This window comes from Lontra canadensis, unplaced genomic scaffold (genome assembly GCF_010015895.1).
Source record: "Lontra canadensis isolate GAN:19392208 unplaced genomic scaffold, GSC_riverotter_1.0 scaffold4, whole genome shotgun sequence".
Lineage (NCBI taxonomy): Eukaryota > Metazoa > Chordata > Mammalia > Carnivora > Mustelidae > Lontra > Lontra canadensis.
Window position 1 is genome coordinate 16,604,222 of NW_022630998.1, and position 144,179 is coordinate 16,748,400.

The following is a 144,179-nucleotide window of genomic DNA, read 5'->3' on the forward strand; positions in this document are numbered from 1 at the left end:
CTATCAGCTCCTATGGGGCCAGAGATTGAGAGGCCACCATCTTCATTTCCATCCTCCAAAGCTGTATGGAAAGCTCTCAGGGAACAGAGGCTACTGAGATCAAACCAAAGCAGATTACTTAGCCTGGTCCCTGGCAAAGGCAGTGCAATTCTGCCTCAGGCAAAGACATTTGAGAATCGCTGCAACAGGCCCCTCCCCCAGAAGATGAGCAAGAACATCCAGCCAAGACAAAGTTCACCAATCAATGAGAACTGCAAAACTTCCGAAATACAGGAATACAGCATATGGAATTCATGGCATTTTTCTCCATGATTCTTTAGTCTTTCAAAGTTAAATTTTTAAAATTTTATTTTTTCTTATTCCATTTTCTTTAATATTACGATAATGTTTTTTTAACTATTTTATCTTATCAATACCTTTTTAAAAATCTTTTCTAATTTTCATGGTTATAGTCATATTCTATCCCTTCATTGTATTTAGCCTTATTTTTTGTAAACATATAGGGTTTTTTTCTTTAAAATTTTGGGACACAGATTTTTCTAACAGATCAAAATATACCCTAAATCCACCCCATGGCTTTGTTCTAGTCTCCTACCTGATCACATTATTTCCTTTTTTTTTCCTTTCTTCAACCAACTTCTTATAAATTCCTTTTTAAGAATCTTTTTACGTTTCATCTTTACAGTCATATTCTATCCCTTCATTGTGTTTACCCTTATTTTTGTATATACATAAGTTTTTCTTCCTTTAAAGTTTTGGGAGGCAGTTTCTTCTAACAGACCAAAACACACCCAAAATCAAGTGTGTGGCTCTGTTCTTTACACCAGTAATGTATATATATATATACATATATATATATATATACACACATACACTTATCTCCCCCCCACTCCTTTCTTCTCCCAGTTTCAGGTCTCTTCTGATTTGGTTAGTGTATATTTTTCTGGGGTTGTTGCTACCCTTTTAGTATTTTGTTCTCTCATTCATCTACTCTTATCTGGCTAAAATGACAAGGTGGAAAAACTCACCTCAAAAAAAAAAAAAAAAAAAGAACAAGAGCAGTGCTGATGCCTAGAATCCTAATCAATATGGACATTAATAGGATGTCAGATGTGGAGTTCAGAATGATGATTATCAAGGTGCTAGCTGGGCTTGAAAAAAGCATGGAAGATAATAGAGAATCCCTTTCTGGAGAAATAAAATCCCTTTCTGGAGAAATAAAAGAACTGGGGGGTGCCGGGCTGGCTCAGTGGGTTAAGCCTCTGCCATCAGCTCAGGTCCTGATCTCAGGGTCCTGGGACTGAGCTACACATCGGGCTCACTGCTCAGCAGGGGGCCTGCTTCCCCCTCTTTCTCTGCCTACTTATGATCTCTCTCTCTGTCAAATAAACAATAAATCAAATCTTAAAAAAAAAAATAAAAGAACTAAAAGCTAACCAAGTCAAAATCAAAAAAGCTATTAATGAGGTGCAATCAAAATGGAGGCTCTTACTGCTAGGACAAAGGGGCCAGAAGAGAGAATAGTGATATAGAAGACTAAATGGTAGAGAATAAAGAATCTGAGAAACAACTACTGGACCATGAGGGGAGAATTCCAGAGATAAGTGATACCATAGGAAAAAACAATATTAGAATAACTGGGATCCCAGAAGAAGAAGAAATAGAGAGAGGGGCAGAAGGTACATTGGAACAAATTATAGCAAAGAATTACCCTCACTTGGCTAAGGGAACAAGCACCAAAATCCAGGAGGCACAGAGAACCCTCCTGAAAGTCAATAAAAATAGGTCCACACCCCATCATCTAATAGTAAAAATTACAAGTCTCGGTGACAAAGAGAAAACCCTGAAAGTAGCTCGGGACTAGAGGTCTGTACATACAATGGTAGAAATATTAGATTGGCAGCAGATCTATCCACAGAGATCTGGCAGGCCAGAAAGGACTGGCATGATATATTCAGAGCACTAAACAAGAAAAATATGCAACCAAGAATATTATATCCAGCTACACTGCCATTGAAAACAGAAGGAGAGATTAAAAAGCCTCAAGGACAAACAAAAACTAAAAGAATTTGCAAACACCAAACCAGCCCCACAGGAAATATTGAAAGGGGTCTTTTAAGCAATGAAAGAACCTAAAAGTAACACACCAGAAAGGCACAGAGACAATGTACAGTAACAGTCACCTTACAGGCAATACAATGGCACTAAATTCATATCTTTCAATAGTTATTTGAATGTAAATGAGATAAATGCCCCAATCAAAAGACACAGGGTATCAGAATGGATAAAAAAACAAGACTCATTGATATGCTGTCTGCAAGAGACTCATTTTAGACCCAAAGACACATCCAGATTTACAGTGAGGGGGCGGAAAACAATTTTCCATGCTAATGGACATCAAAAGAAAGCTAGGGTGGCAATCCTTATATCATATAAATTAGATTTGAAGCCAAAGACTTTAGTAAGAGCTGAGGAAAGACACTATATCATATTTAAAGGGTCTGTCCAACAAACAGATCTAACAATTTTAAATATCTATGCCCCTAACCTGGGAGCAGCCAATTACATAAACCAATTAATAACAAAATCAAAGAAACACATCAACAATAATACAACAATAGTAGGGGACTTTAACACCCCCCTCACTGAAATGGACAGATCATCTAAGCAAAAGATCAACAAGGAAATAAAGGCTTTAATGACACACTGGACCAGATGGACATCACAGATCTATTCAGAACATTCCATCCCAAAGCAACAGGATACACATTCTTCTCCAGTGCACATGGAACATTCTCCAGAATAGATCACATCCTGGGTCCAAATCAGGTCTCAACTGGTACCAAAAGATTAGGATCTTTCCCTGCATATTTTAAGACCACAATGCTCTGAAAATAGAACTCAACCACAAGAGGAGAGTTGGAAATAACTCAAATACAGGGAGGCTAACAAGCATCTTACCACAGAATGAATGAGTCAACCAGGAAATTAAAGAAGAATTGAAAAAATTCATGAAACAAATGAAAATGAAAACACAATTGTTCAAAATCTTTGGGACACAGCAAAGGTGGTCCTTAGAGGAAAGTATATAGCAATACAAGCCTTTCTCAAGTAACAAGAAAGGTCCCAAGTACACAACCTAATTCTACACCTAAAGGAGTTAGAGAAAGAATAGCAAAGAAAACCTAAGCCCAGTAGGAGAAGAGAAATCATACAGAGCAGAGCAGAAATCAATGAAATAGAAACCAAAAGAACAGTAGAACAAATCAAAGAAACTAGGAGCTGGTTCTTTGAAAGAATTAATAATATTGATAAACCCCTTGCCAGACTTATCAAAAAGAAAAGAGAAAGGGCCCAAATTAATGAAATCATGAACAAAAGAGGAGAGATCACAACTATCACCAAAGAAACACATACAATTATAAGAACATACTATGAGCAACTATACATCAGCAACTTTGGCAATCTGGAAGAAATGGATGCATTCCTAGAGAAATATAAACTACCAAAACTGAACTAAGAAGAAATCGAAAACTTGAACAGACCCATAACCAGTAAGGAGCTTGAAGCAGTCATCAAAAACCTCCCAACAAACAAGAGCCCAGGGTCAGATGGCTTTCCAGCAGAATTCTACCAAACATTTAAAGAAGAATTAATACCTATTGTCCTGAAACTGTTCCAAAAAATAGAAATGGAAGGAAAACTTACAAACTCATTTTATGAGGCCAGCATTACCTTGATCCAAAAACCAGACAAAGACCCCATCAAATAGGAGAATTACAGACAATATACTTGATGCACAATGATACAAATATTCTCATCAAAATACTAGTCAATAGGATCTAACAGTACATTAAAAGGATTATTCACCATGACCAAGTGGGATTTATTCCTGGACTGCAAGTTTGGTTCAACATCGGCAAATCAATCAATGTGATACAACACATTAATAAAAGAACAAGAACCATATGATACTCTCAACAGATGCTGAAAAAACATTTGACAAAGTACAGCATCCTTTCTTGATCAAAACTCTTCACAGTGTAGGGATAGAGGGTGCATTCCTCAATATCATCAAAGCCATCTATGAGAAACCCACAGCAAATATCATTCTCAATGGGGAAGAACTGAGAGCTTTCCCGCTAAGGTCAGGAACACAGCAGCGCTGTGCACTATCACCACTGCTCTTCAACATAGTACTAGAAGTCCTAGCGTCAGCAATCAGATAACAAAAAGAAATAAAAGGCATCCAAATTGGCAAAGAAGTCAAACTCTCATTCTTTGCAGATGATATGATGCTTTATGTAGGAAACCCAAAAGATTCCACTCCAAAACTGCTAAAACTTGTACAGGAATTCAGTAAAGTGTCAGGATATAAAATAAATGCACAGAAATCAGTTGCATTTCTAAACACCAACAGCAAGACAGAAGAAAGGGAAATTAAGGGGTTGATCCCATTTACAATTGCACCCAAAACCATAACCTAGGAATAAACATAACCAAAGAAACAAAGAATCTGTACTCAGAAAACTATACTCAGGAAGGAAATTGAGGAAGACACAAAGAAATGGAAAAACGTTTCATGCTCATGGATTGGAAGAACAAGTATTGTGAAAATGTCTATGCTACCTAAAGCAATCTACACATTTAATGCAATCCTTATCAAAATACCATCAATTTTTTTCAAAGAAATGGAACAAATAATCCTAAAATTTAAATGGAACCTAAAAAGTCCCCAAAGAGCCAGAGGAATGTTGAAAAGGAAAACTAAAGTTGGTGGCATCACAATTCCAGACTTCAAGCTCCTATTACAAAGCTGTAATCATCAAGACAGGATGGTACTGGCACAAAAACAGACTCATAAATCAATGGAACAGCACAGAGATCCCAGAAATGGACCCTCAACTCTATGGTCAACTAATCTTCAACAAAGCAGGAAAGAATGTCCAATGGAAATAAGACAGTCTCTTCAACAAATGGTGTTAGGAAAACTCGACGGCCCCATGCAGAAGATTGAAACTGGACCATTTCCTTATACCACACACAAAAATAGACTCAAAATGGATGAAATAAATCAATGTGAGAAAGGAATCCATCAAAATCCTTGAAAAGAACACAGACAGCAACCTCTTCAACCTCAGCTGCAGCAATTTCTTCCTAGAAACATCGCCAAAGGCAAGGGAAACAAGGGCAAAAATGAATTATTGGGACCTCAAGATCAAAAGCTTTTGCACAGCAAACAGTCAGCAAAACCAAAAGACAACTGACAGAATGGGAAAAGATATTTGCAAATGACATATCAGATAAAGGGCTAGTATCCAAAATCTAGAAATAACTTATCAAACTCAACACCCAAAGAATAAATAATCCAATCAAGAAATGGGCAGGAGACACGAACAGATATTTTGGCAAAGAAGACATCCAAATGGCCAACAGCCACATGGAAAAAGTGCTTAACATCACTCGGCATCAGGGAAATATAAATCAAAACCACAATGAGCTACCACCTCACACCAGTCAGAATGGCTAAAATTAACGAGTCAGGAAATGACAGATGGTGAGGATGCGGAGAAAGGGGAACCCTCCTATACCGTTCATGGGAATGTGAGGTGGTGCAGCCACTCTGGAAAACAGTACAGAGGTTCCTCAAAAAGTTGAAAATAGAGCTACCCTATGACATCAATTGCACTACTGGGTATGTACCCTAAAGATACGAATAGTAGTGATCCGAAGGGGCACGTGCACCCAAATGTTTATAGCAGCAATGTCCACAATAGCCAAACTATGGAAAGAACCTAGATGTCCATTAACAGATGAATGGATAAGGAAGATGTGGTATGTATGTATGTATGTGTGTGTGTATATATATGTATATATACATTGCAAAGGCCAAGATTTCATTTTTGATGGCTGCATAGTATTCCACTGCATATATGCAGTATGCAGTGGAATATATGCAATATATATATTGATATATATATAGAATATATATTTTGAATATATAGAGAGAATATATGCAATATATATGCATGTATGCTGTGGAATACTATGCAGCCATCAAAAATGAAATCTTGGTCTTTGCAATGACATGGATGGAACTAGAGAGTATTATGCTAAGCAATATCGGTCAATCAGAGAAAGATAACCATCATATGATCTCTCTAATATTAGGAATTTGAGAAGCAGGGCAGGAGGCTCGTGGGAGGTAAGGAGGGCAAAAATGAAACAAGATGGGAATGGGAGGGAGAGAAACCATAAGAGAGTCTTAATCCCAGGAAACAAACTAAGATTTGCTGGGGGATGGGAGGGAGGGATAGGGTGGCTGGGTTATGGACACTGGGGAGGGTATATACTATGGTGAGTGCTGTGACTTGTGTAAGATTGATGATTCATAGACCTGTACTCCTGAAGCAAATAGTACATTATATATTGAAAGAAAGAAAGAAAGAAAGAAAGAAAGAAAGAAAGAAAGGCTGAGTTCTAGCCAGTGAAATATGTGCACAAATGACATAAGCCACAATAAGCCTAAAACACACACAAAAAACTTCTCATGTAAAGTCTTTTATCTGCTACCTGACTGAAGAGGTCTTGGAGACCCAGAAATAGGGCAGATTCTGTACTCCCCCCAAAATATTCAGAAGGCCTCCAAACCAGAGTTACAAAACAGGACTATTGAAAGAATGAGAATTAAACATACTATGTTAGGCCACTGAAATTTGGTGTTTAACTATTAGAGCAGCTAACATTACAATTTAATTAATACAAAGAATCAGTATCAATTAATTAATTAATTTTCACTACAAGAAAAGACTCCTATCTTCTGTTGCTTAAAATTGCAGAACTCTGGAGTTAAGAGTGAAATAAGAAATCATTTAGTCCAATATGTTCTGCATTTAACAAATCCCACGTTTGTCAATAATTCTTCAACTCTCTTCCAAGTGGAATTGTTCACCTCTGGCTTCATTTCCCACACTCTTCCACTGTTTCTAGACGGGGTTTCCTTATGCCTTCCCTAAGTATGATATATGATATCTTAACTATTCAGGAATGGTGCTTGGTTTTAGGTTACTCCCAATGGGCAATGTAAATTCATAACCAAATTACACAAGATTACAAATAACAAATGTTCAAGGTGCTAATATTGTTCGGGATGAAGTTATACTCCAAATATTTGTGTAAGCATAAAAATAATATCCTATATTCTCCTTCCAGATAAGCAATATCCCAGAATTTAATACTTAGAATATTGGTTCCTATTAAATAGTTATTGTGATTTTACATGATTTTACTTAAGGAATTTTTTTTTATTTCTCCTGAATCTATCTTCTCTATTATGATTGTTCTCTCACTTTAAAACAAACTCCCACGTATCTGTCACTGATGAAAACTCTAGAATTAGTTTTGGTTTTTAGCAAGCCCTGATTCTTCTAGAAGCAATTTTTCAAAACTGGTTTTTGATATATCCACAATTGTAAATACGTAATCTAATCTTTATATCACAAACTTTTAGTCTCTCTTTAGGAATCTTAGTTCAGAGATTAATAACAGCAGCATCACTATACGATCTGCTCTATGAAACACTGTTTTGTGATAAATCTTCCCAGACCACCTTAGGGCTTTTTGTTAATATGTCTTTTTCCTTTTTTTTTTTTTTTTCCTCCAAGCAGTTCACATTTAACCTTAAAGGAATCAGTTTAGTTCTGCTGGGCAGAAATGTCTTTATAACTTACATTCCATTGCTATAGTAGAAGTTTATTTTATAGTCGTTTATGTGCAACAAGGTATATCTTAAGCAAATCGCATATTAGAGATTTTATTTAAATGTCAAAGTAAAACTTTGTCATTTAAACAAGCTCATAATAATAGCAACAAATTTCAAGTTCTGTGTATTTTCAGGATTTATGTCCCTTTACAGAGTCAGTACTCCCTTGAAGCCATGGAACATCAAAATGGTTCTCTAATAGTTGCAACATGGGCAGTCTTCCTGCTTTGTAGTAACAATTTCCATTCCATGTTTTCTAGCATCTTATTTTCTTCCTTTCAAGAGAGATATCCTTTTTCTGACAATAACAGAATTCTCATCATCTCTTAATAATTACAATCAGGATGTTTCATAAAATTGATGTTTAATGTGACTAGAAATCCATTTGATGAATTTTAGTATTATTATAGTGTGGGGGGTTGGTTCATTTTTGAATATTTGTGATTCATCCAATCCAATGGAAGCATATACAGTTATATTGATAAAATATTGATGGGATTTGTTTTCAGAATCAACAAATACTATTCCTAACCATGAAGCTTCAGAATAGTTTCCCATTGTATTATTTTTATGAACAATATGTATTAGAAAAAATGTTTCTAAATGGTTCTTTGATTTTTTTATACTTTTTTTTTTATGATTTTATCCATCCATTTGACACAGAGAGAGAGAGAACACAAGCAGGCAGAGTGGGAGTGAGAGAAGCAGGCCTTCCGCCAAGCAGGAGCCTGATGTGGGGCTCAATCCCAGGACCCTAGAATCATGACCTGAGCCAAAGGCAGGCACTTAATGACTGAGCCACCCAGGCACCCCCACTTCTTTTATCTTAATGTCTCATGTATTATTTCTCTTTTCTGATTTCCTTTCACACATCCTAGTGGGCTAGTTATTGATAACTTTGGATCAGCATGACTACTGTAGATTCCTAATTATTCTCTTTTTCTCTCTAAAACTTCAGTTTTCTGTACATAATGGCCTTCTTATTTTTTCTTACATTAGATCATTTTTTTCAATCAATAACCTTCTATTGCTAACCAAAGTAGTAATTTCTTGGTGAATTACATCTTACTCACTTTTGTAACTCTCACTCCTTGTACCAAGTTCAGCTATATTAAATACATTTTTTTTTAGCTAATGGCTTCAAAATTATTCCAAGCAGTTCCTAGAGGAGTAGATAGCAAAAAGCAAGTAATACTGCAAGGAAAGGGAAAGTAAAGAAAAATTATATATAATGAGCTCCTACCGTATCATCTTATATATTCCCCCAAACAGCCTGTGAGCTAAATATCATTACTCTCATTTCATAGATGTGAAACTAAAGCCAAAAAGTTACATGATAGCCAAGTGCATACAACCTGAAAGTGGCAAGCCAAAAGTCAAATGTAGGTTTGACTCTAATACATTTTTGCCTCTTTCTCTGGTCTCAGGTAGTACCATCTTTGTTTTGAATCACAAGTATTGGTTTCTCAGCTGGGAGAGAAGGGGGAATTTTATGATAGGCAGAGGAAACAGTACAAACAAATAAGTAGTTATATACATGAGACATCTGGGAAAATTTGAGTTGCCAGCTATTATTGGAGCATAGTTCTACCACCACTTCCACTGGTGAATCAGGTGGACAGATTGGGGAACCTGTCAGTGTTCTAGACCAGCACTTGGGATAGTGGGTAAAATTACCCACTAAGCAGTTAGCCATGTTAATATATATATTACGAGAGGTGTTCTGGAGCAAGATGGAGCTATCAGCTCTCTGATATTCAAAGGTAACCACTACTTTAATTTCTGAAATTTAGTTTCTGAACTTTATATTAATGGAACCATGCAATTATATTATTTAATGTCTAGTTTCTTTCAGCCAACATTATATCTTTGAGATCCCTCCACATTGTGTAAATGGAAATAAAGTATGTCACTTTCCCTTCCATCTTATGAATGTACCACCATTATTTATCCATTGATTATTATTACTTTATTGTGGTAAGAATGCTTAACATAAGATCTATCTTTTTAACAAACTTTAAGTGTATATTATTTCTGACTGTAAGTACAATGGTGTGGAGCAGATCTCTAGAGTTTATGCCTGTTGATTAATAACTTACTGTTTCTTTTTCCACCCAGCCTCTGGTAAACACCATTCCAATCTTTATGAATTTGATGATTTTAGATACTTCATATAAGTGTAATCACAAAGTACTTGTCTTTCTGTATCTAGTTTACTTCACATAGCATAATGTTCTTAAGGTCCATTCATGTTATCATAAAATGCAGAATTTTCTTTTTTTTAAGGTTGAATAGTATTCCTCTATACACACACACACACACACACACACACACACACACCACACACACCATGTTTTCTTTTTATTTATCCATTCTAATTCCATCTGGATTGCTTCCTGTTTGTAGTCATAGGAAGTAATATTGTTATGAATTTCCAGTGTAGTTTTGATGTTTATGTGTGTTTATTTCTGTTGAGTATATGTCTAAGACTGAAATTGCTGTTCACTGAGGATACATATGTTTAATTTTACTAGGTAATATCATTTTTCCAAAGTTATACCAATTATACTTCTATTAAAGGGCATGAGAGTTCTAGAACAATACCAACACATGGGATCCAAATCCTCATCAACTTTTAGTACTGATATTTTTAATTTAACCATTCTGGGCACTGGCTAATGTTAACTCATTAGAGTTTTAATTTTCATTTCCCTATTAACTAATGATGTTGAGTGTCTTTTCATATATTTATTGAAAATTTGGATATTATATCTTATGACAGTCTATCCAAGTTTCTTATTCTTTTTACTATCGTTACCTAACTTTCTTATTAATTTGTAGGGTTACTATGTTACAAGCATTGCAAATTTTTTTCCTATTTATACCTTGCCTTTTCACTCTTCTATGGTAGCTTTTGATGAATAAAAGTTCCTAATTTTAATATCATCTACTTTGTCAATATTTGCCAATCTTTCCTTTATAGTTAATACACTTTGTAATACTGATTAAGAAATCATTGAATTTCTTTGGGAGGATAAATAAGAGGTGTTTTGAAGAATCAGGGGTCAGTTAAGGACAGGATCAAAGTGACACAGAAAAAGAACAAGTGAGCAAGGGCAAGTCAGGCATCTTTAGGTTCATGGTATGTGGATGTATTGGGATTATTTAAGGCTACAGAGTTGAAATGGATACTACATATGACTCAGATCCCTTCTGCCAAACAGGGCTCAGTCTAAGTTTCTTTGGAATGACCTTAGGAAAACAGGAATACATATTCAGAGGCAATCTCCATATGAGGACAATTGCAGCATACCAGCTCAGCAGGGCACTACTTTCACTATATACTAGGATTCCCCAGCTGAAGCTATAGGTCCTAGATGTAGAGCAGTGTGTATGTTAGCCAGGTTTGGCATGAAATAAAAGGTAACATGAAGAAGCAGGTGTCCACATTGGGAGGGGTGGATACTAAAGGGTTGGTTCCCTCGGTGAATTATCTTAAAGACCCTTACAACTTATCCTCAAACAAGTACAAATGTAAATGCCTATATGTTAGCGAAAGCCATCCAGTGTTTCCCACGTGGTCTGTCTGCTTGAATGTGTGATACAGGTTTGCATAAACTTTATATTGCTCCTTCCCCACTGGAGAGTAGATTACTCAGGTTTTCCAGTTTTAAGATTTAAACCAGCTTCTGAAGAAGGGATAGGAAGGGGGAGAGAAATCTCTTTGCTTGTTTAATTGCAAAAAAAAAAAAAAAAAATCAAGAAGTTTATGATTTCAGGCATGACCAGATTTGGGAACTTAAAGACAAATGACTGGGTCTCTCTCTTTGTTTCTGAAGTATATGTATTTATTAGTGACAGCTAATTACCACTGTAACATACTGGTAATGAACACAAGTTCTAGACCCAGATTGTTGAGGTTCAAGTCTCGGCTTTACCACTAGCTGTGAAACTTTGGGCAAAACATTTAGCTTCCTTTACTTCATTTCTGGATTGGGGATAATAAATATTTACCCTGTTTCTAAGGGCTATTGTAGACTAAACAATTAGTTGTATGGTTAATTAACACAAAATAATTGTTCAATTAATATCATCTAGCCATATATTAATTCTACTTTATTATGCATAAATTTCAATCTTAGATAGGCTCTCCTTAGGCAGGCTCTCCACACACAGCAGCAAAATTGTCAACAACAGCTCAAGATTTTTAATATTGGTTTAAATCTGTTGTAAAGGGAGCTTTTCTGCCCCCCAACAATTTCAAATATAGCTCAGAAATTACCCTCTTGTCTTCTATTGTGTAGTTATCCATGGCCCAAGCACTATGGCTAGACTAATGTGATTCTCCAACCGGATCACATAATCACTCCTGGACCAAAGCTGGGGGAGGATCAGTCCCAACCTAATAAAGTGAACTGACAATGGAAGAGAAGCAATGCCTTAAAACAAACAAACAAACAAACAAACAAAAAACTCATGTCTTTACCATGAGAAAGGAGAACATCCTGGCCAAGCTAAAACATTAAATGTCCAACAGAAGCAGGGATCCTGTAGGTTTCCTTGAGCAGCTCATCCAGCTAAGCATCAGGGCTTGTTCTTGGGAAGGCAGGATATGGGGAAAAAGGGATGGGAGCTTTGATGGCATGAATGTGGTGATTAGCTGAATGGGTAGAACAATACACTTTTTGAAAATTACACTGTAGCAGATTATGCCTTGGGTCTGCATAGTATATGCATTGGAAATAATCTAAAACATAGCTGGAGCAGTAATTGGTCCAAGATGGTAGATGACAGACAAATGGATACAGAGATATAGAACTTTGAGCAGTGACTACTGGAAGCATGAGGAGAAATGGGCTCAATGACAGGATATCAGTGTTTGGTACTTTTTCTTAATAAATCCTATGACAATGACTAGGGGAACTGGAGGTTCAGTACAGAGAAAATGTTCTTGCTGGTCTGCCATTTTGGCGAATGCATCTACCAAGATTGTGATGTGGTCTCCGAAAAGATTCAAGCATTTCACCAATCTAGGGTGATGATTTTGCAGATGGCCTAAGGGGTTGGAGTGAATAAAGAAAGTCTTCCAGAATTTCCTAATTCCAAAGAAAGAGATAACTGAGTAGTGCCATAGTATAGGACATTGTATTTTTCTTCTTTTTTTTAAATTCAAAATTCAATTAGCCAACATATATTACATCGTTAGTTTCAGATGTAGAGTTCAATAATTCATCAGTTGCATACAACACCCAGTGCTCATCACATCAGGTGCTCTCTTTAAAGCCCCTCCCTCAATTACCCCATCCCCCACCCAGCTAGGGCATTGTATTTAGAGAAAGCCCCTTTTTTTTTAAGATTTTATTTATTTATTTGAGAGAGAGGGAGGGTCAGAGGGAAAAGCAGACTCTCTGCTGAGCAGGGAGCCTGATGCCAGACAATCCTGGGACTCCAGAATCGTGACCTGAGCCATAGGCACTTGCTTAACCAACTGAGGCACCCAGGTGCGCCTGAAAGAGCACTGAAATTTCTAAAAGCAACACCAGCATGAGAGTACAATTAAGACTTATGTTTGTACTTTCTCATTTGAATGATGGAGCATGGTGTTTTTGTCTAGTTTAGGACCTGATTGGGCTTATGTCTGGCTCATTACCAGACACTAAAAGGCATAATCTCCACTTGTTTCTGCCTAATTGTTTCAGTAATTGTCAGCTGTGGCCAACTAGTGGACTCACAGTCTGGGCCAGCTTCCCAGTCAGCTCTCTCTTGAGGTCCTCCTGATCTAAGCCATAAGTGTGGGCCAGTTGCTCTTAAAAGAACCTAAATTCTACATTTACACTTTCCAAAACAGATGTGCTAAATGTTCTGTTAAGGTAAGCTGGACATTTCAAACACCGTCTAGAAGATGGCCAGAAACCCCCACACAACTCACCAATAGGAAATTGCCAGGTTACCTAAATAAAAATGTGCTTTTATCTATGCCTAGTTAGCAAAAGACTAAAACTACTCTTTTGAAGTTCCATATTCATTCATTAGAAAAATATTTATTTATTTTTAAATTTTATTTATTTGAAAGAGAAAGAGCACCACTGTGGGGAGAAGTAGAGGGAGAGGCAGAAGTAGACTCCCTACTGAGCAGGGAGCAGAAAAATATTTATTGAGCACTTATAATATGCCAGAAGACTTTTCTTAGCGCTGGGAATGTTTCTGTGATCACAGCAGATAAAAATTACTGCCCTCATCTAGCTCACATTCTAGTAAGGTAGGACAGACATTAAACATAGTAAGTAAAGTGTACATTATGAAAGGAAATGCTATAATGTCTGAGATTTGCTTTAACATACACCAGAAATAAAACTGTGGGGGTATAGGTTAAATAATACTGGTAAAATATGGATAATTATTGAAGCTTGGTGATGGAAACATGGCAATTCATTATACTATTCATACACACCCACAGCACAACACACAACTGTGACAAACACTACATAGAAAAGTAAAGCAGAATAGGAGAATAAGAAGTAGTTGGGGTACAATTATAAACAGACCATGGAAAGGTGACATCTGAGCACAGATCAAAGGGATAGGGTCACACAGTTATTCACTCTACTCAGATATACAATAACGATGAGGTCTTTCATTTTCTATAACCCATCTGATCTTTCTTGGGAGTTCCCACTTGCTTTTGGGAATCAGGAAAGAAAAAAAAATCTAAATTTAATCCAGTCCAAGAAAACTTCAGCCTCATTTACTTATTGTGTGAAAGAGGATGAGACACTCTGAGGCAATCTGGAGACACAAATTTCTATTATCCATAGTGAACACAACCTTCTAAGTTAAATGTAACAGGTCTAAAGCATCTACGTGTTTTCTGTGCATACAAGTCTATACATTTTTTTGCCTAACCCAAGTTTTTCATTTCTATGTTCTCATCTTTCTTCCACAATTTCTCTCCGCCTTACCTTCCAGTTGCTCCCTCCTTTTCCCCCAAGGTGACAATAACTAGACTACAGATTGTTCTACCACTGTTTAACAATTACTTCATTTTCTTATTGTATTTTCCTATTTAAATATCGTGATCATGAAGAGGGACTCCATTATTCAGGACACCAGGAGTGGGGCCTTATACAGCATCAGTCAGTTAGAGCCCGTCCTTTGATCAGACTCCAGTTGTGGTTTTTAGCTCATCCTCTGCTTATCATCATAATAATGAAAACATTCTGTACTTGCCTCATCCTTATCTATTTTTCAGAATGTCTTGGTGACCTTATACTTTCCCCTGAATTCAGTAATGAACTCAGTGACTTTATATATTTTGTTTTTCATAACCTACATTAATGTAATTCCATTACAGATTTTTTTCTTCTGATCAATTCTACTCAACACCAAGAATTTGAATACTCTGATTCTTCTGATTCTCTCCCTCAAGCATTGTCGGACCCCTGTCATCCCCTCCAGAAGCTGACTTAACTTCTCTTTTTCCCAATTGAATCCTCCCGTTTTGAAAAAATCACTAGGCTAGTTTTTTGTTTGTTTTTAACTCTGATCCCAGTTCAGTGTGTTGTGAATAGTGTATTAAAAAGAAATGAAATTGTAGTGGATAAAGTATATCAAAATACATAGCAAACAATAATTTTTTATGTAACAGTTTTGTTTCAGCTATCATATTTATACTATATTTATAATGAATGTAAGTCCATTTTAACTGGGTTATAACACAATGTTTCCTATTGTGATTAGGGGTGCCCTGAAAGCCCAGTAGCTATCAGGCCTAGCTTTTGATATGTAAAATGCAAGTAAAAGGAGTTTAGGAAAACCTTTTCACTCTCCAGGTTTGCAAGACAATTATCTTCCTAGAGAGGGGTCAAGAAAGTCAGCTTTTGAATCTAAAGCTCATCAATGTCCTTTTTGGGGTAGCTTCTTCGGGTATAATAGCCTCTAGCTCCTTCTGTATAACAAGCCTCAAAGTCAGGGGGAGAAAGGCTGCAAAAAACATTAAGTTGTATCATATTATATTACAAACTATCATCCTATTAAATGTGCCAATTATGAGTCTTAGGCTTCCATGTGGACTTGCAGTTGCTTAAGCAAGAACAGCATTTTTTTTTTTCTCACTGACCCCAAGACATGTCTGAGGAATGAAGCAATGTTGGCTTGCAGATCCCTAGAACAGCTGTGGGAGAAACTGCTGCTACCTGCAGGACAAGCAGTTTCTCTTTTTAACAAACTAATTCAGCCAGGTGGATAGGTGTAAATATTATGGTCAGCATTCCCCTCCCTCACCCTGCCTTATCTCTGGGCTTCAACAGATGCACTTATCCCACTAGAACACTAGAATATAGGGGTTTTGTTGACTGCTATATCATTAGTAGCCAGAACAGAATCTAGCATCATAACATGTGCTTTAAAAAAAAAAAAAAAAGTTGTTGGAAAAAAAAACCCAAAAAACTGCCGACTTAAAGTGTATTTTTACACATATCTTTAGGAAAAGTATACTCCTAGAATGAACGGTTAGCAGCAGAATGTCCATTGTCCCCACGCAGGGATTAAGCGTTAAATTACCCTGGGCTGCAGACCTTAGAGCATGAGAATGACTATGGTAACTCCATTACCCGCAAAGGTCCAAAATAAACAAAGGCAAGTCAGAATTCCAAGATTCAAGAATTGAGAGCCAGAATTTACACACAAATGCCAGGTTCAGGAAGTGGAAATGATGGAATGAAGACTCAGGGAATGTATAAGAAATGGACCACAAACAGGGAAGTGGGTCCAGAATGATTTTTGCAAACACTGGGTAGTCTCTTATACAGGCCTATAGCTAAGTGACATGTGGTAAATTAGATGGATTAAGAGGTAAAGGGTTGAACGAGAAAATAAGCAGATGGCTAAAGAAGTAAAATTGGATATATAGATGGGTTTTGGGGCAAAAATAAAAGAAGAAGAAGAAGAAAAGCGAAGGCCTGAATAAAGCAGAGGAAAAACTAGATTTTTAGACAAATTTTGTATTAGAATTTTTAAGACTTGGTGATGAATTGTTAGTGACCTCTTAAGGAAGCATAACAATGATTAAGGTAATCTACTTTGAGGAACTGGGAAGACAGTGATTGTATTAAAAAGGAATGAAGACGAGGTGGGAGCAGTTTTGTTCACTTTATGAGCTGAGTTTTAAACATAATGAATTTGAATTATCTGTAGAAAATTCAAGTTGAGGGGCACCTGGGTGGCTCATTGGGTTAAAGCCTCTGCCTTCAGCTCAGGTCGTGATCCCAGGGTCCTGGGATCAAGCCCCGCATCGGGCTCTCCGCTCAGTGGGGAGCCTGCTTCCTCCTCTCTCTCTCCGCTTGCCTCTCTGCTTACTTGTGATCTTTGTCAAATAAATAAATAAAATCTTAAAAAAAAAAAAAAAGGAAAATTTAAGTTGAGAGGTCAAAAAGGCCTTTGGAAATTCTCCTGTGGATCTCAGAGAAGATTAGATTTGGAACTAAAGATTTAAGGAACCATTTTTAAGTACTAATGAATTTCACAGGAACAAGTTGAATGTAAAGATTGCTCATAAATCATAGAAAAGAGAGTGAAGCACATAAGGATGAGGTAGTTTAACATGTAGGGATAAATGGAAGATCATCCAGTAAAAGGAATGTAGATAAAATAGGAGCAGTGGTATTTAAGAAAATGAATTTGATATCCAAGTCTTGTGTTCGTCCTTCCCCCATGATTATGCCACATGTGATAGCTAAAATTAATCACCTCATTCAAATTTCTCTCTTCCTTTCTCTCCTCTATTTCCATATATCCATATATATATACACTATTGCAGGGCCGGATCCTAGGAAACACACCCTGAGATTCTGAGATCTGCATGTAGGAGGCCTGTTGGGGGTGGGGGTTTCTCTCGGAAACAAGATCGGTGAGCCGTAAGAGAAATAGTATTGGGTAGAGGGAGAATTTGAACTGTGATGCCATAGTAACACAGGCCTCAGTTGACCCGTGTGAGCTCTGAAGCCTCCTCAGAGAAGTTCCCCACGTCGACAGAGGGAGTGTAAATGTGATGCAGGATCTTCTTCAGATCAAGAGGAATTTCAAGATAAGAAGGTAGCTATGAGAGGTCCCCAGCCAACACTCCAGGTGGATGTAGGCATGGGTGTCTCAGTCCTAAGGGGCTGAAATCTGGGTGTCACAGCACAGCACAGTATCCAAGATTCTCATTTATATTTCTACAGGTACATGCACATGTGTATTTACTGATTTTCTGGTTCATCAGTGAGTATATAATAAAAAATGATTACTCAGGACAGAGGCATTTTGTTTGATATAGCATAAATACTCTGGTAAGCTGACTGACTGCACCTGCTGTTGTTGAGAAGCTACTAGTAAGAACAATTTTCCAACTCATATCCCAGAAGCAGAAAGAGCATAAACTCGGGTGGGAAAACCAAGGTTGGGGGAGCTTATCTCTTCCCTAAGAGAAACAGTCAATAAAAATGTCTATTTTATGCCCTGATCTTTACAGTTTGCTCATATTGTAGCATCAAAACGGGAACTGTGTTGTATTACTTAGAGCTACCAATACGATAAGAAATACAATTTTGCCAGAAATTTTCAAAGCCTATCAAAGTTCTTACTAAGAATAATTTTTAACCAACATACAGATGTAATAGCTATGATGGTGTTGTTGTTGTTGTTGTTGTTGTTGTTGTTGTTGTTGTTTTGGAGGGGGCTTATACTGTTTCTGCTTTGGCTCACTTGGAACTCTCAGCAGCACTCCAAGACAGTGAGGGCCAGACTCTGGCCAGCACTCTGGTGTCTGGAGATGATGTGCAAACAACCTATCCAGCGCTTTACCTTTTTGAAGGGAAGGAGGCCAGAACGATAGTTCAGAGGCGGGAAGGCCCCCAATGCACCATGAGCAGGGCAATGCAGAGTTCTCACGGGCTGAATTAAAAAAAAAAAAAAAAAAAAATCTAGTCAAGCAAAGTAATACAGACCTGAGATTTAATATATAATGATTTTTATACATCATCCAAACTTAATACTAATAGTGCAAAGAAAGCCCAAGACTTTTATGCTTTGTAAAAATATGTTTCGGGGTTGTCTCAAATCCTCTTTGTAAAGAATTCAGATGTATACAAATATTAACATACTAATAGAAATATAGTCAATGAAAATGAGGAATAGGATCAGGAAGAGGAAGAGGCATCAGATTTATTTGTGAATTCAGATAATATAAATTAATAATTTTTGACACATTTTTTTTAACTATTAAGTAATTCTGAGGGGGTAAACCTGATCTTAGTCAAGCCTAAAGTTCTTCAGATCTCTTCTGAATCCATTGCAAAGTTAATAACTAGTTTCCATTTCTTGAATGCAAACTAAACGGATGGTTTGTTGTGGTAATAAGGGCAAAATTAAATAAATTCTGCCATCAAGTGGTTAGGCAGTCTTAGAGGTATCACACACGATCTTTTAGGCTTTCATCTTCTTACTTATAAAGTGAGGGGGTCAGACAATTACTAAGGATACTTTATGCTGTAAGGGATACATGAGAGGTTTAAACGATTCATTAGTAATGAATATAAAGAGCATGTCGCACATTACTGAAGGAGAATTTTAAAAGCAGAATTATAGGATTTTGACTCTGAAATACATGTTAAGCTATAGAATTCTTGAAAGCAGTCTATTACTGCCCTCTCCTGTTAATTATATGGTGAAAATAAGAAATAAACCAGAAGACATGTGAAGGTACTAACAGGTACATGACAACACACGCAATGTCACTAGTCATTTGGGAAATGGAAATTATGATCACCATGAGATATCACTTGATGCCTGTTAGAATGGCTGTCATCGAAAAGCAAGAGACAAGAAATGCTGGCATGGATGCCGAGAAAATGGAGCACTTGTTCACTGCTGGTGGGATTGTAAATTGGTACAGGCATTATGGAAAAGAATATGAAGGATCCTCAACAAATTGAAAATAGAACTACTTCATGATGCAACAATTCCACTTTTGGGTCTATATCCAAAGGTAAAGAAAACAAACTAGAGAAGATATGTACACCTCCATGTTCACCTCATTATTTACAGTAATATTATTTACAATAGCCAAGATATGGAACGAATCTAAGTGTCCATCAACAGATGAGTGGATAAAGTAGTTACCCCCAACCTAAACACATTCAGCTGAATATTACTCATCCATTAAAAACAAAACAAAACAAAAAACAAGGAAATCTTACCATTTGTTTTGTGACAACACAGATGAACTTTGAAGGCATTATGCTAAGTAAAATAAGTCAAATACAGAAAAACAAATGCTGTACAATCTCACTGTACAAAACCAAAAACCAAAAACCAAAAACCAAAAAACCCGAACTCATAGAAAAAGAGATCAGACTTGTGGTTAACAGAGGCAGAGAGATTGGGGGAGGGGAAATTGGAGGAAGGTGTTCAAAAGATACAAACTTCTGGTTATAAGATAAATATATATTAGGGATGTAATGTACATGATGACTATAGCTAATACTGCTGTATGATATATAGAAAAATTGTTATAGTAAATCCTAAGAATTCATCACTAGGAGAAATTTTTTCCTTTTTTTCTTTTTATTGTATCTATATAGAGAAATTGATGTTAGCTAACTTACGATTGTAATCATTTCATAATATATGTAAATCAATCATTCATTATGTCTTAAACTTATACAGTGATGTATATCAATTATTTTTCAATATAACTGGAAAAAAAGAAGTAAAACAAATATGAAGCATTTTTATTTTAAACTAACTTAAAAGATTCCTAACACCCCTCTCAGCAAATATTCATTTACTCACAAAAAGGAGGAAATATTAAAATACTGCATTCTTGAGTTTGATCAAACATTGTAAATTTTTATAGTTAATAAAAAAGCCCATGACTATCATTGTATTAAGAAATTGATCCAAGGAAATAATATGATACATGTGAGGCATCATGAATTCATGTCATTAAATGTCACTGTAGTACTTATAAAGCATAAGAGCATTTTTAAATGTCATAAAGGAACACAGCTGATCTGGTCATTATTTTGCCTCTGAAAAAGCAGCAAGGAAATTTCTATTTTATACATGCTTGCCAAAATCTCAAAGTTCAAGGGTGTATCCCAAATATCTTTAATGTCTCCTGACAACTAATGTTCCTATTAGGTATTTGATTTAAATTTCCTGTTTTTATTTTGGGGTTTTTTTGGTTGGTATTTTTTTTTTTTGTCTTGTTGTTATTTTATTCTGAACATCAGAAATCAACATTTTAAAATCGCAACATGAATACCCTTTCATCTACATTCATAATGCAACATTTCATTCACTCAACAACTATTTAAATTGACACGTAACTCACATTCCATAAAATTCACTACTTTAAAGTAGGTAATTCAGTGTTTTTTAGCTAAGTCACAAGGGACAACAACTATTTATTGAATGCCTACTATGTGCCAGGTTTCTGGTTAATTTGATATTCATGAACTAACAGAGTTTTCAAGTTACAATATGAATACTCCTTATCTATGCCAGATAAATCAGGCAAGTTTGGAATAATTCTTAGTTCCTGACCAGAGATGAATTCAGCCAATGTGAAAAATGAAATTTGCTTCCAGAGTTAAAGAGAATGCAGAGTGCAGTTAAGAATTGTTTACCCTTTGGCATAGTCTGGCTTGCTCATGACCTTAGATTAAATCCCTGGTATCACCTGGATAGATGTGAAATGGTTTATAACCAGGTAGAACTGGAGATCATAGAATTTTAGAGCTGAAAGGTGCCTTAGAGATCATCTATATCTTTTATCTCCACTATGCAAACCAGAGAATCAAAGACCAGAGGAGGTTAACAATCAGCTCAAAGTCACAAATTCAGAGCAAAACTTTCAAATCCTTACATAATGCTTATTTCTCTATAACACATTCCACACTGTAATTCTCAGGTGCCCAGGATTCTTGGGAGGAAACAATGGGACTTCTGGGATAACAGATAAGTGACTGAGTCTGAGACTCTACAGATCTCCCTAACTTCAATTCTAGCATCTCTACTTTTACTACTTTTCCATACAATTCTAAACAAGCTTTTGATATTTTAATATTGTGCATTTTTGAAAGTCAAAAAAGGAAAGCAATTTTCATTTACTGACCTCTTATTTAGATATTGAAATCACAGAAAAGAAATATACATGGGTAAGTGATTGTATTTATTAACCGAATGCAAATTTACATCAAAAAACAGATTTCTGACTATTGCTTCTGTAGTATTAATCTGAACTGAAAATAGATTAGCATCTTCCCAAGAACACTTGATTTTTAAAAGTACTTATAACGATTTAAAGTCTACTTATGCCCAAAGGAGTCATAAAGATGCCTTGCCTAATAGTCTACTCAAATACATAGTCTAATATTAGTATAGTACTACGAGTAATATAGTATTTATTTCCTAATGGAACTGGTCTTCCAGGGGTACAAAAGGCTGATCTGGCAACTGAATTTGGGGGTGAAAAGAGTGAGGTACAGCCACTCAAGAGACAAATGTTATTTGAAAATCATTTCAGTAAATGTTTCTCTGTAAACTCTGACACTTTCTTGAGTCACTTACTATATTAGTTTTCCCAAATGAAGCACCACAGATTGGGTGGCTTAGAAAATAGCCCAAGGTCAAGGTGTCAGCAGGGTTGATTTCTTCTGGAGCTTCCTCCTTGGCTTGTTCATAGCCATTTTTTCCCCCTGAGTCCTCCCATGGTCTTCCCTTTTGTATCTGATCCCAAATTACCTTTTTATGAAGACACCAGTCACAGTGGATTAGCTTCATTACCTCTTTCAAAACCTTATCTCCAAATGCAGTCACATTCTGAGGGATGGGGAGTTAGGACTTCAATACATCTATTTTGGGAAGACACAATTCAGTCCGCAGCACTTACCATGAAGCAATAAATGCTGCTAGTCAGTGTTTAGCAAGCAGCTCTCCAAAAAGGAAAAGACTTGAATTGCAGCATTTGCTTATTTCTATGGCGAAAATTCTCCCACCACAGCCAATTGCAAGCTACCAGTGTGATTTCTCTGACTGCAGATTTTGGAAGAGATGCATCATGGCACACCATTTTTTATTATTTCTACCACAGAAATATATAGATGTAAATAAACTTAAGAGATCAGAAGTCAGCTAACTTTTCCCTAGAGTGCCAGGTAGTAAATATTTTCAATTCGTTCAACTCTTGAATTGTAGCAAGAAAGCAGCCCATGGGCAGCATGTAAACAGATGGGCATAACTGTGCTCCCGTAAAACTCCACTTTGCAGTTGGCCTTTGCCTAATGATACAGACTTGGGGAGATGTAGTGTTCAAAATGCTTCTTCAGCACTTTCAATCAGCACTCCATGTTTCAGCCTCCCTTCCCAACCCCCTGATCAAGTTCTTCAGCTACTAGTTGCTGGCACCCCTAAGCCTTTCCAAGCTAGATCAGGATAGCCATGGAAGTGTACTGCTTCTACCTCCCTTCAAGACAGAACTTGCAATTCAGCTGCAATTAATGCCATTAAGGTAACTGCCTCTACCTGCAGCATTTTCAGGTTTTGATCCAGCATTCCAACTGAGGCGAACTCTCCTGCTCAGCCAATGACTGAGGATGGCGGTAGTACTAGGGCCCAGCCATCTTTGCCCAATATAGGATTTCCCCAACAGGAATATTTGCTCCAGAGCTCTGCATTGTGCTGGCTGAGCTTTTGTCATATTTGTACCATCATCTGAAACCTTTCTTTCCCAATCCTGCTTTCTCTCCCTTCATCTTTTTTCCAATAGGCTTCCTGTACAATTAACTTCGTGCCATCTTCTGTTTCTTGGAATACCCTGAGTGAGACACTTGATAAAAGGAGTACTCTGAGAAATCAGTAAGAGGGGGTTTGGGAAACTGGATCTGAACTGTCCCACTGTCCATGAACCTCACCACATGTGGTATCTGGGGCATGGATAGTCTCTGGTACAATGTGGTGGCCCAGTTAAGAAAACATTCACTGGTTGTCACTAGGGAGATTCTCCTGAAGCAGAGGAATGCCATGACAGGGGCAAAAATGCAGGCAATTCAAAAGTGTGTGTAGGTGTATGAACAATAGATACAAGCTATTATTAGCTGGCTATTATTAAGTTGCACTGAGGCCTACAGAAGGTTAATGAAAACCAGAGAGCAGTTAACCAAGTGAAAACTACTTCCCTAATGGCTTCCACCTTTGCCTCCTGGCCTGAGAAAAACAGCAAAAGCTTTAACACCAAACTCAAAACTTAATCAATCAAGAAGCTTTAAAAACAACTGAAGCCAAGGGTAGGTAACTTGTTGGAAAAATCAGGACCCTCACACACGGGGCATATGGAGAGCTGTGTGGATGCCCCCAAAGATTCTGGTTCCTGAGAGACTCCCATGAACATTCAGAACCTACAGAAGTTACCCTCCTTTCTGGTTAAAAGCTAGCACTCCTGGGGCGCCTGGGCGGCTCAGTGGGTTAAGCCGCTGCCTTCGGCTCGGGTCATGATCTCAGGGTCCTGGAATCAAGTCCCGCATTGGGCTCTCTGCTCAGCAGGGAGCCTGCTTCCTCCTCTCTCTCTCTGCCTGCCTCTCTGCCTGCTTGTGATCTCTCTCTGTCAAATAAATAAATAAAATCTTAAAAAAAAAAAAAAAAGCTAGCACTCCTGGACTCCTCCACGGCTCAGTTGGTTAAGCAGTTAAACTAAGTGTCTGCTTTCGCTCAAGTCATGATCTCATGGTCTTGGGATCAAATCCCTCATAGGGCTCATTGCTCAGGGGGAGCCTGCTGCTCCCCCCTGCTTGTGCTCCCTCCTTTCTCGGTCAAATAAATAAATAAAATGTTTTTAAAAAGTGGGAAAAAAAAAAAAAGCTAGCACTCCCCCAGGCAGAAAGTCACTATAGTACGGGCTTCTGAACAAAAGAGGGCTCTCTAAGAAACTTAGCCCACCTTCTTTCATGGCTGCTACACCACATGGGAATATGCTAGGCAGCAAGAACTTGTCAGCATATACTGACCCGAAACAGGGGAATATTTGGGCAGGTTTTCAGAGCACTTGATCAAAAGAGCTAGAACATAACAGTAGATAAGGGTAAGCTATTGACTTGTTGGCATTCTTGGGTTATGGGAATTCACAATCTGACAAGGTCCCAGGGGATGGTGAAAATATCCTGTTAGGATGGTTCCTGAAAGTCTAGAGAAAGTAATGGCCTATGCTGAGAGTTGCTGAAATGCCTAAATTTTCACGCCCAACAGTGGAGGGTAGATTTAAAAGATCAGAGAAGTAGATACATTATGTGAGGCCAGAAGCCCAGAATGGAAGATTATGTTCCATGAGAGGGGCCAGAGGGTACACCATTCTCCAAAACCAATGGACATGCCCTGGTAAGAGAGGTATCACCCTCATGAAGAAGTTCAGTGACAGCTTACCTCTAAAGACCAGGGCTTATTGTAGGTGATACTATCATAAAACTTGGCTTATTAGTAGCAATGGGAATGATGGGGCCCAGGCGCATAGTAGATCCAGAAGACAGAACTTAATACCAGAAGTCAACATGTCACAATTATCCTAATGACTGAGGAAATCAGCATGATAGCCAAGGGAGTTCAACCTGGAAGGAGTTGTGGAGATATCTTCTAGAAGTGCCCCTAAGAGAAAAAAATAATAATAATAATGGGCCGGCAACAAGAATACTGCCTAATGTATGTAATCAAAGAAAGGAAGAATGAATGAGGAGACTGAGCATGGTCACTATAGTAAAAAGTGTCATGAGCCCTTGCCCAGTTCCCAGACTGGAGCTAATTTTTTTTAGACCCAGAAGCTATTGACTCTAGAGGTAGTCAGGTTCTAGCAGAAAGGACTCCACAACACTACGGCAAATATATATTGTAATGATTCTTCTAGTCCCTCCCACAAAAGGACCTAGGCCATTTTCTCATGTGACTGAACACTGAGGAAAAGGAAGTGTCCAGACATTTCAAGGAAAATTAGACACGGGACGTGTGTTGACATCGATACCAGAGACTGAGAATATTATCTTGACCTCCCTATTAAGAGTAGGAATATATAAGAGCCAAGTAATAAATGTAGTCCTGGACAAATTCGGATTCACAGTAAGTACACTGGGTCTATGGAAACAACTAGTGCTCATTTCTTCAATCCCTAAAGGTAATAATTGTGATTGACACACTAGGCATTGGAGTAATCCCCATACTGGGTTTTAGCTTTTAAGTAAAAGCTGTTACAGTGGGGAAGACTTAGAAGTCTTGGAAACTAATACCCAGTCTACTTCTGACCCAACAACAAAAAAATAATGTATCATATTTTGGGTATGCATGGTGGAGATGGGTGCTAGTTTTAAAGGTCACAGGATGCCTGGGTGGTGCTCCGTGAGAGTTAATTTTATGTGTCAACTTCACTGGGCAACAAGGTGCCCAGATAGTTGGTTAAGCATTCTGGGTGTGTCCATAAGAGTGTTTCTAGATTCAAATTTACATTTGAATAGGTGGACTGAACAGATTGCCCTCCCCACTGAGGGTGGGTCTCATACAATCTACTGAAGGCCTGAATAAAACAAATAAGGCTAAGTAACCGGAGAATTTTCTCTCCCTGCCTGATTTCTTAGTCTTCTCCTGCCTTTGGATTCAGAATCAGACTGGAACTTACACCATCATGTCTCCTAGTTCTCAGGGCTTTGGACTAGGAGTAGAACTGTATCATTAGCTCTCCTGGGTCTCCAGCTTATTTGTACAGCTCTTGGGACTTCTTAGCCTCTAAAGCATGAACCAATTCCTTACAATAAATCTCTTTTTATATATATCCTATTAGTCTGTTTCTCTGGAGAACCCTAACACATGGTCCCCATCATAGGTCCCTATCATTTGTCTGCCCCCTGCAAAAACTGCATGAATCCTGGAGAATGACCATATGCCACTATAAGCCCAACCAAGTAGTAGCTTTGACTGCAGGCCAGACTTGGCCTGTCCCTTTACTAGAGCATATTAATATGGCTTCAGTTATACAGTATATGATAATACTGTAATGCAAACTGTTTGCTGAACAATACTGTTAAGCAAACTGAATGCAGAATCTTCTGGATGTTTATGCTATTTCACTTTTTTTTAACAGCTGTTTCATATATACCTCATTTATCTGAATATTCTTAGCCAGTTGACTTTCAGTTTTTCAAAATCATTCCACAAGTTTCAAAGAATCTAGATTGCCTTCTTAGTTCATCAGTTTACGTATTTTTTTTTCAATTATATAACTGCAACAATGAGTACAACTAGCATTAACAAGTTTAAAAGAACAAATACATAATTTAAAATATGCAATTCAACTTACAGAAGCAGAAATGTATGTTGCACTAGAGTAGCTTACCACATATAAGCTCTTAAAAGCTCAGCATGCCGATGATAGCAATGTGTTTTACAGAGGGAATGGAGAGGGTGGGTTATTCCAAGGAGTTATAGTGGATTGAAGATTAAGTGGAGCTCAGTTATGAGTGTGTTTATACTCAGAAAGGACATGATTTTCCTTTCCTTCTTCCTAGTCCTATGTATGTGTATATGGTGGGAGGTGGTGGGGAGGAAAGGCAGTGATAGGGGAAATGTACTTTAGATCTTACCAATACTAAACAGATCTGATCTTACCATCTCCCTGCTCCCAAAATATCATTAGTTCTCACTGCTCTGAAGACAAATGAAAACTCCTTAAGGGCGCCTGGGTGGCTCTGTTGGTTAAATGGCTGCCTTTGGCTCAGGTCATGAGTCCCACATTGGACTCCTTGCTCAGCGGGGAGCCTGCGTCTCCCTCTCCTCCTACCAGCTGCTTTCCCTGTGGGTGCTTGCTCTCTTTTCCTCTCATAAATACATACATACATACATACATACATACATAAAATCTTTAACGAAAGTAAAAAAAAAAAAACAAAAAAAAAACACAACTCCTTAAAAGTGGTGTGTCCCTTCACCAGCTCAGAGTCACTATGTTTTCTGTCATATTTCTACCTTGTGTCCCTTCCCCCACCAATCCTCCTGTCATGCCACTCAGTCTAGAATTAACTTTCCCTTCTTTTTTTAGGGTGACTACATAATTTCTATCCATAGTGGTACACATTTAAGAGCAAAAGGAGACACTAACCAAATAAGAAAACGGGAAAAATTAAACAAACTGGGGTACTCAACAGACCTGTAATCCCCCTATTCATCACAGGCCCAATGATTTCCTCTTTTCTCTGACTCAGGGCTTAACACTCAGAGAATAATCCAAAAACCTTGGTTGAAATTGATTATATATTCAATAACCCTCTCCTGTTGCTGTTTTTATTTCCCTTTCCAACCTTGGTCACCAATAACATGTATAGTAACTTTGTGTGAATTATAAAATGTGCCCTTTCTTGCTGGCAGCAAATTTCAGAGTACATAGCAAGTTGATACAGGCTGGATTTCAGCCTCTACTTTCCCTGCACGTGGGCATTTTTCTGTAGTGAAAAAATTACTTGATGTGTCTTCAACTATTTATCCTGCATAAAAATTAACTGGTTGTGGAAGATACTGAAACACTCCACTGAAATATATGTCAGATGATATTTGAAATCTGGATGAGAAAAGATGCAAAGTGAATTTGTAGTAAGGGGAGGAAAGTATCAAAGATTTATCCAGAATTTTATGTGGAGTGACCATGAGAACACTGTGAAAATCTATTGGGGAGCAATAAATTTGCTTCATGTTGAAACAGGAAAAGATTTGACAAGTGGAACATGGGGCCATAATATTATTTAGAGAAAGCATACTATCAATATCAATCTCAGAAAAAGAAAAGCCGATATTCTTACTGCTCAGAAACGGCTATGACAACCGTATGTATAAAATGTCCATTTTGTTTTAAGAAATCTATCTTAACAAACAAGCACTCAGTATTTTTTTTTGTTTGTTTGTTTGCTCAATACCTCTGTAACATAGTACATACATTTTAGATATTACCCCCTGGGAACTTAAAAAAAAACAAAAACAAAGATGAGGGGCACCTGGGTGGTTCAGTTGGTTAAGTGTCTGCTCATGTTGTGATCTCGGGGGTCCTGAGACCAAGCCTTGAGTTCTGCTCCCTGCTCAGCAGCGAGTCTGCTTCTCCCTCTCCCTTTTGCTCCTCCCCCTATTCATGCCAACAAATTAAAAAAAAAAAAAGATGAAACTTCAAATTTCTTATCCTTTAAGACTCTGACTTCCTATGTTCACTCTATGTACCCCACTTCCCGATTACCATTCTCTACATTCAGAACAACAAATACTTTGATTTTTAAATTGCCCATATTAAATAGTAATTAAAGAAATCATTTTTTTAAATGGACTCAATTTAAAATTCTAACTTGGGGGCTCCTGGGTGACTCAGTCAGTTAAGCGTCTGCCTTAGGTCATGCTCAAGTCATGATCCCAGGTGCCAGGATAGAGCCCCACATTAGGCTCCCTGCTCCACGGAGAGCCTACTTCTCCTTTTCCCTCTGCCAACTGCTCCCGCTGCTTGTGTCCTCTCTCTCCTTGTCAAATAAATAAATAAAATCTTTTAAAAAAACAGTATTTGTTGAAAGCTATTTCTTCATTTACATATTTTAGATAATGTCTCTTTACTTGTTAAGAGAAAGTAGGGATTTTTTCCGGTAAGATGCCTCAACTTCTAGTAATACCAATCCCACCTTATTTAAGAAGTAAGAATTGTGCTGATTTCCACAATTCAAAGTCCGGAGTTTATTGTGAACCTGAGTCAACTTCATTCAGTGACACTAGCTCCATTTCTCTGTGGTTCCCTCAGTTCTATTATCCTTGGAATGATGTCCCATCCATAGACGGCCTCTCCCGTGGGGCAAATGAACCTGTAGTACTTCCTGGTCTCATGCTAACACAGCTGATATCCAAAGGAAGAGAGAGATCCATTCTCTGATTTTTCAGATTAGAATAAAGAAGATTTCTTTTTCTGACTATCTAGACGAATTCCTTATAGATCTTTACTACGAATTGGGCCATATGTTCGTTCCTGAGCCATTCCCTATAACCTAGGGAATGCCATGGATTTACTGGCTCAGAACGGCCCATCCTCAGATTAGTAGATTGGCAAGGGCAATTGGATTACACTAATCAATTTAATCAGGCTGACCCCTTAAGTGGTCTTCATGGCCACTATGCAATAGGCAAGAGGTGGAATGGATGATGGACAAACAATGTCAACTTCCACTATAAGCATGCAGCGCTCACATACTACGTCCACCCCTACCACTCCAAGGGTATTACATCACCATATTTAGTTAAATCATATTTAACTTTATGATAACCATGAAAAAGATGGCAATAGGGTACTATAATTTTATTATCTTTCTGTAGAATGTTTATACTTTACCTGTAATTTTTTAAAGATTTTATTTATTTATTTGACAGAGATCACAAGTAGGCAGAGGCAGGCGGGGGTGGGGTGGGGGGGGGTGGGGTGGGTGGTGAAGCAGGCTCCCTGCTGAGCAGAGAAAGCGATGCAGGGCTTGTTCCCAGGACCCTGAGATCATGACCTGAGCCGAAGGCAGGGGCTTAACCCACTGAACCACCCAGGTGCCCCTTACCTGCAACTTTTAATTGCTCTTAAAAATCCTACAAAATTTACTTTTAACATATTCCTAAACTTTTTCAAATGTTTCACCCTATCAGTTGACCAGGGTGCTTACCTTCTAATAGGGAAAAACAATAGGCTGGTAAGACAAGGAAAATGAGGTAAATGTAAATCCTAATTGCTATTTTTATGAGGAAAATAAAGAAGGGAACTAGAAAAAGTAACTGAAGAAAGCCTCGTTAGAGAATGCCGTTCAGAGGCCTCTCTGAGGAAGTGACATCTGACCTGAGACTTAAAGGATGACGAATAGCGCATGAGAAGAGCTGAGAGCAGCATTCCAGGCCCAGAAACAACCAGAGCAAAAGCCTGTGAGGGGAAAAGCATTTGGCAGGCTTGTGGACAGAAAGGAGGCCAAGTGACCAGGACAGAATGAGTAGGGGGGAGACTGATGGGGTAAGACTGCAGAGCAAGACTGAAGTCAGGTCATCCAGGCTCTTGGAAGACCATGGAAAGAAGGCTGGATTTCTCTGAAAGGGTGTGAAACAGTGGAGCAATAGGATTTGCTTTATGTTTGTAAAGACACCCCCTGGATTCTTTGTTAAGAGTGGATTTAGGAGGAGGGTGGGGGATGGAGCCAAAATGGAAGTTACTGAAATCAGCAGGCTACTGGCTGCCACACTCTTCCTCATAGCAGTTCCACTAGACTGCATTCTTCATCCTATGTTTGTTTTTTTTTTTTTTAAAGAAGCTTGAATTGTTTTGAAAATGTGCAATCAGCTTTATTTATTAATGACTAGATGTTCATTTAACCACTAAGACCAACAGAACATCAAACTTAGACAAAGTACTTGTACTTATTTCTCTTACTTATTTCAGATGAATCATGTAGGCTCACCTACTATCTCCTCTGGAAGTTTTGTTGGTGACATATATAAAATGATCATTTCATGTAATTTTTGCTTACATTCCTCTAATTAAAGTGATCTTCATTCATCACAGGATAAAAAATAGGTGAACCACAATAATAACTAATATTAAGAAACCATAAAATCAAATGAATTTTTAATTTTTTAAAAAATAAAGCATTTATGCCTTATTATGTGATGCCAAATGTCTAAGTACTTCACATTTCCAGGTTGAAAAATTAAGACCTATGGAGAATTTAAAATATGAATAGAGATAGAGAAGCTAGCTAAATGAGCACTTTTACTTCCTCAGTGTTAATACAAAAATTAGTATAAACAAACAAATAATTACTATGTGAGTGCTCCCCGCACTGAACTCAAATCAGATTCCTTGCTGTGTCATAAACATAATAAGTACCCTCTGGCCTTAGGGCTTTTGTCCTGCTCTTCCTTCTACACAGAATGCCCCTGTCCCTGCCAAATATCTCCAAGTGTCTCACTTTATTCAGTTTTTGGCTCACATGTCTATGACCTTATCAGAAAAGCTCTCTGTAACCCTGTTTAAAACACCATCCCCATCACCCTCTAGCCCTCTCAAAATATGTATTTTTTCTTCATAGCGCTTAACACTACCAGATAGAACATATGTTTACTTTCTGGCTCCCCACACAGGAACATAAATTCCCCCCCCCCCCCCCCCCCCCAAAAAAGCACAGACTTGGCTTTCTTATTGATTGTTGTATCTCAAACATCTAAAACAAATAGCACAACACCTAGATGTTTCACACATGCTTGTTGAATAGGATGTGTCCTAATCAAATTAGGACCTACGTTCTTAGCATTAAATGAGTGCAGGCTGTCTTAAATTAATAATGACTCAACTACATTCTTTTCAACTGTAGACTTTCTTTACCCCTAAATAGTGGATCGCAGGGTCAGGATCTGGGGCATGTCCTTCTTGTCTCCGAGAATATAAGCTCCTTTGAAGCTGATGTGATGACCTTGATCACTGGTCAAGTCCTGTACAGCTGTCCACTTCTAGTCATTCTTCTATTTATTGACAACTTTTTTATCTGGTTTATGCTCATATTTCCCCTTTCCAACACTATATATGATCATTCTCAGTGACTTTCAAAGTATATGTAGCTGACCCACCCAATAGCAGTGTTTTTGTTTTTGTTTTTAAATCTGTAGCATTTCTGTTTCTTTCTTAGGATTTCCATCTCTCAGCTTACATTGCCTACCTATTCTTGCATGATGCCTACTTTATCTATTGTTTGGAATATATCAATCATTGTTGTTTTAAACTCTTTGATTAATAATTCCCAACAACTCTGCCATGTCCAGTCTGATGCTTACTTTGTCCTCTGTCTCTTCAAATTATGGTGTTTTTTGTTTTGGTTTGGTTTTGTTTTTTGTTGTTGTTTGTTTTTGGTTTTTGGTTTTGTTTTGTTTTGTTTGTTTTTTGCTTCTTGATATACCTGGAATTTTTTTTCTTGATAGTTGGACATAATGTACTGGATAAAAGGAATTGCTGTAAATAGGCCTTTAGTGATGTGGTGTTGAGGTGTTGGTGGAGGACAAGCATTCCAAGATTTCAGTTATTTAGTGTGCCTATGTCTCTAAACTGTGAACCTTATAAGTATTTCTGTTTTTTCTATTCCCTTGCGGTGGGACAGGATAACTAGAGTGAATAGGAGTTGGGTATTTCCCTTCCCTTAGGTCAGTTAGGCTTTGAAAATAGCCCAACAGGTTAGGCACTGGCTAACTAGTTTCTCCTGAGGGCAGGCTTTGTTTAGAAGAACAGAATGGTCTGGAATATTTCTGAATGGCTCTTTTCCTCTCTCCCTGCAGAAAGCATACGGGAATTCATGTTAGATATTTATTGTGGGAACCTAGTCAAGCTCTTGGAGGTAAATCTCATATAATATTTGGGCGACCCCTCTATGACTGGGTCCCCCGAAGTTTTTAATTCAGAGTTGTTTACACAAAGCCTCTAGATATTCATCAATTATGGTTCAGATTTTCCTAGTCTGGTCTTGTTCCCAGTATTTTCTGCTTGTTTCTGCTCAGGTAAACCATGACTCTGTGTATTTGCTTGTCTCACAATCTTGGGGGCAGAGGTCTGTCCTGTGTTGTCCCTTCTCTTACTGATCCAAGAAGAGTTTCTGATTTTATAGTCTGCTAGCATAGAGTAGACACTTCTAAGATCTTTACTGGGAACTGGAAAAGATTCTTTAGCCTTCATCATCTCCAAAAACCATCACCAACCTCAATTCATATCTTAGACCAACCCTGGACCACGTAAGCACTGATGACTGTACTACCTGTGAAATATCAATTTTGGTCCACCCACCACCTCCTAATCCAGCTCACTTTAGCTTGGCAGTAAATCTTTAGCTTCTTACAGACCTCTACTTCATTGATACCCTCCTCCACTCCCACTACTTTTTAATTACCTGTATTCACTCCCACATTTACCCAGCATGGAATTCATGTTTCATCATATAATCATTCCTTCTGAAGAATAATCAAGGGCCTTTGGCTCCCATCTCTCTCTGTTGAACTCATTTCACAAAATCTCCAACCTGCTTGAATTCAATCTGGTTCTTTGTGCAGAGACCCAAGCTACTTAATAAAGAAATAATACAATTAGCGGACTCATTTCTCTCTAAATTCATGACCACAGACCACAAACGAACACCCAAGCCAAACTGGCAGTCTTACTATGCTTCCCTAGGAAGTTCATCTTCACATTTTCTGAGGTAGAAATCTCATATTTTTTTCCTGTTACCTCAGACTCCTTCACCCTCCTCATTTTCAGCTGATGATCCTACTCCATACATAATTGATTGTGAATACAGAAACCATCAGAGAGGATTTACTTCATTTTCATTCCAACAGATATCCAAACCTCTCTGCATCTGTACTCACCTTCTCAGCCTTCTTTCCTGTTCAAATTGAAACAGTATCATTTTCCCTATCATGAGCAATTGTAACTCTTGACGCCTATGTTTTCTCTTCTCGGTTTAGCTCCTTCAGTTATTCCATTTGTCTACTACACATCACCAAATTTTCATTCTCTGCTTATTATTCATGTCAGTCTACCAACATACATCAGTATTTTCAACTAAAAAGAAACACTTTGTTGACTTACTTCATCTATTACCATACTGTTCTCTAACCTTTTCACAGCTAAGATTTTTTGTACACACACACACACACACTAATTTTTATTTAAAAATTATATTGGAGTTTATGAAAAATAAAAAAAAACAGCATTTCCCTCTCAGCTCTCTCTACTCTCAAATACCTTCAACATGCCTAGCTCTTTGATATTTATCTCCACATTCCCAAACAATATTCTTGTTAGCTATTTATCGATATATTTAGATACTAATGTATCATAAATGAGGACCTCAACTCAAATGTTGTCATTCTTAAAACCCAAATTAATCTTAATTCCATCTTCTCTACATTTCAAAGCTACTCCTCTAAACCTAACAGCTATTATACATTAGACTAGCTTTTTAAGTGGAGAGTTAGAGCTGCTTTCACTTTTGCTACTATTATCTATTTTCTACATAGAAGCTACAACAGTCTTTTAGAAAGTAAATCAGATTATGCTACTCTTTAGTGTAAAACCTTTCAATAGTATCTGCTTGTGTTTGGAATTAAACTGCAATGCTTTCCATAGGCCACAAAGCCCTGGATAAAAGGAGGTTCCTTGAATGTGTTTTTGAGTCCAGTATCAACTTCTCATACACTATGCTTCAGCTATACTTGCCTCCTTTGGTTCTTCACATGTAACAAACCCCTTCTTACTCTAGGGTCTTTGCACTTGTTCTTCTTCTTGCTCTTCCCATGGTTCTTCCTACAATAAGTGCAACCTCATTCTACCACCTATGGCTTGAAGAAGACTTTTCTGACCACCCCACTGCTCTTTCCATTTGTCTCCTTTTTAAATTTCTCTGACATTACCTCACCTTTCCCCTGCAGAACCCATCCCAATTTGTAACTTTATTTCCTTAATGATATTTTTTTCCCTCCCCCCAAATAGAATGGTAACTCCAAGTGCAAAAACCCATTGTCCATCTTAGCACGTATTTCCATGCCCCTACCCCAAGGGTAGGTATATAAAAAGCACTCAAGAAATACTTGGATTAATGCTATATTTTGTGGACTAAATATAAATTCAACAAGTTCAACTAAATTATATATTATACTCAGCAGGAGTGGGATGGTAAATAATAGGCCTTGAGATCTTATAAGGCATGAGCTAATGGACCCACTTCCTAGTCAATTATTAGGATATCTGGCTGCACCTAATTCGGATTCTCTTTTACAATCTTCCAGAGCCACTCCTGACAAAGGACACTCAGGGTCTTCACTTGGGGCAAGGGTACCCACTTCTGGCTGGTACAGATTGTTTTGTACTGGAGAATGAGAGGTGCTTGGCGGTTTGAGATAGTCCGTGGTCTGAGTCCACTTTGGGGTTTATGACATGCAACTGCTTTACTGTGGAGAACTGCCTGCCAATTTTCTTTTAGGGAGATTTGTTTTGTATTTAGCTAAAGCTGAAGAACTTAGTGTGTCAGGTTTCACCATAAGTTGTCAGTTCTTCTGGATTTCTGTTTCTTAGCAACAGCTGGGACTCTGTCCATCTTCATTGTTGGCTGCTTTAGCCTCAAAGCAAACAAGAGAAAAAGTGCATACAGCAGCTTGCAGTTTGCCATTTAGTAATATTCCCAGACATATAGTGCATTCCGATCTTAGTAGCTATTGATAGACCTTGTAAAGGATCATCACACTTTTGTGAAGGGGATGGCAGTGAAAAATGCTTTGGTGGGAACTGAGAAATTGGAATACCTTAATATCATTTGCTCCTTCTTGAGAGTCTCATTGCTATTACCAAAATCTCACTTCCTGGAAATGTAAAACTTCAGTGTAAATGTAAATGTAAACTTCAGTGTTAGAAATAAGGTGGCAAAAAAAAAAAAAATGTTGCAATTCAATAAACCACCTAATTAATTTCTTTTTTGTGGGGGGAAGGTGGGAGGGTGGGAGAGTGGGGCCGAGGGAGAGAGAGAACCTTAAGCAGATTCCATGCCCAGCAGGGCTTGATCTTATAACCCTGAGATCATGACTTGTGCCGAAATCAAGTGCGGGATGCTGAGGTGCCTGGGTGGCTCAATTGTTAAGCATCTGGCTTTGGCTTACGTCATGATCTCAGAGTTCTGGGATCGAGCCCCACATCGGGCTCCATGCTCAGCGGAAAGTCTGCTTGTCCCTCTCCCACTCCCCCTGCTCGTGTTTCCTCTTTCCCTGTGTCTCTGTCAAATAAATAAAATCTTTTAAAAAGAGAAAAAAGAGAATGGGAGGTTTAACTGAGTCACCCAGATGCCCCTCCATTGACTAATTTCTTGGTCTGTTTCTATATTCTCAGACCAAAGGCAAATTGGCTTCCAGTAATTGTCAAATCTGCTAAATTTGGCTATAAATGGCCAAATTTGGTACAACCAACTTTCATCTGGGAACTTTGTTTAGAATGTCTTTTTTCTTTTTCTTTTTTAAAAGATTTTATTTATTTATTTTTAAATTGTTTTATTTTTTATGTTTTTATTAAGAGGTTTTATTTATTCATGAGAGACAGGGAGATGTGGAACTTGATCCCAGAACTCTGGGATAATGACCTGAGCTGAAGGCAGGGGCTTAACCTACTGAGCCACCCAGGCGCCCCAAGAACATCTCTCTTTTCTAATGTAGTTTTTAAAAAACTCTACATATAGTAACCAAGGCATTTGACTTTTTTTTTTTAATGTAGCTAGAAAATTCTCTAATGCCTTATCTCAGTGTATACATACTCTGAGTTCTAAGATACTATTGGAGAAAGCCTGGGTAAAGGATTCACAATTGTATTAACACAAGCTAACAAGTTCCCATTTCAGGGCAAGAAAGTCTGCATTGCCTGCTATTTCCACCTTGACTCAGCCAGCTTCCGTTTATCTGAGGTTTATTTTCTGTTCCATTCACAGTCGAACTGGAGAAATATTTTTCCAGTTGCAACTGGCAGAAACCCACTTAAGCTAGCTTAAGCAAAGACATGACATTTTATTATAAGGATAAATTATGATAAATAATTCCAAGATAGGAAGCAAACCCAACCCTTTCAAGAGACTGAGATCAAGAAATGGAAACCTGTCAGGAACCAAGGCAGCTCTTATAGCTGTGTCTAACAGGTCAGCACTACTTCATGAAAGCACAGACTCGAGTCAGACAGCCCGAGTTTTATTTTAGCTTCAATACATGTTTACTTTAGTCAAGCTTCTGAGCTTCCTTACCTGTAAAGGGATAATAGGACCAACCTCACAAAATTAAAACACTTAGAACACTGAGCGACATAGTAATGTGAAATCATTCTTACTCTGCAACACAACTGGGATTCTCCACGTGCTGCTCCCAAATAAGGCAGCCTTGACCCAACTTCCTTTCTCAGAACAGATTAACTATCTGATAAACATTCTCGATCCCAGTTTTAATTACTCAAGATAATTTGATTGGTCCCGATAGGGTGTAATTGTTCACCCTAGCTAAAGACAGAAGCATTAATACACATATGTACCTAATACCCATATGTACCTAATTAATATTCGGTACATAATACACATATGTACCGAATATTAATTAATTAATATTAATTAGGTACATATGTGTATTATGTAACAGATTAATACACATATGTATTATGTATTATGTAACATATTAATACACATATGTACCTAATACACATACAGCTGCTGAGGCCCACCCGGAACATCTGTGAATTTTTCTCAGTGGTGGGGAGAATCATGAAATAAGGCTAAAATCAAAATAAAACAGACAGTGGATTTTTCTTTTTTTTTTCTTTCAAAGATTTTTATTTATTCATTTGAGAAAGAGAGCTACAGAAAAAGGGAGAGAGAAAGAGAGAGCGAGTGTGAGCAGGAGCAGCGGGAAGAGGCAGAAGGAGAAGCAGACTTCCAGCTGAGCCAGGAGTCTGACATGGCCCTCAACATGGGGCTGGATCCCAGGAGCAGAAGGCAGATGCTTAACCATATGAGCACTCAGGCACCCCTACCTACGGTGGATTTTTTTCTATACTTCTCTTAACTCACTGATCTTCTGTTCTTACATAGTCACAAAAAATACCAATATAAGTGACGTTACCAATGTCATAATAATGGACGAAGCAATGGTTCAAAACCAGATCTGACTCCAAAATCAAAATTTATTTTCACTAAACAATGCACTGGAGTTGTTCACAATGTGAATCTATTAGGTAGTTAACCCTGCGTTTAACCAAGCACTTGAGACACAAGACTTCAAGTAGTTCAAAATTAGGTTTCCCAGTTTCTTTCCCTAATTTTAAGAAATGGGGATGTGGCATATACACAGTAAAGTCAACAAAATTGAAATGTTCAGTTCAAACTTTTTCATATGTATACACTCATATAACCAGCCAGATGAAGATCTGGAAGGACATTTCCATCATTTCATCATTTATGCCCCATCTAATACCTGTGCCCTGAGAGGTTACTATCCTTTTATCACCACAAATTAGCTTTGTTTATTTTTAAATTTTATATAAATGGAATTACATAATATGAATTCTTCTGTGTCTATTTCACTCGACACAATACCTGTGAGATCTATCCATGCTATCGTGTGTAGCGATCTATTCTTTTCAATTGATGGGTAGTATTTCACTGTATGGATATACTCCACTTTATTCAGTTTGAGGCCGTAATGGATCAAACTGTGATGAACTTTCATATATGAGACTTTATCCGGACAGAAACTGCTGACATAGGGTACACATAAGTTCAGCTATAATGGATACTGCCACTGATTTTTCAATCCAATTTACACTTCACCAGCAAGAAGAGTTTCAGTTACACTATATTTTCTTTTAAACAAGGAAAATAACATAATCAGTCTATTGTGCTATTTACATTTCTTTGTTCTGCACATGTGTTTTGTTTGAGGTTCTTTTGCTGCTAATATGAGCAAGGCTGAGTTCAGGCTAAGTTGATGGGTAGGGTAGATCGTCCTTCGCTTACACCCTTCACCAAACCACAACCCTACCCATTAAGATTTCACTAAAAAGTAACTACTTAGCTTGACATCTTTTATAGCAGGGTTTCTCAACAATGGCACCACTGTCATCTGGGGCTAGATAATTCTGTTGTTGGGTCTGTCTGGATCATTAATGGATCTTTAGCAGTACCCCTGGCCTCTACCCACTACTTGTGACAACCAAAAATGTTTCCAGATGTTGCCAAATGTCACCTGTGGAGCAAAATCTCTCCTTGGCCTATTACTAACCACTATTATAAAAAATAAATGTCCTGGGTGCCTGGGTGGCTCAGTGGGTTAAGCCTCTGCCTTCGGCTCAGGTCATGACCTCAGGGTCCTGGGATTGAGTCCTGCATTGGGCTCTCTGCTTGGCAGGGAGCCTGCTTCCTCCTCTCTGCCTACTTGTGATCTCCCTCTGTCAAATAAATAAATAAAATCTTTAAAAAAAATAAATGTCCTGGACTCTCTATACTTCATTTAAACTATTTTTAGTCAGTGCAGCATTAATAAAACGATGTCCATAGTTTTCCAGTGCCACAGCACAGAATCATCTTTAAAAAAAGGTGAGCTTTTAAAGAATGCATAGGCCAAGGCCCTACCTTAAAACAATGGAATGCAATCTCTTGAGGTAGGGCTTGAACATTTTTATTGTAAAGCTACTCAATATTTAACTTTAAATTTTGGCACAGTTGAAAACTTAACATATTTGTCTTCCCAGAAGTATATACTTTAAAATAGATTTCTACGAACAATTTTTCAATTAGTAGAATATGAGGCATACATAAATGTGGAGACTAGAAGGATCGCAGAAACTCTCAAATCACACCAGATGACCACCTGGAGCCCATAACAATAAACAGTGGATGGGGCACCTGGGTGGCTCAGTTGGTTGGACAACTGCCTTCGGCTCGGGTCATGATCCTGGAGTCCCGGGATCGAGTCCCACATAGGGCTCCCTGTTCGGCAGGGTGTCTGCTTCTCCCACTGACCTCTCTCCTCTCATGCTCTCTCTCAAATAAATAAAATAAAATCTTTAAAACAATAAACAGTGGTATCCAATGTTTAGTTCCTGATTGAAAAAATTGTTCTTTTCCCAAATCAGACTTTTAATGTATTTCCTTTTCTGAATAATTGTTAATCCTTCCAGCTAATTATCACTAACTTTTCTCTAATCAACCTCTCAAAAGGACATTTCCCATTGCTTTTGAAACATCTGAAGCCTTTCACCTAAACAAATAAAAATCCACAACCCTCCCCCACAATATTCCCTCCCAAGTCAAAGTCAATGATTTTAAACTAAATGATCCACTTCAATTATCACATTCCACTCCAATCTGACTTCCGGCCCTATTATTCCAACAAAACAGTTCTAAGGTAACAGATGCTCATCATGTTACTAAATCCAATGGATATGCTGACCTTATTTCAGTGATTCTCAACAGCATTATATTCTATTCACCACTCCTTCCTTTAAGTACTTATGTCTTTGTTATCCATTGCACAACACCCTTGACATTTGCAACTCCTTATCCAGCTCATCTTCCTTCACCTAGACAAAAATTAATTGAAGTTCTTGAATGCATACTCCTAGGCTGTCTTCCAAGTTTATCTCACATATACTCAAGAGTTTAATTTCTCCCCACACACCTAACAGTTTTTATTCAGTCCAAATCTCCCTTCTTAGCTCCAGATTTCTATACCAAAGACTCGGACAAGGTATGAGAAACTCAGTAAGTCCCAAATTTATGATCTTCACACCTACCTGACTCCAAATACATTACCATTGAAGGGAATGCTATTATCATTCAGTTCCATGCCATTCCATTATATGCGCAGCTTTCCTCCTCCTCCTAATCCTGAATCTAACTGCATCGACAAATCCTGTGGACGTTTCCTTCCAAAACTACTCTCTCTTCTGTGACACTACCCTGTTCCATCAAATTATTTATCTTTAGCCTAATTCACTTAAGAATATTGCTTTTTCTTTGACATGCCACCAATTTTTTAAGGCTGTAGTAAATTTTCCCATTTGCAAATCCTCCATTACCACAGTTTAAAATCCTTCAAAGGCTCCCTTTGTTCCAAGAAAAGAACACACTTAATTTTTATTACTTACTTTTTTAGAGAGGGAGAGTGGGGAGGGACAGAGGGAGAGAGAGAATCCCAAGCAGGCTTGATGGCCAGCATCCATCTTACAACCCTGAAATCATGAACTGAGCTGAACTCAAGACTTGGACGCTTAACTGAGCCACTAAGATCAAACCCACTTCTTTACCTGGCTTTGGGCCCTGAAGAGCCTGGCTCCTGTGCAGCTTCATCTTCCTCAGTTCTGTCTGCTCTAGTAGTACTGTGCTCCTTGCAGTCCAAACCAGAGTACTTCTGAAAATAAAAAATGCCTATCCTTGGCAAACTGGATTGTAAATTGACCTAATCTCTCTGGCCCAGAATTTTTGCCCATATTATTTCTTTTACCTGATAAGCTCCTTTTTTCTCTTTTGCTTATCTTCTCCATAGTAATTCTTCAGTTCTCCAAGGATGTCGCTTTCTTTGGAGACTTTTTAAAGATTTATTTTAGAGAGACAGAAAATGAGAGAGCACATTAGTGCGAGGGGGAGGGAGAGAGAGAATCTCAAGCAGACTCTGCACTGAGCATGGAGGCAGGCAGAGGACTCTATCCCAGGACCCATGAGATCATGACCTGAGCCAAAACCAAGAGTTAAACTCAACGAACTTAGCCACCCAGGCCCCTGGAGACTATTCTGACTAGGACTCTCCATTATGAATTCTCACATGATTGATTCTTCATACCATTTTTCTCAGTTATGATTTTGCAGTATGATGGTTTCCTCTACTAGACTCTAACTCTTCAAAGTATCTGTTTTTTTCTCTATTATAATCCCCAGGCAATCACCCCTAAAGCAAGGGAGGGATTTCATTAATTTCAAGTCTGAAGGAATCTACAGGGTGAGCTAGTGGGAAAAACAGAGAAAGTGGGGCTTATAAAAATAAAGTAGTGGAGACAAAGAAAGGGTGAAGATGACATCCAAGAGGTAAAATAAACAGTAACTAAAGGATCTGCAGGAGAGGAATAACACAGCATCAACGCACCAATTTGATACTAGTTAATAAACTTACTTTTCTTACTCTCTGGGCACACTTAACTTTGAAATTAGAGGAAGGAGAATCTTTATATATAGTTTTCTATCACACTTATAGTTGCCTCTTAGTATCACCTCTAAGAACTTTCCACTTGAAGTTTAACTTGATTCAAGAATTTATCAGCAAAAAGCCCATATAAAATGGCTATAAGCAAGGTGAATAACCATTGGTGGATTTCTGAAAAATCCAGAAAAAAAATTTCTTAACACTATCTAGAACCTAGAAATTCTGCATATCAGAAGAGGAAAGGAATGAGTGTCCAGCATGTATAGTTAGGAAAAAATTTCCTCAGTTACTGACTCCTGCCCCCTGTCCAACACTGGGAACCACAGATCCTGTCATATAATTTTAATGATTAAAAAAATAGAAAATGTGTATTTTCATATAGGGTGATTTAGAATTTCATGGGTCCTATTTATAAAGGACTTGGTAAATTTAAGTATATTTGGAAACCCATTCCTCTGTTCAGAAAGGATCTGGGGTATGAGGACATACGTTTAGTTTCTAGGCTATTTTTTTTTTTAAGATTTTATTTGTTTATTTGACAGAGATCATAAGTAAGCAGAGAGGCAGGCAGAGAGAAAGGGGGAAGCAGGCTCCCTGCAGAGCAGAGAGCCTGATGCAGGGCTCTATCCCAGGACCCTGGGATCATGACCTGAGCCGAAGGCAGAGGCTTAACTCACTGAGCCACCCAGGTGCCCCTCTAGGCTATTTTAATACTGTTCTGATTGTTTTAGCAGCTTCTCATACACAAACCCTCCAGGCAATAAGAACATAATTATGGAATTAAAATCCTATCTGGGCATCCAAAACATTCATGAGAAAAGCAAGAGTTACCATTGTGTTTATGTTGAACACCTCACAATTCCAGATAAGTGGTTTTCAATCTATCTTCACCTATGGGTACCCATCAGTAACTAGTCCTAACAGAGCAAATCAGAATCAAGAACCCACAACGTACTGCCCTAAATTTTGTAAAAATAACATGCTTTCCAAAGAATATGAAATTTCTCAAATGGGAAATAATGAAGACTTCCTGGTTGACATTAATTTTCAAGGATTTTTGCTAGTCATGTGCTGAGATTATCAACTACTGTTTTTAGTACCAACAGATAGAAATACAGAGTTTGTCCAAAGGTAAACTAAAAATTTAACTGTGCAGGCAACAAATGGTCAAACTATTTGCCTTATTATATATCTTATATATTATATATCTTGTCTTATTCATCAAATAACTTTTAAAAAATTTAACTGGCAAGATTGTTCCCATTTTCCACTTACCCTGTATTTCCCCACATTCTCAACAGTAATTCTAAAATTCTGTGGAGTCATAAAGTATATTATGATATTACCAGAAATATAAACCCCCAAGGTTCAGTATTTTGTTACAAATTTATTAAAACTTATTTTGCAAAAAAAAAAGGGTCTATAGACTTTATGTGTAGTATATCACATCCAAAGGGCAGTTTAAAAAGGTTTATGATGTGCCTTCAGAAAATATATATGTGTATATATATATATATATATATATATATAAATCATACAATTCTTTTTTGTAAGATAATGATACAATGTAGTACAGATATAATTCAAGTCTTTTATTATCAGAATCATTCTTCTGATTACAAAATTCTTTATCTACAATGGTTACTGTTTTTCTGGGGCTTTTTCCTTTTACTTACCACTCTAGTAATCCAATAAAGAAATTAGTCTGAGGCACAGGAAGATCCAATTGTTAAAGCACCTTTACCCTATTTTCAAAGCATAACATTAAAAACTAGCAGTTAGTTCCTACTTTCAGGGACTTCAGAAATGGCTATTTGTTATAATCTTATTCTTCACAACCCAGCACTACAGCTCTTTAATAACTAGGAAAAAAGAAAAGGGGGGAGGCTGAGCACACATCATTTTACAAATTATGGTAGTGTTACATTTTACCACTTCATAATAAACATTTTTTTCCGAGTAGACCATGTATACTTGTTTGCCTTTCCCTACTTCCCACGGGTGAATACACCTCCATACAATGAATAAATATTTGGAATCATGTTTTGAGATCTTTTCGAAGGCTTTAAATCAAACTGTTTCAACGGCTGACAGACTAACATGACAATTTTCTACAGACGAAAAGAATTATTTTGGGAATGCAGCTACCGCATTCAAACTCGTTTGGCTTGGAAGCTGGGCCTTTGCACTAAATCCAATCACTGGCGAATAGGATTGGAGAGTTTTATCATTAACCTCCAGTGAGTCAAGACTGATCAATGGACTGGGGGAAAAAAAAGTATAAAAGAAATTTTGATTTTAAAAATGCTTTCAAGAAGAGTGAAGACAGACACCATCATGCTTGAAAGGTGTTTCCTTCCACACTTATAAAGGGTTGTAACTGAGGCCCGCAGTTACAGTTATGAAAGAAACCGTCAACTAAATTGCAGCAGGTTAAACTGACACAGTTACTAACATCCCGGAGTTGCTTTTCTGTTGAGAGTCCGCACCGCACCCTCCACCCCGCCCTCCAGGAAGAGACCTGGAAAAGGTCGTAAAAGCTTTTTACTGAACCAGGCAAAGGCTATCCACAAATGAAGTGTCACAGGAGGTCAACAACTCGGTCTCTATTTTTCCCCATCTCCTCAAAAGCCCCGCCCGTTCGGGGTATCAGACCCCGGAGGGAGCCCGTGTCAAAGGCCGCCTAAGCGTAGGAGGCGGCTGGAGGTGACCACAGTTGCCCAACAGTTGGGTTCCCAGGCTGCCTGGTGTGACGCACAGCCCCCTCCCCACCCCTCTGGACAGGCGCTCAGACTGGTCGGAGGGAGTTATGGTTTGGGGCCTGGGAAACCAGGTTCCACGCAAGACCCTGCTCCCTCGGCTTATCCAACTTGGCCCTCCCGCGGCACCGAGCCCAACGTAGTTTTTAGCGTTTCCCCACCCCCCCGGCTTCCCTCGTAGCTTCTCAGTCTCTCAGCCGGGATGTCCTTGCGTAATCGTTCCGAGTGACAGTAGCGTCCATACCCGTACGGAGCGAGCCTGCAGCTCCCACTTCCCGGAATTCAGTTCTCGGCCTCTAAGAGAGGGCGCCCGAGCAAGGATCAGCAACCCACGGTCGTGGCCAGAGTTCGGCGGCCTCCGCGCGGCCAGCGTGCGCGCTCCCATTCATGCGCGTGCGCGCACTCACCCTTGGCCCGCCTCAGCACCAATAGCTTTCCTTCTATACCACACGACTCCACAACGTAGCCCCTCCCACCTTCCGCGCGCCAGCCGGAGGTGTTTGGCGTGCGCGCGCCCGTTCGCCCGCAGGCCCGCCTCGCGCCCAGTGGGGAAGGGGAGTGAGCAGAGGAGCTTACGTCGCGCGGGAGGCGGAGGCGACGGCGACCTCGGTGGTGGCTGGCGGCGGCGGAGGCGGCTACGACGGAGACGGTTGCGCTCGCTCTCTCGGCGTCATGGCGGCTGCCGGGAGCCGATAAGCGGCGGGAGCGGGAGCGCGCGCGTGGCCGCGGCGACGACGACGGCTCGTTACTTCTCGCTTTTGCTGCCTTCGCCGTTGGTGCTTCAATAATGAATTGATTGTTGGATCCGCTCCGCAGGGGATCGCGCGTTGGTGCCGCGGCCCGGGGCTTCCCCTTCCCCTCCGCGTCCTTCCCCTTCCCCCTCCTTCTCACGGACTCCTGCTTACCCCGAGACGCCCGCAGCCCAAGGACTCACAAGCGGCAGAGACCGCGGGCCCGGGCGCGGGGGAGGCCGCCGATCGAGTCGGCTCCCTCCGCCCCGCGAAGCCTGCACGCCCGCCGGTAAGAAAGGGGGCGGCGGGCGGGTCAGGATGTGGCGGGGAGGACGGGAGCGGGCCTGGCGGAGGGCGGGGGCGGCGCGGTTCCCGGGCGGCGGCCCAGAGGCCGAGCGCCGGGCGAAGGCCGGGGCGGCTCCGTGAGGGCCGGCAGTGGCTGACGGGTTCGGAGCACAGGGGGCGTGTGAGTGGCGAGCGCAGGCCGGCGCCAAAGAGTGCATCCTCGCGCCGGACGGTCGGGCAGCCGGGCAGCTGGGCAGCGGGGCAGCCGAGCCTGGGCCTCCTCGGCTTGGGGCTGGCCGGGCCGCGAGGGGAGAGCGGCGAGGGGAGAACGGCGAGCACTTGCCGGGTGCTTTAGTCCCGCCGCGACCCGGACTCCCAGCACGTGGGGAGCGGCGGGGAGGGGGAGGGGGCGGCGGCCCGGGCGAGCCCGGGAGGGCGCGGGGCGGGTCTGCGGGAAGTTTGAGGCGGGAAGAGAGACCCCGGGACCGGGATGAAGGCCCGGAGGGGGACAGGGTTGGAGGGGGGTGGTGTGCATCTGGTTGGGAGGCTGATTGGAGCGAAGCTGCAAAGTACGGATGAGGGAGGAGGAAGGTTTCCAGCCTTCTTTCGAGTACCGCTTTGAAAACTTAGCAGGAGCGAAGCAACTGTTAAAAGACGGGCGCCGAGAAGGAAGATTCAAAGAGGTTTAGCGTCTTAGGGAAGAGTCATTGTTAGGACTCGTGAAAGGCAGGACAGAGCTGCTTGCGCCTGGAGCTTCAGAACTTAAGGGTGTGAGAAGAGTCTCAGAAAAAGGACTTAGTCGGAGAAGGAAGATGAGGGGGAAAAGGAAGTTTCACTGTACGGAGAAAGCCATTTTGAGGGGCGAAAGGAGTGAAAAGGAAAGAACGAAAAGAGTTGTGAACTTTCTCGTTGAAGAGAGACTTTGGGTAAGCGGCAGTTTGTTAGGGTACCTAGATTTTTAGGACATGATTGTTTAATAGTAAAGCTCTTTGACTAGTTGGAATTAATATTTAACGTTAAGAATAAATGTTGCGTGGAATAGTTACTTTTTGGATGACCGTTTCTTTCAGTCTACTGGACTGTAGTCTGGAGAAATAAAATTCCGATCAAGATGCAGAGTTTACTATAATTGGGTTGGCAACAGCGTATTTCCCCCCTCTTTTTTGTGGAGTGGAAATAATCGTAGGAGTAAATTCTCTTTGCTGAGGTCGGCGGACAGCTCTGCTCTCAGGCGCCTGTCTCGGTACTTTCTGGCTGGGGAAGGATCTGACGTCTCCTTCCCCCGCTTCTTCCTCTCCCTCCCCTGCCAGAGATCTCCTTTGTTTATTCGTGGATGGCTTGTAGGTGACTCTCCAGTGTTGGACTGAAATCTTGAAAGGTGGAAATGCTGTATCTTGGCTCATGATTTCCACCCCAAGCCCATTTCTTAATTAATCCTAGTGTATATTCTATTACCTTTTTTTTTTTTTTTTAATGGAACCGCTGCAAGTCCACACTGGATAACTACTGTTTAAATTTTATCTCTCCATTCTTGGTTTACCTGTGAAAGGAACACATTTGTTATGACCTATACATTTTCCCCTGAAATTATATGATACACTTCTATTCTGTTCTCATGTGAGCATTTTCAAAACTTTCCCCCACTCAGGTATATGAAGTTCTGGGTAATAGGAATTAGTGCTTGATTAAAGGTAATTTTCCCCCCTTCATTTGTTTGACCAAGTATCTAATAAGACTTCATTTTCTGTTCTTGGGATTTGTATATGTTACATACTAGCACTTTGTTTTAGTTATCTGTTTATAATGTTTATATATGTGTATTGATACATAGTTGCAGTCAGTCTAAAAGTTTTATCACTCCACATGTATTTTAATTTCTTCTGTCAAAAATAAACAGTGATACTAAATCCTAGTAAGTAGTCAGGAATGTATTTAATAGAAGCCTAAGTATTTTGAGTGGAAGACCCCTACTCCTCCCCTACGATTTCTAATTGTCCTAGGTAGATTTGTATAAGTTCTAGATAGACTTACTCATCTTTTCCTCTATAGGTAATTTTCTTACTTTCTCAATATATTTTCTTTAGGTGAATCAAAAAGGGCCCAGGAAGCCTATGAATGTTGGAGAAAATTCATCTGTGAATTTTTGATGTTTAAGGAGTTTTTTGTATTTGTATTCATCTTTTAAACTGCGAAGATTCATATTTTATTTTAAAACTTCTTGGTATTTACAATGAATGGACACAGTGATGAAGAAAGTGTTAGAAACAGTAGTGGAGAATCAAGGTAAGCACTTTATTACAAGTATTTATTATGAAGAGAATGTAAAACTTGCATGACTCTTTAGTTTTCCTAGTAGGTGGCAGAGTTTCCAGATCAGATTCTTCCTCTGAGTTATCCAAACAGTAAAAAAAATTTTCTGATACATGAAGTTTTGTTGATAATACAGGTTTTATTTTTTCTGTTGGGATATACAAAGATGAATTTAAATATGGAAAGTTTAGGTGACTTAAATCTCTTTGGAAGTTTATATTATTTGGGTCAATTATTGAAACTAGACCAAATAAAAAGAGACCCTTAAATAGCTTTGACTGTTGGTGCACTCTCCAAATAAAGGCAATAAGAAGTTCTTTACTCACCTTTTTTCTGGCATTTTGTCATCTATACATTTCCTGAACAGTATAGTAGCTACTAGCCACATGTGGCTATTTAAATTTGAACTATTTAAAATTACAGAATATTCAAGGTGCAATTATTCAGTCATACTGGACGCATTTCAAATGCTGAAAGCCACATGTGATTAATGGCTACCATGATCTGTAGCACAGATAGAAAACATTTCTATCACTGCAGAAGTTCTTTCAGCCAATGCCGATTGGGACGTTTGTTAGAATATTGCTGCAACCCTTTTTTCCCTCTGCTTTTCTTTTTAAATTTCAGTTTTAATTATGTATGAATGAGTTACTTGAGCCATGTCTTTGCAAAGAAGATACAGTTAATGGGAATAAGCCATATTAAGCTATTTTAATGTGTAAGAAACCTCTTCAAATACAAAGACTCTTTAAATTCTTCTGTAGCCCTCAAATTTTGAGTTACCTGCATATTGATGGAGTCCATGTAGTTATATACACTTATCAGTAGAGATCAGGTGTGAACATCAGTCAGAACCCTTGATTACTTTTTCCCAGTTCTACTTTTTATTAGTTGTATAAATTGCGGCAGATTACTTTACCTCTGAGGTTTTGTCTTTTTCACTTATAGAATATGAATTACAGTATTATTTATCTTAAAGTTGAGAATAGTGAAGTGTTATGTGGAAGGGGCTTAAAATAGTTCTGATATAATGAGCACTCAGTATTTGCTTACTATGATTAGCATCATGTTTTAGGTATCATAGAATACTACATAACTGGAACTTTAATTATGGTGGTAGAGAAATGTGATGGACAAGAAACAGGAAAGTTTTGGTAGTTGGGAGGGTTGCAGCAATAATACTGGATAGAAAAGAAAGCAGTGTTAATAGTATTTGACTTGAAACTTGGTATTTTCTGGTCATGCTAGGTGTACTTTATCAGCTTTCACAGGCGGACTGTTTGTATAACAAAAACATCATAGAGAGAAAGGAGCAATTATGGAAAGCAGCATTTTTTAGTTGAACAGATATTGGTCTAAACATTACAAAACCTGAGCTGACACTGCATTAACTAGTTCTCTGAATGATCTCAACTTTAAAAAAGAATTGAACTAAATGATTTTGAAGTTTCATTTCACTACTTAATTTACAAAGTATAATAAGGTTTTAGACAATAAGAGTTGAAGAATCAACAGAGTTGAGAGGCTAAATTGGAAGAGTTTTGAATCTCATGTTTGATTCAAATCTCTACAGGTAAATTGACTATAGTAATTGATTGTACACATTCTTTTATTTGTTAGTGAACAATGAAATGGTTAATAGGTAGAAATTTCTAGAGGAAACACAGGAACTAAACTACTCACAAACTATGAAATAAGACTCTTGAAAATAAATCCTCTAGTTGAGTATTCAGAGAGGTCATGTGCTGTTACATTCTGAGCCCTTATTTGTTCTAATAATGTTTTATGTATTTTGCTGCCATATCTAAAGGGGAGTAGTAAGATAGATTTGGTGGTATAAGTGAAAAAAGTTAAACCCTGTGAAAACAGATGTACTTAAAGGAATCTTTTGCAGCGCATACTTATTTAAAATAACTGCAAATCATATTCCCTAATTATTCTGAGTTACTATTTCTAGTATACAGGTTTTACATGCTTCTGAGAAGTGTGGTTGTCAAGTTATCTTGTTCTTGCAACTGCCTTGGTGTTTATCAGGAGGGAGACCTGCTTCTCATCTGCTTTCATTTTCTTCCTTACTGCTGTTAATGCTGTCCTTTTCCTTTGCTCCACTGTCATTGTTAACAACCCTCAGCCACTATTCTCCCCAGCCTCCTCCTGCCTGCAAAAAACAAAACACTTCTAGTAACTATGAATATTGTTAGAGTGAAGAGAGGAGAAATATGCTCTGCTTTTAAAATTGATACATATTGTAAATAGTTTTTAAAGTAAAACTTGATTTTTATTGGGTAGAATTTTTAAATGGATTTTTGCTTTAGATTTTCTTTTTTCCTTTGTGGAAATTCCATTATGAAATGAAATAAAATTAAGCAAGAAGTCATTTGACATTTTTAGATGTTATAATTAGCTTTCTACTAAAAAATGGTTTTTGATTGTTTCCATGTGGAAAGCTGTCTATGACCACTGACTGAAAGGAGGAAGAATACAAAGGAAAATGTCTCTTTAGCTATGCTATAACTGACAATTTTGAAACTTATTTACAAAGAAATGTGGGTCAGGATGCACCTGCACATCAGTTTAAACTCCGCGCAAAGTTTATTATATAACTGAAGTTAAGCTTTCTAAAGATGTTTTTGGAAGATTTCAAAGTACTGATTCTTGGCTATGTAGATTTGAGGAAAAAAACAACAAAAAAATCAAGTTTTCCAAATCCTGGTTATACTTTTTATTTTAAAGTTCTCTTCAATGATTTAATCCTGGAATAATTTGTGGATGAGGACCAGAAATACATAGTCACATTTTGCTACTCAGAACAATTTCTGTCCTTGACTGCAGATTAATTTTTAATAATCTAAAATTGTACATGTAAATATACAGTCACATTTTGCTGCTCAGAACAATTTCTCTCCTTGCATGCAGATTAATTTTTAATAATCTAAAATTGTACATGTAAATTTGATAATTTATTTGAATCACTTTAATTAGCATCTACGTATGATGCTCTTGAAAAATTTTTATAGAGCGAGGGAGACTGTTAGTGATGTGCTACAATGGTCTTAACCATTATTATGGTGAATCTGTGGCTGGCAGTTGAGCTTTAGTAACCTGATTCTTAGAATTCTTTTGTTTCATTATAGCTTTTCATAGCATTAACAATGCTTGATTTACTATTTATGTATGTTTTAAATATATATGTGTAAATTTTATATTTATTTTGAAGAACTTTGTCACACAAATTTCCTTGGCTTATAGAAAATATTTTTGTTAATGTTTTATAGTTCAAAAATCTTTGGATCTGAACTTTTCAAGTGTTTCTTGTAAATAGTGAGTAGGAAATATGATCAGTGGAAATGTTCTAAATGAAAATCTCCTTTTATAGAAATTCAGCTTCTTTAAAAGGCTTTGAGAAGCCCCCTAGTTTAAAGGACCTGTTAAGGGGCACCTGGCTCAGTGGGTTAAGCTTCTGCCCTCGGCTCAGGTCATGATCTCCGCGTCCTGGGGTAGAGCCCGGCATCTGCATCGGGCTCTCTGCTCAGCAGGGAGCCTGCTTCCCCCCTTTTCTCTCTGCCAGCCTCTCTGCCTACTTGTGATCTCTCTGTCATAAATAAATAAAATCTTAAAAAAAAAAAAGAATTAAAAAAAAAATAAAGAATAAAGGACCTGCTAAATTTAATAACACCAAGTCAAAGTTAATTTGAACACAGGCCATGTTTCTTTACCATGTATTTATTTGTTAGTGTCTTGTTGAAAACTACTATGGTACACCATTTTTGATGTGTTGCATTTATGTACATTCATACCAGAAAGATTTGTTGTCATCAAAATCAGTTTTTTTTTCACTAAGTAAACTTGAAGGATTTTTATAGGCTATACCAGTTAAATGGTATTTTCTGAGCTTACTTTGCAGTTATCTCAGAGTTTTAAAAAAAGTCAGTTCATTCTTAAATTTCAAATATTTGTGCTAAGAAATATTTTAAGAAAGGCAGGAAAACATGAAATCACAAAACCAGAATGGCTAGAAATCATTCAGTTAAGGAAACTATTTTTTTAAATTTTCCCATGATGTCATTATTTGCAGGGAAGTATGGCTCTTTTACACCATTTTCTGTTAATCCCTGTTTTTCAGCTCTATGTAATTTCTTCATTTTTTCCTATTAGTTTTTTTCTTTCCTCAAATATCCTATACAATGGTCCTAGATGATCTGACATTAAGTACCATTTCTTAACATTTTGAAAATTGAATAAACTGTTAAGCAGGAACTTTAGTAATAGGTTACTCTCTCTCCAAATATAGTTTACTGAATTAGAATTTTCATAGTATTTTCTAGGATTGTAATAAATCTAATCTAGGTTACTGTAAAGTTTTGAGACTTTCAACTGGTAAGGATAAGAGAATTGTGTATGATTTGAGGTTCAAATATATTCCTTTTATCTGCATAGGCATGAGGTAATGTGGAGGCAAATGTTAATGTGTAATTGTCCCTTTTTTATACTACTAAGGTAGTTGCTTATTTAAGATCATGGTGATGGGTTACATTTGGTATGGTTCTGTTTTTAAAAATAAGAGTATTGGAGCGCCTGGGTGGCTCAGTGGGTTGAGCCTCTGCCTTCAGCTCAGGTCATGATCTCAGAGTCCTGGGATCAAGCCCCGCATCAGGCTCTCTGCTCAGCGGGGAGCCTGCTTCCCCCTCTCTCTCTGCCTGCTGCTCTGCCTGTTATCTCTCACTCTCTGTCAAATGAATAAATAAAATATTTTAAAAAACAAAATAAAAATAAGAGTATTTCTTTGCAGGGAAGAGGTCATGAATAAATAGAAAAACTATCTTTTTTACAGAAAATTTAAAAAAATGCATAAATAGAAAAGTTAAAGTTCCAGTTGTGGTCTTTGGACCAATAACATTTGCATCAATTGTGAATTTGTTGGAAATGTACAACCTTGGGCCCCAACCCTGTCCCCCTGAATCCGAATCTTCATTTTAACAAGATTTCCAAGTGATTTTTGTTCATGTTAAATTCCTGTTTTGTGTGTGTGTGTGTGTGTGTGTGTGTGTGTATAGCTACACACACACACACACACACAGGGAACTGTTTGGAGTCATTCATCTCTTAGCCACTTACTTTTGTTACTGATGATGTTATTTTTTTCCCTGGGAACCCCCAAAGGATGGTGTCATGGCCCATGCCAGCAAGGGGTTGAGTACATTTCGTTTCTTTTGAATCGATGATAATGTGGCATGCAATGATTATTGAACTCTTACTCTGACTGAACCAGGCATGGTACACGTAGTGTACAGATTATTACATGAATTTATCATAGTTCATCCTCATAAAACTCCTGTGATGTATGCAGTATTATGATTCCTGCTCTCCAGAAGGGGAAACCAGATTTATAGCCATTTTTAAAAATCTTTTTTAAAAAACTACTAACTAAATTCCACACTTTACTTGGATTTCATTGGTTTTTCCATTAATGCCACTTCTGTTCCAGGATTCAATCCAGGGTACCATGTTGCATTTAGTTGTCAACTCTCTGCAGTATCCTCTGGTCTGTGAGAGTTTCTGTCTTTTCTTGATTTCCTTAAGTCTTAAAGTGCTGGCCAGGTATCCTATGGAATATCCCCTAGTTAGGATTTATCTGATGTTTTTATTAGGATAAACTGGGGTTATCAGTTTTTGGAAAGAATATCACGGAGATGAAGTGCTCTTCTAGTCACATACATGGGAAGGGTAGTATCCACATGATATTAACCATCATCACATAGCAAACATAATATTTGCCGGGGTTCTCTATTTTAAGTTGCTGCTTTTTTTCTTCTCACAGTGTATGCTTTGGAAGCAAGTGACTATGTCTAGCCCTCTCTCAAATGGTTGGGGGGAAGTTTGGAATTAAGTTCCATCTCCTGCTGGCAGAGAGTATCTATATACATTAAGTGGAATTCTTCTATAAAGGAGTTTTTTCTCCTCTATTTATTCATTCATTTATAGAAGCCTGGACTTACATATGTGAATTTTATGCTTTGGGTTATAATCCAATAAGTGGTTTATTTTGTTGCTCAAATTGTTCTAGCCTTGCCCATTGGGTGCTATCTTTCAAGTTTGCCTCTGTATCGTTTTTACATACTCCTCTATCTTTTTGCCCTAGAATCAGCCATTTCTCCAGAGAGCCCTGGATCCTTTTATTGGAGAAAAGGGTATTAGAAACCAAGGCTTGGGTGCTGGGTATGCTTGGTTGCTACCGAGGTATCACTGCTTCTGGGTCCTCTCAGTGGAAAAAGCAGACAAGCTAAATAGTATATGGATATATACTAAACCACGTATATCTACGTATCTCTAGTTTTGATATCTATCAGTATGCATATTAAGGTGGACATGAGTTTGTATTGATGTCTAATTCTGTACTACAGGATTCATCCTAACCTTCCTTTCTTGCTCCTTTATTTATTTATTTATTTTTTAAAGATTTTATTTATTTATATGACAGAGATCACAAGTAGGCAGAGAGGCAAGCAGAGAGAGAGAGAGAGAGGGAGGGAAGCAGGCTCCCTGCTGAGTAGAGAGCCCGATGTGGGGCTCGATCCCAGGACCCTGAGATCATGACCAGAGCCGAAGGCAGAGGCTTTAACCCCCTGAGCTACCCAGGCGCCCCCCTTTCTTGCTTCTTTATAACTGCAATCTCCTTCAGGGAGAAACTTGGCTCTTATCATCCACCATCCCATCATGTACTTCAAGGTCAGATGCAGGTAAAGCAATTTTAGAATTTTTAGGCCACAGTCCCAGAAGAAATAAACTTATCAACTATAATACAGTATTTATGTACAGTATACAGTTTCATATTATATTTAGCCTTACAGTTTCTAGTCAAAACACTGTTTTCTAAAGTTACTAATGTTAGTTTCTTCCTCCCACCCTCTTCAGTGTGGTTGTCATAAATTTGTAATGAAGTTAGATTCATTTGGCACAGTTTGCATTCCATTCTGTGTTCTTCGGTCACATGGGTTGATCTTTTAAAGTTGCATATATTACATTTACTCTCTGATGTGCAGTTTCATGTGTTTTTGACAAATGCGCAGAATCATTTATCCTCTACTCCATTATGGGCAGAATGGTTCCTTCACCCTAAAAGTTCCCCTCTTTGACCCAGATCTGCTGAATCAGAATTTTCATTTTAACAAGATTCCCAGGAGATGTATATGCGTATTCAATTCATGTGCATATAGGAGAAGCTATTCACCTAGGATCCTTCAGTATCATGCTATGTTAGTGAAGAAAGATTATTATGATTTAGAGGTGATTATGCGGTAGCTAGGTTTTAACACACAATCAGGTAAGTATGTTCAGATTCTTAGAACCATATAGGTAAACAAATGAGGTGAAAGAAAATGGAATTGAGCAAAGTACTAGAGTAATGTAATGGGCTATATGGGAAGTTTTCATGGAACTCTTTAATTTTTGTAACCTTAATGGTAAGAAATGATGTAGTATGGAAAGAAGCAAGAACAAATAGTATATATTCAGAAGTGGGATGGAGAGGAAAGTTTTTATAGAGTCATAGTCCCCCAATAAATAAGTGTAAGTTCCCTAATAATGTGTTGGATATGCTGGCTTTGCAGTTCTCCAGTCTGATGTTTATTCAGTGTTACGCTGAAGTTATTGAATGGTTTAGTCCCAAGAGAAGGAAAGAGAAAAAGAGAAGGATAGCTGAACAAATGTAACATGTGTTGAGAGAATAATACCCATCTAAATGGGTTGTCAGAACCACTGGTTTTAAAGAGGTACTCCAGAAATTTATTGTACCAGAATCAAGTTCTTACATATGAAGACTGAAAAAATTGCTGTTTATCATTAAAGGTATCTTATCTGTCGCTGTGATATGAGGTGACTGCTTAGTCAAAAGTCAACTTTAATTGTTAAACTGCACTTCAGAGTTCTTTGGTGTGGATAGATTGAGATCTAAGTTATCATTGAGAATAAAGTACAAAGATGGTAAGTTCTGGCTAAACAGTACTGGCTTCTGGCATCTAGTGTCTACAGTACCTATCTCTCAGAGATGAGACATAAGGCACAAAAATAGTGAGAAGCTCTTTTCTAATGAAAACCATTCATGTTAGCTATTTCACATCTCTCATTGCTGCTTTCAGAAGTACAGTTCTCTCTCTTCATATGCTTAATTTAGATGATTAAGCATCAACTTTGTGGTAGATTACATGAGATGTTAAAATTGGAGATTCTCCTGTGAAGTTTATAGTGAAGAAAGAAACCAGATTTAAATATTTGCAGTATCAAGTGGTTGTAGTTATTCAAAGAGGTAATAGTGTGCAGCAGTTCAAAGGTGGGAGTCAGAGAAGTTTGATCATAAGGCACATGGTTAGTTTATTATTTTTTAAGGATTTTATTTATTTGAGAGACCATGAGAGAGAGAGAGCATGAGAGGGTAGAGGTCAGTGGGAGAAGCAGACTCCCCAGTGAGCAGGGAGCCCGATGTGGGACTTGATCCTGACTTGAGCCAAAGGCAGTTGCTTAACCAACTGAACCACAACGTGCCCACAAGTTGTTAGTTTCCTTATCAAGCCCAGTGTTAGAATGAAGTTTGTTTGTTTTGTTTTTTTTTTTTAATATTTTATTTATTCATTTGACAGAGAGAGAGAGAGAGATCACAAGTAGGCAGAGAGGCAGGCAGAGAGAGGAGGAAGCAGGCTCACTGCTGAGCAGAGAGCCCGATGCGGGGCTCGATCCCAGGACCCTGAGATCATGACCTGAGCCGAAGGCAGAGGCTTAACCCACTGAGCCACCCAGGCGCCCCGAAGTTTGGTTTTTTTAAAGAGATGTGTAAAACTGTGGTGATCTTAGATTTTCTGCATGTTTAAAGTTCTGATAATGTGGCTTTTATGATGGTGAGGCATTTTGACACGCTTAGGGAAAAAGCAGAATAACTTTTATACTCAGGAAAATGATGTTAGATGGCAGTAAATACTGTGCTGAAGAGCTATTATGTGACGGAATGGGGCCATAGGACAAGAGTGGAGTTAGTCTGAATATCCCGAAAGGAGACTATTCTTTTTGTGCTTGAAGTAGATTATAGTATGATTATTGCCATTTGATGCAACTACTACAGTATTCCCATTTCTAATTGAGTAAATCTTGCATTAATAAAAGGAGGAAGTTTGATCTGAAAGGAAATTTTATAAGAAAAGAATTACAGTTGTATAGGAGTACAAAAAATGTAAATAATTTCTTTATTCCAGTTTTACCCTATATTTTATACCAAAGGATTGAACTAGTGTTCAGTAGCTTTTCTCAGTCATATTATACTACATTGATGACTTCACTCTTTTTCTTAATTGAACAGCTTACAGTAAATGGAGGTAGTTATGTGCAGCACACTCCTGTGTATCTGCAGACTGATGAAATACCAAATTACAAATAACTTTGTTGGAAAGTAAAGCATATAGTCCTGAGAATTTAGTTGTTTCGCTGTAGTATTCATTGACATAATAAAAAGCATATACATAATTCCAAAAATCTTTTTTAAAAACAAATTACTCAAATGGATAATCTCTTTAAAAATGAACTTTTAAATATAGACATTAATTTTGTTATTAGTGTTGACTTAAAGGTTGTGGATGGTAATTTTAAGCATATGCGTAAATAGTGACAGTAGTAAAATGAACCCTCATGTGTACATCATATAGCTTCACATTTTATCTCATGGCCAATCTAGTTTAATCTCAAAATCCTCCCACCTGCTCAATTATTTTGGATTATTTTGAAATACAATTTTTTTTTAAGGTTTTTATTTATTTATCAGAGAGCAAGTGAGCACAAGCTGGGGAGCGGCAGGTGCAGCAGACAGAGGGAGAAACAGGCTCCCTGCTGAGCAAGGAGCCTGATGTGGGACTCCATCCCAGGATCCTGTGATCATGACCTGGGCTGAAGGCAGACGCTTAACTGACTGAGCTACTCAGGTGTCCTTGAAATACAATTTCTACGATTTCTACGTATGTTCTGCATGATAGGTAATAGTAATGGGGAAAACAAATGTTACAGTTAAGGTTCATCTCCTTGTTATAATTACAAATATTAGAATTGAGGAGCACCTGGGTAGCTCAGACTTTTTAAACGTCTGACTCTTGATTTTGTCTCAGGTCATGATCTCAGGGTTTGTGACATCAAGCCCAGTGTCGGGCTCCTCTCTGGGCCCGGAGCCTGCTTAGGATTCTCTCTCTCCCTCTACCCCTCCCCCCATTTCTCTCTCTCTCTCCTTCTCTCTCCTTCCCATTTAAAAAAAAAAAATTACAGAATTAGAGATTTGTATTGTTATTAATATTATAACAAATTTTGTATGTATTTTATGAAACTAACATTTAGCGACTTGCAAATGTATATATAGTAGCCTTTATTTCTCATCTGATTCTCTGAATGTTTAGAAGAGAAATTTTGAGTTTACTGTCTAACTCATATTCAACATGACTAAACCCAGTCATTTTTTAAATTAGTCATGCTAATTGTGACCCTTTCTAGCATCTAATTCTAGCAGTTTTATTCTCATTTATTCAGTTGGAGGCTTTAAGGTGGTAGAAGCATACTGTAGAGTTTATAATAGCATTTTGACTTGGATTGGTAATGTAGAATGCTAAAAGGAACCGTTGGGTTCCTTAGCCATAGCAGCGGCATTAGTTGGTTTTCAGAACCATACAGATGGGTAGATATATTCCAGGTTTTCTCAAACCTTTGGTATTTATTTGATGGCTTATAAATGAGGTGGATACACATTTTAAAATAAAGGTGGTATGGTCTCTGTTACCATCCAGCTGAACTCTCCTCATTTTTTAAATGACTACTCTAGGGTAATACATTTTAAATAGTAGGTCGTAGTACGTTAAAGGATTAGGATCCATTCTTACTGAAAGAGAATAGTGTAAATTAGAATAGAAAATACAGTGTACCTTTTTTAGAGTACTAGTTCATCAAACTTTTATGCCTGTGTGTGTGTGCATGCACGTGCATGTGTATACTGCATCATGATATGAAATGTATATATAAGAAATAGTCCAAGAAGTTTGAAAGCCATTGCCTTTGGCCACTAATACTTTTTTTTTTTTTTTTTTTTTTTTTTTTTAGTTTTAAGTATTTCCTCAGTACATAAAAATTTCTGTATTTTTTTCCTCTAGTCCTGTTGAAGTGAATAATGGTCTATAAAAACAACTAAAATGAAGTCCCTGACTTAATGAATTCCAGGATATAGTTAGAAGAAAGATACATGAGGCACCTGGATGGCTCACTTGGTTAAGCGTCTGCCTGCAGCTTAGGTCATGATCCCTGCGTCTCGGGATTAGGCCCTGCTCAGCTGGCTCCCTGCTCCTTGTGCTCTTTTTTTCCTCTGTCAAATAAATAATTAAAATCTTTTTTTAAAAAAAGAGATACATGTATACAAATAATTATAATATTGTGAAGGCGTTACTAAAAACATATGAGCAAAATATTGTGAATATGTGGGTTGGAACAGTGATGTACCTGGAGAAACTGGAGAAGGTTACATAAAGAATATGATAATTTTGAGTAATGTTAGAGCTGAAAGTTTTATCTCTTGCTTCAGAGAGGAATCATTCTCTGGAGTGAAAAGTAGGGGGAATACTACCTATACTGAGCTCTAAATCACTCCCTCCATAAAGCCTTGCCCCTGATTCCATTTCCCTCATCTCTAGTTCTTTAATGAGCAATCAGTCCATATTTATATCTTTAATTCTCAAAAGTTTCACTTTTTTCCCATGGTATTTTGTCTCTACTAGAAATTCTTGCTCAGTATTTGTTTGTCGAAGAGATGAGCCAATGAATTTACATTATCTATGTACAGAACTTATTCTTTCAAAAAATGTTTATGACATTAACATTATTATAATATATCAGAGAACCAGTTAAGGTGTTCTCTATGCCAGAAATTTACACTATTCTCTTTCAGTAAGAACTGATCCTCAAAACACAGAGGCTCAAAATAGTTACTTTTCATTCTCAGTGAGCTTTACCCCTTGAGGTTTTTAAGGTACTGTGGCTCGTGGGTCAGCTTTGCTATTCCTAATCTTAATACATGGCTTCTCTTCCTCTGTGACTGTCATTTTCAGCCAGCAGGAAGAAAATGGGGAGGGAGTGGTAGGATTTAAGACAAGTCACTTTGTTAAGGCTGTGATGTAAAAATCCTATATCACTTCTAGCCGTATCCCTTTGGTTGGATGGAACCTGTTTACATGGCCACATCTAGCTGAAAGCTGGGCATATAGCAGTGAAAATTTCAGGACAGTTACGTACTACTAAAGGTTAGACAAAATGGATACTGGGTGAGTGAGGTGGAGCAAGTAGACAATATAAACATATGGCACAAATAGAAAGAAATGTTATTTCAAAATAAATCACTCCTGTCATACTAAGAAATCAGTGGCTTTCATTTTTCTTAATTTTCTTTCTTTATATGTATTCATCATTTGTACACTTTTGTTATCATAGTATTGGTATTTGGCTTTGTCATTTACTCTTCTCTGAGCCTCAGTTGTTTATTATACGAAAGTGAAAGGATTAAATTAGAACCCAGGATCTGGCACAGAGCACCAAGTAGTAATTATGATCTGTTTCCTTTTTTTATTAAGCAATTTGTATTGAAAATTTTAGTATATCTGTAGGTTTAACTCACAGGCATTTTATATATCTACATTGACAGTTATGGCATTCCGAAGAACAGCTAAAGTAGTCCTTGGAGTAATAATTGATCTTGAACTCGGGAAAAAGAACTTTTTTTTTTCCTAATAGTTGTCAGTGTTGAGTTCCTATAATATGTCAGACTGTATGCTTTACATCTCTTTTAATCTTTACAGTAATCCTTAAGTATGTTTATTATTCCCATGTGACAGAAACTTGAGGCTTGTCTAATGGGTGTACATATATAAATATAATAACAATAAGAAGAAGGAGCTAGAAAGCTAGGAAAAAAAAAGTTGAACTTCAGAGCACTCATCAGGTTAGGTCTGAATTTTCCCCGTAAGTGTCTTTCAAAAATTCTACCAAAATTCCCCCAAAGAAGTCCTTTTGAATGGTTTTGACTCTTAAACAGTAATCAGGGGAGGGAATAAGGCATGAAGTAAGAATTTAGTGCAATATGTTTATTCCTTAAAATAGTTAATACATTTCTTTGTTTATGTATTACTGTGTTTGTCAGGCATACAACTTTCTATTAATATTTCTGTGGGAAATCAGTTTACCTTTTTTCAGTGTATTCTACAGCTTTCCTGCCCTACCTCCTCAGAGTCTACTCCATCTAAATACTATGACCATTTTAAAAAATTTTGAAAATGATAAAGTGGGGAAATGGCATATCCGAGGAGGAAAATCTTGATGTCCTAGGGACAAAAGAAGAAAATAAAAGAATACATTATTTAATGGAATTAAAATGAGAAATCATTGATGTAAGCCTTTGATACAGGCAGTTTGACATATATGTTTGAATACACAGCCTTTTTTTTTTTTTCCCTTCCCTGCTATTGTTTTGAGAGGTTCTTTTTATTGCTCCTTGGTATTTCTACACCCATCCAATAACTCTTTCTTTATTTCTTCTCCCCCTCCACCCCCAGTCCTATACCACTTTCTTGGCTTTTTCAGTCTATTCCTGTTAGTTTATCAGGGCCAGTTTCTTCTTTTATCTGATGGTAAGGAAAGCAGCTGCTCATTGTTACCATTTTCTTAGAAGATCATTCACATTTTATTCTTTATTCCTTTATGTGCCATTGCAGACATAGTTTCCAATTTCTGTGATAAAAACAGCAAAAAAATACTTGAACATTTTTTTTTCTTATAATATAGAAGAATCTTTGTTTATTCACTTGAGAATATGTTCTTCTCATCTACCCATTATAGGCCTTGGTATTTTCTTTAAAGGATTGATTTGAGTGGAGAGTAAAGTGCGGAACAAGGAGGTGGTGTTGCTATTCTGTCGTATGCGAGGCTGAGCTAACATAGACTCTCCTAAAGTAAAGTATATCCTACCCACAAGCACATGAAAATCCTAAATAAAATTGGGAAAATGGGTGAAAAGTAAGTGCACTGCTGAACTTCAGAGAAAACCTTCATGTGCCAGGAACAAAAGGGACCTTGAACTCAGCAGTAAGGAGCAGTAAGCTCTGAGCAAACATGGCAGTACAGGGAAGATGTAAAAAAGATGGAAATATACATGGTCTCTGAATAGGAGGCTGAGGTTAGAGTTGAAATTAAGTATTTGATTAGGGAATTAAGTCTCTTTAAAGTTGGGACCCTGGAAGGCTTGCCTCCTCTGGAAAGAATCTAGAAAAACTTCTATGTTACCTTTAAGGACACTTTTTCTTGTTGTTGTAAAGATAAATTAGAATATAGTTATGAAGATATTTTGAAATCTATGAAGTGCTATTAAATTTTGTCTAGAGTAAAATGAGAGAAAGGGCCATAAGGGCCAGGCAGATAATGTAAATGAATGAAGGTGTCTGGGTATAAGATACTTATTTGGGGGAGGTGACTAGTGAAGATCATATAGAGATTTGGTGATTATAGGCATCATTGTAAGGAACCAATGCTACTTGGTTATAGACAATTGTGAGCATGTGGACAATGGACCTAGTTTGGTGTTCTAGATATTCCGATTCTTCAAAATTATTTTCCCCATAACAATTTTAAATTAGATAACTTAAGAAAGAAAAAAACCCAAAAAGAATTAGAGAAACCAGGAGGAAAGAACAAGAAAATTATAAGAGATTTAGGCTTATGATGTTTTTGAAAAAAAAGCAGAGAGGTAGTAATATTAACTGTTTATCGAGTCAAATAGAGTTCTAGAGAGTAGAGATAGATTTAAGTAGTAACACTCCTATGATAGAACTGGCTTATATTAAGCATTGTACTAAGTGCCAGACATCCTGCCTAGGTATCTTATGTAATCAGTGGAGATCTAGAAAAACTTGATTGGAGAAGTGAAGGATGAATAGAGAAGGAGTACTAGTGAAGACTGCAGAAGAGTTGCAAAAATAGTACCAAGAAATTCTTTGTATATCTTTTGCCCAGATTCATTACTTTTTAATTTTTTGCCTTTATACATACATATCTGAATACTTGATACATATATAATACATATTTATTTTTCCTGAATTTTTTAAGAGCAGTGTTGCAAAAATCATGCCCCTTTAGGCATTGATACTTCAGTATATATTTTCTAAGAACAAAGGTACCCCTTTACAGAAATTATGTATAGTTATTAAATTAAGAAAAGTTTACATTGATATAATACTTTAATCTTTAGTCATTATTCCATTATGGTCAATCATCCTTATCATTTTTCAGTACAGGTCCAGTCTAAGATCACATATTGCATTTGGCTGTCACGTCTCTTTAATCTGTAACACTTTTCTTTGTTTTTCATGACATTAGCATTTTGAAGATGATAGGCTAGTTATTTTACAGAATGTATTTCTCAATTTGTGCTTGTCTTATGTTCACTTATGATTAGATCTAAGTTATGCATCTCCTACCATATGCATCCCTGGCTGGAGTACTGTGTAAGTGATGATACATCTCTCTCAAAAGTATATCTAGAGGCTCATGTTTTCTGCCTGTCCCTATTGATGATGTTAGTTTTGATCATCAGGACAAGGTGGTACCTGGTTTTTCAACTAGTTTCAAATTTATCTGTTATACTAAAAAGCAGTTTCTGAGAAATTAACTTGAGACTACAAATATCTACTCATCAGACTCTTTCCTTAGATTTAGCTTGTATTGACGATTCTTGCCTAAACCTATTTTCTGTAATAATTGCAAAATGGTAATTTTCTAACACTGCTCTCCTGGTCACATTAATCAGTTGGCATTCAGAGCCCTATCAGAACCCTCCCCTGTCTTTCTTCCTGTCTAACTACCTACCTACCTACTTATCATCAGAATGGACTCAAGGATTCCTGTTTTACCGAGGAATAACTTTTTAATGATCTCTTTTGATACTCAGGTCAATTTGGCCAATGAAAGCTTCTTCAGGGTGGTTCCTGTGTCCTGTCTTGTTTTTTTCCTATTCTTTTAACATGTCCCCATTTTTTTCTTTTCCTTCCTTTCCAAGTATTTTGCTTTTTGGCGTAGGAAGATAGTTTAGATTCATCTTCTATTTTCCTGTCCCAAGAATCTGCTATTTTTTTTTTTTTTTTAAGATTTTATTTCAGAGGGAGTAAGAGAGCATGAACATTGGGGAGGAGCAGAGGGAGAGGGAGAAGCATGCTCCCTACTAAGCATGGAACCTGGTGTGGAGCGCCATCCTAGGACTCTGGGATCATTCCCTGAGCCAAAGGCAGACACCTAACTGACTGAGCCACCTGGGCACCCCTAGAATCTGCCATTTCTGAAAGGTCTCTCAGTTCATATAAGTGTATAATAGTACTTAGCTATCAGGATCTGGGTGCTATGTGATTACAAATTTAACACTTCAAAGTGGATGTTTTTATATTGGTTAATAAATAGCAAATCAGAAGATATACTGTCATAAATGCAAAAAGATATATGCAAAGAGCCATCTTTTTGTATCAATGTGATATCACAGGAATGGAAACAAAGCATGTTCATCATTGAGGGTCAAGTTGGATTGGTGATGATTCTACAAAAGGGAGTATGTGCAGTTGTATGAAGGAAGGGGGAACATATCTACTGCTGTGGAATGATCTCTAGAATACAATATATATGTATATGATATATCATTTATTTAATAGTGTTAATATGTTAATGATTACTTATGAAGGAGGAGATAGAAACATACATTTCTTAAGCATAATTTGCTTACATTGAAAAAAGGGAAAATAAATTTAAAATTTTAAAAAAGAACCATAGGGGAGAGAAGAGGACATAGTATAGAGGAGACAAGGATGGATGGTAGATTTTAACTACTGTAAACCCAAGTTGGACCCAAGTAAATAATAAAGCAAGATTAAATCGAGATGAATAAAAAAGTAGTCTCTAAAATGAAAAAAAAAAAAAAAAGCAAATGATTGTAGGTAAGCCAAATTGGTGGCTATATAGAAATAAACTATTTCAGGTGACTTTAAAACAATAATTTGATTCTAGGAGTGTGTATTCCTGAAGGACAAAAAGAATTGTAAAGAAATCTTGGTATTTAGTAATCATGTTGTTAATAATATCAGTATTATTGGGGTGCCTGGGTGGCTCAGTAGGTTAAAGCCTCTGCCTTCGGCTCAGGTCACGATCCCCGGGTCCTGGGATCGAGCCCCATGTCGGGCTCTCTGCTCAGCAGGGAGCCTGCTTCCTCCTCTCTCTCTTTCTCTGCCTGCCTCTTTGCCTACTTGTGAGCTCTGTCTGTCAAATAAATAAATAAAATCCTTAAAAAAAATATCGGTATTATTTTGGAACTATTATATATAATCTAAGATAGACAGTAATTTTGTTAATGTTATTTGGAACCAAAAAACTCAACCCAAGTGATATTATAAATATAAAACTAAAGAAATAAAAACCCTGCAAATTAAAATTGGAAATGCTAGTATAAATTCTTAATGCATTGTCTCTTAAAGTATTTATTCTAGGTCATTCCATTAAAAACAAAACTTTTTAAAGATTTTGTTTGTTAGAGAAAGAGTGCACAGTAGGGGGAGCAGCAGGCAGAGGGAGATGCAGGCTCCCTGCTGAGGTAGGAGCCCTTTGGGAGTCTGCATCCCAGGACCCTGGGATCAAGATCTGAGCTGAGGGCAGATGCTTTGCTGACTGAGCCACCCAGGAGCCCCTGAAAACAAAATTAAAAGCAGTGACCAATCCCTAGTTATAGGCTCACTTAGTACTCAGATTGAAATGTAAGTTCTAAGCTAAACAGAAACAGGGCTTTTGATGAAATACCTGAATTAGATTCTGAAATATGCAAGATGAGCCTGGTTCTTCTTGTCACACCAGAAAGTGAGGAAGCTATCAAAGAGTACTTGAGTTCTTGTCAAAAGGACTTCAGAACTAATAAAGGGTTTCCTGTTGGCTAAAGATGGGGCAATTTGGACATCAACAATGATACAGTGGATTAAAATTCATCAGATAGTTCAAATCCATGAGTTAATGAGACAGATAAATTATTGACTTGGAAAGGATGCTAGCAATTTAACTTTCAAAACTGACAAGGAAGAGAAATGAAAGTGGCTTTCATGTATGAACTGTACCTTAAGATTAACAATTACGGAAGTTTCTCATTATAGAAGTATTCCACCTATTAATGAAATTATATAATGGGTAAATAAAGATAGATCACCATTTTACTGCCTCTAAATAAATTGGTTTGATAAAGCAATCATGACCAATGGCTGCTAAAAACGTTAGATACAGAGCTTATAGGAAACTGTGTAATGAATAGATAAGGCTGAAAATGCCACAGCTGAAACTTAACCTCACTCAAAAAGGACAACCAAACTTAAGTATCTTTTGATAGAAGTCCATAACAACTCAAAAATTATTCTTGCTAAGGAAAGCTGAATTTGAATCTGAGTCTCTTGATCTAAGAGTTTACAAGAACTATAAGGGCCAGAAAAATATGTTAATACCACAGGGTTGAAGTTAGCAAAATCTGAAAAAGCAAGAAAAACTACCTAATTTCTTCCACAAAATAAATTGCAAGAGAAAACAAAGAGGAAGAGGGAACTGTCAGATTAATGAAGGAAACTTAAAGAGTCAGAGAAAAAGAAATACCATATGATTTCACTGATATGTGGAATTTAAGAAAATGAATGAGCAAAGGAAAAAAGGCAAACCAAGAAACAGATTTTTAACCAGAGAACAAACTGATGGTTTCCAGAAGTGGGGTGGTTGGGGGGGGGTGGGATTAGTTAACTAGGTGATGGGGTTTAGGAGTGCACTTGTGGTGAGTACCTGGTGACGTTTGGAAGTATTGAATCACTGTACTGTATACCTGAAACTAATATTACACTGTAAAATAAGTAACTGGAATTTAAATAAAAACTTAAATGAAAGAGACTTAAAAAAATATGATTCAAGTATAATTTGTGAATCTCACTTGGATTCCTATTCAGTCAGTTGAAGAAACAAAATTGTGACTAAAGAGGTAAACTGAACTAGATATTTAATATTATTTAATGTTTAATTTCATATTGAAATTCAGAAGTAAATGGTATTTTAAAGATATGGTACTGGTATTGTGGATATTTAAAAATAGTGTTAAACTTTTTATTTGTATTACCTAAATATTTATGGATAAAATTTTTAAATGCCTGAGATTGTATGTGCTTGGGAAGCTGGATTATTTGAAACAAGATTGGTATATTGATAATTGTGAAGCTTGTTTTTAGATATATGGTAGTTCATTACATTGCTCTCTTGTTTGTATTTGAATAGAAAAACAAGCCTGCAAAGAGACTTTAATTTGAATTGCTGTTTTATTATTTAAATGTTGTATTCCTATTTAATTTACCCTCAGAAAACAATTTTATCAGAGTGCCCATAAATTTATGGTGGGTTTTGTTTTGTAAATGGAGAAAGGTGAGGAATACAGTGTTTCTTTTAATCCACCACTTAATTGTAATGTGGTAGCTGGATTTAATATAATAAGGATAACGCTTAAGTAAACTCTTATGTGACTTATGTTGTATAGATTATTGATATTGGTTGTTACCTAAATAAATAAAACATTAGTTGGAGCTCAGCAATATTTCTTTTCTTTTTTTTTTTTTTAAAGATTTTATTAATTTATTTGACAGAGGGAGAGAGATCACAAGTAGGCAGAGAGGCAGGCAGAGAGAGAGGAGGAAGCAGGCTCCCTGTTGAGCAGAGAGCCCGATGTGGGGCTCATCCCAGGACCCTGGTATCATTACCTGAGCTGAAGGCAGAGGCTTAACCCACTGAGCCACCCAGGCGCTCCTCAGAAATATTTCTTGTAGACCAATTATATTTGTGAATTATACAAGCATTTGAACCCATATATTATCTTTGATCTGTTTGTTTATATGTACATCCAACCACCCATCAAAGATACTGGGCTCTTCATTTGGTGTTCAGTATACAAAGGACAAGTAAAAATCCCAACACTTTTGAAACATATAGTAGAATATGAAAGATAGGATACCAAAAATACCAAAGAAAACAGTACTACAGCATTCATTACAAAATGGACGCACAGCCAAGATTGTGGTATCTACATAACGTTTTGGAAGTGTTGAGGAAGGATACCTAATTTAAGGTTGAATTGAGAATAATGGAGTCAGGAAAAATGTTGGAGAAATCCTCTGAGATGAGGCTCAAGTAGGAATTCTATAATGAGGGAAAAAAAAAGAAGTACTTGAGCAAAAGCAGGAAGTGGAAAGAGAAACTGGCTCTCAGAATTACAAGTAGTTTGCCATTGCTAGAACTAAGGATTTAAGTGGGAAACTGGCTGGAAATAGGTTGGTAAAGACAAATTCCTGAAAGCCCTCATAGGTGTTTGCATTTTGTTATAGAAACACTGGCCACGCCCAGATTTTTATTCTGGAAAGAGCATTTACAGGAGTGGGCTGAAACAATTACTTTAATAGGGAGGAGTTTTTCAACAATTTTAGCTCAAAATTTTTTGTCCGAATATAGATTTTTTTTTCCTGAACCTGTGTCTGTTTTTCCTAAAATTTTTAGGATTTTCTTTTTTAAAAAGTTATGTAAAACATTTACATGTTTTCAAACTGAGGACTCCCATTTCAAACCTTGTCCTGCTATTCTTCCTCTGTCCCTCCCTCTGTAGATAACCTTTTTTTTTTTTTTGTAAGATTTTATTTTTTGGTTGAGGGAGAGCACAAACGGGGAGCAGCAGAAGGAGAGAGAGAAGCAGGCTTCCCACCAAGCAGGGAGCCTGATGCCGGGCTCAAACCCAGGACCCCAGGATCATGATCTGAGCCGAAGGCAGTTGCTCAGCCGACTGAGCCACCCAGGCACCCCTGTAGATAACCATTTTTAACTTTAATTGTTGGCATATACTGCCATTATTGCTATTTTAAAAATATGAGCAAATAATGTGTATTTTTCCCTCATACAAAGGAAGCATACTATAAACATTGTTTTATATCTTGTTTTTTTTGTTTGTGTTTTACTTAACTATATTCTGGAGATTGTTCTGTGGCAGTATAAAATATTTCTTAATCTTTGTATACTCTTAATCCTACTAAGAACAACTAGATAAAGGAAGTACTTTATATTTCTAATACGTAAGGTAAAATACATTCTATAATAGGTTTGTGCCATTAGAGTAACCTGGATTCAGGCTGTTTGCTTTTCTCTCCAGCCAGAACTACTATAACCTAAAGAATATGAAGGGAAAGATTCCTCCTTTCACTTAGAATTTTGATTTATGTTTATTTTTTAAAGATTTTATTTATTTATTTATTTGACAGAGATCACTAGTAGGCAGAGAAGCAGGCAGAGAGAAGGGAAGGGAAGCCAGCTCCCTGCTGAGCAGAGAGCCTGATGCGGGGCTCGATCCCAGGACCCTGAGATCATGACCTGAGACGAAGGCAGAGGCTTTAACCTACTGAGCCACCCAGGCACCCCTAGAATTTTGATTTATTAACAAAGAATGTTGACTAGCCACTCATCTGGAATGACTAATCAATACACAATCAAGAATATAGCCCATGATAGCCCCCCAAATTCAGTCATTCCTGTCTATTTTTTGAGTATCTATTGGGCACCTTTATCTGTGTAAAGTTCTGTGGTTAAGTACTCTGGAAAAAAATAAAATGGTGTCTTCAAGAAGCTTATAAGCAATTCTCCTTTTCTATCAATCACACTTTTTTTCTCAGTGTTTCCTAATTAATCTGTTAGACTTGGTTGTATATGTAGTGCTCCCTATACACCTAGATCACTTACCTTAAAATAGCATAGAACGACACTTATTGGTTAACATGACTGTCTCTCCATATGAAGTTAGAGGTATTTTGTTTTGTTTTTGAAGTTAGAGGTTTTTTAATGGTAAGGATTTTGTGTGCTCTAGGTCTTGCCAGTGCCTAATACATGATATTGTCTCTGTAAAGTTTATTGAGTAAATGAAAGTGGGTTGAAGGAAAAATAAAATTATATGTCAGGAAAAGTATCTTAATATTCGTGCTGAAATTTCTCAGAAGGGACACAAGTAAAATATGGTAAGTGGGATTGGTTTGTCAACAAGGCACTGTGCTGATTTTGGATCTCTGGACCATGACCAATGGTTAAAAATTTTGGCAAAAGTGATTGTGGGGTGCCTGCGTGGCTCATTTGGTTATGCTTCTGACTTTTGATTTTGGCTCAGGTCATGATCTCAGGAACAAGAGATTGAGCCCCCTGTTGGGCTCTGCACTCAGTGGGGAGTCCGCTTAAAGATTCTCTTTCCCTTTTCCTCTGCTCCTCTTCTTACTTGCATCCATGCTCTCTTTCTCTCTCTCTTTAAAATAAATGAATAAATCTTTTTTAAAAAAAGTGGTCTTGATATCATAGACTTTAAAAGGCAAATTTTTTCTGTTTCTGTGAAAATTTTATTCTACTAAATTTTTAGACTTTCAGATATGCAAATGTTTGCATTTTAAGCATTTAATTTATATCTAACTTTTGGAATCAGAAGTCTTCTTTCAAACTTTTATGTCTGTGTTTCCATGTGAAAACTAAACTCCTTGCTCTAGAAAAGGAGAAATTTTTATAAAGGAATTACTTTTAATATTGCCATCTATTTCTTTAGAATAATACCTCCATCTGGTGGTATTTCTGAAAATTACAGCAGAGGATGATGAAGCTTGAGTTGAGCTGTGTATACATAAACTACATTATCTGTTGTTTGTCATAACGCTAGGTGAAATTAGGGGCGCCTGAGTGGCTCAGTCGTTAAGCGTCTGCTTTCAGCACAGGTCGTGATTCCAGGGTCCTGCAATCGAGCCCCGGCATCGGGCTCCCTGCTCAGTGGGAAGCCTGCCTCTCCTTCTCCCACTCCCTCTACTTGGGTTTTCTCTCTTGCTGTGTCTCTCTCTGTCAAATAAATAAATACAATCTTTAAAAAAAAAAAAAAAAAGCTAAGTAAAAGTACATTAAAAGGTGAATCAAACGTGTATATAAAGAATTTAATGCCCTAGTTTTCAACAGTTCAGATGTAAACACTATGTGAACAAATGGCCTTGGGAATAATAGTAATTTACACAGTCACCTGTATAGTCCTGACCATTTCTAGACTACTTTGGACTGAAAATTAGTAATGGGAAAAAAAGTGGTTTCTCAATGAACTGTTAATTGCTTTCACATGTGATATACAGCGGTTAGGAAAGATTGTGAGAATTGACTATTTCAGATTTATTACTGTGGAACCATGAGAGATTCAGTGATATTCTCAGAGAAGCAATTACTGATTTTTTCTTTTAGTAAATTATATTCTATCATAGCTTAATTTCATTTTTAAAAATTTTTTGAAAGATTTTATTTATTAGAGAGAGAGAGAGCGTTAGCGTGAGTTGGGGGAGGAGCAGAGGGAGAGGGAGAAGCAGATTCTCCTCTGAGCAGGGAGCCCGATGTGTTGACTTGATCCCTAGGACCTCAGGATCATGACCCAAGCTAAAGGCAGATGCTTAACCGACTGAGCCACCCAGACACCCTTTTTCATAGCTTAATTTTAATAAATTATTTTCCCCCAGAATGGTAGAGTACAGGTATAATTTAAAAACAAGTAGAAACTAGTTTTTTTTCTACCTACGACTGTGAAAATTTTCAGTACATTAATTGTTTTCTTCACACAATTTCTTCGTTAGAGTTCCTATGGTTAAATTGCCTTTTAAGGATAGGGACTATATGGCTTCAATTGCTTGTTTTCCCAAGTTTCTAGCTTAGGATTCTGTGTTTGATAGATTTTACTTATTATCTTGGAGGAAGATTGTGATCTGATGGCTTATGTTTTTGTCAAAACTGTACTAAATCTACAAAGTAAGTCATTTATTATAGATTAATATTCTTTTTTCTATCTGTCTATAGAATGTTGAAATATGAAATAACTGAGGCTTAAAGATTTGAGGCTTTCTGCTGACTTTCAAGGAAAATTAAATTCCTAATAAATTTTGTTTGAAATCTGCTTATTTTCAAATTGTAGCCAGTCGGATGATGATTCTGGGTCAGCTTCGGGCTCAGCATCGGGTTCAAGTTCTGGAAGCAGTAGTGATGGAAGCAGTAGCCAGTCAGGTAGCAGTGACTCTGAGTCCGGATCTGAATCGGGCAGTCAGTCAGAGTCTGAATCAGACACTTCCCGAGAAAACAAAGTCCAAGCAAAACCACCGAAAGTTGATGGAGCTGAGGTAATAAAGTATCCTGAAAGATTGATTTCTTGTACTACTTTGGGAAAATTTATAACATTCTAGTCTAGCTTTTAGAAAACATTAATTTTAAACATTAAAATTTACTTTCTCAAACGTAAAGTATCTGTGGACTTGATTGGCTGGAAGAGAAGTGGTCAAGCAAGTACAAAATAAACACTTTCTAAGGCAGAAACGGAGTTTCATAAATATTCATTGTCTCATGGATAAAAATTAAAGGTTTTGTGAGATCTTTCTGTTAATCTTAGAGTGTCTGATCTGTATTTTCAAGATCTTCAAAGGAGATACTTTATTGCTGATAGGGGAATCTAAGAGAACTTGCTTCCTTGAAGATAACTTGGTAGAGTAGGCTAAGGGTCATTCTGTTTGAAAAAGGCTAATATAAGATTTACTAAAACCTATCTACTCCTCATAATAGAATACAGTAGTGTTACTTAGAGTACCAGTCATGATAAGATTTTTGGGCCAGAATGTACATCAACACATATCTTCTGCCATGGAGAAAATCTTACTGTCTAATAAATAAACGAAAATAAAAGTCAGTTGAACTGAAACTATATACTTAGTGACATAGTTGATTTGCATTCTGACTCAAGCTCTTCATCTTCACCTCACATTAATTAAAAAACCCGGCAGCCACTTTTCCAGTAGCAAAAGTGTCATAGATTGTCACTTTGTTTTTTGAAAATAATATGGAGCGCCAAAGAATATATTGATTAATATTGTTTGTTTATGAACTCAGCACACCATAAATTTTTTATATGCAACTAAAGCTCAGAATTTTATTTTAATTGCCATAATATTGTATTACACATAATGTGAGTACAGAAAAGAGTCTTAACTTATTATTTGGAGGCAGTGATAATGCTGGTGCTACTGTTCAGTAAATTAACCTTTTTTTGTTTTTTTCAAAATTTCATCCTTCACTGCTTATATTTCTGTTACAGTTTTGGAAATCTAGCCCTAGTATTCTGGCCGTTCAGAGATCTGCAATGCTCAAGAAGCAGCAGCAGCAGCAGCAGCAGCAGCAGCATCAGGCTTCATCTAATAGTGGATCAGAGGAGGTGAGTTTTCATCATGAAAGCTATTATTTTAGGGATGCCTGGGTGGCTCAGGGCATGATCCCAGGGCCCTGGGATCGAGCTCCGCGTCGGGCTCTCTGCTCAGCAGCGAGCCTGCTTCCCTTCCTCTCTCTCTCTCTGCCTGCCTCTCTGCCTACTTCTGATCTCTGTCTATCAAATAAATAAATAAAATCTTTAAAAAAAAAAAAAAAATTCTAATCATTAATAACATTAGCTTTGTTTTTTCTTTATAGGATTCCTCCAGCAGTGAAGATTCTGATGACTCATCGAATGAGGTCAAAAGGAAAAAACATAAAGAGTATGTCATTTTGTTCAGCCAGTCATTGTCGTATCAGGAAGACCTTTTGATGTTGTGTTTCTTATCTTTATGAAAAATTGTCAAAAGTAGACTTATGTAAATTCTTGCTTCATGGCATCTTATTAGATTAATTTAAACTATTAATTTTTAATATCCATTTTTCTCTGAGGACTTGAGGTTTTTGTGCCACTTGTTTATCTTCTGTAACCCCTCTCTCCTTTGTATTTTTAAATTCCAGAGTTCTACTTGGTCATAAAATCAGAAAATTTTAATAACTTGGGAAAACTATGTAGAAGTGTAGGGACCGGTGGAAATTTGGGTAATTCTGTTAATTTATGTTAATAGCTATCTTACTGTTCATCTGCATGTGAAATTTACTTTCTCTGTAGAACTCATTTAGAAACTCACTGTAATTTCCTAAACATCCTGACTCAGAAGGTGTTTAAGAGTACTTCAGATTCTAAGTTCAGTTACTTAGATGGTCTGATTTTTTTTTCTCTTTCATTTTGTCAAAAATATTATTCCATTGTCTTAGGTCTTATTTTTCTATTTGTCTTGAATATTCTGTAGTTTCACTTTGGTGTGTCTGGCTGTGGATTTGTTATTTATTTATTCCACTTTATTCACTCATATATCTTTAATGTGAAGATTCCTGTTTTTTGGACATTTTCTTATCCTGTAAATCTCTCTGGTACTGTTATTAATATATATCAGTCATATTGGATTATATCTGTTTTATATATCTGCTGGATCATCCATCTTCATTAATCTTACTGTATCATGTTTTTTTATCCCTTTATTTCTGTGCTACATTCTGGCTAATTTCCTCAGATCTGTCTTTTAGTTTATGAAGTACATTTTCAGCTACTGTGTCTCATCAGCTCTCTAAACTCTTCCACTGAGTTAGTAATTTGTAAACTTAGCAGAGGTACAGCCAAATAATTTTTAAAAATCTAGTGATTTGGGATGATGGGTAGGCTTGGTTAAATATAAAAATGAATGTAATTTGTGTTCTAAAAAATAGTGAATTGGAGATACTTTCATGTATTCCAAGTATTGCTACTTCTAATTTGCAAGCTCTAAAAAGATCTCAAGATAAAAAAGAAATTGCTTCTCATGTTTTTATCATAAACCAGATTTTAGCATATGCGCTTGCTTATGTAACTCTGACAAAGTTGTAATTGACACAAGAGATACAGAGGAATGGAGTAGAAGCAGTAGCTGTGAGAAAAGGATATGGTGTATATATAAGAATTTAATATGTATCTTCCATTTGAAGTTTATATTATAGTAGAATATTAACATGTGCAGCCAGTAATTTTTCTCTACATGTGTATTAGAATTAAATAGACTGAGTAGACTAAAAATAGCAATAAAGGTAAGCTGCTCATTGTTGGTTAAAGTGGACTGATTTTTTTTTATATATACATTTTTCTATACTGTATTTTGGGCTTCTTAATGAACATGTACTACTTTAAAAATCAGTTTCAGAGTGTATATTTTTAAAAATCACAGTCTCCAGAAAATTAAAATGAAAGGGATTAGAATCTTTTTTTTAGAGAGGGCAAATATAATTATACAAGATTTTCAAAATTAAACCCTGTGATTCTTTAAATAGCATACTATGTTTTCATCCACAAAGATAATCAGAATAACATTTCCTTATTTGCCATTCATTTAAGTGTAACTAAATGATTAACAAAACTCTACAGTTATGGGAGATCTGTGAAGAATATTTTCCAGCATTTTTTTACTCTACTCACATGTTAATATGTTGGTGTGGGTAAAAGCAACAGTTTTTTTGATAGTAACTGAAATATAGTTCAGTTTGATTTTTTTTGTACTTTTATCAGAGATAAAATTTGCTATACGATGTAAGGATAAACAAACATACTTTATATATTCTGTATACAGTGAAGATTGGCAAATGTCTGGGTCAGGATCTCCATCTCAATCTGGTTCAGATTCAGAATCTGAAGAAGAAAGAGATAAAAGCAGTTGTGATGAAACAGAATCTGATTATGAGCCAAAAAACAAAGTTAAAAGCAGAAAACCTCAAAATAGGTAAGTATAGTATGTTTTCAATTTGATCCTGAAAATTGTTGGTTACAGAAGGTACTCTTTCTGTATATAGTGTCTTGCATCTTGTTTTATATGCTAGTGTTTCTGTAAAACACCTCTATCCCCTGGTCTTCCCTACCTAGATCTAAGGCAAAAAATGGGAAGAAAATTCTTGGACAAAAAAAGAGACAGATTGATTCATCTGAGGAGGAAGATGATGAAGAAGATTATGATAATGATAAAAGAAGTTCTCGTCGCCAGGCAACTGTCAATGTTAGCTATAAAGAAGATGAAGAAATGAAAACAGATTCTGATGATCTACTGGAGGTCTGTGGAGAGGATGTTCCTCAACCTGAGGAAGAAGAATTTGAAACAATAGAACGTTTTATGGATTGTCGGATTGGGAGAAAAGGAGGTATTTTCTTAAAAAACATTTATCGTTTGGTTATTTCAGTAATATTTACTAAAGTAAATAACGTATTTCTTGAAGTTATTTCAGTTTTGAAAGCGAAGAGGGTGGAAAAATATACTTTGCTTAGCCTGAATATTTTCTTCCCACATAATCCACTTAACCTGACTTTGTTCATTGCAAATAATTAGAAAAATTCTTATAAACTATGTATTTCAGTTTTTTTGTTGTCATAACTAAATAATGGTTGTTATTTAGGTATTTTCAGTTTCACAAATAGTTTGGTTATTTTTAAATGTTTTTTCTTTTATCTCTAATCTGTAGTTATTTTTAGTTATCTTGACATGCTTTTTTTTTGTTTTATCGAGATACGACATACAATGTATAAATTTAAGATTGACAGCATGACTTGCATACATTGCAAAATTGTTACCACAAATAGTTTAGTTTATATTTATCCATCATCTCGTATAGATAGAATAAGAGGAAGAAAGAGAAAATTTTTTTTCTTTGTGATAACTTTTAAAGCCTACCCTTAGAGTAGGTTTCAAATAAACTGTAGAACAGTGTTAACTGTGGTCATTACAGTTACAATGTATTGTTGTACATTACATCCCCAATACTTACTTATCTTAAAACTGGAAGTTTGTATGCATCTACATTATTAACCCCCACACGCATCTGCTGGCTGCCCCAGGTAACTACAGATCTGATGATCTCTTTTCCTATGAGGTTTTTGTTTGTTTTAGATTCCATATGTAAGTGAGATCATATGGTATTTGTCTTACTCTCACTTATTTCATTTAGTGTAATATCCTCAAATTCATCCACATGGTTGCAGATGGCAGAATTTCCTTCTTTTTGTGGCTAAATAGTATTCCATTATATATGTGTACCACATTTTCTTTATCTGTTGAGGGGATACTTAGGTTGTTTCCATGTCTTGGCTGTTGTAAATAATGCGGGTAATAATGAGGGTACAGATATCTCCAACATAATGATTTTGGAGTTTTTAAAGATGATTTTTCATATTTTATTTCCAGTTATCAGGCAGCCAGTCATTGGTTATTATAAATTGCTGTATTACTTTAGGCGTGCCACTGTTTTTTGATGTTGTTTTTTCTAATTTTAAAACTGAGGGGATTAAATTAGATAATCTTTCCATTCTAAAATTTATGTATGTGTAATACAATTATCCTTACATTCTCTAGACTGATTCTTTACTTATTTAAAAACATACATTTTTATTCATATTCTTGAATTTTTGGGTTGAAGGAAATCATCTTATAACAGAATTACATGGAATGTATTGTGTTTTCTTTTTCAGCTACTGGTGCTACTACAACCATCTATGCAGTTGAAGCAGATGGTGACCCAAATGCAGGATTTGAAAAAAACAAGGAACCAGGCGAGATCCAATATTTGATTAAATGGAAAGGATGGTCCCATATTCACAATACTTGGGAGACAGAAGAAACCCTTAAGCAGCAGAATGTTAGAGGAATGAAAAAATTGGATAACTATAAGAAAAAAGATCAGGAAACAAAAAGATGGTAAATATGTTTTATATTTTACTTAATTTTTTAACAGTTCAAAGATGATTACTAAGGTTTTTTTTAATAAGGAATACATAGTCAAGAGTCCAATAACCCAAAGGATGCCTGAGTGGCTCAGTCAGTTAAGTGTCTGCCTTCAGCTCAGGACATAATCCCAGGGTCCTGGGATACAGCCCCGCATCAGGCTCCTTGCTCAGAGGGGAGCCTGCTTTTCCCTCTCCCACTCCTCCTGCTTGTGCTCACTCTGTCAAATAAATAAATAAAATCTTTAAAAAAAAAATGCAATAACCTAAAATAACTATTTATAGATTTAAATTGTATTTGAAGGTAAACTTTTGGGAATAGCCATGTCTGAACTTCTTGTTAATGATAATCATGTAGATAATCTTGTCTCATATATATTATAAATTATACATTTTTAAAATTAAAAATTAATGATGCTTCACTTTATTTCTATTTCAGTTTCTTCATTATTCAGCTGACTCACATGATAAGTGGCAAATGGGAGATTTTGTTCTACAGATAGTATGGGGGAATGGTTATTTAGGGGAGATTTTGAAGTCTATTTGTGGATTAATAATCTTTCAGGTTGAAAAATGCTTCTCCAGAAGATGTGGAATATTATAATTGCCAGCAAGAACTTACAGATGATCTACACAAACAGTATCAAATTGTGGAACGAATAATTGGTTAGTAATAAATGATTCTCACTGAACTTTTATTTTTCCATGCTTGATCTGAAAAAAATTTAAATTTATTGCTTACACATCAAATACAGTAGTTTAATCTTACTGTAATAGGGTAATGTAAACCAGATGAGTGATTTTTGCTTATGTAGTTTTTTACCAAAGATTAGTCCTTGGATAAGATTCATTGTGAAAATAAATAAATATTTTCATTCATTTATCTCACAGCTCATTCCAATCAGAAGTCAGCAGCTGGTTATCCCGATTATTACTGTAAATGGCAGGGCCTTCCATACTCAGAGTGCAGCTGGGAGGATGGAGCTCTAATTTCCAAAAAGTTTCAAGCATGCATAGATGAGTATTTTAGCAGGAATCAATCAAAAACCACTCCTTTTAAAGATTGCAAAGTGAGTATTGTTTGGAATTTTTAACTAATTGAAAATAGTATTTACACATCATAAATATTACAAGCCCAAATGGAGAGTTAGATCCTGATTTCAGAGAAGCTAAGAGAAGGAACTGCTTGGTTGATAGATCTTAAAGGAAAGAGTGTTCTGGTGATTGCTCTGTGGTCTTAGATGTGGTGCTGTCTTTTAGTCTTGGTGAGTGAAATGGTCGGGAAGGTGATAAATTGGTGGCAGTAGTTCTGAGGAGTGTCTTGGGGAGACCAAATAAGGGAAATTCCCTAGAAAATAGATATATATCCTTGCTTTAAAAGGTAGTGAATATTTTCTCTGAAGGTGGGAAAGAAAAGAGGGACATACCCATAAGAAAAGAAGTGTAGTACCCAGGACTACCTTGCCTAATACAAGATCTTTATACTTAGAGACATTATTAACCACAGTTTTGAGGGTCTCTATACTACTAGAATTTGTTTTCTTACTATAAGATTGAATTAAACTGATAATGGTAATTTAGAAATCAGAGATTTCTGTTAAGCCAGTTGTATGGTTTATTTCTAGGTCAGGGCTGCACCAGCAGTTAAATGAATGAATTTAAGATAGCTCTATCTTGTGAACTGTGTAAGACTGAAGTATTTCAGTAGGAACTTATTTATTTCTGTCATTTTTTTGTCCAAAAAGGGCAAAATATTTCACTGTACATTGTTGTTACAGTAAGAGAATACAGTCTTATTTGAATGAATCTTGAGATTTTGAGTCATGGAATTTCTGAGCCTGAAATTTTAGATAAAATTTGAGAATTTATGGTAAAAGCTAAGATTTTGATCTTTAAAAATTCTCTCATTTGATAGTTCTTCTTATTCATTTATTTCTACTAAAGGTATTAAAACAAAGGCCAAGATTTGTAGCCATAAAAAAGCAACCATCCTATATTGGAGGACATGAGAGTTTAGAATTAAGAGATTATCAACTGAATGGTTTAAATTGGCTTGCTCACTCTTGGTGCAAGTAAGTATATTTTGAATTGTCTGTTTAATTTGAGGGCATACGAATTTTACAAATACAGGATTTGGAAAAGATTTACACCAATATCAAGGATAAAGACCATTTGGTATTTATATGCAGGCTTTTGAATTTCCTTAGTATGTAAGTAATACTTAATAATACTAAGAAGAAAATCCAGTGGAGTTTGAGTTTAACTTGTTTAAGTGCTGCACTACTTCATATTATTGTTATTCTTTAAGCTTCCTTTGGACTAAAATGGTAAACTTTGTGTCCTTCTCTCATACTATTGCAGAAGCCTTTACTTATTATTGATAGCTAATAAAAGTGGTATATTTGTATACCTTTCCGATTAATTTTAACTGTTTAAATTTGTACATGGGTTATGTGAAAAGGTTTCTTTATAAATTTGAATCTATTGTATACCTAATTTTTGTTCTTAATTTTGTAGAGGAAATAGTTGCATCCTTGCTGATGAAATGGGCCTTGGAAAAACAATACAGACGATCTCATTTCTGAACTATTTGTTTCATGAACATCAATTATATGGACCTTTTCTGTTAGTGGTACCACTTTCCACTCTTACTTCTTGGCAAAGGGAAATTCAGACATGGGCTTCTCAAATGAATGCTGTGGTTTATTTAGGTGACATTAACAGCAGAAATATGGTAAGTTGTTTCTTCACAAATTTAGAAATCTAGACATACTTATCTTTATAGTCCTAGTTTCTAGTGTAAAACTTGCCACAAAGTATTTAGTACAATTGGCTGTAACAAAAGACAATTTTTAGCTAAGTGTTACTTTATGTAATATATACTTTTTTCTAATTTCTTATAGAAAGTTTCAAATATACATGAAAGCAGACAGAAGAGTATAATAAATCTCTGTGTGTCCATCTCCAGCTTCACAGTTTTAATGCTTTGCTGGTTTTGTTTGATCTGTACCTCTACAGAGTACTTTCCTTCTAAATATTGTGAAGCAGACCTGGATATTATATATCATCCATAAATGCTATGTTATAAAATGAATTAATCACTTATGTTTTATTAAATGAGAACTTCCTTCAGTGGGAAGTGTGTATTAAAAACGTGTCTGCTTTACTTTTATAGGCTTTGAAATGCTGTGCTGTTTATATTTTTATTTATAAGTAAGATGATTGTAGCTTGTTGGACTGTGTTAAGAATTAAAATGATTTTATTATGTAAACATAGTTTTTTTCTGTATTTTGGAGCGATTTTTTTTTTAGGTATTCAAATAAAGTGTACGTTTCTTAATGTTTGTCTTAAAATTATCTTCAAAATTTCTTGATAGATAAGAACTCATGAATGGATGCATCCCCAGACCAAACGGTTAAAATTTAATATACTTTTAACAACTTACGAAATTTTATTGAAGGATAAGGTGTGTATTACTTATGCTTTTCTGTTTGGAGTATATTAATTTTTGCTTTACCATATATTGTGGATAGGATGAGAAGATAAATCATGGGTCAGAAGACCACATCCTCTGGGTCAAATCTGGCTTATATTTCGTAACTTTTGAACGAAGAATGGTTTTTACATTTTTAGATGGTGTAAAAACAAAGAATATGTGACAGAGACCAATTCACATTTGTCTGCAAGAAGCTTAAATATTTACCATCTGGGTCTTTACAAGAAAAGTTTACCAACTATTGACTTATATAAAACTAGTTTGGTATAGTGTGTTGATTTGTAAGATCTTTAAAGAGAAGGAAAATACCTGAAAGAATTAAGCTACCTCTGGGTGAAACACTATACTAAATGCTTTATAAATGTTGTTTATTTAGTTCTTTATAGTTCATATCTCAAGTAATTCCCATCTATTTTATAAGATACTGCTCTTTCTATTTTATTGGAAAGAAAAATTCCGTCTCAAAAGAGGTTAATGAGCTTGTCTCCTAGTTTATGCAGCCATTAAAGAGCAGAATGAGGCCTGCCTCTGTTTTAAGTCAGAGATCCACATTTATATATTGGAGATCCACAGCTCATAAAAATCATACAGTAAATTATTTCTACACTTGGAATAAGACATGTCCAAATTTATATCCTATTTTCTTTCTCTAAATTGACATTAATAGGGACTTCTGCTGGCCTAAAGCTAAAAATCTTTGTGAAAAACTTTAAATGATACTATTTTAATGATACTATTTTGTTTCTTTTTCCTTTTTGAATGTGTAAGCTAGTAAAAACTTTCATTTGCCTTTCTCTGTTTTCCAATGAGTGAATTCGTCATCAAAGGAACTTTGTTTTGCATGTTGAGTTACTTTGAGGATTTCAATAAATCTTGAAATATATAATTTTTATTTGAAAAAAGTTTGCTTTTAATTTCAGTTTGCCTCAGTTTAGTAATTTGAATTTAATTTTTCTCTTAAAATGTTAACTGTGTTCTGTTCATTTTAAGGCATTCCTTGGAGGTCTAAATTGGGCGTTTATAGGTGTAGATGAAGCACATCGATTAAAGAATGATGACTCTCTTCTGTATAAAACTTTAATAGACTTTAAGTCCAATCATCGTCTCCTTATTACTGGAACTCCTCTACAAAACTCCCTCAAAGAGCTCTGGTCTTTGCTACATTTCATTATGCCAGAAAAGTAAGATAAGTTGGGATATATAGTTTTAATATTAGTTTTATATGTTACGCTTCACAGTAAAATAATTAATGTAGGTAATAAGGTCCATAAGAAGTTTTATTGCCCTAGAACATTAGACCACAGATTTTTAAGAAGGAAAATTAAAAAAGGAAGTGACATGCAACAGTTCATATTTCTAATATTTTTTCAGTTTTGTAAATAAACAAGTTTAAGTCATGTGTAATAAATTGTAACAGTTCATTTTGCCCTTATTCAAAATAAAATTCATTTGGAAAACTGAAACAGTATCCTTCTTAGTATTTAATAGGAGCAGTAATAACAATAAAGTGTACTGGCAATCCCTTTTTCTAAATGAGGAAAACTAGAGTAGATAAAGGTCAGATAACTTGTTCAAGATGACAAATTCTTTTTTCAGAATTTTAAAATTCTTTGAGAAATATTGTAGTGAAAATCCTGTATTTGAAAATACTTTAATTTTATTTAACATCTTTAACTCAAAGAGAATCATAATTTTGTAAAACAACTTTGTTTCACCTTTGGATACATGACAGATTTCTTGGAAAGAATGGTTCTTAGAAGTGACTAATATTAGCAAATCTCTTTTCTTGAAAGTCTGTATTTTGTTTATATATGACTACTCTCAAAAATCTCATATTCAATGACTTTTTTCAGTAGTTCTTCTATTTCTTACATTTTTAAGGTTTTCTTCCTGGGAAGATTTTGAAGAAGAACATGGAAAAGGCAGAGAATATGGTTATGCAAGCCTCCACAAGGAGCTTGAGCCATTTCTGTTACGCAGAGTTAAAAAAGATGTGGAAAAATCTCTTCCTGCCAAGGTTGAGCAGATTTTAAGAATGGAAATGAGTGCTTTACAGAAACAGTATTACAAGTAAGCCGTAAACAGACCACATGTTGGACATTTAATTCTAAATAACCCCCTGTAACCTTGTCTCATTGAGGTGTCCCTCCACCCTGCAGTATGTTCTTAGAGTAGTAACGATTGTTGAATTTTAGAATAGGTTTATTCTCTAGGCTCTTGAAGCAAAGAGATTAAATGGCATGTTCAAGACCATGGGTAACCTAATACTAATCATGATTAATTGTGTTTCTCTATTTTGTGCTCTGTTACCAGATAGAGGGTTCTGTTAAGTGTTAATAATACTTAACTGTTAGTGATACTAAGGCATTATTTTGTAGTTATGATGATTACATAATTGACAAAGGTAGAGGCCAGAACAAGAAACTTAAAATTTTAGGCCCCCTGTTGAGGAATATTAATCATACTTAAGATAAATTTGTATGTAAGAGCTGTATAATACTACTTCTGCTTCAAAGAATCAAAAGGTAATATTTGTCCTAAAAGCTATTTAAACATTTAATTGCATAAAATGCACTGTTGTATACATGCATTTGGATTCTGAAAAACTTATTTCATGGTAAAAGCTGTAAGTACCATACATGAAAAGGAATACATTTTTTGCATGAATTTTGTTTGTGTTGTGGAAAATTTTAAACATACACAAAAATTTCAAACATTATTAAAAAAAAAAAAATTCCAACCCTCGGGTTTGTTTTCAACTCACAGCCAGTCTTATTTTATCTCTAGCTAGTCCCACTCCCTGCCCCCCCATATCATTCTGAGGCATATCAGTGATAAAATTGTTTCAGGTCCTTTCCCAGACTAACCTTATAGAAAGGAAGAAAATAAAAGATGGTAGAAGACCAAGTACATTGTGGTGAGAGGAAATGTTATATAGTTACATAAATAGTTTGGACTGATAAAAATAACCACCCATAATTTTTCTACGAGTTGCATATATATTGTTTAATTGTAATTTAGAGAAGGCAGTGTGGGTAAACCAGGTATGCTCATGAGGTTTCTTACATGTCTATGATTTGGTTGCCTAGTGTAATAAAATTTGTAGGAAGGTTAATATAGATCATAGTTGATCCATTTTTGAAGTAACTTCAGGGGAAAAAGGATTAATACGGTATACTCACTATGTTACATTAAGCCTTTGCTGTATATTGCTCAGATAACAAGTTATGTGTTGTTTTCTCATTAATTTTATGAATGAAGTTCGTTAGTCTTGTGAATGGGGTTTGGTCCATTGTATATCCAGTTGTGAACTTTGTAATGGTGCAGTTTTGCTTTGGTGCTTGATTGTTTTTTCATGATTTTAGAATTCATCCTGGTAAGTATTGTGCTGAACCCCATTTTTGTGTTATTTTTTTCCTTTAAACAGATGGATATTAACTAGGAATTACAAAGCCCTCAGCAAAGGTTCCAAGGGCAGTACCTCAGGCTTTTTGAACATTATGATGGAGCTAAAGAAATGTTGTAACCATTGCTACCTCATTAAACCACCAGATAATAATGAATTCTATAATAAACAGGAGGCCTTACAAGTAAGGATTTTAAAATATTGTTACTCTATGGTAAAACAAAATTCTAGAAATGCTTATTGCAGTTATAACTGAAAATGGCACAAGGCTTTAATGTATTAGTTAAAATTTCTTTTGGTTATGGTATAATTAAGTAATTTTTTTTAGTCTTTATAAAAAAAGCCTTTAAAATGATAATTTATTCAATTATTTTGATCATTTTCTAAAAATGGATTTGTATGGACTAACAAGGTCTATCTAGCAGAAATCCCTTAATATATTCTTAATTGACAGAAATTCACATCGGTGAATGTGCTGAATTTGTGATATGTCAAATAGTAGTCTTGAGAAAGACATCTTAACCTCAGGTTTTACCATTCCTGTCAATTCTGGAAGACAGATGAGAAGTATGCAGAAGGCACAACTGCCATCCTACTCCAGTAGTGCTTTAAAGTCCTAGGTTCAGTGACTGATATGTATAAATTCAAATATGTTTTGTTATTGTTTTAAAACCTTTAGTTGCTTAGTAGCTGCTTCTTTCAGTATATTGTTTTTCAGAGATTTTTGGAGAAGTAGTTGTAATGACTAGCCAGTGAAGTGAAACCACTCCCCCCATCCCCTTACCTCCAAAACATGACAAAAACCTAGGTGCTAAATTACAAGGAAAATCCTAGCTGGCGTAGATCAGAGTGATCCTAGAAAGGTCCTAGAAAATTTTGAAAACTGAAATAAACTATATTCCACCATTATAAAAACATAACATTTTGATTTTAAATAATTAAAGAAGATGAAGTATTAAGTGGAGTGTTTATTTAATTTGGTTGATTTTTTTTTCACATGCTGTAACATTTGTAATTTATTGTTTCCTAGCACTTAATCCGTAGTAGCGGAAAATTGATTCTTCTTGACAAACTGTTAATTCGTCTAAGAGAACGAGGCAATAGAGTTCTTATTTTTTCTCAAATGGTGCGGATGTTAGATATTCTTGCAGAATATTTGAAATATCGTCAATTCCCCTTTCAAGTAAGGATTTCATTTTTTCTTTTTTGTTGACTTAAATTTTATCTGATTTTTAAAAAAATTTTATCTGATTCTTGAGTGTATTCTACACAATTACCTTTGAAATTTTTCTGTATAGATTTTTATATAAACTGTACTTCTAAGATACTGTGTCTATTTTAAAAATTTCTATTTGTGGGGTGCCTGGTGGCTCAGTCAGTTAAGCTCCTGCATCTTAATTTTGGCTCAGGTCCTCTCATGGTCATGAGATTGAGCCCGAAGTCCGGTTCTGCACTGGCTGTGGAGCCTGCTTAAGATTGTCTCTCCTTGTCTACCTCTGCCTTTGCCCTCTTCTCTCTCTCTCTTCCTACCTAGGGGGGGAAATATTTTCTATTTGTCGTTATTCCTTTTTTTCCTTTTTGACCTTATATTTAGCAGCAAAGCAGTTTTTCTTTTCTCTAATTTTTATTTTAATTCTGTACTTCTGTGCTCAAATCGAAATGGCCGGACTGTTACAGATTCTGAAGAATAATGTTCTCATAGTTACTCTGATACATTGCTTGCTGAATAAAACTACAGATGACTCTAAGGAAGGTACTAAAGACCAAATGGTCTTATATTCCATTTATTCATTATTTATTTTGAAATCTATTCAGTATAATTGAGGCTAACATTGAATGTTTAATGTTAAGAGACAGGTGCTAATCTCAGTACTTTTCTAATAATTTGTTTAATCCTTATTTAATCCTTTATAAACAGTGCCTAGAACCTAGTGAACTTCAATCCTATAACTAGTTAATGACATATATTTAGTGCAGGAAATAAAACAGAAGCAGAATTATAAGGAAGAATCTCAACAGACATAATCCCTGCTCTGTTAGAATTTAAATCATAATGTGGGAGATAGATATTAAGCAGGTAATTATACATAAAAATAACATTACAACTCTGGTAATGTCTGCTTTGAAGGATAGGTTTTTGGTGATATGAACATGGTTGAGAAATATATAGTCATTCAGGCTAGGGGAAAAGTATGAAAAAAGTATCATTGTTTTTTGTAACAGCTTGATTGAGATGTAATTTCCTTCCCATGCAATTCATGCATTTAAAGTGTACAACTAAGTGATTTTAAATATATGCACAGAGTTGGGCAGCCAACAGCACAATCTTAGAATGTTTTATTCCCTCAAAAAGGAATTACCCTTCAGCTACCATTGTATTTCTCCCTATCATCCCTCCGTGCCCACCTCAACTCTCTCTTGGTTGTTTTTAGTCAAACTAGTATATGTACATGGTCAAACAAAACAATAGAGTAAAGAAGTGCTTGTTGTCAGCAGTTCTGTGCCCCCAATGGCTTCTCATTCCCAGATTAATTCCCAGAGAAAACTATTTTTACCGTTCTTTTGGTCTAGTTATATCTCAATAAATGATATAGCTACTGTATTTTAAAAGTTTACTAATTGTAATTGTTAATGAAAAAGAAACAAATAGCACTATTTAAAATACATATTTTCAGCAAGTGTTTGGTAAGCACTCAGTATATATCCAATACTGAGCTAAGTGTTTTTACTGTTTTCTCTCACTGAATGCTCTGAATTTTATGAGGGAAATACTACTACTATGATTATTCCCTGAGAAAGAAATGAACAAGGTAAAAAGTCAAGATCACTTGTCCAGGCACCCATGAATACTGAAGACACTCAGACACTCAAATGCAGGCTATTTGACTAGAACCCGTGGTGCCCCAAATCAGTGACTTTCATACTTAATCAGGGGGTTTTGGTGGATCTGCCTCCCTCTTTCTTTCCCTCCTCCCTTCCTTCCTTCCTTCCCTTCCTTCCTTTCTTTCTCTATCTCTTTTTTTTTTTTTAATTTATACAGTTTTTATTTATTAGAGAGCCTACATGAGCAGGGAGGAGGGGCAGAGGGAGAGTGAGAAGCAGACTTCCTACTGAGTGCAGAGCTCAATGTGGGGCTCCATCCCATTACCCTGAGATCATGACCTGAGCAGACACTTAACCGACTGAGCCACCCAGATGTCCCTGGATCCCGTTCTCAGAATTTTTGATTCAGTAGATCTGGGATGGGGCTCAAAAGTTTGCATTTCTAAGTTCTCAGGTGACATTGATGGCTCTGTTGGTCCAGTAACCACGCTGGACTTAATCAGCATTTATAAAACTGTGGTCTGTAACCAGTTAATGGATCTGGGAATCAATTTAATGAGTTGTACCAATATTTTGAAAAAATGAAATAGATTTTAATATATGTGAGTATATCATGGTACATTGTTTTCATGTAACTTGCTTTGGGTACACAGCTGTGTACTCATTCATATGTAAAATGTATTTCTTACACTGAGACTCAGGTGAAATGGTAGCCATTGCCATTACTTACTGTTATAATCTGGGGAAATAGTTTTAGTGGTTAAGAGCACAAACTTGAGAGACAAAATGCCTGGACATTGTCTTCTTGCCTCTTAGGTACCTTATACTCTGTTACAGTCTTAGCAAAAGCAGTACAGCCTTTTCATACTTAATTTCATTGATTAAGTATCAATGATTTTAATCTTGTTGATTTTAATATTATTTTTAAATATTTGATTTGATTATATGCAGTATTTTACTGTGTTCTTTCTAGAGATTAGATGGATCAATAAAAGGGGAGCTGAGAAAACAAGCTCTAGATCATTTTAATGCTGAAGGATCAGAGGTATGAATGCTTTTAAAATTGTGAATTATTTTAATCACTATTTTAGTTGTATGTTCTTTTTTTTTTTAAATCATATTGTTGTTACCCAGTTTTGCTTTGTGAGGTTTTTAAAAATCAATATTCCGTGTTAAATCTGAAGAATTTTACCCTTTCTTTTTAATACTGTTTCAGCATAGGACAGTTAATTTGATTCAGAATAAATTAGCCCACTTTCATTTAGAATTTTTTAAATTTGGTGTATATTATTCCCATGTATATTTGTATTTAGGAGACTTGTTGACTGGTTTTGCTAGAGGTTTTGTATTTTAGTATTTTTTAAAACTACTTTTTAGTTTTATTGGTGAAATACTTCTAAATTCAAAAAAATTAATAAATTCTCTAATTATTCACAGTCACAGTTTAGAAGAATTTAAAATTGAGCCTATTTATAATTCCTTACAGGATTTCTGCTTTTTACTTTCCACAAGAGCTGGAGGCTTGGGAATTAATTTAGCCTCCGCTGACACTGTTGTTATATTTGATTCTGATTGGAATCCACAAAATGATCTTCAGGCACAGGCTAGAGCTCATCGAATTGGGCAGAAGAAACAGGTATTTTTTTTTTCTTTAATTTTACTTTTGTATTCTTGTTTTATGATCATCAGTGTTTGGAAGTGATTTTGGTTTATCTTCCTGGTCAAGTCATTGGAACACAGTCATGTTGCTCTTTAACATGTAAAATATTAAGGAACTCAGATTTACCGAAAGAAGGTCTGGCAGAATTGAAGTAACTGCCAAAATAGGATTATGCCCTCTCTTTTAATCATACGTTTTGTTTACAGCTATAGAGTACCAATGTTTTTCATTCAAAACCTAAACTTTAAAATGTTTTTATTTTAACTACTGAAAGAGATTTTCTCTAGTATATTGCTACCTCTTTCTTAACCTGTATTTTATCCATTTGCCTATAAGATTGCAAAACCATTCTGATTTTATAGTTTTTATACAGCTTTCTGATGCTGTTATAATAGGCCTTGAGAAAAACTACCTGTCATCATTCTGATGCCTTGGTCTTTGTATTTTAATTCATTTACCTACATCTAGAGTAGTGCTTCTCAAACTTCTCCAAAGCAGGAGATAAGAAACAACAGAAAAACTTATGGGCACATTTATACTACTTTTTTAAGATTTCATGTTTTCTACTGAAAAATTTGTCCATAATTTTAAATTGAAAAAATATTTTGCCCAAATAATTCTCATAAAACTCTGATCAGAAATACATTATGGTTCTGTCATTTTTTTATACTCTGGAACAATATTGCATACCCCTAACTGAAAGCTTGTATTTATAGTAGTGGTTCTTAACATCATCAGACCCAGTGACTACTTTTACATCAGCTGTTTTTAGCACCTCCTTTTCCTTGAATTGAATGCATGAATTTGAAAATAATTTGAGTGCCCTAATAGCAATTTAGGTAGGGGAAAAAAAAAAAAAAACCAACAACAACAACCCAAAACCTTTTTAAAAAATACGTATTTTAATATATAGAGCTACATGTATAGGAAAATAAGAACAGAACTCATTCTCCATTGGAAGTACCAAGGAAGGAAAGATCCAGGGGTATGTTGGTGCATAAGAGAATAGCAATTAATATTAAAATTGGTCATAACACTTACTTGCATATTATAAAGAGAGGTGCACTTGAAGTAGGGATAATAGCATGCCAAGATAAATTACAGACTGCCAGAGAGGAGATGGTGAAGAAGGTAATCTTATAAGTGAGCTGGACCTTGTGAATAGTCAAATTAGGCCTGTTATTATGAATGAGATGGGGCATAGTGGTTAATTGCACTAAACCTTCCTATATTGAAATCCTTAACACATGGCTGGACTCATTCCATTTATACTACTTAGATACTAATTAAAGGCCACCACATTTTCCAATAGGTGATAGAAAATAAAGGGTACATTAGAAGAACCAGTTAGATAAAATACTATAGAAATTTGCATGGTAGACCTCTGGGAAGAATATCTGAATAGGATCATAAAATGATGGTAACACAGATTTCTTACATTTATGTTACAAAACTTTTAAAAGATAAATGTGATATAAACATAACTATATTTTTAAATATTTAATTATCACTTAACACATTTAAAATATATAAATATGGATACATATTTTTATTAATGATTATTGAGTTGTATTCTTTATTATTTGATGATTGGTGTATTATAATAAGATTGCTTCCTGTTCCTGGGTGTTTTTTATTTTTTAAATTTTTATTTAAATTCCAGTTAACATGCAGTATATTATTAGTTTCAAGTGTACATTATAGTGCTTGAACTCTTCCATACAACACGTGGTACGCCTTACAACAGGGGCCCTCCGTAATCCGCATCACCTGTTTAATGCCCCACCCACATCCCCAAGGTGGTAACCATCAATTTATTTTCTGTTAAGAGTCTTGTTTCTTGGTTTGCTTCTCTTTTCCCCTATGAGCACTTGTTTAGTTTTTTCAAATTCCACATATATGTGAAATCATGCACGTGCCTATGGTTTTACTAGTATTTGGTTCTAAATCTGACACAAGGTATTTCATATCTCTTATTAAATACTTATATGCAACAACTATAAAATGAGTATAGATGAGTCATACAGATGCGTTTTATTGGTGACACCAATACTGTACACATTTGGAAATAATTTTTGACAGAGATCTAAATAAAATGATATCCTGTTATCTACTGATTTATGCAGTAGTTAAAATGCTGGGAAAAAAGTGTATGTATTAGAACTTCATTAAAACTCTTATTATTTACTTTAAAATGGAATCGAATTTAGACTCAAAATAATTTAAAAGTTTTAAAAAATCATTTATAAGACTTGAAAGACTCAAGATACTTTTTCTTTGTGCCTGATTGTCCAGTTTAATGCAGAATGTCTAATGTCCCAGGTCCCTGTGCTCTTAAGTACTGGTAAACCCACCTGATGATTTCAAAAACTATGAAAATGTCCCCATAAATTTTCAGAATATCCCTATATGGTCCTACTGTTTATATAGAACTGCTGGTCTTGAGAAATAGGGCAAAATATCTACACATCATTTTTTTTGTTTTGGAAAGCTTTGTCTTATGGCAGGGTTTCATCATTAACATGAGAAATGGTTCACAGAATTTTGGATTATATGAAATATGAAACATTAATCAGAATTAACATAACTGATATAAATTGTCATATGTTTACCACTTTTTCCCACTTTTTTTTTCAGCTAAAAAATAATTTAAAAATTACTGTCATTGCTTTTATTTATTTATTTTTTTAATATATTTCTTAAAGATTTTATTTAGTTATTTGAGAGAGAGAGAGATCACAAGTAGCTGTAGAGGCAGGCAGAGAGTGGGGCAGGAAGCAGGCTCCCGGTGAGCAGAGAGCCCAATGTGGGACTCAATCCCAGGACCCTGAGATCATGACCTGAGCCGAAGGCAGAGGCTTTAACCCACTGAGACACCCAGGCGCCCCGTCATTGCTTTAAAAAAAAAAAAAATAAGCAAATAAAATCTCCTGACCAAAATATAAGAAGGACACAGCCTCAAAATAATCTTTAAATTGAAGAAGTTTAGCTTTTATATATATTGGGTTTTTTTTTTTTTTTTAATTTTTATTTTGACCAGTGAAAATTTCACGTAGGATGAGCTTCCTTCTATGTAGAGTATTTGGGTATTCGTTAGCAAGTGAATCCTTTTTACTGCATTTTATGTTTCATCATGTGTATCTTTACAGGTGAATATTTATCGTCTAGTTACGAAGGGATCAGTTGAAGAGGATATACTTGAAAGGGCCAAAAAGAAGATGGTTTTAGATCACCTTGTAATTCAGAGAATGGACACAACTGGGAAGACAGTACTACATACAGGTTCTGCCCCCTCAAGGTAGTTAGTTACTTTAATTTTTTTTTTTAAAAGATTTTCTGGTTAGAGAGAACATGAATCCGGGGCAGGGGAGAAGAGAGGCAGAGGGAGAAGCAGACTTCCCCCTGAGCAGAGAACCTGATGACACGGGGTTGTATCCCAGAACCCTTAGTTCATGGCCTGAGCGAAAGGCAGATGCTTAACCAACTGAGCCACCCAGGCACCCTGGTAGTTACTTTAATATTTAAAAAAAAAAAAAAAAAAGTCTTGTAGACTCATTCTACACTCATTTTCCTGAAATGTTACATACTACAAGCTGATCTTTGATGTATCATATTTAGTATTGTAATTCTTCAATTTTTTGAAGCACTGGAGTAATTTTTAATCAAAAGCATACATTCAGTACTGATTTCACCACTCAAGTTTTATAAATCTTGGGAGAAATTCCTTTAATTTCCGGGTTTCAAGTTCTTATCTTTTAAAATAAATGAACTTCTAGTACTTCACCTAACTCTGTCATATAACTTATATAAAGTTGACTGTGTCAATAATGAATGAAAGTGTAGTGTAAGTACTAAATTGTTAACTGTTAATATTAAGCATTTCTATTTGTCTGTATTTAGTTCTACTCCTTTCAATAAAGAAGAATTATCAGCCATTTTAAAGTTTGGCGCTGAGGAACTTTTTAAGGAACCTGAAGGAGAAGAGCAAGAGCCCCAGGTAAAAAAAAAAACTTTCCTCAAAATGTGCCATTTCTTTAAACTTATGAGGTATATTTACTTCAAAATATATTAAAGTATACTTAAAGATTTCTTTCTAATTATAGGAAATGGATATAGATGAAATCTTGAAGAGGGCTGAAACTCATGAAAACGAACCAGGCCCTTTAACTGTAGGAGATGAGTTGCTTTCCCAGTTCAAGGTAGATTTTCTTTCTTTTTAATTTTTCCTTCAAATTATCTAAATTGAGAGGGAGTGATTATTTTTTTTGTCATTTCATGTTTTATTAATCTCTTTAATCACAGTCAACATAATTTCTTAAGATTTTTGTCTTAAAATTTGCTATGTGTTTGAAAATTTTTCTCCCTTATTTTGACAAACCAGTAGCAACTTGTTTTGAAAAGGACAAATCATTTATGAATAGGTACATTTAATGGAATGAGGAGGGCTGTTATTCTAATTAGCTTCTAAAAAAGTGCTTGGCAAATAGCACATCCTCAAATATTTGGGTATATGAGTGAACATGGTCTCTAATGGAGATTTCTATGATGGAAGGCCTTTAGCTAATGTTTGTTGGAGCAGTTTTTGATGTTAGATTAAGTTAAGCATGGTCATACCTAAGAAAACTCAAGTTAATCAGTCCATGTAAGCAATGAACTCCTATTAGTACTTATAAATACCCCTGGTCTGGTAAGGGCTAAAAGGTTGCAAGGTTACTCCAACTTCGTAGAGTAAGCTGTTTAGTGTAAAGAAGCAAGTTCCTCGATAGCCATTTTCCAGGAACTGAGGGTTCTAAGAAGGGCAGTTCAGTTTGTGTCATTTGTTCATTCAACAAATATTTATTGCATTCTCTGTCTCTCAAATAAGTCTTTAAAATAAATAAAGACATGAAAGGATGAACACTATGTAGTATCATTTCTTAACACAGGATAAGCATGGGTTTTTTTCATCCAGTTTTTGTAAGTTTTATATGCCACTATTGGCAGTAAGCTTTAATGAATCCCTTCTGTGTACCAGTCTTCATAGTTCCTTCAGTATATTATTTAATCTTCACAAAAGTTATTGAGCTCTTTCTATCCCTTTTTTTTTAACATTGAAGAAACCAGGAACCCAAGATAACCTAAGGTTATCTATGGACCCAGAGTTCTTTGTGTCTTGTCAGTAACTCTTTGTACTACTTTTTATGATCATAAAAACAAGAATATTGGTTTGTTCTATAGCACTTTGTACTTAATGGACTGGTGTGCTCTTTTCTGCAAAAGATGATTTAGCATGTTACTATAAATTATATTGTTGGTCTGTCAACTGATTTTGTTGAGCAGCAGGACAAAAGAGAATCATTCTATAAGGCTTTTGGTTAATTCTACTTTGACCTAATAAAAAATAACAAATAATAAAGAACTAATAAAGAATATAGATAGCTTAGCAGTCATTTTTGGTTTAATCCATAGTGATATTCATTATCCTGAGGATATTTAGGTTTTATTGCCTTATTCTGGGATATCACTTCCTCTCCCCTAAAATGCAAAATATAATTTAAGGATGAGTTTTTCTTTAATGCTTATTCTGTTAAAATTCTGGAATTTAAGGTTGCCAACTTTTCAAATATGGATGAGGATGACATTGAGTTGGAACCAGAAAGAAATTCAAAGAATTGGGAAGAAATAATTCCAGAAGATCAAAGAAGACGATTAGAAGAGGAAGAAAGACAAAAGGAACTTGAAGAAATTTATATGCTTCCAAGAATGAGAAACTGTGCAAAACAGGTGATCTTTTAATTTAAAAGATTATGTCTGTTGTTGTAAGGGTATTCATGCCTGGACTGATCTGGTTTTGTTTATAAAGCATGCTGGTCCATTGTTTTCTTTTGTAGTATTTCATCGGATTTAATAATTCTTGTCTCATAAAAAAAGTTGGAAAGTGTTCACCCCTCCTCTGCTTTTGGGAAGAGTCTGTATAGAATTGGTATTCTTCATTAAATGTTTGGCATTATTTGTCAGGAAAACCATCTAGTCTTGGAGTTTTCTTTGTTAGAATTTTTAACTCTAAGCTCTTTTATAAATACAGAACTATTCACAATATTTCTTTCTTGTGAGTTTGGCAGTTTGTTTCTTTCAAGGAATTTGTCCATTTTATCTAGATTATTGAATTTATGGACATGAAGTTATTCATAATACCCCTCCCAAAAAATCATCCTTCGTTTCATTTATTTTTTCTGTTGCAATTGATTTTTGCTCTTTTTTACTCTTTTTGGCTTTGCTTTAATTTGCTCTACTGTTTTTAGTGTCTTAAGATGTATTCTTAAGAACTTAATCAAGACCTTCCTTTTATAATATTATCAGTGTTTAATGCTACAAGTTTCCCTGTAAGCACTGCGTTTTTTTTAATCTTGATACCTGTTGTGTTTTCATTTTCACTCATTTCAGAGTATTTTCTAATTTGCCTTAAGGAAGTACTCTTTGACCCGTAGGTATTTTTTTGTTGGTTTATTTTTGTTCTTTTTTGTTATTACAGAGTTTAGTTTAATTTCCAAATATTTGGGAGATATTCTGATTATCTTTGTTAATGATTTCTAGTTAAATTCTGTCATTATCAGCATACCTTGTGTGATGTGAATTTTTAAGTTTATTGCTGTTTATATTTTATGACCCAAATGAAGAAAATAGGAGATTTTAAATAATGGTAACAGGGTCATTCCAGGTTACATGAGATCCTGCAACAAGAGGAAAGAAACTTTAATACTAGATTTTTTTTTGTTTGAATTAACTTTTGTTTTTTAGAATATTCAATTACAAGATTATTTGTCTTGATTACTGAGCTTTTTTGGTGCCTCCTTAAATTTTGAGTCTGAGGCAAATGAAGGAATTGCTTAGTCATTGTTCTGCTATCCTTCACCCACGGGTAGAGTGTTTTGTTTTCTTTTTCTTTTCCTGCAACTGTATTGTGTCTTTTGGTGAGGTGCCCGGTGAGGTGCCCTCAGTGCCCAGAAAGCTACTCCTGTTCTCCAGGCCATCATTTGGAAAGAAAGTTTTTTCTGATCTCCTGCCCAGTGTTACTCATGAGCACCTGTTGGGAGTTTTGCAGAGGAATGTGTGAGACGGGGTGCAAGTTGTATTCGCCTTGCCTTTCATTTCCAGGGATCCTGTATTCTCATAGTCCCCCAAACAAAGCCTTTAGCAAATTTTAGCTAACTTCCTTTTGCCTGCTTATAACTAATGCTTTTCACAGGTGAACCAATGTTCAAGTTTCATCTTTTCTTACCAACTCTACTGTATTTCCTTATATTTGAGACTATTAGATTGCCTTGTGATTGTGTAAGAGGAGTTAGGATTTTGTAATTGAGATTTGTTGTTAGGATCGGGGCATCCTATCAATAGGCAGAAGTGGAGCCAAAAAAAAATGTGGTCTGAAAGTGACATGTATGTAGTTTCTTGTTAGTGTTTATTTCTGCCAACCCCATGATGATTTCCTTTTATAGTACACAAGAAGCACAGCATTATATTACTTCTTGTGAAAGGATGAAAGGAGGTTAGAATGAGGAAGAACTGACTACTGTCTTTGACTTTCAGTTAGCTTTCAGCATATTAGGGGTTCAGAAAATGCACTGTGACCTTAGAAAAATTCCAGAGAGTTATAAAGATATGTTTTGATGTTTCTGTTAAATAATTGGTGTTATAAATACTGTTACTTCAATTCTTATTTAAAAAAATAAAAAATTCTATGTTTATGCTATTTGATTAATCACTTATTAATAATTTTTCTCATTTTTACAAAAGAACAATTTTGGGGACACCTGGGTGGCTCAGTTGGTTAAGCATCTGACTCTCGGTTTCTTCTGAGGTCATGATGTCAGGGGTTGTGAGATCCAGCATCAGGGCCTCATTCTCAGCAGGGAGTCTGCTGGAGATTCTTTCTCCCTCTTCTCTGCCCCTCCCCTTCTCACATGTGAGCATTCTCTCTCTAATCAATATTTAAAAAAAAAAAAAAAGACAGTTTTGTATTTTCTTTCTGATTTATAAGAATTGTTTTAAAAAATGTTTGGGGCTGTTAATAACTCTTTGTCATTAACCTGCCATGTTTTTCTCTGTTTTGTTGGCTTTTTCGGTTTTATTTATAGAAAAATTTTTGATATACAGACAACATTTGAATTTGTTAATTCTCTTAATGTTTTCTTTGCTCTTAGAGTTAGAAAGCTTCTTTAGTCTAAGGTTGGATAAATTTTTGTTTTCCAATTCCAGATTAGTTTTAATGGAAGTGAAGGGAGGCGCAGTAGAAGTAGGAGATATTCTGGATCTGATAGTGACTCGATCTCAGAAAGGAAAAGGCCAAAGAAACGTGGAAGACCACGGACTATTCCTCGAGAGAATATCAAAGGATTTAGTGATGCAGAAATTAGGCGGTAAGATGACATAAGACTGTTTTACTTCAACTTGCTTTTGTTAGAAGGTGAAATTTAAATGTACAAATTTCCATAATTTTCAAAATTAAAATGAAGGTTTTAGAGGAGGCAAATATATGATGATTGTGTAGGAATTGGATGGTTCTGCTTTTGGGTCCTCATTATAGCTATGGAAAATAAAGTTTGGTATCTAATCTCTGCATGTTATTTATTGTTAGTCTACTTAGACTGCTAAATTTTTTTGGTTTTATTAATGTGGTTCGGAATAGTGACCCTTTTGAATAATGAGTGTGTATTTTAGTACATTGGATTTATTTATTAAAATTTTTTCCTGCATTTATGACTCCCAACATTACTACTTTTATGTGGGACTACTTTAGTTCGATTTTTTTTTTTTTTTTTAACACTGAGGAGGTTTGCTTTTTGAAAGTAGCAATGTTAAAAGCATTTCTGATATGTCCAAGTAAGAATTGAGGTAAGATAGTCATGTAGGATAAGTTACAGTTTTCTTTCAAAGTATGTTTTTCTTTATATACATTTATATAAGGGGAATGGAATATCAGCCTGCTTTTGTTTATGTAATATTTTTGCTTATGAAATTTGTAAAAAGGTTTGCTTACTGTTATATTTTGAGAGTTTGTTATTTCTTTCAAGCCATTTTAACTCTTTTCTTTTAAATCATAGACCTGACTGATAACGTTCTTCCTCATTCTTTCTACCAGAAAACTAAATATGTTGTTAGATTTTATTAAGGGTACTTTTATGACCACCTGATTTGCTGGACTTTCTGTCTTTAGTTGAAGAACATTTCAACTTCTACTTTTCCTGGATATTTTCCCTCATCCATCAACCACTTGGTAGCTTTGTTCTTAAGTAAAATTTTTATTTTCCATTGTTGGTATTATACCATACATCTGAAATAAAGCTATTATTCAGTAAACTTTTATCAGTACTTGGAATGTGAAGGAGGTGTAGTATGGTTGATAATTCTGGACATACTTCCTGTGGTAGCCTTGAACTTGTCTTGTGAAAATAATAAAGTAATTTCTAAAATAAAATTTAGCTTCTATTGTTTTATTTATATTGGTTTCTAAACATCATGCTGGGTGTTAAAATATGTCTTATCTTACTTGGTATATATTAATGTTTTAACATTTTTGTCTTTAGCATGGTTTCTTCATTTGTGTTAGTAGTAACAGTGCCTTGAATTAATTCTTGCACTAACAGCTGTTTTCTTATTTCTGTATATTTATAAATCATTTTTTAATGGATAACACATTTAAACCAAACATTTATTTTCTGTTAGGTTTATCAAGAGTTACAAGAAATTTGGTGGCCCTCTGGAAAGGTAAATATTTCATTCTTAGAATCACAGGATATGTGTTATGTGCTTTCAGCTTTATTTACATATATTACTATTGGCTTTAACTACTTCATTAAATTTGCTTAAAAACCATTTACAAAGTTTCCCTAATTATAGTTCATGTTTAAAATTTAGTTTATCAGGACAGGGGTGTGTATGTGTGTGTGTGTGTGTGTGTGTGTGTGTTTAAGTTAATGGTTAATTTCAATAATTGTTGGTGATTTGAATATTCTTTGTCCTTTGTTGTGGAAGGCCCAATGTCTGAATATACAGTAGCAAAGACTCAGATTGGCTCAATTCTATTTTTTCTCTCCAGAACTCCCTCTTAAAGATATATTCTGTTTTATTTTGGATATTTAGAATTACTATATTTACCAAAAAAAGTCCACATATAATTAGACCTGTCCAGATCAAGCCTGTGTTCAAGGATCATCTTTATTACAATATTTAGCCACTTTAGAATTTAAGATATGATTGGTTATGAAAAGCTTTTATAGAATTATTACATAATCTTCAAGTTGGAAGCATACCATTTTTTTATAATGAATTGGTTAACTTTATTATTCTTGAATAAATGCATAAATAAATTGTTTCCCTGCCAAATTTTTAAACATTTTTTGAACTCCTTTTTTATGTATCTTGTGCCATTTATGTGAACTAGACTTTTTAGGGCATGTAGAGTGACATGTAGAGGTTGAGGTAGAGTAGAACTACTGTGTCTTAAATGCTACCACTTTATTCTCCATATTTACCTGAAAATTTTATTATTTCATTAACAGATTAGATGCAATTGCTCGGGATGCTGAATTAGTTGATAAGTCCGAGACAGACCTCCGACGATTAGGAGAATTGGTGCATAATGGTTGCATTAAAGCTTTAAAGGATAATTCTTCAGGAACAGAACGAACAGGTAATATTAAAGTGAGAGTGATTTAAAAAGAGAGTAACTGGAAGTTTCAAGTAACGCTTTTACTGAGTTAGGAGGGTATTTACCTATTCACCACTCTTAAAAGATGCTTTGAAAAACAAAGCAGGACCATACTGGGTAATAGGAAATGGGTAACAGAACTGTATTCTTGAAAGCAGTAGATTCTGTCTATCTGTTTGATGTATTCTAACTAATTGGTAACATCAGAAGTTTCTGTATTTTTAGTATAGATAGCTAGGAAAAGATAGTGTGCCTATGTGATAATGGCTCTGGGCATAGTTATTTCATTATGCTTATTTTGTAATTTACTTAAATGAAAATATTTAGCTCATATTTAGTAATAAGGAATACTGAAAAAATTATGCTAGAACACTTATTTAGAAGGTAAGAGTATTAATAGATGTATCTTGTGCAATTGATAAAACGTTTATGGAAATACTTTCTATGAAATGCTTTCTGTGAATCCACATCTGCTTTATTGTAATCTCTATAGTATGTACTGAAAAATCTTGTGAAATTTAAGGTTTGCAGCAAGTGCCACCCCTCAGTAATATAAATAAGTAATACTTATAAATACAGTTAAATAGTAATGATTATTAATATAAGTAATAGTATATCTTTGTATTTTGTAGAATTGATATTTCATTTATTTTATGTCTTAAATTTAAGGTGGTAGACTTGGAAAAGTGAAGGGTCCAACATTCCGAATATCAGGTGTACAGGTGAATGCCAAGCTCGTCATCTCCCACGAAGAAGAATTAATACCATTGCACAAATCCATTCCTTCAGATCCAGAAGAAAGAAAGCAGTGAGTTGTTTACTTTATCCATTGTAAACTATTTGTTGTTATTCAATAATTGGAATTTGTATGTATGTTATAAAAGTCTTATGTCATTGGCTAGTTTGAATGAAATGTTTTTAAAAATAAATAAGGCATAGTATTTTGAAGTTCCAATAACTGAAATATGTCCTTCAAAATTAATTTTTAATATGGCAGTTATAGGGACGCCTGGGTGGCTCAGTGGGTTAAGCTGCCTTCGGCTCAGGTCATGATCCCAGAGTCCTGGGACCGAGCCCCGCATCAGGCTCTCTGCTCAGCAGGGAGACTGCTTCCTCCTCTCTCTCTGCCTGCCTCTCTGCCTGCTTGTGATCTCTCTCTGTCAAATAAATAAAATCTTTAAAAAAAAAATATGGCAGTTATAAACTTGAAAGTGGTTATTAACTTTGATACAGGTATACTATCCCATGCCACACAAAGGCAGCTCATTTTGATATAGACTGGGGCAAAGAAGATGATTCCAATTTGTTAATTGGTATCTATGAATATGGATATGGAAGCTGGGAAATGATTAAAATGGATCCTGACCTCAGTTTAACACACAAGGTACTTATATATTTCTTGTTTCTGTAGACTACTGATACTGAATTATATTTTTGCTTTTAAATTATGTTAGAAATAAACTCAATTGATAGGAAACCAAGGTTCCAACTAGCTGTATGACCTTGGCTTCTTGGTTTTCATGAAGGGGTTGAATTTGAATGTCTCTTAGATTATGCTTTACCTCTGAAATTATATTTTTTTATTAAGGCAAAGGTTTATTTTTCTTCATATTACTAGGTTTAAAGTAAAATTCTCATTCTGTCTTATTCAAGAGCAAAATAATTTTTTTTAAATTATCAATGTTTAGGGGTTTTAGTGATTTGATACTACCACAACTAAAATCATTTTTTTGCCTAGACTGGAAAACACTGGAAGCATTGCCTTATTATCATATATCTTTTTATATTTTACTTCTTCACAGTCACTTTTAATATTGGTGTTGCATCATTTGCTATCAGTGAAGCCAAACTTGAATAGCTTAAATTCCCACTGTAGAAATTTCTTCAGAGTGCAGGCTTTGGGTCACATACATAGCTGATACATTGTATTTGACGAATTTTTGTATACTTTATAGTTAAATATACTGTTACTAAGAGAGGGAAGAAATCTAAAAATAATGTTTAATAACAGTGGATGCTAAATATACTTGTACATTTGAAAGAAATTTCTAACCTCACACTTTATATTATTTTGAATGGAGTGATTTTTTTTTCATGTATTTATTTAGAACTAATTCCCAGGCAAATGAAATCTTTGCTGTGGTGTAGGTATAAATAAAAAAATGTATTTTGCATTCTTACTGCATTCAAATTTTAACAGTTATAATTTGCAGTAAATTATGTGTTTCTTTAAATGTGTAAGCCTTATATATAGGCAATAAACTTCTCATATTACTTATTAAAAACAACCTGAAAAAATTAATTTCTTTCAAGATCCTTCCAGATGATCCTGATAAAAAACCACAAGCAAAGCAATTGCAGACACGTGCGGACTACCTCATCAAATTACTTAGTAGAGATCTTGCCAAAAAAGAAGCTCAGAGGCTTTCTGGTGCAGTAAGTTAAAATTTAGATGCTTAAAGAGCAGTTTACGTTTCAGTAAGATAAATTTAGTTTACTGAAAGCCCTAGATATCTGAGGCTAATATGACCTTATAAGTGTATTTTTCTGTAATTTGATAACTTTAATTGCATTTGATGACATTTTGCCCTAAGTTATCTCTGCATTCCTTTTAAAACTGGCATGTCCTTTTTTCAGAAGTGGGATCCAGGTTTTTTTCCTAATGTTTGGATAGGTACTAGGGGCAACCTGTTTAAAGTGGTGTACTTTTTAAGGGATCAAGCCTCTATTACTCTTTTATTTGGTGGTATTGGAGAGCTGAAGGTACAGCGTAAAGAACACTGAGCTTATTTATTAGGGGCAGGGGGTCCAAAATAGTAGGAAAAATACACTGAAGAGGTGATTGGAAACTAACAGCCTTTAACCATTTGCATTTTAACCACAATGTTAGTAACTACCTATGTACCAATAAAAATATTTGTAATGCTATCTCTGGTAGGATCAAATTTAGTTTAAGATAATAGTAATTTAGGAAGGTGAAAGACCTTCCTTCTGTTTCTTTCAACTTCTGCTTTTCTCTAATCCTTTTTTAAGGGAATAATTAATTGTCGTTAGTTCGTGTTATTCATAATATGTACTTGTTTCATTAAGTTATATCACTTTTGTTGATTTTCTAAGACTGGTGTAGCTTATTGTGATTAGACTAAGGATTGGGTAGGAATATCTGTTCTTTTAGCTTTTTAGATTTAGTATTCAAGAATCTTTTTTTTTTTTTTTTTACTGAATCTGTGGAGTTGGTTAGAATAAAAATAATTATTTTTAGGGAGGATCAAAGAGGAGAAAAGCAAGAGCTAAGAAGAATAAAGCAATGAAGTCTATAAAAGTGAAAGAAGAAATAAAGAGTGATTCTTCACCCCTGCCTTCAGAGAAGTCTGATGAAGATGATGAAAAGGTGAGAATGTGTTTTTAGAAAGATTTTTATATTAGAAAGGCACATAGCATGCTTTAGTATACTTAATATTTAAAATTTGAACTAAGACCTGAAATTTTACTTTAAGGTACTAAAGTTCCTTTTTTGTAGTTCATTACATAGTCTCATGTATGAAACAGAATTCTACCCATCACTAAGAGGGATAGAGCAGAGGTCCGTCCTTTTCAAACATTTGCCGTTTAAATGAGGTTCTGTTTCCTTTCATTTTATTTTGAATTTTGAATGGGACTGGCTTACTTTAGTTTTTATAGGAAGGTGAACTTTGCATGTATCATTATTAACGGGATTCTGGGTTATTTCTTTCTGAATCCATGTACATGCAATCCATAGTCATGCAAAGAAAAGAAATTAGTCTTTGTCAAGATTTGGTTAGTAATACATTGGCCATACTTGCCCTTTTCAGGATGAGATCACTTCTGTGAAACATCCAAATAAAAAAATTAAAACAGAAAGAGACAGTGAAGAAAGACCTGAGCCAGATGTTTTTATAAAGAAGGAATCAGAAGAAAAGAGGGAAGCAAAAGAAAAAGAGAATAAAAGAGAACTTAAAAGGGAGCTAAAAGAAAAAGAGGATAAGAAAGATATAAAGGAAAAAGATTTTAAAGAGAAAAGAGAAAACAAAGTAAAAGAAGCTATACAGAAAGAAAAAGACATAAAGGAAGAAAAGGTATGCAAATCATAATATAAACTTAGAAAGTGACACAATCAGCATATTTACATTTTAGGAAAATAAATTGCCTATCATCCCAAATTAGCCTGAATAACCAAGTTCTTTAAAAATACATATGGGTATCTAGAAAAGGAGAAAAACTTTTTTGTTTGTTTGTTTTTAAAGCTTTACCTATATGGTAGCATTACAGAGTGGATCCATTTTTGGTTTCCCAGACATAAAATAGAGTGTGGAATGTGAACAAATCACTGTAGAATAAAGTAAGACAGTAATTGTTTTCTGGAAGTATTAATCATTTTACCTTTGTGTTTGTTGGACTTTTGTTTTTATTTTTTCTTTTTCTTTAGTTGAGTGAATCCAAGTCTGATAGCAAGGAAAGATCCAAGAAATCTTCAGTGTCAGATGCTCCAGTTCATATCACCGCAGGTGGTGAACCAGTTCCCATATCTGAAGAATCTGAAGAGCTAGATCAGAAGACATTCAGCATTGTGAGTAGTAGACTTGCTGGTTATTAGTAAGAATTCATACAGTATTTTAATTGGCAATTTTATCTTCTGGAGCTTTAATTTAGAAGTGTATTTGAATTGGGTAGTACTACAGTTCAGATTGACAAAGGCAATAGATTTAAATTTTGAAAGTTTTCTTAAATTTAGAATTAACTTGGAAAAGCTCTTTAATAAAGACTTTAAGGAGAGGCATTTAGGGAATGCTTGGAGCAAACTTTTTTCCCTTCAGCTTTAGAATTGTAAACTTCTCTGTTCCTGTACTTTTTATCTTTGTAACATTGCTTCTTATCTATAGAATAGGACTAGCTTTATTCCCAATCTTTTATAGACCAGTATTCTTAGAAAGTACAATAAAAACAAAGAGTGAAATTATTTCATTAGAAAAGTGAAAACAAGGGGAAAATGCAAAACGTAAGCCCCATTGTATTACCAGATTCAGTAGACCTAAAATTACATTGTCAAATTGATAGAAAGGTTTCCAAAATTTCTGCCTATTCCCTCTTGTGAACTAGTACAGTTTCATAGGCTACTTTAACTAACAACTTGGCTAATAAATACTGGGTTTACATGTTGTCATGCTTTTATATTCATCAAAGTCAGGGAGGCTCAATCTTGGCCTCTTTCCAAATGAGTTCTTTATATAATCAAGTTCTTGATATAATCAAGAACCCAAAATACTCAACTGTGAAATTAATTGTTATATAAATTTTGAGGAAAACTTTATAGTGAGGTTGCAGTGTGGGAAAGCAGTTATGTGCAATAATTGAATGTACTGGCTCTGGAGCCAGAGTGCTGCTATTAGAAAAGTAAGTATCATGATCAGAAGAGTTGATACATAGAAAGTTTTCAGCTAGTGCTTTGCTGAAAAAATTGGTAGTGGTTGTGGTGGATGTTGTTGTTGAATATAGACATGCCAGCAGATTGTTAAAGGACTAAAAAAATCCAGATACAGAGCAAAATCAGGAGGAGTAGTAATGTTACTAGAGAAAAAAGACTGAATGATATGAGAAAGGTACAAATTATTCTTTAATAAGAGATACATTATTATTGGTAGCACCTAAAGGGAAAATCTATAGTCTGATATAAATGTATCTTATTTATATACGGTTACAGTATACACAAATACATGTAAATATGTATTCATATGGGAATATTTCATCTTTGGGGTGCCTGGGTGGCTTGGTTGATTAAGCTTCTGACTCTTGATTTGGCTCAGGTCATGATCTCAGGGTCATGAGATTGAGCCCCGTGTTGGAGCCTCCTTAAGATTCTCTCCCTCCCCCTCTGCCTCTCTCTCTTATGCGCTTGCACATGCTCTCTCTCCTCTCTCTCTCTAAAAAGATAAATGAAATCTTAAAAAAAAGACTATTTCCTCTTTAGGATCTCTAGAATCTGAATCTTTTTGCTGTTTTGGTATAATCTTAAGTCAGTTTTATTGCTAGTATTAATCAAATGCTATACTTGAAAGATGGAAATTTTCACTTCTAAAAACATGTTTTTGTTTTACCTCCTACACCGTTTTAGATGCCCAGGTTACCTTCTTTTCCCATTTTCTTCTACTTTGTACCCTAACTAGAGAATGTTGATCATTGAACCCATTTATTTATTCGTTCCTGCTAATTCCATGGCATGCCCTAATACACCTTCAGATATTTTTCATGCTCTTTAAGTATACTAGTTCCTACCTCAGTTTTTTTCTCCTTCTTACTTTAGGCTGTTTACATCCCTCCAATCCCTAAGAATGTTGGAGACAGTCAGAATAAGCTACTCTTATTCCTGATTTCCATCGTACTTATTTGAACATATCTCTGGACTTTCATTTTTATCTCTTACATGCTGGGATCCCTCAGCATCTTTTTAAGGTTAACCTTTCTGTTTGTGACCTGGTTCTTAATCTAGCCTCCCTCTATTTTCTGTTGATTTTTTTTTTTTAAAGCCTCTCTATTGGGTGGGAATAGGGAGGTGGTGGTGTGCTTTTGCTTTTCTGAAGTGAAGACTGAACTCTTTTGAACTGCTGCCCTTACTCTGCCTATTCATTACTGAGTTAGGTGAGATAGTACCTCTCGCCACCTTTGCCTACATTTCCTCCTTAGCCTTCTGACTGATTCAAATAACTGCTGAAATGGAAAACTTCCTGTTGTGCCCAATGCACGAGTTTCTTCTCCATCAACTTTTATGATTGATCTTAAAATCGCTTGTGTTATGGAGAGAAGAATGGAACAGTTTTCAACATGGACTCTGTAGCCAAACTTTCTGAGCTCACATGATTAGGATTTTACTGCTATATAAATTTTATTTGGAAGTAGCTCTGATTATTAAATTCAGTGGTCTTTTCTTGGTCTTCATTTTCCTTTACATCTTTGCTTAATTTGACACCTCTTGATTTTCTTTGTGTCTTACTGATTTGTCTCCTAAATATCCTGTGTAATTTAACAGTTAAGAAAGAGTACAACCTTTGAGGTCAGACCTGGGTTTGATAGATGTCATTTCACTCTAAGCTTCAGTTTCTTCAATAAAATAAATAGTGTTGCAAAGGTCTACTAGCAGAATTAAATGAGGTGACTTTACACAACACATAGCTTCTAATACCTAGCAAGTGCTTTGTACATATTGGTTATCATTGCTCCAATTCCCAACTTCAGGCCTTGGCCTTAGCATAGATTTTGGTCAGGAATTCTTTTTTTCTTTTCCGCTATCAGTCAATGAGCAAATCATATTGGCTCTTCCATACTACTTCAAGCTATATCCATCTCTGCCTTCAATTATTTCAAAAGCTTCTTAGCTGTTTTTCACTGCTCCCATTCATCTTTTGCTTATACCCTTTTCATTCCTCAGCGCATACTCCACACACAGCAGCCAGAGTGATAATGACTGTTACAGAGAGGGTAAAGTCACCCCTGCTTATTTTTTTGCTTCAAATCCTTCAAAGAGTGGCTTTCCCTCACTCAGGATGAAAGATTCATAATAGGCTAAAAGATACTGCATCTGGTTTATTATTCCCATCATCTCTTGCTACCTCTAGGTTCTGGCCCTGCTGGCATTTATACTATTCCTTTGAACTTTCAGTTTTTAGAACATATGTACTTGTTCTTCCCTCTGCTCAAAATCGCTTACTCTGTCATTTTCTTTAAATAGATGCTCAAACATCATTCTTCTCTGAAGTCTTACTTGAAGTAGAAATCTCTCTACTTTTCTTACTTTATTTTTCTTTGTCACCATCCAACACACTGCATCTTATTTATTTATTGGCTGTTTTCTCCTACTAGAGTACAGGTTCCACAAAAGCAAGATCTCTTTTACTTATTGCTCTATTTCCTGGGTCTGGGATAATGCTTAGAACATGGTATATACTCAAATTACATATGTTGAATGAATCATTTTCTAGCAGAATATAAACTACCAAAATCGAGCAAGAAGCAGGAAATGTGGAGAACAGAGAGGAGTAATGCTGGAAATTAGAAAGGAAAAGATTTTCCCTTAATAAAAAAAAGACAACAGGCCTGGCAGAATTCTGATTTTAACTAAAAAGCATGTAATTCTAATATTATTTAAATTATTCCTGACAGAAGATGGATAACTTCCAAGCGATTTGGATAAATAAGTCAATAAAACAGAATAAAATACTCAGAAACGATCCCACACATATACAGACACTTAATAAGACTGGCCCTTCCATGGCAGTGATATGAGGATTTCTTCTTTAAATGATGTTGGTTCAGCTAAATATATTTTCTATAGTTGATCCATCCTTAACATTCTGGGAACTAACCCAGCTTTGCTACTTGAGGATATCATTATTCATTTTACATTTGTTTTGCATTTGTATGCATAAATAAAATTTGTATAGTTTGGTTTTTTAGTAATACTCTTATTTAGTTTTGGCTTAAGGTTATAGCTTTTATTGCACATGTTGGACTTTTAACTAAATCATACAGTTTTTGATATATCATCCTTTTATTGGCATGCCAGTGATATGTAGGCAATGGAAAAGGTTGGTTCCTATCAAGCATTCCCAGTTCCTGACCAGCCAAAATATAAGAGCAAAAATTCTTTAGCTACTTTCTTTTGTCCCAAAGGTTTAGAAGCATAGACAGTTTATACTTATAGCTACATTGATTTTAATAGCTTTGTCAGCATTTTTATTTTATGAAGATCCTTATTTTTTACATTTTATTCTATATTAGAGTGAATCTAATATACTAAGTTGTGTTTTGAGATATATTATTTTTTAACATTCTGTGTTTAAGACTGCTTAATAATGTGTTACAAGGTATAAAGTAACCATTTTTATAGAAGGTAAGTAAACCCAAAGCTTTAACATACATAAAGATTGAATTTAAATGATAGTGGAAAACCTTACTTTCTGAAGAAAATCTGAGAGAAAAAACCCTGATATTTAAGAGCTGCGATGTAAGCTTTAATGCTTATTTTAGCATCAAATAGTGTTATATTTACTCATATAGATGTATTGAAGGAAAAAGATCTTTGTTGAATTCTTATTTTTAATACATGTTCTTATTTTCCCATATTTAAAGTGTAAAGAAAGGATGAGGCCTGTCAAAGCAGCTTTGAAACAACTTGATAGGCCTGAAAAAGGCCTTTCAGAAAGAGAACAATTGGAGCATACTAGACAGTGTTTAATAAAAATTGGAGACCATATCACAGAATGTCTGAAAGAGTATGCAAATCCTGAACAAATCAAGCAGTGGAGAAAGTAAGTGATGTGCTTTTCAGGAAACATGAAATTTGTAATTACGTAACCATCTATTTGTGTCTTATTATTTCAGTTTCTTATTCTGAAGTTTAGGTAACAAAATAATGTTTAAAGAGGTAGTCTGAGGGCGATTGTTTTCATTTTTTCCCTTTAACTTCAAAGCTTTGTATTTGTGAAAGATTGCTTAATTATATGTCATGATAAGCAACAGGTGGCACCTCTTCCTTTAAACACAAAATAGTGAAGGGTTGGCTGGGTGGCACAATCAGTAAAGCACCAGACTTCAGCTCAGGTCATGATCCCCAAATCCTGGGATTGAGCCCTGCATTGGGCTCCATGCTCAGTGGGGAGTCTGACTGTCCCTTTCCCTGTGCCCCTCTACCTGCCTGTGTTCATGTGTATTCTCTCTCTCTCTCAAATAATTAAAATCTTAAAAAAAAAAAAAAAAAGTAGTGGAAACTTCTATTAAAATTCAGGCTGCATTTTATTTTTAGAAATTTCTACAGTTCCCCAAATTTTTCTTAGTAATAACTTTAGAATTTTGCAGTACCAAACAAATAAATTTATTGTTATATAAATTTAGCAATTCATCTTCTAGGTCTAAGTATACAGCTTTGTAAAAATTAATTTTCTCAAGCAGTGTAAAATGCAGACTTTTACTTTCCCCTTTATTTTAGAAGGAGCAGCAACACAATTGATCTTAAAATTTATAAATCTGAGCTGCTATAATATTATACAAATCACTTAATGACTACCAGATCCAGATCAGTGTTAAGCCAAGCTACTAGACAAGTTAGGAATACTCCAAAATGACCTCAACCCAGTCATATCAGTTTATTAGTTTGTGGATTTCCTTGCTTTATGCAGTACAGCTATACATTAAAGCAGAAAACTGTAATAATGACATATTTCTGAAGGACTGATGATTACATGAGCGATTTTATCCTTGTCCACTTTCTCCTTAAACTCCACCAGGACCCATGTTAGAAAGAGGAGACGAAGTTGATTATGATCACTAAGCTTTTGAAAACAAATGAAACTGAGCTATCATGACTAAAGACACTGAAGCCATGCATGGACAATAAAAGCATAAAGACATGTGCCTATAATGCCATGCAGTGATTCCTGGAGTTGGCATCAGAAGACATGCTTGGTCCCCATCTTGGCTAATTATTGGCTTTGTGATCTTGAACAGTTACAGAATATCTCTGAGCCTACTAGTAATCATCTGTAAAATAACATCATCTGTACTTGCAACCCTTTATAAACTTTATAAGGCACTGTTTGTTTTTCAACTGAGTGATAAGATATATTATGAGGAGGGGCACCTGGGTGGCTCTGTCCATTAAGCATCTGATTCTGGATTTTGGTTCACGTTGTGATCTCAGGGTTCTGAGATCAAGAACTCTCCCTCTGCCCCTTTCCCTGTTCATGCTCTCTTCTCTGTCTGAAGTAAATAATCTGATAAAAAAAAAGAGAGAGATTATGAGGAAGGAGAGGAAATAATCATAAAGTACTATGTTATATTGTCTGGCTTAATCTTTTATTTATAGCTGGAATATATATACTAGAGTTTTAATGCTTTCCTTAAATACCATAAAACAGAATTCTATACATCTCAAGCTCTTTCAACTCACATGATGACTCCCAAACCACAGAACTATAGAACAGGGATACAGTGAAGTTCAATTATATATATTTATTAGGCTTAAATGGAAATATAGCCACATTATCTTTTTATATTCAAGATCCAAATTTAAAGTTTCTTGGTTAATGGGTCCCATACAGTTGCTGTTTAACACATTCTTTTTTTTCTTTCTTTTTTTTAGATTTTATTGATTTATTTGATAGAGATCCCAACTAGGCAGAGAGGGGGAAGCAGGCTCTCCGCTGAGCAGAGAGCCCGATACGGGGCTTGATCCTAGGACTCTGAGATTATGACCTGAGCCGAAGTCAGAGGCTTTAACCCATTGAGCCACCCAGGCACACCTCTTTAACACATTCTTTAGGACCCTTCTTAAGCTTAATCCACACTATCTGATGGTATCTTTAGTCAGACTACTTAACATAGGTTATTTCTTTTATAGTAATAGGAACCATGATATGAGTCCCTTCCTGATTTGTAAGTTTATAACTTTTTGGTTTCAAATGAGGATGGATTACTACTTTTCATTCTAAAAGATTATAAAATGAAAGGATTTGGAAGAGAAGTAAAAGTTAATGTTTAATTTCATTTTGAGTCTTATTCATATGGGAGCACCAGCCTGGCTCAGTCTTTGGATCATGGAACTCTTGATCTTAGGGTTGTAAGTTTGGTGTTGGATGTAGAGATTACTTAAAAAGATTGGAGTCTTAACCATATAAAGTTTTTAAAAATACTAGAAATAATGTCCTTGGGCTTTGTTCCATAGAAGGCCAAGTATGTTTGTATGTGTGTTTCTGTCTAGAGGTTAGGGGTTCCATAAAAAGGCTTAATTTTTTCCACCAGACTGATTTACCTGTTCTTCTTCTAGAAACCTGTGGATTTTTGTATCTAAGTTTACGGAGTTTGATGCAAGAAAATTACATAAATTATATAAACATGCTATTAAAAAACGACAGGAATCTCAGGTAAATTAATGCATCATATTTTTTCCATTAGTTTGTGTAATTAAAACTGAGACATTGTTCCATATAGAAGAATTCAGTTAATAAATGTAGAAGGAATGAAGGAAATGCAAAATCAGTGTTAGAGCACAATAAAAGTTGTTACAGGTAGGATCTTCTGAAGGAAGCTAAAATAAGTGGTCATGAAAACAAGATATTGGCATAGTCTAAGGGTATCTCCTCCAAAGTGTTTAAAAACCACCTTAAACATTTGATCAGGGTTAATAGCATAAACCCCCAGTACATGCACTAAGAAAGGTACATCACTTTTGTGGAATTCTTGGCAAAAATGCATACCTTAGTTTGATCATGAGAAAAATATCAGACAAACCCCAACTGAAAGATGTTCTATAGAATAACTGTCTAGTACTCTACGGAAGTGTCAAGGTCATCGAAGACAAAAAAAAAAAACTAAAAAGCTGTCTGAAATTGGAGGAAATTAAGATAACATGAAAACTGATTTTTCATATGAATACCAGATTGGGTCTTGGAGCAGAAAAAAGATTTTACTGGAAAAATGTAAAATTTGAATAAAGTTTCTAGTTCAGTACATAGTATTGTCCCAATGTTAATTACTCAGTTTTGATTACGCTGTGCTCTTTTGTAAGATATTAACATTAGGAGAAGCTGGGTAAAAGGCATATGGGAACTCTAGGTACTTTTTGGGCACCTTTTCTGTAAGTCTAAAATTCTTTCAATTTTAAATAAAATTCTTTCATTTTAAAGAAAGTCATGGGACAGATAGTCTATGGTTTAAAAAATCTGGAAGTGTATCTGGAAGTGATACATTTATACATTCTAATATATGAGGACTTCTTTCAACATCAGGATTTTCTTTTTAGGGTGGTTATTTTTTTTTTCTTTTTCCAATTTTGTAAGGGTATTTGAAGCTACTTTAAAGATTTTTACATATCTGCATTTATTTTAGCAAAATAATGACCAGAACAGCAACTCGAATGCTCAAGTGATTAGAAATCCAGGTAAGTGTTACTAATTATTTTAGAGACTAAATTTAAAAATTGTTTTCCTCTTTCAGGTTTGTTTTACTTAATACCCACATTTTTATATCAAATCTTGTTATCTTAAACAGTAATCCTCTTAGCTTATTAACCTTCCCATAAATCAACCTCTTGTCAGTTTTTAGAACTTATAGAATAATTGTTAAAGTGAATGTATTTTTTAAAAATGTTATTTCGGGCATGCATGGGTGGCTCAGTTGGTTAAGCATATGCCTTTAGCTCAGGTCATGATTCCAGAGTCCTGGAATCAAGCCCTACATTAGGCTCCCTGCTTGGCAAGGCGCCTGCTTCTCCTTTTCCCTCTCCTGCTCCCTCTGTGTGTGCTCTCTCCTTCTCTCTCTCTCTCTCTCTGTGTCAAGTAAATAAGATCTAAAAACAAATAAATCTAGTAATAATGTGTTCTACTGGTGCAAGAGCAACGAAAGTATAATCTGAGAGGAAAATGGGCCTTAAATTTTTCAGTTGTAGTTTTACACATTTCAGAATACAGTAACTCTTTTGTAGGCCTTACTCTACTGCCTTTAGAGACCATTTCTAAAGTCTTTAACTGTCTGTTGAACAACTGATTTTTTTTTTTTTCTGGAGTTGAAATAGGTGTTCTTATAATCTAGCAGCAGAGTTACTTTTGTTCACCATTTTTTTTTGGTCTGTTTTCTGTTTGTTTGTTTTTACACATCATTAACCAAAGCTGTACTCTTTTATCTAACAGATGTGGAAAGATTAAAAGATAATACAAATCACGATGATAGCAGCAGGGACAGTTATTCATCTGATAGACACTTATCTCAGTATCATGATCATCATAAAGACCGACATCAGGGAGATTCTTATAAAAAGACTGACTCTAGGAAAAGACCCTATTCTTCTTTTAGTAATGGTAAAGATCATCGTGACTGGGATCATTACAAGCAAGAAAGCAGGTAAACTGGACAATTAGTTTTGAAATTTTGCTTATTCATATCTTTTTTTTTTTTTTAAGTTTGCAATACTCGACTTTATCAGTCAGTTCAGTATTCAGGTAATCATTACAAATCATAAGTGAAATAAAGGTGTTTGTTTACAAATAAAAAAAAATTGATACAAATTAATTTTTGTTAATATTGAGAACTGAATTTCTATAAAATTTTTTTTAATTCTTAATTTAAGATCAGAGTGCTATAATAAATCATAGTATTCATTTTTATTGGTTGATTTTAGGAGATTATTGGCTCAAATACTCTTCAAAATACAATAATAGAGTAAAATAAAAGCTCAGTGGAATATGACTGTAATTTAATGAGGGGAGTTTTGTATTCCATTAAAAAAAAACGGGAAAAATTACCTGATGTGAAAACACTTACACTGAGTTTATATTTAATCACAACAATCTGGGAAGTCTTAAAATCAGAAGTTTTCTCTGTTTATTGTTGTTATTTGAAAACTAAGTAGTAGAAAACCTAATATCACAAAATACATTATTTGATAAAGGAATACTTTCATCAGTTAATTATAATTATGAAGAGCAAAAGTTAAAACAGAAGAATAAGTAAAAGATCAGAAATAGAGAAATTAGATTTTCTTTTCATTTTAGTTAGGCTCACTGCAATAATTTCTTCTGTCATAGAAGCACTGTCATAAATACATCAATTCTGGAATTGTTCTTTGAATTAGAAAAGGCACACAAAACAAAAGGATCTATTTGTAGTAGTAAATTTTTATAATTTCACAGGTTTATAGGACATAATTTATGTTGTTTATAACAACAACCTTTCCCCAACTAATGAAAATTCCCTTCTGGCAAATTAGTTCACAGACTGCATTTTAGAGGTCTTTATTTTTTTTCTGGTTAAAAGTTCATAAAAGGCTCTGATTTCAAGTGTATTCTGTATCATTATCTTAATCCCCACTTCCAGATAACTAAGATGCATTAGTATAACTTTTGCATAGGATAGTAGCAACCAGTTGAAAAATGGGCATTTGAACTAAATGAAATAATTCAGACAGAGAAAGACAAATACCGTATGATTTCACTTGTGTCTGGAATCTTAAAAAAAAAAAAAAAAACAAAAACAAACAAAACTCGTAAATACAGAGAATAAAGCGATGATTGCCAGAAGGGAGGTGGGAGTTGGGGGTATAGGTGAATTAAGTGAAGGGGATTAATAGGTATAGACTTGCAGTTATAAATTTATATAAATTCAGATAATTATATTATATAATTATATAAATTTTATGAATTTATGTAAATATAAATTCATATCGGGATATAAAGTACACCTTGGGAATAGTCAATATTGTAATAACTTTGTATGGTGACAGATGGTAACTACACTGAACCATGGTGAACATTCCATATTGTGCATAATTTCAAATCTCTTTATGTTGTACACCTGAAGCTAATGTGATATTATGTATCAGTTATGCTTTAACTAAAAATAAAATTGTATTTAATATTAAAAAAATAACTAAAAAAATAAAATGGGCATATAAAATAAGCTGCTACCTGAGGTATCCTGTATGATTCACTTCAGTTTTGTGATTGAATCATTTTTCCAGCAAGGCATGCAGAGATAGAGCCAATGACTGAAGCTCATTTAGGAAGTTTTTGTAATGAAACACAGAGCTTATATACAATTAAGAAGATGCCTTAAAGTATTTTTCTGTTTTATTTTTTAATTGTTTTATTTGGACATTTTTAATTCACATTATTAATTTAATCCCTCATTTATCTTTTATTAGGTATTACAGTGATAGAGAGAAACACAGAAAACTGGATGATCACAGGAGTAGAGATCACAGGTCAAATTTGGAAGGAAGTTTAAAGGATAGATCTCATTCTGATCATCGTTCTCATTCAGATCATCGGTTACATTCAGACCATCGGGCAAGTTCTGAATATACACACCATAAATCTTCCAGGGATTATAGGTATCATTCAGATTGGCAAATGGACCACAGAGCTTCCAGTAGTGGCCCCAGATCACCTTTAGATCAGAGATCTCCTTATGGCTCCAGATCTCCATTTGAACACTCAGTTGAACACAAAAGTACACCCGAGCATACCTGGAGTAGTCGGAAAACATAACAAAAACTGATACTTTGTCTTTCCGGACTTTTCTTTTAGCCATATATCATAAACCAACACAGTAATTGCCTTACATGACTTGAAAGATATAAACAGATCTTCTATCAGTAGCAGTATTGTTACTTCTTTCCAGGATGCAAGGTCTATTATCCCAACAGAAGAGAAAATATTTTTATATTTAAGGATTATGCTGCACTGTACTACAAATACTGTAGTACTTTTTTTTTTTCTTTTTTAAAGAAATGGAAAATGTTTACTATTACAGGGACCTCAACACTGCCCTTCCATATAGGCTGGATAAAACTGTTTTTAAGTCAGTGATTTTAGACTGACTTCCATTTAAATTATGTTTGTATATGAACTTTACTCTGACCTGTGATCATGTTTCAGGAAGGAATGAAAGAGAGTTCTTTTCTTAATAAAGAAAAAACACTCAAGGACTTTGTTCACTTTCCAAAGCTACTTGTTTACATTGTACACTGCGACCACCTTGCCGCTTTTCATCACAAGCTTGAATATTTAAATTCTGTACTTATATCTGTAAAATAGCCAGGAATTTCCTGTTTGTGATCTATTATTATGCCTTTTTACATACACACATACACACAAATGGCTGTAAATTATTGTAAATGGATTAAATGAGCTTTCCTTACTTCCTTTCCCTTCTCAGGCTTTTTTTGACTGTTCCTTTCCCTACCAACTCAGGCCTTCTTATCATTTAAAAATATCAGTGTAATAACACTTTTTAATGATTTGTCTGATGGAATCATTGTTTAGAATGTAAAAAATGGGGAAAGGGGCCACTTAATTCCATTAGTCCTCTTTTTATATTGACTATTTTATTAGATATATGTTATTTCTTTTTTTTTTTTCTTTTTTAGTAAATATTGTGTTTGTAGTAACAAAATGGTGAGATAATATGTAAAATCTAAACTGCATGCTCTGGAAACATTTTTTTCAGATGCATTTGGTTTAAAAGGGTAGGTGTATGAACACTTTTCAGAATCCAAAATGGCCAAAAGTTATTGTAAATCCATTTGTTTTCCCTTTTCATGTGGGCAATAATGTCAAATGTGCTATGCAGCCAGGTAACATTTTAGATAAACTTGATTGACTTTTAATATAAACTGTTACAATGCACACTGATTGTATATAAAAACCTTATATATGACAAATTAAATTTAAGAAAAAGGATATGTGGGCTCCTGTAATTTTCTGCTGCATTCTTATTCCCTCAAGCACTTAACTTTTTTTTTTTTTTTTTTTTAAGTGATAATGTTTAGCTACCAGGAAAAAGGTATTTTGGTAAGCAGTTAACTATTGTCAATGTGTGGCACTACAACTAAACCTATTTTGAAGACTGTATGAACAATCTATGAAGTAAAATTGAGATCATAGAAATCTTTGTTAGACTCTTGTTGGTTTCCTGCAGATTTTATTTTAGAATGCCTTATATTTATTCACAGATTTTTATTTTGTTATATTCAGTGGGAATTTTTGAATCAATGTGGCATACATTCTTGGATGTGTGCTATGCTGTAGCGAATTTGAATCTTAACTTTGACAAATATAAGTATGTTGGTATATGCTTATAATATTCTTAAATGTGTCCCTGTTGATTAACTGTGGGAACAGTCTACAGAAATTTATCCATAGATGGGTGTATTTTTTAGACATTTTCTTTTTATCTATTTAAGTCTAAGATTTTATGTGTACAAAACAAAGCTTCCCCGCCCCCGCTTTTTGGTAGTAGTGATACCTCTTTTAGTTACCCTGAAGAATAATAATCTATTTTTTCCTGGCATATCAGATAACATAGCAAAAATAACTCAATTTTTAAACATTAATTTATAATTAAATATAAAAGTGATAAAACAGTTTAGTGCCAGTACACTTTTTAAGCTTTTCCACTTTTTTCCATATTTAGTATAAATGATTATTCCATAAAATATCATTTAACAAGGAAATACAATACTTAATGAAATTGTAATATTAACACAGTACACAGATCAGGGTTGGCATTTTTAATTCATTTTGTAGCTGGGATATTTGTGTTATATCCTATTGTACAGATTTCATAGAAAAACAATATTAACATATTTTGAGGCAATGGAATGGCTTTAATTTCTTAATAACATATCTAGTTGAATATTTCAGTCACTTAATTAGTTGAGTTGAATAAAAAATCTAAAACTGTTTGTAACATTAATTGATGGAAAATATGTTCATTATTTGTAAGAAATCATCAATCCTGTAGAAGAGGAATAAGCCATAAACTTATTAAGACACAATGGAGAAGAACATTAGTGCATAGATATAACAGGGAACATTCTCTATAAAATATGCTTAAATTTTGTCTTTTACATGCTCATTCTGCTTTGCTATTTTTATTCATTTGTGTTTAAATTTTCAAGGGTGAGAGATTATGCATAGTACTGTACCAGTTAACCTCCACTTTAATAACATACAATAAATGATTCTTATTAAAAGCAATGGCCTCTTTGCTTATAAAGAAAATATTCTTTGTTCAGGATATTTTAGAAAATAATTTTTGACTGGAAAGCTGTCGAAAACGAGTGTGAATGATTCATTAATTTCAGAGTAAGTGGCTTAATAAAACAAACCTTTATAGTTGCATGAAATATGGTAGGTTACATATATGATAATTTCTGTAATCCATTTTTCTAGTTAAATCATGAAAGGGTTGTATAGATACACTGATTGACACTGAATTCATTTCTATGGGATTTAAAGAATATGCACTGGGGTAATTAGCGTAATTCCTATCTTCATTACTCTTTCTGACTAAATAATAATAGAGTTTTATAGTTGTAATTGTTTTGCAAGAAGTACAGTGATTTGGGAGTAAGGGTAGGCAGGGAAAAGCAACTAATTTTTAAATATGGGATTCTTTTGGACTTACCCAGCTTCATTTGAAATTGTAATACGAACTCATAAATGTGGCTTGTTAAAATTTTAAGTAGTTTGTTACTTAGCAAGTAAGGCAAAAAATATTTTAAATGTTTCTAAATTGATATTTAAGGGTATTAATATAAACAACTATCAGACCCCATTACTGAAGTTCAAGACTCAATTTAAAAATACAGAAATCTATTACATATATTGTAGCACTTGATGCAAGATTTGTGATGAACATGTTTAAGGACAGGCAACTAGGCACAGTACAACAAAAATATCCTGAGACAAAATAATGTCAAAAAAACTTCTTGTTAAAAGTTTAAAACAAAACAATTGAAATTATATTTTCTCCTGGCAATGGCTACAATAATTGATTTGATAGATGCTTTATGCTAACTTTTTCTTCTTTTTTTAAGAACCAAATAGTTTGATTTTATTATAGGATATCTTTAGATTCTTTATAAAGAAAGACCTAAGGATAGGAGATACTAAATACATTAAAGAATCAGAGATAAGATTATTTGGTAGTGTAGGATTAAAATATACTTCCAGGTTTTTTCCAAATATCTATATAAATTCTTCAGTGGGACTTCATGTGCCATATTTTCTATCCTAAAAGGCCATTAGTCACCTTGTCCTTTAATCAAAATAAAACAAAAAACCACAAAACTTAACCCACCTTTATTTTGAAACAAGACTGGTAGTTCAAATTCCCAAATGAATAAGATGCTTTTAATTCTATGTCCCAATCTGCATTTGAGTCTTGATCTAAATATTAAATTGAAATGGTATAAATTGTCTCCAAACCTGAGTTTATAATGCTTCTCTTAAATGAGCTAAAGTATTGATTGCATTGGTGATCTACATTATCTGCCAGAAACGCGGATTGAATTGTAGTTTTATTACTTTAGACTACTGTTAGGTTTCCAGTCTGTCGATGAGCTGTGGAATTGACCTGACACATTGTTTTTTTCCTCTTTTTACCTTTCAAAACTTGCTTTGTCTCTGGTGTTCTTCTATTTCACTATGCTGAGTTTAGGTATGGTTTTATTTTTTTTTTTAGATCAGGTCTTGCCTCAAGCAGTTCTTGCTACTTTCTGGAAACCTGTGGTATTACTATTATAATTTTTTTTTAAATTTCTGTCCTCTGTCTCACCAGTTTTACTGTTTTTCCTTTTCTTTCCATTTCTGTGCTGAATATCTTCAGCTTCAACTACTCCCCTGAATTCATCTCCACTTAGATTATCTAATAGGTATCTAATCTTAAAATATGTAAAACCAGACTCAGCCCTTCTCCACCAGTAACATCAAACAACAACAACAACAAAACAACTGGCAATCTTCCATAATTTTTGGTAAATGAATGGGCATGGCAATCATAACTTTATAATATGTGGCACTTTACCCCTAGCTATTTCTATTCTTTGTGTCTCACATTACTCCTATTGTTTAGAAAACCCCAAAGAATACTTCTGGGACTTTGCATTGTTGGTCATTCAGTCAAGAAAGCCTTTATCCCTCCCTTATTTGTACAAAACTTGTTCCCTCACTTAAATAATTCAAGTCAAGTCTGCTCACATGTCACATCAAGACTCTAAACTGGTGCTGTGCCCCTATCAATCATGTTTGAATCCCTTTTCTTTTCCTTCTAGCACTTGTCATTACTTGACTTTGTTTTTTTTCATTTGTCACTGGCTACTTCCTCGTGAACATGTATGTTCCTTAGGGGAAGGACTTCATATTCACTGAGGTAACCCAAGTACCTAAAACAATGCCTCATGTATCAATTGCATTTTTTTCATTATTTTGGTTCTTTCCCAAAAATGCCATGTCCCATAAGTGGAAAGAATTATTAAACTTTTGTCTTTCCATTATTACCTGATCTGTTGGTATATTTGGAAACATTTATATGCCTATCAGTATTTCTATTACTTAGAGTCTTTTTACTATCTCTTGCTTTTTAACTCAACTAATAAAAATCACCTGAAACATAGAGAAATACCTAAGTCTCATCTAGAAATTAAAAGTCTCAAGTAATAGGATTTCAGGGATTTTAATATTTTATTGACTATAATAACATAGTATAATAATATAATAACTAATAACAGGTTAATTCCTCTCTTAAAACACTGCTTCTATATAAATGAAAAACTTGTTTTTGTAACTTATGACTGCTTAGATAATGATACTTTGTGAAGAGATATTCAGAGATGTGGTATGTAATAGAAAAATATAAAACATTTTGATTTGTCTGTTCCTTTATCTTTTGATAGGAAATATGTTTTTTGGTGGCATGATAGACTGTCCTATTCTACTCATAAGGAAAGAGTACAACTTGTAAAAACACCATAATGCAAGAGAAACATGCTACATTTGCAATGTCTTTAAGGTGAAATAGCCAAAAAAATTCCCTCTGGCTGGTTTTTGATATTTTCCCATTAAAAATTTAGATCATGTTTATATAAGGTAAATGCATCCTTTTTAGGTATACATTGTAATAAGCTTTGACATATTACACAGTTGTTCAACCACCAACATATTTAAGATACAAAAACATTTTCAGTACCTCAAAAAAGTTATTCCATACTAATTTCCCAATACCTAGTCCCTGGCAACCACTGATTTGTCCCTACAGTTTTACATTTTCCATAATGTTATTTAAAGGAGTCATACAAAATATAGGTTTTGAGCCAAGCTTTCACTTAGTATGTTTTTGAGATTCATCTGTGTTTTTGCATTGAGAGTAGCTCATTACTTTTTATTTTTAAGTGCTGTTCTTCATATTGAATGTTCTACAGTTTGTTTATCCATTCACCAACTGGACTTCCAGTCATTTGGCCATTATGATTAAAGATGCAATAAACTGTCACGTGCAAGTCTCTGGGTAGACGTATTCTAAACTTTGGAAGTACTTTGGATTAGGACTTCTAGGTTGTGTGGTAAAGTACGTGTTTTATTTTATAAGAAAACTACCAAACTATTTTCCAAAGCAGATATGCCATCTTATGTTCCCAACAGCTATAGATGAACGTTCTTGTTACCCTTTAACCATGTGAGCATTTTGTTCTGTAGGGTTTGTTTGTTTTTGTTTTCATGTAGCCATTCTGGTAGGTGTCTAGTGGTAACAAGTAATTTGCATTTCTCTAGTGACTAATAGTATTCAACATCTTTTAATGTGTTTGTCATTCTTATTTCTAGTCTTCAAAATTTTTTCCAATTTTATAAATAGTATTGTTTATAGAATTCACATATCAGATAAATGCAAATTTTTTTTGTAGTCTATGGCTTGTCTTTTTTAAAGATTATATTTATTTATTTGACACAGAGAGAGAGAGGTCACAAGTAGGCAGAGAGAGGGGGAAGCAGGCTCCCCGCCGAGCAGAGAGCCTGATGCGGGGTCCTATCCCAAGACCCCGAGATCATGACCTGAGTCGGAGGCAGAGGCACAGCCCACTGAGCCACCCAGGTGCCCCTATAGCTTGTCTTTTAATTTTTTTAACAGTATCTTTTGAAAGGTTGAGTTCAAAATTTTTTTTTATAAAATCCAGTTTTTCCCTTTTTTCTTCTGTGGTTCCTTTTTTGTGTTTAGAAATCTTTGCCTAACTCAAGATCACAAAGATTTTTCTCATATGTTTTCTTTTAAAAGGATTATACTTTTAGGAATTGTATTTAAGTCTGTGATCCATCTCGAGTTTATTTTTGTATATAATGTATGGTATGAACAAAAGGTATATGTGGGGTTGTTTTCAGTTTTTGGTTTTGTTTTTTGGATATTATTTGTTGAAAAGACTATCTTACCACTGTCTTGATTACTGCACTTTAAAGAGTAAATTATGGGAGCACCGGGGTGGCTCAGTCAGTTAAGCAACCAACTCTTGGTTTCCACTCAGGTCATGATTTCAGGGTTGTGGGAGCAAGTCCCATGTCAGGCTTTGTGCTCAGCATAGAGTGTCCTTGAGATTATCTCTCTTCCTCTCCTTCTGCCAATGCCCCCCCCAACCCCCCTTGTGCTCTCAATGTTCTCTCTCTCAGTAATAAATACAATCTTTAAATAAACAATAAATTATGAAATCAGGTGATGTGAGTTCTAAATTTTGTTCTTCTTACAGTATTGTTAGGGCCTTCTAAATTCCTTTGCTTTTCCACATACATTTTAGAGTCCAATTGTAACGTTCTACCGAAGTCTGCTAGGATTTTGATTGAGATTATATTGAGCCTATAATCAATTTGGAAAATACTGACAGTTTTTTACTTAGGAGCACAGTATGTATTCCATTATTTATGTCTTTAATTTCTCTCATTGTGATTTTTTCACTATACAAATCTTGCTACATAAATTGTTAGAACCATCCCTTTTATAAATGCTTTTTTTATGACAATTTTTTTAAAGATTTTATTTGAGAGAGAGCATGAGGAGGGCAGAAGGAGGGGAAGAAAAAGAAGGGAATCCCAAGCAGACTCTTAGCCAAGCATAGAGCCTGATGGGGGGACTCAATCCCATAACCCTGTGATCATGACCTGAGCTGAAACCAGGAGTCCAATGCTGAGTTGAATGAACCATCCTTGTGCCTGTTTAATTTGAATTTTTAAGTATTTATTGATTTTTGGAAATAACTTTTTTCCTGTGACCTTGCTGTACTCAATAATTAGTTCTAACAGCTTCTTCCAGATTCTTTGAGATTTTCTACATAGATTATCATATCTTCTGTGAAAAAAGTTTTATTTGTATCTTTGCAATCTTCTATGCCTTTTTTTTCCTTGCCTTAATGTACTTCCTAGGATCTTTTTTATAATGTTGGTAAGAATGGACATCTTACTGCCTTATTTCCATCTGGGATAAATTTGTTAAAATTTATAAACACTGATTATGGTAGTAGCCATAGCTTTTTGTATATGACCTTTATCTTGTCAAGGAAGTTCCCTTCTAATCTTAGATTTCTGAGTATTTAAAAAAATGACATTTTTTTAATATTCTTAAAATAACCACAAGTACTTATTCTTGGGATATGTGAACCTGTTGTACAACTTCTTAAATCATGGAATCAGATTGGAGACTGTCACCTTCATTACCTATTCTACTTTTACTTCCTCATATAGTACTTTTTAATCAGAGAAACCATCAAAAATCAACTTGTAGTGGGATTTTTTTTTTAATGTAATGGGATTTAATAATGAAATTGAACTATCTCAAGCTGCTGGTTAATATTTTGGACAGATGGACAGTATCAATGTGTTTCTTTCAAAAATTTAACATTTCTTGTAGCACCTCAGTTTCTGCTGCTTTTGCAAAGTACAGCACCAGTCTAGTGCATAGTCATCCTTTAAAAATGCATTAAATATTAACTGGTTTCTTACTCTTTTCTTTCTTTTTTGCTTAAGTTTATTTTTAAGTAATCTCTACACCAAATATGCGATTCAAACTCATGACCCCAAGATCAAGAGTCATATGTTCAAACTGAGCCAACCAGGTGCCTCTAACTGATCTATTCTTACTGCTTTATGCACTCTTTCTTCTTGTCTTGTCTAATATATGGTTCATTTAGATCAGCTTCCCTTGGAGAATCTTGTCATTTTTTTTTAGAATTCAGTTCACTTTGTTGCCTGGTGGTCTCTACTCTCTAATGGGTTCAAATAAAACTATGATTTTTTAGATTAACTATTTTTTCTTGTTAGAATTAGGAGGAATGTTTATAACTGTATACTAAGAAGAGGCACTCTAAAATGGATTTTTTAAAGTTAAGTTTATTGGGCATAATATACATCCTACAGTAAATTGCATGCACCCTATGTGTGCAATTTGGTGAGGTTTGAGAAACATACATTAACATAATCATGATACAGAATATTTCCAACACCCCTGAAGTTTTTACTGCACTCTTCCCAGTCAGTCTCCATACTTAAACTGTGCCCAGGAAACCACTTACTGATTGGCTTTATATGACTACAGGTTAGATATATATGTAGTTTAATAAGTAAATTAGTGAAATCACACACTTTTTGTCTGACTTCTTTTGTTCAACAAAGTGTTCTTGAGATTAGTTCCTGTTATTGCATGTATCTGTAGTTCTTTCCTTTTTATTGCTAATACTCAATTGTATGGATCTACTGCTCACTTAATGGGTTTCCAGCTTTTAGCTCATATGAATAAAACTTCTATGACCATTCCTTTACAAGTTGTTTTGTGCATATGTTTTCATTTCTTGGATAAGTACCTTGGAAAATAATTGCTAAATCATATGGTAAACACTGAACTCTTAAAGAAGCTGTCAAACTTGTCCAACATAGCTATACCATTTTACAATATGTGAAAGTTGCACTTGTTTTGCATCTTTGCCAGTACTAGCTATGGTGGGCTTTATTTAAAGTTATTATAATAGTTATGTTATGCAGTCACATGGTTTTAATTTGCATGTTATTGATAACTAATTTGATACTGATCTCTTCATGTGCCTTTGGGTATTTATATGTCTGAAGTGAAATACTTAGCAAATCTTTTGCCCATTTTGTAGTTGGATTATTTGCTTTCTTTGTTACTGAGCTGTAAGCATTTTTTCTGTGCTATTTTTAAATAGATTATGGGATTTTTTTTTTTGATAGGTTATATTTTTTAAAGCAGTTTTAGGTTCACAACAAAATGAAGCAGAAGCTAGAGATTTTGCATATGTTCGCTGCTCTCATTAGCCTCTCACATTATCAACATCCTCTGTAAGCATTTTAAATACCAGTCTTTTATTAGATGTATGTATTGTAAGTACTTTTTCCAAAGCTGTAACTTGCCGTTTTTTTAACAGTAATTTTCAAAGAACAAAAGTTTTAAACTTTAATGAAGTCCATTTTCCAATTTTTTCCCTTAATATTTCATACATTTTGTATCCCATCTATATAAGCTTTTGTCTACCCCACAGTCAAAAATATTTTCTTGTACTTTTTTTTTGAAGAGTTATTTAGATCATTGTTCCATTTCAAGTTAATTTTTCTGTAGGATGAGAGCTAAGAGTTGGGGCTTGTTTTTCCTGCTGTGTGGATATCTAGTTTCTCTGGCATCATTTCCAAAGAAGAGCAATTTTCCTCACTGAGTTATTTGACTCCATTATATATATATATCGGTTGACCACATGTGTGCATCTATTTCTGTATATTCTACTATCCATCCCTATGCTAAAATAAAATAGTCTTGATTACTATTTCTTTCTAACTCTTGAAGTTAGGTGCTTGAACTTTGTACATTTTCCAAATTGTAGCTGCTCTAAGTCATTCATATTTGTTGACCTTAAACAAAAGAGCCAGCTATTAGCAAAATGAGTTTATTCAGGAATAGCAGAGGAATTGCATTTCAGGACAAGCAAATTATGGTGGACCAGAGGCATGTCTGGAGAACAGAGGAGAGGGGCTTGCTTTTACAGAAGGAAGGAGAAAGCTGAGAGGGCTGTTTCAGAGTTCTCATTGGCTGGGCTATTGCTAAATAAGGAGAAATTCTTCTTTCCCACGGCTGGGTTATGTAAAGTAAGTTTCTTGTTGGAAATGCAAGGTATGCTTTTTATGGTGACTAGCATTACATGAAAGCTCATGCTTCAGGGTTTCCCGATTCCATCTTACATGAGGTTTCTTTTATTTTCACATTTCCTACTTCTGATTAAGATCTTTCCTCAAAACATTGCTGCTCAAGATTAGATTTTTGATATTTAGTGGTTTTGTCCCTTGGTGCCAGGAAGGATATTTACTGGTTGTCCTGTTCTATATCAGAGGGAAAAATGCACAGGTTTCAAATCTGTGAGGCCACATTTGAGTAACAAGGAAGGTAATGAGGGAGAACTCTCAGGCATTTCCCATTAGAGGTCTGTACCTTAAAAAGTTGGAAGCATTGGAGAACATCTGTAAGTGCTGAGCTAAAAGCACCCTACTGGGTGTATCACTTCTGTAGAGATTTGACAGGCAACAGGTGCAAAATTAAAAAATGATTATATAGCAGAATAATGACCCCAGTTTGTATGTATATAATAGTTCTAAACCATGAGCCAGACTTGAAGTCAACCAGCTAAAGAGCATGCAAGGTTATGGTTAGAGGAAGGTTAAAACAGGGATGAGAGCATCTGGCTCTAACCGCCTAAACTGATAGGTCTTGGGATCAAACAGAAATTGCTTACAGATAAAACCAAGGGATCCCTGACATTATGAGTAGATTGGAGTTTCTGGTAACAGAACCTCGGGTCAGAGAGGCTTCATCTTTTTTGCAACAGACTGGGTCAAGAAAGGAACAAAGCAAATAAAGTAAGAAGCAACAACGAGGAGAAGGTAAACAGAACCAGGCTTCTGTCATTTTGGGGGAAAGTTCTCTCCTTCACTTGTTTCAATTCCTGGAAATCTATTTTTCAGGCCACCAGTTGGTGTGCAGGACCAGTCAGGGTTTGGTGCTTTTCTTTCTTTTTTTTTTTTTTTAGATCCAACACATGTTCCCAAGAGTCGATTCCTTGGAGTTTGGCTGCCCAAGGGTTGGTTAACAGTACTTGAAAGGGGCCTTTCCAACAGAGTTGCACTATGAAGTCTTTCTGGAGAGATCTTTTCCAATAGACAAAATCTGAGCTGCAAGGTGAGATGTTTAAAGTCTTTGTCGCCTCGGGCACACTGTGTAAAGATCGTTCTGCTAAAGCACGGTTTAACAATCAGATGTTCACGATATCATCAAAAAGAGTAGACCAGAGATTAGGGATTACTGGCAGTGCGTTTGGCCAGGATATTTGAAGGGTTTCTGCAAATTTTGCCAATTGGGTCTTATTTACTCTTTTCATGTTGGAGGATTGAGGGCTGTAAACACAGTGAAGTGTTGTAAAACCGGCCAGCCAAACAGCACAGACCTGTCGAAAACCTGCCCAGCGTAGGGAGTTCCCCCAGCACGACAAAGTTCCAGAGAGAGTCCTTCAGGTTGGGATGATCTTTTCTAGTAGATCAAGAGCTTTTCTTGCTCTGAAATGAGGTGCCCCAAATATCAAACCTCCATTCAGGAATTTAAAGTGCTTGGGAGCAGTGTAAACAGGTGATCTTAAATTGTATTTCAGCAAGAGGGCAAAAAAAAAAAAAAGCAAAGCGGGCACTCCTTGCAGCCTTATTAATATATCCCCTCCACTGCTGTTCAGAAAGATTATCATTTTTTTCAGAATGCCAGTGATTCAATGCATGGATAGTAATCAGTGATGAGAAATTTGGAGTCTCTGGCAGGACTGGATTACCATTTGGCCGAAGCCAGAGTTTTCTTGTTTTTTTTTTTTTTTTTTTAAAGATTTTATTTATTCATCTGACAGAGATCACAAGTAGGCAGAGAGGCAGGCAGAGAGAGAGAGGAGGAAGCAGGTTCCCTGCTGAGCAGAGAGCCCAATGCGGGGCTCGATCCCAGGACCCTGGGATCATGACCTGAGCCAAAGGCAGAGGCTTTAACCCACTGCGCCACCCAGGTGCCCCCAGAGTTTTCTTGTTTTAACCAAACTAACAATTATTAGAATTCCAATACTGTTTTTCCTTTTCTAGGGCCAATTGCTGGGCATCTCTAGTCAACTTTTCTAGATTATCATTTGAAGGAATATCTCCGTGGACCATGACAGAAGTTTGGTTGTGGGTTCCTTTAAGAGCGGTGTACTTGGTGGCATTCTAGAGGCATCACTATTATCATACAGGTATATGCGGTTTTGCTGTCAGCTAAAACACAAGCCCAAGTAAGACAGTTCAGACCATTGGGCCGAGGTAACCAAGGGCAGAAGGGACTTCCAAAGATTTGATGACTTCCAAAGACTTTGGAACAGCATACTCAGCATAATATTTACCATTTTGGTCCTTTTAAACACAGTACAAAATGTCAGTACAAAAGAGTTGGTGTTAACCAAAAGAATTTCCTCTAAGTCATCAGGCAGCAGCAGGAGGTGACCTGTCAGAGACAAACAGTCCTGAGGAGTACCATCCACAGAAGAGGGAAGGAGGGTGGCAAGGTTAACATGAGTGATGTGAGGAGTGGGTACGTGTAATGAGAGTTCAGGAAGGAGAGGGAAGGAGGAAATTGGTCATTCGGATGTCCAAAGGCAGGGGATTTTTAAAGCTTTCCTTTAGGGTTTTATTTCTAAAGATTTTATTCATTTATTTATTTGTCAGAGAGCGAGAGAGAGAGCACAAGCAGGGGGAGCTGCAGTCAGGGAGAAGCAGACTTCCTGCTGAGGAGGGAACGGGATGTGGGACTTGATCCCAGGACCCTGGGATCATGAACTGAACTGAAGCCAAATGCTTAACCGACTGAGCCATCTAAGCATTCCTCCTTTAAGGTTTTAAAGACTAAATCATCCTGATCTTCCCAAATGATAGGATCAGGTTTTGTTTTTTTTTTTAATTTTTTTTATTTGTTTTCGTTTTTTAATACAGTAGCCTGTTAACCAGTAAACCTTGTAAATGGCACTTGGTTTTAGGTTTGAGTAAGTTCAAGGTGTATATTTGGATCTAAATGTAGTCCTTGTTCTGAAATTAGGTGCCCCAAATAGCAAAGTTTAGTTTGAGAAAACTGCAATTCCTCCTTGAAGACTTTGTGTCCCATGAAGTTTAAAAGTTTAAAAGTTTAACAGGTGGTTGCTGTCTTCCATGAGAAGAGGCCTGAGAAGGGGATCAGAGAAAACTAGTCCTCGGCATTTTGTCATAAACCAGAGCCTCCAGGTAACTCTGTATCGTCGAAAAACTGCTTTTAAATATTGGGAAAAGTAGGAAGGACTTTTGGTCATTCCTTGGGGCACTAGAGTCTATTTGTAATGTCTTCCTTCCTAAATAAAGGTAAGGAGATATTGGCAAATCCTATCCCCAGGGCAGAAGTAAGGAGGCCCTGAATCTTATAATCTTTTATTATGGGCTGGATGCCCTACAGCCTGTTCAGTAGGGAGCCACAGTTAGAATCCTTACTATTAGGTCTCGTGTTGTTTCAGATGGAGCACTTAAAAATATTGAAGGGTTATTTGATTCATCTGGTTGCCTTATTTTGGTTGCTACTATCAAATTCTGGAAGTATCTCCCCCTTTTGGGAGAAAGAAATTTTAGAGTGTTATTTCTCTAAGAAATCTTGGCCCAATAAAGGGATAGGGCTGAGAGAAGTCCGGAGAAAAGGTTGAGCATCTCTCAGAGGGTGTAAATAAAAGGGAATAGGTTTAGGGACAGGAATGCACTGACGTTTATTAGAAACCCCTGGTATTTGAACTGTTTGAAACCATCGAGGCAGGGACTGTTTGATAACAACAGTGAGGTTGCACTCCAACAGTGCAGCTCTGGGTTCAGGAAACAGATTCATTTCCAACCTGGAGAAAGATGGAGAAATGCTCCTAGAGTTCCTCAGAGTCTTGTAATCAGGAAAAGGTTGGTTGGAGGGCTGAAGGCTCCTGGAGAGCTTAAATGGGTAACAATCTTTCTCCCAGTGTCCTAGCTTTTGCAGTAAGACAAAGACCAGATGAAGTTTGGCTTTGTTAGGGGCCTCCATTTGTTGGAGTTGAAAATTAAGGATTTTAGTGGATTTCCTTTTAGTTGAACTACCTAGGTTGAGGGTGAGCAGATGTACTCACTTAACCGAAGCTAGAGTGGACGTGGTTTCCCATTTTATCCTGGTCATTTTAACTAGAAAGTAAAGATCTCAGATCAGCCTGTTAAGGAACACAGAGCTGAAGTCGACCCAAGTGGATTCAGTACTGGTAGAAGGCTAGAATTTTCCTTAGAAACAATTTGGAGTCAAATGTAAGAGTTATGCACAGGCTCACTGGGTTTCTGAGTGCAAACCTGAATCTTATTCCAGTCAACAAGTTTCGGGAAAGCCCTAGAAATTGCCAGGTGAAGTCGCTTAGTGATTGCAAACCTGACCATGTAAGAAGGCAGGGGATTGGTCTCTCATTTGCAGCTCTAGAGAGTTTTCAGAATGGTCGGGTTTAGCTGTTTTCCTCCAGGGCTGGGCTTGGCCAAGGAGCTTGCGAACTAGTAGGCGAAGTATGAGAAACAAGGTTGGTAAGTCCAAACAACTATGTTAAATTCCTCAGCAATTAAAAAAAGAAAAAATTATTTATTTATTTGGCAGAGAGAGAGAGAGAGAGAGACAGCACAATCAGGCAAAGCGATAGAGGGAGAGGGAGAAGCAGACTCCCCACCAAGAAGGGAGACGCCCTGGGGCTCCATTCCAGGACCCTGGGATCCTGACCTGCACCAATGCTTAACTATTTGAGCACCCCCAGGCACCCCTCCTCAGCAAATTTGTGGGGAACCTTGCTTACTTTGGGAAAATTTTAGTCCAGGGGATATGCGAAATTAAGGATTTAACCTTAGGGTCTTCATAGGGTCTAATTTTAAAGGGGCAGGTTCTAATGAGTTCTGAGGAGGAGGACAGGGAGAGGTTCTGAGAAAAAGAGAAGTTGAGCAAGAGAGCTGGAACGAAGACGTGAAGGGTACCAGGGAGTGCGCAGAGTGGAAGAGCAATCGTGTGCGGGTGGAGGAAATGAAGAGGCCTCTGACGGCTTTTTCCCTTTTTTCAGCAGTTTATTTCCCTGCGTCAGGCCTTCTTTCTTTCCTTCCTCCCCTCCCTTCCTTCTTTCCTTTTCTTTCCTCACTACACTCTTTTTTATGCTTGTTTTCATTGAAGTATAGTTAACACAATTGTATTCCCGTCAAGAACACAATACATTGATCTGACAAGTACATGCATCGCTCACTGCTCACCACCCTGAGTGTAGTTACCCTCCGTCGCCATACAGTGCTGTTATAGTTCGTCGACTATATTCTCTGTACTGTATTTTTCATCCCCATGACTTAATATGGTTTTTTTTGTTACTTTTTTGACTTATTTATTTATAACTGGAAGTTTATACCTTTTAATCCCCTTCACCTATTTTGCCCATTACTCTACCACCCTCCCTCCCCTCTGGGAACCACCAGTTTTTTCTCTGTATTTATGAATCCATTACTTTCTTTCATTTGTGTCATTTTTTAGATTCTAGATATAAGTGAAATCGTATGGTATTGGTCTTTCTCTGACTTATTTCAGTTAGCATAATAACCTCTAAGTCCATCCATGTTGTCACAAAAAAAGATTTCATTTTTTTATGGCTGAGAAATATTCCATTGTGTGTGTGTGTTTGTGTATACACACGTGTGTGTATAGATATATACACATACACCTCTTCTTTATCTACTTATCCCTTGATGGACACTTAAATTGTTTCCATATCTTGGCTATCATAAATGAGGTTACAATTAACATAGGCGTGCTCCTATCTTTTCAAAAGAGTGTTTTCATTTTCTTTGGGTAAATATCCAATAGTGGAATTACTAGGTCATATAGTATTTCTGTTTTTAACTTTTGAGGACTCATGTACTCTTTCCATAGTAGCTGCATCAGTTTACATTCCCACCAACACTGAAAGAGGATTGTCTTTTTTGATACTAGCCATTCTGCGTAGTGTGAAGTGATAGCTCATTGTGGATTTGATCTGCATTTCCCTGATAATTAGGGATGCTTAGGATCTTTTCATGTATCTGTTGGACATCTGAATGTCTTCTTTGGAAAAATGTCTCTTAAGGTCCTCTGCCCATTTTTTCATTGACTGATTTGTTGTCTTGGTGTTGAGTTGTATGAATTCAATGTATATTTTGGATATTAATCCCTTATCAAATATATCCCTTGCAAATACCCTCTCCCATTCAGTAGGTTGCCCTTCAGTTTTGTTGATGGTTTCCTCACTGTTAAGAAGCTTTTTAGTTTGACATAGTCCCAATTCCTTTTTTTTTTTTTCTTTCTTTTGTTTCCTTTGCCTGGGGAGACAGATTCAGAAAAATGTTGCTAAGGCCAATGTCTAAGAGTTAACTGCCTAAGTTTTAAGGTCTTACATTTAGGTTTTTAATATAGTTTGAGTTTATATCTGTGTATGGTACAAGAAAGTGATCCAGACAAATTCCTTTGTATGTAGCTGTACCGTTTACCCAGCACCATTTTTTGAAGAAACTGCCTTTCCCTCACTGTATATTCTTGCTTGCTTTGTCATAGAATAATTGACCATGTAAGTCTGGGTTTCTTTCTGGACACTCTGTTCTATTCCATTGATCTGTGTGTCTATGTCTATACCATACTCTTCTGATTACTAGAGTTTTATTGTATAGTTTGAAATCTGGGATTGTGATACTTCCAGCTTTTTCATCTTTGTCAGTATTGTTTGGCTATACATGGTCTTTTAAAATTTCATACAAATTTTAAGATTGTTTTAGTTCTGTGGAAGATACTGTTGTTATTTTGATAGTGATTGCATTGGATCTGTTGATTGCTTTTGGTAGTGTGGACATTTTAACAGTATTCTAATGCATGAACATGATATATCTTTCCATTTATTTGTATCTTTGTCAATTTCTTTCATCACTGTCTTACAGTTTTTGGAGTACAGGTCTTTCATTTCCTGAATTAAATTTATTCCCAGATATTTATTCTTTCTGCAGTTGACTGTGGCTTCTTAATTTCTCTTTCTGATAGCTCATTATTAGTGTACAGAAAAGCAAGTAATTATTATGTATTAGCTTTATATCCTACAAATTTACTGGATTCATTTGTCAGTTCTGATAGCTTTGGGATGGAGTACTTAGTGTACTCTAAGTACTTAGTACTTAGTGTTTTCTGTATATGGTGTCATGACAGTTTTACTTCTCTACTGATCGAGATGCCTTTTATTTCTTGTCTAATTGCTGCTAGGCCTTCCAGTACTGTGGTGAATGAAAGTGATGAGAGTGGACATCCTTGTCTTGTTCCCGATCTTAGAGGATCATATTCTGTGGGTTAGGACAGATGCATGATGTGTATCCACCATTATAGTGTGATACACAACAATTTCACTGACCTAAAAAGTCTCCATGCTCTGTCTTTTTGTCCCTCCTTTCCCTTGATTCTGGCAACATTGATCCTTTTACTATCTCCATAGTTTCGCTGTTTCTAGACTGTCCTAGGTCTGGAATCATACAATATGTAGCATTTTCTGATTGGCTTCTTTCATTCTGTAACATGCAACTTAGTTTATTCCTATCTTTTCATGGCTTGATAGCTAATTTCTCTCTAGTGCTATAGAATAATCTATTGTCTAGATGTAATAGTTCAGTTATCCTTCACATACTGAATGAAGGACGTCTTGGTTGCTTCGAAGTTTGGGCAATTACGAATGAAGCTTTCGAATAAACATTCATGTGCATGTTTATGTGCAGGTTTTTGTATGGACCTAAGTTTTCAACTCATTTGGAAAATATCAAAGAGATCATATGGTAAGAGTATGTTTGGTTTTGTAAGAAACTGTCAAATTGTCTTTCAAAGAGACTGTCCTGTTGTACATTCTCACCAGCAGTGTATGAAAGTTTCTGTTACTCTACATCCTTTCCAGCATTTGGTGGTGTCAGTGTTTTGGATTTTGGCCTTTCTGATAGGTGTGTAGGGATATCTTCTTGTTACTTTGATTGACAACTATATCCCTAATAATATAGGGTCTTGAGCATCTTTTCATATGTCCTTTTTAAGTTTTTCATTTTTACTTGCTCATCTGGATTAACGAGTTTGAGCATCTTTTCCTGTATTTCATATTCCTTTGAGTTTCTTCTGTGAATTCCCTGTTTAGTTTGCTCATTTTCCTATTGCCTTTCTCATTTTATTGTTGATTTCTTATTGATTATTATCATTCCTTTGGGATGCTGGAAAATAAGTCTTTCGCTGGTTTAAAATATTGTAAATATCTCCTCCCAATTTATTATCTATTATTAACTTCTACGTGGTATCTTTAATTGAACCCAAATTATTTTTTAAAGATTTTACTTAGAGAGTGAGTGAGGAAGCAAGAGAACATGAGCCACGGGGAGGGCCAAAAGGAGAGGGAGGACGTAAGATTCCCCGCTGAGCAGGGAGCCAGACGTGGGGCTCCATCTGATCCTGAGACTCCAGAATCATGACCTGAGCTGAAGGAAGATGCTTAACCCACTGAGCCACCCAGGCGCCCCTGAACAAAAATTCTTAACGATAATCAAATCCATTGTCTTTTTCCTGCCTTGTGGTTTGTACTTTTGAACTTTGGCTATGTCCTTTTTCTGTACATTAGTCACAAAATACTCTTCAAATTATCTTTTCATTTTTTTTTATGGTTTTAGATTTTACTTTGAAGTTTTTAATTAATTTGGAAACTACTTCATTCAAGGTTTTAGGTAAGGATATAGTTTCATTTTTCTCTGTATTGTGAACTATTGTAACACTGTATGATAATAGTCCTTCCTATTCCCATTGATTCCTGATGTAACTTTTGACCTATATCAAGTTATTATGTATATGTAGTGGGATTTTGTGCTATTTTGTTTCAGTCATCCAGTTGTCTGACCACTTTATTACTGCATTACAAGAGCGTTACTACATGGGAGGGCAAAGCTACTCTCTATTGTTCTCAAAAGTATGTGTCTTTAGGCAAATGTATTTTTTCTTTGTATATTATTTATATGGGCTTTAAGGTTTCTAATTAATTTGTATGAATTAAAAAGGCACAAGGGAAAGGTATGATACATTTAATGCAGAATTTCTCTGGTTGGTTTTGTTTTTTGGTCTATGCATATCATTATAAAAGAGTTAATGACTCCATTATAATGATATGTTTACAGGATGTATTTATGCCAGTGTCAGAGTTAGAAAATATTTTTTATTTAAAATTGTTCTATTCCATACTTCTTAAATATTTTGGACTTAAATATGTGAATACATTTAGATGTTTTGACTTGTAAAGAGTAAGAGTCAGAAATTAAAATTCACTTCATTTATTTCACTTAGTATAATAAGAAAATAGATACAGGTTAAAGAAGAAAATAGTGGATATGGGTTAATTACTGGTGAAGTCAATAGCAAATACATATTTCTTGACTTGGCCCATTATTGTATAGTTCTGAACATATCTATGGTTTATTTGCTGCTTAGTCTTTCATTTAGTTCTAACATGGGAAAACATGTTTGGCAAAATAAGTTTTTCAGGTGTTAGGCATTTTCTTTCACCTTATTTTGTTTCTAGATGACCCTCACTATGGGGTTAAATTTTCTGGTTTGAGACAACAGTATTTTTGATGTATCTGAGCAAAATTGGAAGTAAAGGATCCCAGTTTGGTAGAAGTCTCTTGACATCATAGCAAGAAATGTGTGTCTCTAAAAGCAACTCTTTTCAGAATTTACCTTCTCACTATCCCTGTATGCAGGAAGTTCAGGGTATAGTCCAGTGGTGATAAATGGTCCCTTATTTGTAACTTCTAACTGAAATAGGAAGGGGTCTGAGCAGGTGCAAGTATTTTGCAAAAGAGGTGGTCTGCAAAGACTCTAGTAGTCTGCTACTGACATGTAAATATCAAATGGTCTTTCCAAAGGCCATTTTATGAGATTAGGAAAAAGCAATAGCACGATAATACAGACTTTCTTTCTTTCATGAGACTGGCAAATGTGGGTAACTCTGTTATGTGTCAACTTGGTTAGTTTACTTTACATTCCTGAGAATTCCCTTTTCTCCATGTTGCCGGTAAGGCTGGACCACAAGGGAGATTTCTGAGGGGATCTGGAGAGTAGAATGAAGAGGCACCCTTTGTGCATTATGCAGCTTGTCACTTATCTGCTGGCTCACCTCCTAGCATGGGCAGTGGCCAGCACTGCACCTGTTTCTGACCCCTTGGATTGATCAAAGGCCCTATTTCCTGCAGGATACTCCCTCAATGAATGTAAGGCCAATAAAAATGGACCCATTTTGTTCAGTCTGTTTTGTGGGCTCCAGCTCTTGCTTGTGAGTTTGGGATTCTTCCCCTCTTCCTCACTTTAGGTCTGTCTTCCCTTCCCATTCTGTCTGACATGTGCTCGTCAAACTTGAGCATCATATGCAAGGTCAGCTGCCTTTCAGAGACTCCTTATGCATGCCCCACAATTGATAAGTTCAAATCCTTGTACCAAATCCCATACTCTGTCATTCTTTTTTCTCTGATTATACCATAATACAAGTATGCATAGGATTTCCCTCTCAGCTGCATGCATTAAATTAGCACATGTACCTTAAACAAAATTTAAGATTTTTATTTTTTTTCCCTTTCAGTTTGCATCTAGACCAGTGATTTTTCTTCTTGAATTATTGAGAGCATTTGACCCTGTTGATTCTCACTTGCCTTGATTTTAAGACTGACTGTATTTTAGGATTAATTTCCACTTGGTGCAGCAAGTAAAGTAACAGAAAATCTTTCTCAACCGTTCTAAACACAGGGGAATTGACCTCCCATAGTCCCAAAGTACTTTGTCGAGGGTAATTTACCAACATTTGAGTGATGTAATCGAGAACCCAGATTACTTCTTCTGTTACTCTGCCTTCTTTGAGACCGTGTCCTTCATCACTGCATTGCTGCTTTTGCTGTTCTAAGAGAAGCATCATGTAGCAAAACCAGGGCTTCTCTTCCTGTGTTTTTTTTATTATCAGCACAGGTACCGTTCTCAGAATGCTCCACACTGGGTTTCCCCTAATAATTCATCAGCCAGCACTGTATGCCTCTATGTGTGTGTGCATATGCCTAACCCAGTCTGTGGCACAAGGAAAGGAGGACAAGTGATTGGTTTAGCTCAACTGGGATTTACCCTGGAGCCGGCAGTAGCTCCCCCTTTCCCCAGTGAAGTGAGGCAAACTAAGCTAAGACTTGGACAGCAAGAATGAGAGAGGAAAAATGTCACGGACAGGCAAACAGTAGCAGATGTTTTATCTCCCTCATGTCAGATCTCTCTCTCTGTTAGAAATGTAAATGTAAAAATGTACCAGCTCTACTTGTTTTCTTTGCATGTTCACCCTTAGCAATCCCACGGACCTTTGCCCCTTGAAGTACATTGTTTCTGTGGATGGTTTTCACCTCATTGTCCCCGAACGGTGACCTCTCCCAAATGTTGTTTTCAGAGGCCAGGTGTCTGCTAACACCTTGATCTCTGCTTTTATTTTAATCAACCCCTCAGATCATCTCTCCTCACCTCAGATTTTGCATCACTCACTTTCTGGTCAGTAGAATTCTGATTAGTTATGGTTTTACTGTAATTATAAATGATTTGGAAAAAAAAGACACAAAACAAAGCACCTAATCTATATTTCTTCAGTAATTTTAGCATTTAGGTGAATACTTAGGATGGAATTCAAGGTTGTTTTTGCTATTCTAGAAAGAAGGGGGCTGGATGCCTGGGTGGCTCAGTGGATTAAGCAACTGCCTTCAGCTCAGGTCATGATCCCAGGGTCCTGGGATCAAGCCCCACGTCAGGCTCTCTGCTCAGCAGGGGGCCTGCTTCCTCCTCTCTCTCTGCCTGCCTCTCTGCCTACTTGTGATCTCTGTCAAACAAATAAATAAAATCTTAAGAAAAAAAAAAAAGAAAGAAGGGGGCAAGAGTAAAGGTTTACTGGTGACTACCTGATGTCATAAAGGGGGTTGGAATCCTTCTCACTTTTGTCCTTGGGTTTCCCACCTCTTTCCCCCTTCAAATGAACTTTTCTTATGTATAGGATATTTTTTAAAATCTTTTTTTAAAAATTATTTTTACTAACATATAACGTATTATTTGCCCCAGGGGTACAGGTCTGTGAATCATCAAGTTTACACATTCCACAGCACTTACCATAGCACATGCCGTCCCCAATGTCCATAACCTAACCACCCTATCCCTATTCCCCCACCCCTCAGCAACCCTCAGTTTGTTTTGTGAGATTAAGAGTCTCTTCTGGTTTCTCTCCCTCCTGATCCCATCTGGTTTTATTTTTTTCCTTTTCTACCCCCAACAACCCCCACCCTGCCTCTCAAATTCCTCATATCAGAGAGATCATAATAATTGTCTTTCTCTGATTGACTTATTTCACTCTGCATAGTACCCTCTAGTTCTATCCATGTCATTACAAATGGCAAGATTTCATTTGTTTGATGACTGCATAGTATCCCATTGTATGTGTGTGTGTGTGTGTGTGTGTGTGTGTGTGTATTACATCTTCTTTATCCATTCATCTCTTGATGGACATCTAGGCTCTTTCCATAGTTCGGCTATTGTGGACATTGCTGCTATAAACATTCAGGTACACATACCCCATTGGATCACTACATTTGTATCTTTGGGGTAAATACCCAGTAGTGCGACTGCTGGGTCATAGGGTAGCTCTATTTTCCACTTTTTGAGGAAATTCCATGCTGTTTTCCAGAGTGACTGCACCAGCTTGCTTTCCCACCAACAGTGTAAGAGGGTTCCCCTTTCTCTGCATTCTCACCAACATCTGTCGTTTCCTGACTCGTTAATTTTAGCCATTCTGACTAGTGTGAGATGGTATCTCATTGTGGTTTTGATTTCTATTTTCTTGATGCTGAGTGATGTTGAGTACTTTTTCATGTGTCTGTTGGCCATCTGGATGTCTTCTTTGCAGAAATGTCTGTTCATGTCTTCTGCCCATTTCTTGATTGGATTATTTGTTCTTTGGGTGTTGAGTTTGATAAGTTCTTTCTAGATTTTGGATACTAGCCCTTTATCTGATATGTCATTTGTGAATATCTTCTCCCATGCTGTCAGTTGTCTTTTGGTTTTGTTGACTGTTTCCTTTGCTGTGCAAAAGCTTTTGATCTTAATGAAATCCCAATAGTTCATTTTTGCCCTTGCTTCCCTTGCCTTTGGCAATGTTCCTAGGAAGAAGTTGCTGTGGCTGAGGTTGAAGAAGCTGCTGCCTGTGTTCTCCTCAAGGATTTGGATGGATTATTTTCTCACATTGAGTCTTTCATCCATCTTGAGTCTATTTTTGTGTGTGGTATAAGGAAATGGTCCATTTTCATTCTTCTGCATGTAGCTGTTCAATTTTCCCAACACCATTTATTGAAAAGACTGTCTTTTTTCCATTGGATATTCTTTCCTGCTTTATTGAAGATTAGTTGACCACAGAGTTGAAGGTCCATTTCTGGGCCCTCTATTCTTCCATTGATCTATGTGTCTGTTTTTGTGCCAGTACCATGCTGTCTTGATGATGACAGCTTTGTAATAGAGCTTGAAGTCCGGAATTGTGTTGCCACCAACTTTGGCTTTCTTTTCAAAATTCCTCTGGCGATTCGTGGTCTTTTCTGGTTCCATACAAATTTTAGGATTATTTGTTCCATTTCTTTGAAAAAAATGGATGGGATTTTGATAGGGATTGCATTAAATATGTAGATTGCTTTAGGTAGCATAGACATTTTCACAATATTTGTTCTTCCCATCCATGAGCATGGAACGTTTTTCCATTTCTTTGTGTCTTGCTCAACTTCTTTCATGAGTACTTTATAGTTTTCTGAATACAGATTATTTGATGCTTTTTTTTTAAGATTTTATTTATTCATTTGACAGAGATCACAAGTAGGCATAGAGGCAGGCAGAGAGAGAGAGAAAAGAAAGCAGGCTCCCTGCTGAGCAGAGAGCCTGATGCGGGACTTGATCCCAGGACCCTGAGATCATGACCTGAGCCAAAGGCAGCAGCTTAACCCACTGAGCCACCCAGGTGCCCCAGATTATTTGATTCTTTAGTTATGTTTATTCCTAGGTATCTTATGGTTTTGGGTACAATTGTAACTGGGATCAACTCCTTAATTTCTTTCTTCTGTCTTGTTGTTGGTGTATAAGAATGCAACTGATTTCTGTGCATTGATTTTATATCCTGGCACTTTACTGAATTCCTGTATGAGTTCTAGCAGTTTTGGAGTGGAGTCTTTTGGGTTTTCCACATAAAGTATCATATCATCTGCAAAGAGTGATAGTTTGATTTCTTCTTTGCCGATTTGAATGCCTTTTATTTCTTTTTGTTATCTGACTGCCGAAGCTAGGACTTCTAGTACTATGTTGAATAGCAGTGGTGATAATGGACATCCCTGCCATGTTCCTGACCTTAGGGGAAAAGCTCTCAGTTTTTCCCCATTGCGAATGAAATTCACTGTGGGTTTTCCATAGATGGCTTTGATGATATTGAGGTATGTACCTTCTATGCCTACACTGTGAAGAGTTTTGATCAAGAAAGGATGCTGTACTTTGTCAAATGCTTTTTCAGCATCTGTTGAGAGTATCATATGGTTCTTAGTTCTTTTATTAATGTATTGTATCACATTGATTGATTTGCAAATGTTGAACCAACCTTGAATCCCAGGAATAAATCCCACTTGGCCGTGGTGAATAATCCTTTTAATGTACTGTTGGATCCTATTGGCTAGTATTTTGGTAAGAGTTTTTGCATCTGCGTTCATTAAGGATATTGGTTTGTAATTCTCCCTTTTTTTTAAAAAAAAGATTTTATTTATTTATTTAACAGAGAGAGAGAGAGATCACAAATAGGCAGAGAGGCAGGCAGGGGAGGGGGGAGCAGACTCACTGCTGAGCAGAGAGCCCAATGAGGGGCTCGATCCCAGGACCCTGAGATCACGACCTGAGCCAAAGGCAGAGGCTTAATCCACTGAGCCACCCAGGCGCCCCTGTAATTCTCCTTTTTGATGGGGTCTTTGTCTGGTTTTGGGGTCAAGGTAATGCTGGCCTCATAAAATGAGTTTGGGAGATTTTTCTTTCGTTTCTATTTTTGGAATAGTTTCAGGAGAATACGTATTAATTCTTCTTTGTTTGGTGGAAATGTTTGGTGGAATTCTGCTGGGAAGCCATCTGGTCCTGGTTGTTTCTTGGGAGATTTTTGATGACTGCTTCAATGTCCTTACTGGTTATGGGTCTGTTCAGGTTTTCTATTTCTTCCTGGTTCAGTTGTGGTAGTTTATATGTCTCTAGAAATGTATCCATTTCTTCCAGATTGTCAAATTTGTTGGTGTAGAGTTGCTCATAATATGTTCTTACAATTATTTGTATTTCTTTGGTGTTGATTGTGATCTCTCCTCTTTCATTCATTATTAATTTGGGTCCTTTCTCTCTCTCTTTTTTTTTTTTTGGTAAGTCTGTCCTGGGGTTTATCAATCTTATTAATTCTTTCAAAGAACCAGCTCCTAGTTTCTTTGATTTGTTCTACTGTTCTTTTGGTTTCTATTTCATTGATTTCTGCTCTGATCTTTATGATTTCTCTTCTCTTACCCGGCTTAGGCTTTCTTTGCTATTCTTTCTTTAACTCCTTTAGGTATAGAGTTGGGTTGTGTACTTGAGACCTTTCTTGTTACTTGAGAAATGCTTATATTGCTATATACTTTCCTCTAAGGACCACCTTTGCTGTGTCCCAAAGATTTTGAACAATTGTGTTTTCATTTTCATTTGTTTCCATGAATTTTTCAATTCTTCTTTAATTTCCTGGTGACCCATTCATTATTCAGTAGGATCCTCTTTTGCCTCCATGTATTTGAGTTTTTTCCAAATTTCCTCTTGTGATTGTGTTTTAGCTTCAGAGCATTGTGGTCTGAAAATATGCAAGAAATGATCCTAATCTTTTGGTACCAGTTGAGACCTGATTTGTGACCCAGGATGCAATCTATTCTTGAGAGTGTTCCATGTGCACTAAAGAAGAATGTGTGTTCTGTTGCTCTGGGGTGGAATGTTCTGAATATATCTGTGATGTCCATCTGGTCCAGTGTGTCATTTAAGTCCTTTATTTCCTTGTTGATCTTTTGCTTGGATGATCCATCCATTTCAGTGAGGAGGGATGTTAAAGTCCCCTAATATTATTGTATTATTGTTAGTGTGTTTCTTTAATTTTTTGATTAATTGGTTTATATAATTGGCTGCTCCCATGTTAGGGGCATAGATATTTAAAATTATTAGATCTTGTTGGACAGACCCTTTAAGTATGATATAGTGTCCTTCCTCATCTCTTGCTTATAGTCTTTGGCTTAAAATCTAATTATCTGATATAAGAATTGTCACCCCAACTTTCTTTTGATGTCCATTAGCATGGTAAAATTTTTTCTACCCCTTCACTTTAAATCTGGAGGTGTCTTTGAGTCTAAAGTGCGTTTTTTATAAACAGCATATCAATGGATCTTGTTTATTTATCCATTCTAATACCCTGTGCCTTTGATTGGGGCATTTAGCCCATTTCCATTCAGGGTAACTATTGAAAGATATGAGTTTAGTACTATTGTATTGCCTCTAAGGTGACTGTTATTGTATACTGTCTCTGTTCCTTTCTGGTAAATTACTTTTATGCTCTCTCTTTGCTTAGAGGACCACTTTCAATATTTCCTATAGGGCCGGTTGGTGCTTGCAAATTCTTTTAATTTTTATTTGTCCTGGAAGCTTTTTATTTCTCCTTCTATTTTCAGTGACAGCCTAGCTGGATATAGTATTCTTGGTTGCATATTTTTTCTCATTTAGTGCTCTGAATGTATGGTGCCAGTCCTTTCTGGCCTGCCAGTCTCTGTGAATAGGTCTGCTGCCTGCTGCCAATCTAATATTTCTACCATTGTATGTTACAGACCTCTAGTCCCAGCTACTTTCAGGATTTTCTCTTTGTCACTAAGATTTGTAGTTTTTACTATTAGATGATGGGCGTGTGGACCTATTCTTACTGATTTTTAGGGGGGTTCTCTATGCCCCCTGGATTTTGAATGCTTATTCCTCTTGCTATATAGGGAAATTCTCTACTATAATTTGCTCCATATACTGTCTGCTCTCTCTTCTTCTGGGATCTTAATTATTCTAATATTGTTTTGTCTTATGGTATCACTTATCTCTCGAATTCTCCCCTCATTGTCCAGTAGTTTTTTGTGTCTCTTTTGCTCAGCTTCT

General features: G+C 35.9%; 1 protein-coding gene across 3 annotated transcripts; it reads left to right on the top strand.

Annotated features, from left to right (window-relative positions):
- Positions 1–45,876: 45,876 nt before the first annotated feature.
- On the top strand, positions 45,877–117,709 carry CHD1 (chromodomain helicase DNA binding protein 1). 3 transcript variants are annotated; one of them, XM_032845849.1, is made up of 37 exons: positions 45,877–46,341; positions 48,422–48,620; positions 72,745–72,946; positions 73,912–74,028; positions 74,280–74,344; positions 76,259–76,408; positions 76,549–76,820; positions 78,142–78,367; positions 78,959–79,059; positions 79,285–79,463; positions 80,338–80,465; positions 80,911–81,127; positions 81,771–81,860; positions 82,881–83,071; positions 83,772–83,960; positions 85,318–85,480; positions 86,327–86,479; positions 89,093–89,164; positions 89,606–89,755; positions 92,929–93,077; positions 93,680–93,776; positions 93,883–93,978; positions 95,366–95,542; positions 98,015–98,175; positions 99,482–99,523; positions 100,318–100,448; positions 101,136–101,274; positions 101,700–101,850; positions 102,780–102,902; positions 103,729–103,857; positions 104,300–104,563; positions 104,914–105,054; positions 109,608–109,786; positions 112,300–112,396; positions 113,361–113,412; positions 114,161–114,371; positions 116,170–117,709. In XM_032845849.1, the coding sequence occupies exons 2-37, from the start codon at positions 48,568–48,570 to the stop codon at positions 116,513–116,515; spliced, it is 5,403 nt and encodes a 1,800-aa protein (XP_032701740.1). In that variant the 5' UTR covers positions 45,877–46,341; positions 48,422–48,567; the 3' UTR covers positions 116,516–117,709. The 3 variants fall into 3 exon arrangements, with proteins under 3 accessions (XP_032701740.1, XP_032701755.1, XP_032701747.1); XM_032845856.1 differs by lacking the exon at positions 45,877–46,341 and adding an exon at positions 47,123–47,263; XM_032845864.1 differs by lacking the exon at positions 104,300–104,563 and having other exon boundaries at positions 45,878–46,341.
- Positions 117,710–144,179: the final 26,470 nt, after the last annotated feature.

Bases quoted from the DNA above. Each gene is read 5' to 3' on its own strand.
- CHD1 (XM_032845849.1), top strand. From the start codon at position 48,568: ATGAATGGACACAGTGATGAAGAAAGTGTTAGAAACAGTAGTGGAGAA. The intron at 79,464-80,337 runs GTGAGTATTGTT...TTTCTACTAAAG, and splicing joins CTCCTTTTAAAGATTGCAAA to GTATTAAAACAAAGGCCAAG. The intron at 99,524-100,317 runs GTAAATATTTCA...TTTCATTAACAG, and splicing joins TTTGGTGGCCCTCTGGAAAG to ATTAGATGCAATTGCTCGGG.